The sequence below is a fragment of the Lineus longissimus genome, chromosome 4, assembly GCF_910592395.1.
Source record: "Lineus longissimus chromosome 4, tnLinLong1.2, whole genome shotgun sequence".
Lineage (NCBI taxonomy): Eukaryota > Metazoa > Nemertea > Pilidiophora > Heteronemertea > Lineidae > Lineus > Lineus longissimus.
Genome location: NC_088311.1, coordinates 727,069 through 847,429, shown reverse-complemented (window position 1 = coordinate 847,429; position 120,361 = coordinate 727,069). Strand labels below are relative to the sequence as shown.

General features: G+C 41.9%; 11 protein-coding genes and 1 long non-coding RNA gene across 17 annotated transcripts; 6 read left to right on the top strand and 6 right to left on the bottom strand.

The window, feature by feature from the left end:
* Window positions 1–220: 220 nt before the first annotated feature.
* On the top strand, window positions 221–7,455 carry LOC135487295 (uncharacterized). 3 transcript variants are annotated; one of them, XR_010446809.1, is made up of 3 exons: window positions 221–308; window positions 1,412–1,507; window positions 7,382–7,455. It is a non-coding gene; the product is annotated as an uncharacterized LOC135487295 (long non-coding RNA). The 3 variants fall into 3 exon arrangements; XR_010446807.1 differs by lacking the exon at window positions 7,382–7,455 and adding an exon at window positions 4,769–6,377; XR_010446808.1 differs by lacking the exon at window positions 7,382–7,455 and adding an exon at window positions 4,034–6,377.
* A 5,868-nt stretch (window positions 7,456–13,323) lies between these two features.
* On the top strand, window positions 13,324–20,000 carry LOC135486512 (excitatory amino acid transporter 3-like). Its single transcript, XM_064769347.1, has 9 exons — window positions 13,324–13,420; window positions 15,458–16,089; window positions 16,978–17,020; window positions 17,249–17,336; window positions 17,605–17,782; window positions 17,992–18,225; window positions 18,494–18,688; window positions 18,933–19,067; window positions 19,437–20,000. Exons 2-9 carry the CDS (start codon window positions 15,491–15,493, stop codon window positions 19,639–19,641), a joined length of 1,677 nt encoding a protein of 558 aa, XP_064625417.1. The 5' UTR covers window positions 13,324–13,420; window positions 15,458–15,490; the 3' UTR covers window positions 19,642–20,000.
* Window positions 20,001–22,659: 2,659 nt separating this feature from the next.
* On the bottom strand, window positions 22,660–79,554 carry LOC135487303 (lipoxygenase homology domain-containing protein 1-like). 3 transcript variants are annotated; one of them, XM_064770921.1, is made up of 51 exons: window positions 79,383–79,554; window positions 74,380–75,121; window positions 73,461–73,641; window positions 71,756–71,919; window positions 68,838–68,924; window positions 67,528–67,660; window positions 67,097–67,251; window positions 66,700–66,778; window positions 66,224–66,393; window positions 65,921–66,053; window positions 65,545–65,648; window positions 65,188–65,361; window positions 64,617–65,010; window positions 64,169–64,396; window positions 63,760–63,917; window positions 63,371–63,596; window positions 63,098–63,249; window positions 62,754–62,911; window positions 62,473–62,528; window positions 62,187–62,210; window positions 40,453–40,497; window positions 40,028–40,188; window positions 39,729–39,815; window positions 39,343–39,475; window positions 38,989–39,222; window positions 38,618–38,764; window positions 38,114–38,367; window positions 37,723–37,864; window positions 37,173–37,464; window positions 36,976–37,055; window positions 36,461–36,853; window positions 35,896–36,208; window positions 35,643–35,722; window positions 33,775–33,938; window positions 33,352–33,577; window positions 32,723–33,056; window positions 32,475–32,542; window positions 32,179–32,345; window positions 31,774–31,984; window positions 31,371–31,525; window positions 30,972–31,129; window positions 30,483–30,714; window positions 29,988–30,210; window positions 29,562–29,725; window positions 29,244–29,401; window positions 28,971–29,062; window positions 28,600–28,763; window positions 28,382–28,474; window positions 27,986–28,121; window positions 27,552–27,870; window positions 22,660–25,825 (listed from the first exon to the last, which is right to left on the bottom strand). In XM_064770921.1, the coding sequence occupies exons 2-51, from the start codon at window positions 75,082–75,084 to the stop codon at window positions 25,744–25,746; spliced, it is 8,988 nt and encodes a 2,995-aa protein (XP_064626991.1). In that variant the 5' UTR covers window positions 75,085–75,121; window positions 79,383–79,554; the 3' UTR covers window positions 22,660–25,743. The 3 variants fall into 3 exon arrangements, with proteins under 3 accessions (XP_064626991.1, XP_064626992.1, XP_064626993.1); XM_064770922.1 differs by lacking the exon at window positions 79,383–79,554 and adding an exon at window positions 78,132–78,208; XM_064770923.1 differs by lacking the exon at window positions 62,187–62,210.
* Window positions 41,477–61,581, bottom strand: LOC135487274 (uncharacterized). Its single transcript, XM_064770808.1, has 12 exons — window positions 60,901–61,581; window positions 60,606–60,675; window positions 60,405–60,443; window positions 57,635–59,602; window positions 56,717–57,460; window positions 55,716–55,811; window positions 43,821–54,848; window positions 43,056–43,082; window positions 42,746–42,781; window positions 42,323–42,436; window positions 42,026–42,118; window positions 41,477–41,595 (listed from the first exon to the last, which is right to left on the bottom strand). The coding sequence occupies exons 1-12, from the start codon at window positions 61,579–61,581 to the stop codon at window positions 41,477–41,479; spliced, it is 15,015 nt and encodes a 5,004-aa protein (XP_064626878.1).
* Window positions 79,555–79,779: 225 nt separating the features above from the next.
* On the top strand, window positions 79,780–83,410 carry LOC135487312 (uncharacterized protein C8orf74 homolog). Of its 2 annotated transcripts, XM_064770935.1 has the most exons (6): window positions 79,780–79,847; window positions 80,453–80,645; window positions 80,892–81,301; window positions 81,509–81,650; window positions 82,017–82,059; window positions 82,885–82,944. In XM_064770935.1, the coding sequence occupies exons 1-5, from the start codon at window positions 79,800–79,802 to the stop codon at window positions 82,046–82,048; spliced, it is 825 nt and encodes a 274-aa protein (XP_064627005.1). In that variant the 5' UTR covers window positions 79,780–79,799; the 3' UTR covers window positions 82,049–82,059; window positions 82,885–82,944. The 2 variants fall into 2 exon arrangements, with proteins under 2 accessions (XP_064627005.1, XP_064627004.1); XM_064770934.1 differs by lacking the exon at window positions 82,017–82,059 and having other exon boundaries at window positions 82,885–83,410.
* A 266-nt stretch (window positions 83,411–83,676) lies between these two features.
* On the bottom strand, window positions 83,677–88,001 carry LOC135487311 (eukaryotic translation initiation factor 3 subunit I-like). Its single transcript, XM_064770933.1, has 9 exons — window positions 87,904–88,001; window positions 87,046–87,226; window positions 86,768–86,833; window positions 86,231–86,380; window positions 85,883–86,016; window positions 85,591–85,701; window positions 85,158–85,247; window positions 84,647–84,813; window positions 83,677–84,280 (listed from the first exon to the last, which is right to left on the bottom strand). The coding sequence occupies exons 1-9, from the start codon at window positions 87,904–87,906 to the stop codon at window positions 84,199–84,201; spliced, it is 984 nt and encodes a 327-aa protein (XP_064627003.1). The 5' UTR covers window positions 87,907–88,001; the 3' UTR covers window positions 83,677–84,198.
* A 322-nt stretch (window positions 88,002–88,323) lies between these two features.
* LOC135487310 (uncharacterized) lies at window positions 88,324–96,132 on the top strand. Its single transcript, XM_064770932.1, has 14 exons — window positions 88,324–88,403; window positions 88,872–89,079; window positions 89,492–89,556; window positions 89,707–89,790; window positions 89,999–90,208; window positions 90,499–90,605; window positions 90,836–90,956; window positions 91,345–91,573; window positions 91,796–91,860; window positions 92,040–92,168; window positions 92,536–92,778; window positions 92,956–93,062; window positions 93,366–93,507; window positions 93,744–96,132. The coding sequence occupies exons 1-14, from the start codon at window positions 88,334–88,336 to the stop codon at window positions 93,887–93,889; spliced, it is 1,926 nt and encodes a 641-aa protein (XP_064627002.1). The 5' UTR covers window positions 88,324–88,333; the 3' UTR covers window positions 93,890–96,132.
* A 313-nt stretch (window positions 96,133–96,445) lies between these two features.
* Window positions 96,446–101,556, bottom strand: LOC135487094 (acyl-coenzyme A thioesterase 13-like). The gene is made up of 3 exons (XM_064770452.1): window positions 101,439–101,556; window positions 100,639–100,823; window positions 96,446–100,260 (listed from the first exon to the last, which is right to left on the bottom strand). Exons 1-3 carry the CDS (start codon window positions 101,529–101,531, stop codon window positions 100,056–100,058), a joined length of 483 nt encoding a protein of 160 aa, XP_064626522.1. The 5' UTR covers window positions 101,532–101,556; the 3' UTR covers window positions 96,446–100,055.
* Window positions 101,557–102,540: 984 nt separating this feature from the next.
* Window positions 102,541–108,283, bottom strand: LOC135486658 (UV excision repair protein RAD23 homolog A-like). The gene is made up of 9 exons (XM_064769638.1): window positions 108,121–108,283; window positions 107,294–107,375; window positions 106,795–106,874; window positions 106,338–106,534; window positions 105,958–106,138; window positions 105,572–105,746; window positions 105,204–105,331; window positions 104,827–104,973; window positions 102,541–104,384 (listed from the first exon to the last, which is right to left on the bottom strand). The coding sequence occupies exons 1-9, from the start codon at window positions 108,190–108,192 to the stop codon at window positions 104,259–104,261; spliced, it is 1,188 nt and encodes a 395-aa protein (XP_064625708.1). The 5' UTR covers window positions 108,193–108,283; the 3' UTR covers window positions 102,541–104,258.
* A 233-nt stretch (window positions 108,284–108,516) lies between these two features.
* LOC135486212 (tRNA:m(4)X modification enzyme TRM13 homolog) lies at window positions 108,517–112,799 on the top strand. Its single transcript, XM_064768868.1, has 14 exons — window positions 108,517–108,656; window positions 108,823–108,878; window positions 109,074–109,152; window positions 109,336–109,401; window positions 109,521–109,590; window positions 109,831–109,937; window positions 110,124–110,202; window positions 110,410–110,498; window positions 110,715–110,793; window positions 110,988–111,062; window positions 111,263–111,386; window positions 111,585–111,742; window positions 112,004–112,082; window positions 112,386–112,799. The coding sequence occupies exons 1-14, from the start codon at window positions 108,528–108,530 to the stop codon at window positions 112,573–112,575; spliced, it is 1,380 nt and encodes a 459-aa protein (XP_064624938.1). The 5' UTR covers window positions 108,517–108,527; the 3' UTR covers window positions 112,576–112,799.
* Window positions 112,709–114,847, bottom strand: LOC135486213 (dynein light chain Tctex-type 5-like). The gene is made up of 2 exons (XM_064768869.1): window positions 114,768–114,847; window positions 112,709–113,867 (listed from the first exon to the last, which is right to left on the bottom strand). Exon 2 carries the CDS (start codon window positions 113,858–113,860, stop codon window positions 113,099–113,101), a length of 762 nt encoding a protein of 253 aa, XP_064624939.1. The 5' UTR covers window positions 113,861–113,867; window positions 114,768–114,847; the 3' UTR covers window positions 112,709–113,098.
* A 2,492-nt stretch (window positions 114,848–117,339) lies between these two features.
* Window positions 117,340–119,943, top strand: LOC135486996 (P2Y purinoceptor 12-like). The gene has a single exon (XM_064770243.1). It carries the CDS (start codon window positions 117,542–117,544, stop codon window positions 118,643–118,645), a length of 1,104 nt encoding a protein of 367 aa, XP_064626313.1. The 5' UTR covers window positions 117,340–117,541; the 3' UTR covers window positions 118,646–119,943.
* Window positions 119,944–120,361: the final 418 nt, after the last annotated feature.

The following is a 120,361-nucleotide window of genomic DNA, read 5'->3' as shown; positions in this document are numbered from 1 at the left end:
ACACTGCGTGAATCTGGGGACGTAATGTGGCTTGTTCCCCATTGTCCCCGGATGCAATCAACCTTCTATTGAAGGATACTCCTTTCCCACGTTTTTATTTCCAAAGTTATCGCCACGAGCTTGCAATTAATTATAACCAGAGAAATCACGTTTGCAACACTGTTTCAAAATTCCCGCCAACATAACTTTGCCGAATTCATCCGGAAATACCCGAACAAGCGTTTCTGCGAACGAGGCTGTTTAGGGCGCTGCCATTTTCCAAATTCATCCATCTACACCATCACAAACTCTCGATTTTACCCGAGGAGGTAAGTACGATTGAAAAATTTTTGTTCTCCTACGAATCTAAATATGTAGTAGCAAATATAGAGACCAAAATGAACCAGAAAACTCGAATACTTTTTCCATCAACATCTTTTGAATGTTGGTGTTCCGCATCAAAATTTCTGCTTTTCCATTTCTGTTTTGTGTTGTAGTGCATGCATTGCATGCATTATTGCATGCATGTGATTGTGATGACTGATGTATGTTGTCGGTGTAGTTGTCTTTAGTGGTACATATTATATGCAAACAATGGGGAGACTGCATTCTGATCTTACCAATAAAACCGAGTCTGATTCTGATGGATTTTATAGACCACCAAACAAAACCGATGATGAGACTGAAGCCATATGATGATCATTCATGATCTCCTCGAGGCTTGAGCCTCAGAGACTCGTCTCAGACTCAATCTGACAGTCACTCACTGACTCAGTCTCAGTTAGAAACAGAGTCACTGAGTCAGATCATTTCAGTCTCAGTCAAAAAGTGAAAATCAATACCTCAATCAGTCAATGTCCTCATGATCATCCACGACCACGGCAAAAAGCAGTTTGAGTTGAACATAACCTGAGCTCCCTACCTTTGCTGTAGTACAGTGGGCTTTTCACTTCAGTAATCGATTATTATTACATTGATTTACATCATACCCTGCTTTACAATGTATGATGTATCTGATTTTAAAATCAATTGATGTGTAATGAATACAACCAGTTCTGCTAGTGCTAATAGTATACTTTTAGTAAACCTGTTTATCCTTGTGGCGCATCCTTGTTAGTCAGTGCACTTGTGCTTGGGTGCTTGTAAATTGTAAGGACAAGTTGGGTGTGGTTGCAACCTCGCTCATTATCGAAGCATCCTCAACCTCTACTGTATTGATTATTTCTGTTACATGTACTATGTACACTGTCACTTCATTGCTGGGTTGTTTTGGCAGCAGTTATATTGCTTATGTCAGTTGTCGAGTTGATTTTGTTTTGTTTCTCAGTCGAGTCAGTAGGTGGTGTTTTTCTTTGAACATTCTGGATGATTAAGTGGTCATAATTGCAAGCCTGTCAAACTCTTAACTGATCTAGTTATTATTCCATTGCAGGCTGCTTCCTTTAACTTTAGTCCGACTCTGAAGTTTTCGGAATAAACCGTGTTGCAACCTGTATCTAAGTCTCAATTTTCTGTCCATAAATAAAAGGTAAGTTGTGCATCTTGCGTCAAAGCAACGTTCATAAATCATGTCCTCAACTCAAGTTAAACAATATTAAACTTGTATTCTGCATTTGGTCCTTTGATTGCATGAGCAGTAGTGACAGTTCAGAGTCACATAATGTATGTTGTGAATTTTAGCAACAGACAATGACAATGATTAAACAATAGACAATGACAGAAATAACATATGATAAACTTTGACCCAATAGTGACTCTGTCATACCAGATCCACATCAGTCTTCAAAGTTATCCAATTGACTGTTTCCTGTATGTTGTAATTTATATTTGTTGTTGTGTTACTGTTTGTGTTGTGATTGTTGTACACTTCTACTTGTCTCAGCTATGACTAGTATTAGATTGAATACACGTTATTTTAGATAGCAGTAGATTTACTTGGTGACCAGAGAACCAGCAATGTTCGCAGCACAAGAAGACCATTTATTGCGGCATGAGATAGTCATAGTCACTCACTCTTAGCAATTTGGGCGAACCAATCCATAAAGCTGGCTATCAAACCACATGCTCTGTGATCATCCCCCATCACTGCTATTTTGTTATGGCAAGCCTGCAGGGCTGAAAAGATACACTTGGTGGAACAAAAATGGACTGGATTTCTGTCCAAATGGTATACTATGAAAACAATGCTGACTTTCTGTTTACTGTATTGCAGTGGGCCTTGCAAAATTGCATTGCTTCAACACCATTATTTTCCATGCTCATTTCATACCCCTCTCGGCTTAATCTTCTTTGCAGTATGAAGTTAGATAGAGATGGCTGAATTCTAGTCTGGCTGTTTGTGAGGACAGTGACCAGGACCCTTCATTTAAATTGAAAATCCTTTCTAGATCTTCCATAATATCCCCCCCCCCCCCAGTCTTGCCTCTTGGTCACTGATCCTGGACTCTGCCTGTATTGTTTGCCTGAGATGTATCCCTGATGGACATTGGTGATTGTTGTTGGCTATTGGTGTTTTGATTTCAGTGGGAGGTGAAAAGGTTATAAAAATTTACTGTTTTGACCAAATTTGTTGCTGCATGTGCTGGACATGTTCTGTATTATACGTGTCGTGTGTCTCAAAGTGGATTTGCTTTCTTACTCTTCATGCTGTTAATGTGAGTGGTAGTGTATGAATGACAAATTCAAGTGAGTAGTAAACTGCTCATGATGTGATGATGTAAAATGTTTTTCAGTACTACAGTGTACCATTACCATACATACCATACGTAGTGGTTAGAAACCATTGTGATTGTTGACTGTGCTTTGATGGGGAATAATATAGGTATGAGTAGACTGATTAGCTTCCATGTATAACCTTGGCTTTTAAACCCACTCGATCTGTGATGCGCTGATAGGTTTTACCATTGATATTGATAATCGTTGCTTAGATATAGAGAATGAGGCTGTGCCTGCCACACCCTGGCTTGGCTGCAGGTAGTAGTCGTGTGAAATGACTAATGCCTTGTGAGCACGGTGATGAACATTGATTTCATAATGTAGTCCATAATAGGAATTGTCTTGTTGATGTAAAAATAGAGTCTGAATTTATTGCATTTACTGTTGTTTAGTCAAGTATTCTACAATAATGAAATTGGCAAACATCTGCAGGCAACAGGCATGACATGTTAAGGTCAACTCTTTTGATTGAAGGGTACAATACAAATAATGCAGTTCCCTTAGTCCAACAACAATCTTCAAATGTGATTCTAACCTCCTGCACCCTCGGCTCCCGTCTTGTTATATTGCAATCAAAGTACTCAAAGGTATCAAATAGGTACTCAAAGGTGTCCTCCTTCAATCGTCAATTGTATCGGTCATAATAGTGCTTAGATAGCCATTACCATGTTGAATAGTTGACCAATGAAGGAGACACCATACAGTTTCTTGCTGAAAGAACATTTTGTTGTTGATGATGATGTAACTGTTCTAATCTTTCCTTTGCAGAGTAGCTTTGTTTGAAAGTCTCTAACAATAACATTATTTGTAGGAAAGGCTTCCATTACAGGCTTTAGTAGTTGCTTCATAATCGTAGTTCACACATTGCAATTTAACTATTTATGTAGGATGGCACTATGCCTTGCTTCATTTGAATAACAAAGTTTGCACATTAGTTTTGGCCTTGGAGTTCCAGTCATGAGTGGATGCATACTTAGAATAGATGTCCTTCGACTGTGAATTGTTCAATCTGAAAACCCAAATAATGTCAGTTCAGAAGTCAACTGCCAGCTGATGACAATGTCAATGGCAGACTTTGGGCAAAACAGGTTCAAGATGAATCAGTTTCAAAAGAAGTTGAAATAGATTATCATCGTCCTTTTCCAGTGAATCAATAGCAGCTATGTTGTGTGCACAACGCTATAAGTAAACAATGTAATGCCTCGCAGTTAACAGCAAACTTCCACGTCATAACAACAACGTAGTTATACATGTAGCGCAATTTAAAAACAATATCGTGAGAATGTAGTAGATATCTCATGGGTGAGAGAAGTCGACTTTACCCTTGTTATTTCCATAGGATAATGTCCATACCCACTGTCAACCCTGAGGAAGTCATGGCGAAGCTCGTCAAAGAACGAAATTTTCTCCATCCTAATGTTAATATCCACAGAGAGAGGACGTCAAAGACAATAGCAGAAATGATCAACTTTTGCGCCAAGAAAATGGAAGTGGACGGGTTCATTATGGGCATTAATGAGAAAGATAATCCATTCAAGTCCAAGAAAGGTTGTGACATTCTGTGATTGTGATTGTGAACATGCTGAAGAAAAATTAAGTGCAGAGTCATTCCAAAACATCATTCTTCTTTGATCAATCATGTTGATGGTCTCCATACTGGTAAAAATTGAACTGAAATGGACTTGCAAACAAAATCCCTCAAATTATCTGTCAGTTATAAACAAGATGCTCTGACTGACTGATTTAGATGAAGGAGTTTGTTAGGCCAACGTTAGAGAGAGATTCATTCATGGTGTGTGTAGTTTTACTTGTACCGTAGTGTTTAGGGGTCCAATCTTAGTCTGTTTTGCTGTGATGTGTGTGGCTTTTGAAAATACTTAGATTGCAGTGTGAAAACTATTGTTTCTATACTCGTTGAAACTTTAGCCTGTTCTGAGGATTCTGTTCTAATTTAAACTTGTAATAGTCAATGTTGTTTTCAGTTTAGAATATCAAAACAGTTTCTTCCAGTTTTTGACCAAAACCACATTCTGCATGACCATGTTCTTAAAATTGTTAATTTTCACAACAACAGAAAATGCCTTATTCGAATACTGCTGAGATGTGCCGTAAGCTGGAAGATAACAACGTGATGCTACGAGAGAGTGTTGCGATCAAGCGGGAACCTGTCTCACAATCTGTGCGGGATATGATCAAGTACTGCGCCCAGCATATTGAAAGTGACCCGCTCATCTACCCCGTGAAAGAGAATCCATTCCGTGTCAAGAGCAAGTGCAGCCTCCTATGATCTGTGTCTCATTCCAAGCTTTATCTTTCAACATCATGGTTTATCCCGAAAGAGACACAGTTCAGATATTTTCAGCTGGAAATTTACACCAATTGGAGACATTGTATGATAGTCAGTGTGACTGTGAAAAATTTTTTATTTTAAGAACTAGTCACTATAGAATTTCTAAAACTCAAATTAAAAAAAAACCCTATAAATAATGATAAAAAATGACAACAGCTTTTACATTCGTTTTTCACTGAGAATTTCACCTGCTGTCACAATCCATGCGTATTGCTCAATTGGACTTAGAATCAATTTCACCTTCTTGTATTTTGTGGCCTTTTGTATACTAGATGTATATGAATTCCCATGGATACTTGAACATGAAGGGTTGACCTGTTTCATGGATTAGCATTTAGATTTGGCAGAATTTTCCATTGTATTTTCAAGTTTACAATTTGTATGATGGTCTTGAAACGGACTTGTGTAGGAAGCTTGCTCTGCTGTCCAGTGAGATTTAATTTGGAAGTGTACCATTTGCACTTCGTTATCAATTGGATTTCAAGTGGTTTTAGATTGTGTCACATACGGATTATTGATGCTGAGACTGTAGATAATATATTGTGTGCCTTATATTTATCATCAAGAGTCATCTGATATCTCTTAAAACATGAGTCTTCCAACCTGTGTGTACAGTGCTAGTGCTTGTCCATTTGAACTGCTGAAAGAAGGAAGTCCATTCTTATTTCCACAAACGATTAAATGCCCCTTGTTTCCCAAGAAGTTATGTGAGGTGTTTCAACAGCCTCTTGAACATGCTGAAGTCAAGCATGTCAAATCAGAAGATATTGCGGTAGGATACACCTGAGTCTATCTATATTGTATCATGTTTTATTCAAATTAGGTTTTTCCTGTGCCATTTCAAAGTTGATGAGCCACATCATATTATGTGAGATTCCATTTCTTATAATTTGGTGTTTGGATTTTCTACCAAAAACGAAGTTTAAGAGAAAGACTTTGTGTGCAAGTGTATGTTGAGTCATTGAACTTGTGTTTTCAAGCTGTTCTGTAGGAACAGTAATTATTGTGTTGGTTCAAATTTTGTTACATGCAGATCAGAAGTAAACTTCCAACTTTGAGGTGGTACAACATTATTCAAGTATAATCACTTTAGTTTGCAAGGATTTTGATTAGCCACATTCAGTCTGGTGACATTTCTGGTACTCGCACGGTCTGCTTTAGAATTTGAACAGAATGCAATTTTCAAGTTTCGTATCATTTTCATAGCCATCTGACATAGAATCCTTGCAAATCAGTGATTGTACAGACTTTTAGATGATTTATTTATTCATTTATATCTCGCAACTATTATGTATTCATCCAGAGTCCTTCATTAAAACGCCATCATGGTTTATCTCGATCTTTCAACTTACTGTATGCACCCACGGATCCATCCAAATTGGTCGGCACTGGTTAGACCTGACCAGCCTAAGTCAGAAAAGCCTCCAGTTGATACCACCCAGCCTCTCGAAGCTATTGCCAAAAAAGCATTAAAAAAGCTGAAGGTGTCTAAAAAAGAGGTTGCATTTTCCTAAAACAGTAAAACCTCACCCTGTCCCTGAAAGCAGCCCCCCCCCTCCCAGGAACTGCGGCCTCCTAACTAGGAGCATCTGACTGCACTTGCCAAAGATTGAATGTTTATATGGGGGATGACCATGGTCTGTACTGCAGCCGTACAGGCATAAAAGAACCAGTAGTAAGCCAAGATGGAGTCGATGTAGGTGAGTTGTAAAACTTTGGAACAAACATCCAAATTGAAAACTATTTCATGCATACTCATGGTCTGTTTACTAGAATGACATGTTTTGCGACTAACTGACTTGAAATACCTTGCTGTTGTATGCAGTAGTTACCGTTTCTTGTCAATAATAAGATTTTTTTCTGAACAGTATACTTTCTACTAGGGTGACGGGTCTCGTAAGTTGAGCATGCGCATTTGGAACGTTCCTTAATGTTGTTCATTGAATGTTTAGCTGTTGTCTTGTAACATCGTCCATTCATTCCTTCAAAGCATGATGATGGAAGGCTTCCATCTTGAGGACACCACGGGATTGATTAGTGTCGTATTCCTGCCAGTAACCGGCTGCTCATGGCCTGGGTGATTCATTGTGAAGACTTCAGTGGGTCAGTCGGGTACCAGCATAACTATGGCTGCCACTCAGTGGCGCTGACTGTCATCTTAAAAGCTACTGAATTGTGGTGACAGAGACGGGGTGTCAATGATATTAATGGATGGCAGTTCTAATCAAGTGCAATGTTCGTCTCAACTCAAACTGATCAATCCTTTGGTCCGTCCTCCCAACTGTGGTTCTATCCATCCACCTTAACCTTGTGCATAAAGATTCCCATATTTTACAGCCCAAGTCGTGAACGAGGTGTCCATCATCTGCCAACGTCTCTTTTCACCATTTTGATTGGAGCAAAATACAAGGTGAGTAAAGTGGTGTTAAGGAAACAAACTTGTCCGAAATCCTGATAATGACCAACTCAACGTTGACTGATTTTCTTGTCTTAATGATAGCATACCATTCTGCTGACAACGTGTGTATGTTTCAGAAAGATTGTATTTGGTCCTATCCAGTTCAATTGCACTTTCTTCCCTGCCTCTTGTCTCCCAAGATGTATCTCCTGTCTATATTACAGGATGAGTAAATTCCAAGAGAATCTCACTCAGCATCGCAAGATTGTTGAGCAGTTGAAGGTCGAGGCCAACATGGAACGTATGCCTGTGTCAGAGGCTGTCGAAGAGATGAAGAAGTTCTGTGAGCTCCACTACGAGAGCGACGTCTTAATAAACGGTTTTACTAAACAGAATGAGAACCCGTTCAAGGACAAGGGAGGCTGCATTGTTTTATAAGAACATAATGTAAACACTACTCTGTACTCGTGTTTTTCACAACAGTTAGACCTGAAACAGTTGAATACTTATCAAGATCAGAACTGGAGGGTCTCATAAAATCAGATCTGAAGAAGAAATTTGTTTGAATACAAAAACCTGGAGCACTTTAAAATATGTTGCTCATGAACAGTCTCCCTCAAGGCATGGAAATCAGCTTTTTCCCAAGTTATATCAAGTAGATCTCTGTTACCTCCATTTCTGATGCTTACAGTAACTGACATAATGTGTACAAGTGTTTCAGGTTAGCTTCCGTAAAGAAAAGGCCTGGTTCATGCTGACTTGACAGAAAATGATGTTCTTACTTCATAGGCCCAATATTTCTGACAAGTTGGCATGCGTCAGTTTTACACTGAGACCGTTACGTCACCATGGAATATAATGGGCATTCCGAGTCAACTCATTTCAAACATTTTGTTCTGTTCAGACTATCATGTCTTCAGTGATTGCCAGTTTTGTTTCCAACCAGTTGAACAAAGATGAGAGGATCATAGAAATGAGTTGAGAAAGCCTGAACAGAACTGTAGGGTGACTTTAGAGTGTACAGCATATATGTAGAGTAATGCACACGTCTTGGTTTCTAGTGAATACACGTTCCATGTTATACAAGACATCAAGCTAGCTATGTATTCTTGAACTGAAGACCTGCATCTATAAGATTAGAATGTGCACCAATGATCATGATTAAGGGGAAATGACAAATCTGACTGAAAAAAGAAGTTTGCAGTACCAGAATGTCAATGTAGTTTGAAGTACATTTACATTGAAACTTTTAGACAAGTGGGAGATTTACAATTTTCTCTTTTAGTGACCAGTGGGCAGTGTCTCTTGACCATGTCCTCTCACAGTTTGATGAGAAGCATTGTCATCTTCTTTTTCTCATGCAGATTTAAAGTCCCCTCATCATTTTCAATGAACTTTGTTGTTAGGGCTTGACACCAATCACGAAGGGTAACCCCCTGCTTCATTCAGAGAGGAATATTGTCGGCTCTGGTCTTTTGAAGGAAAAACTTGGCTTGTGGGGTAAATCCCACAATTTATTTCAAGGGGAGTCGCCATGAATCTAGTCAGCTAGCCCAAACTCATAACGACATTGCAAACCATTCTGTTGTAAAGTATCTAGGTACAGTATATATGAATGTATAGAAAGCAATTCACTGCTTTTTCAGTTGCATCAGCTTAAATGGTGTCTTAAGGTTCACTTCAACTATTTTGTTGGTGATTTTTTTCGAAAACAGCACCACATTGAAAAGTTGACCTTTTTCCCCAACCATGCAAATGAAGTAAAACTGTGTACGATGGTTAGAATACATGTCTGCTTTGAGGTATGGACTTTCACCTTTCTTTTGCATGTAATTGGTGTATCTGTTATAATCATCTAGAATTAGTGTTAGCTACTTCAAATACAGTAGAGTTGAGGACACCCTTGGAAGTGACAGATGCTGTCCTCTTAAATTAGGACACTGTCTCTAATAGGGAGGATGTCTGCGAAAGAAGGCTCCACTGTACTGTTGATGTACGTTGAATGAATGATTTGGAGGTGGAAGATATTACATCGACTACATGTGCCCGTAGCAAGTGAATTACTTTTCCTACTTTTCAATATTTGTCATTCAAAGCTAGCTTTGGCAAACCAACTTCGTGTTGTACATGTAGTTTTCATGTCTGTAGCAGAGAGTGTGGTGGTTGGATTGGTCGAAATGTGACTTCTGAAATCTTTTTGTCTTTGGCTTTTACTGATGGTGAGAGGAAAAATCCCTCGACCTTTATCCAGAAAATGACTAACGAAAACAATGATCGGCTTTCATTTGCCTTATCCATTTCAGCTACTCCAACCCTTTTATCTGCTTGGTTCAATATGCATGTCTACCTTATAGAGCCAGTGTGAATCGTTGAAACAAGTTTTACCCATAACAATCATCCTCATTCACTTTCGAAAACAGCCAGTCAACGTCATGTTCCCTTCACAAAGTTTTACAAATGACAAGCCTTACTGTTGTTCCAGTCAGTTTTCAAGGACAATGCCCAATTGCACCAATTGATCTAACTCAAACACAGTGCAGGTACTTTGTGAAGTGGACAGTGCATTGAATAGTGTGTGAGGATTTTTGCAGAGCAGATGGGTGTCCACTGTTTACAGTGGTCATTGGTAAGATAGACGTGGGTAGTGTTTTCATCATCATTTATGAGTAAGCATGGTGTAGCATATCAAACTCTGCTGATTTTTTGGATGACATGTATGCATTCTTTGTGAGAACTCTTATTTTTGCTAGAGGGGATTTTTCTTGTTCCTCTGTCTAGTATTCTTTTTTGAACATTTTCATAGCGTAGTACCAGGTATTGCCTGTAGAGCGCACAGCTGATGTGCACTGAAGAGAAATGCAATGAAGGGCACCTTTCATTCTTGATTAGGACAGGAGGTATTTTGAGGATATCCAAAAGAAAAAGGCTTCTCCAAAACCACTGGGTCTAAGATAAACCCAAAAAGGCCAAGCAAAGCAAATTGTTCTCAGCTACACTCTAAATTTAATAACTATCCTGATGAGTTCTTAATAGAATGGTCTTGGTGTCACCATGGTCACGAGTGGTCATGAGAATATTCTTTAAATTAAGCAATAAATAACAAAACATTATGTTTGGTGTTTCCTGTACATTGTACTTGTTGATATATGAATTAACAATATGTAGAGATCCTGATGATACCTCAAACTTCAAGTTTCATTTTTCTGTCCAAACAATACCATTAATGTCATCCTAATGACTGTAGACACTTGGTGTAACACTTCTCTGTAAACTCACTGCATACATCATCACTTGTATGGCGGACTTAAGTTATCATTTAATAATAAACAATCTTTCTCTGTAATTCTGTGTGATTACTTTGTTGACTGCAGGCTCTTCCTCTGCAAGGAGGGTCAAGCCAAATGCTGCTGGATCTCAAATGCACTAAAATCCAGCACTGTCCTTGCTATGGGCAGCATTCACCTCAAGTATGACATTCCAAGAAGGCTACCTGTCCTGCCATAAGACCATGTATGTCTTTGGGGCTCTTGGAAACTAAGACGTCTTGCAACACTTCTAAGGACCATTCCGGTACTGAAGACACTTTCACAACCACAACTACTTCTGAAGGAGACGGTAGTCGCACACAAGGAGTGGCTGGGGACTAATTAGGACTGTGGTGGTGACGTTTCAGAAAAGTTCTCACTTGCTTACTTCTATAAAAAATGACCACTCCTAGGCCCTACTTCTGCCAATGGTTGTGACATTGTCCTCTTACTAGCCATTTTGGATGAATGAAATAATCCAACGCTATGGAATCCCTCCCCATACACTGGTCCCCAATCTGTCTCCTGCATTGCAAAATGATACTATAGGTGATACACGATACTATTACACTGCGCACACAGTGGTTCAGACACGAAGGAAATATTAAAACAGGACGATGAGTCATTGAGTGTGCCGGGAGTCAAGATGATTAACACTCGAAAATGAGAAACGAGGCATTTACTGGGCCACTGATCAATACTATTTTATGTGAATGCGAAAACATCTCTTCATCATGCGACGACAATATTTAGTTCAGCAGTATCAGGCGTGGCAATTTTTGTCCACGTGTTCTCCAAGCAAAGGATATCTCCCGTGAAATTTCTGGCGCGAACAATATCGTGATGACGTCAGTCTTCAACACTGCCTCGACCAATAGAGAGAGTGCTTGGGCTGACGTATGGCGTTCACGACGGAGAACTGGCATGTCGGTCGTCAGCGCGCGTGAGACTGATAGGTGGATTTCCATCTTCCTTCGAAGTTCGAAGGCGCATAAAACATAAAAAACGGCATGCTGCATGAAATTTATATCTAATTTCTAAAACAAGTCTCATTTCAATTAAAAAGCAGTGTGTTGAAACGCCGGTCGCCGGTCGTCCAATGGTCCATGCGTCGACCGGAAGCAAGGATGTCGATGCTCTGCCATTGCTGCATCTCCAGTTCCAAAGACGAGACTTCTGAACCACCAGCTTGGGTAGCAGGGAGGACACCTACGATTTCTGGCCGAGTGGTCCAGTTGGGAAACCGTTTTATTGTGAGACTGCATGGGTCTGATCAGATGTCACCACCTCTAAGAAGGACCGTAAGTCAACCAGTCACGACCAAATTTCGTCAGTTCGGAAATCGAATGAGAGAGACCTTCTCAAGGTTGTCGCTGAATTTAAGAAATGTCACATTCACCGGCAAACAGGCTGATGACCACTCCGATTCACTTTCAATGTTAGGAACGAAACTTGATTCCCTGTCGTTGCCGAATGCATGTTCTCCAACTGACAGGAGGAATGTAACGGTTACTGTAAGTTCCTCAGAGACCTATAAAGGTATGTCTCCGAGTACAGTAGGAAGAATCTTTGGCATGGACTACAAAAACCGGTTTACCAGGGCTGCGAATGGGCATAGCAAATCAGAAGGGTCCCGTGACGCTAGTAGTGGTGTTTGTTTTTACATATCCAGTGGTGAAGTGTCTCGGATTGACTCAGACTTGGATAGTCTTGAAAAGATTTGTGATGTGAGCAACACGCTCTCAAGCAGCGTCCGATCACGCGTCGTCGTCTCGAATGTCACCCTTATGCCAAGTCCGATACCGAACGTGCAACTTGATCATTGCGAAAGCGACACTACTGCACTTATACCTGTAGGACGTTCAGAAGTGTATCTGGAGGGTGGGGGGTCACCAGTTTTTCACGACCATGTCAACAACAGCCCGCGGAGGACCTGCTCTACTGAGCACCTCGAGGTCTCAGTGACTGGCACAATCACTGATGCTCACATTCTGTCTCCAAGTATCCAGGGTGGCTACTCAGACATGTCAGAGAGAACAACCACTGATGGTCGAGCAGACAACTTGGAAAGCACCCGCATTCATGAAAGTGCGTCTGCTACAGAACATCGAAAAGCATTATTCAGAAATGATGACGTCATTGAGTTAACGGAGGAGGACAAATCGGTGGATGAACGCGAGCTGGAAGTTCTTCTCATGAGAGAAATCATCCGGCAAAGTCAGGTTGGAAAGGGCGCACCAATCAGGACACTTTTTGATTGATCTAACTTCTAACTTAGTGATGCATCTTCAACAACAGTGCTCAATTGTCTTCGGATTGATCGATAACATTGAAGTCCGTGGTATAACGTTGAAGTCGAAAAAAAAGTGCATTTCTTTTCGATTTCTATTTCCATTATATGCAAACTATTATATTGTAACATCTGTAAACAATCTAGCGAAAATGCTATGATGTACACCTATCGTCGTGTACAATTCCGAATATCACACCGGCTATCGACGTATTATGCTCGTGGACTAAATCAAACATACACGTATATAGATTACAAAAGTTCAAAGAAAATACGGTTTTTGAAGTTACATTTTTAGCTGCAACATACTAAGGAGGGAGAGGAGCTTTAGCGAGGAAGGTAACCCTGGTTTTGGCGCTGGGGGTCACTTGGATATCGTTCAGGTTAGGGTCGAACTTTGGAGAAATTCGCATAAAATCATGCGTGTGTGTGTGTGTGAGGGTGCGTGCGGGCAGGTGTGTGGGGGAGGGAGTCAGTTAAAGATGGTGGAGCCGGTGTAGAAGTTTAAAATATCCTAGGATAGAATGCCCGGGAAACAAAGGATTCTATTATGCGCTTCAATCTCTGAGCTATTGACGGTCAGCCTCTCTATAGAATCATATTGCAGAATACAATAGGGCCGGACACTTTTTCCAGGGGGGCATTTGTTACTGTTACATCGGCCTGAAGATCAGAATTCATTAAATAAGATTGATGTTAATATGGCTCTATTCACCTTATCACCGTGCACTGTACCAGTGTGGATTATCTTTTCTGTCCTCCCCAAATTCAGATATTCATGTCCCAAAAACATCCACGACAGATGTATTGCAGGCCCTATATAATATGGACCATACAATACGTCTGATGTGAGTCGAGGTCTTTCATCAAGCTTGATAATTCACCCAACCAGAACAATTCTTTTCAACACATGGTGACAATGTCCCGTTCATTCATTTATGCGCGCTGATGCAGATCACAAACATCACGATGAGATAAACAGGCGTAAAATGAATGTGAAATCAGGAAAGTAAAAGGGCCTATGCTACATTTACTGAAATGTGTGTTTTTTCATGAATACGAATGATCTTGACAAATTACTTGTTGGCTCATTCCTACTTGTTACATTCGAATCTGTCCGTCAACGGATTTTGGGATTTTCATATAACGTTTTTGAGGGTTTCCGTTTCTGATTATTTGTCCACATTTTGGGCCAGCTGTAACGTTGAAAGACACATTGACTGGTTTCCTCTGTATTCCCTCATTGATTTCTCTAGCTGTCTATTCAGCTAGGTAGGCAAGATAAAGTTAAACAAAGTCGTCCATAGGTGTCTCTCCCGTCTTACAGTATATATATGTCGAAACCATTCTGGCAGGTTAAAATGTTCCACCTCCCCGCCCCTGCTTAGTCTACCTTAAGTCACAAAACATTAAACTCCTTCATATTCATTGTGTGAAGAAATTATTCGCCTAATTTAAGTAATGATGTATTTAAACCCCTTGCAGTGTATATGTGACCTTTACATGGACTATACTTCTCCTAAATGGGTAGGGTAAGTGAAAGGTTCCTATAACAGATCAGGGAGGTGTGATACAGATCTTTAACAACTCCCTGCATCAGATCGTCGACAAATTTTCGACTGATGAATGAAACGTCACTGTGAATTTGGTTCTTCCATATAAACCTTGCTAACTTCTATTAAGGTTCCAAATGTCTGTATTAAGGTAACAAATGTCTGTATAAGGAGATCGTGACGGTAGGAATTAGTCATTGCCTTGTCAATTTGCTTCTGGGCCTAATGCGGCACTAGCATAACATGAGACTTGTTTGGTCCTTTAAACTGCAGTTGCAAGTTTTTCTTCGCGGCATTCTCACGTATATACCTGTTTGTTGAGGAGTTCGTTCACGGAGCCCAGCATCACATAAACACGGGTTACCGCTGATCATCCACCCGGACTCTCATGATTTTACACTCCCTTATAAATCAAAGTATGCAAAAACCTTGGTTGGGAAGATACTGATCATCGATCGTGCAGTACCAGATGGATAATGCCCAGAACTAGAGCTGATATAACACTAACTGGCAGGAGTTTTAGAGAACGAAATGTTACCCCGATCAATCTGCGTAGCGGATGCATGATGAAGGGGATTCCGCACACCAACGTTTCAACCTCCTTTTTACATTTTCTCGGTCGTCTCATTTCCTATTCATAAGTCTGGCGCAGATAGGCTTGCTGAACATAGGGCATTGTACTTGTCGTAGGAAATACGCTTCAACTGTTCACTGTTCTATATCTGAGATCAACCAAACAACCAACATAAGGATATAGGCCCTGAGCTTATTTGGAAGTCTGACTGCGATCTTGGCAAACTTACAGCAGAGTAACAAAAAGATAAATATTTGAGAATCCTTTATATACGATGTCTTTGTCTTTCCAAGGGGTCTATTGGTGGTTTGAAGACTTTGTCAACAATGCCTGCATACAGTGAAGACAAATGTGTCGCTAAGAGTTCTCTTATGCAGGATTTTCGAGTTCAGTTGGAGAGTGACAACGGGGCCGTCCAGAACGGAACACGGAGGCCTACCAAAGAGACGCACATCATGGCTCGGGGTGAAGGATGCGGGGACGGTTGCAAGAAGTGCGAGTGTAGCGGACGATGCTGTAAGAAATGGCTGAAGAACAATTTGTTGCTGATATTGATGCTGGTGTCCATGGTGGCTGGGATCGGACTGGGTGTTGGCCTGAGATACGTAGAGCCCCGCCTCACTGACAGGGATATCATCTACCTCAAGTTCCCCGGCGATCTTCTGCTTCGGATGCTCAAGATGTTGATTCTTCCGCTGATTATCTCGAGTTTGATCTCTGGTTTGGCAGCTCTGGATACCCGAGCGTCTGGCAGCATGGGCGCTAAGGCTGTCTTATATTACCTCACAACAACCGTCTCAGCTGTGATCCTGGGCATCGTACTCGTGGTGTTGATTAAACCTGGTGAGCAGAAAGGAGGAACTATTGACCGCGTTGGCAGCTCAAAGATCGTCAATCCAGCTGATGCTCTCATGGATCTTGTCAGGTAAGGAACCTTGAGGAAAAATCTCCCAAATTATTTCTTCTTGTCACCGACCTGATACATGTAAATTGCCTAATTGGGTCTCTCTTTGCATTTTGTCCCCTTAAAGTGATCCATGTTGACAAACAAAGCAGGGGTTTTCTGTCCTGGCTGGTACTCATTCTTTACTTGCAAGATTTTCTTACCCAAAGTCAATAATTCATTACATAATTCTTTCACATTTTCAACAATCCGAAGAGTAAACTTTTGCCAACAATTTCTCTTAAAGTAAATTCAGTGTTACTGAGCGAAATAATGTTTTGGCGAGTTAAAACAACCGCTTTTCACAAATTGTTACCGCACTTGCAAAAACTTTACTTTGAAAGTCTTCAATCCTGGCACGACTCGCTATATAGTACCAGGGCTGAGACTGTATTAAAGTTTCAACGCATTGAGGCCCAACTCCAGGCCCTGCAGGCACATAGGCGCCCTTTTTGTCCGATCACATGATATTACAGAAAGTTATCTCGCCTAAACCCTTTTGCACCTCATTGAGCGGAAAGTTCAAATGATCGTTTAATTCGCTGGAAACCCATGGTCCAAAGCAAAATAGTAAAATGATCGAAAGGTTAGGAGAATGACCCTCATTAATCCTGACACATTTTTACTTACAATGTATTAGACTTGTATCAAACCAATCGCTAGTATTTTAGAGATATCAACCCAAAGTGTAGTTTTTTTTCCAAGTGAGAATCAAGCACTTTCACATGTATTTATCTGCGCGAAAATGCATGCAGTTTGATGTTTGTTATATAGTCTCAGTAGCGCTCTTCAGACTCTCGCAGAAATGTTCATGTGACAGACCCGATACCTTTGCATATTTACTTGATAACATACTTCAATTATTTTCAGGAACATGTTCCCAGAAAATCTTGTTCTAGCTTGTTTTAAACAGGTAAGTGACACGCTACGCTTTACACTTCGTTGTCCCGAAGCCCCCCCCCCCGCCTCGAAAAAAAATCTACATTGGATTTGCCATGGTCACAGTAGGCCTTGGACCCTCCCTGTTGTAATCTTCCCTTTAAAAAAAGAAGCTATTTCTGGCCACGATTTTATACTTAAACGTTTCTAGTACTGTTGCTTGCCTAGATCCTATGTTAGATTAATACGATCTCTCTTTTAGACTAAAACTGAACAGGTGCCAATACCGACACTGGCTCCACCAACATTGGCCTCAAATGTCACAATTTCTCCTAACGCCACGGACGCACGTAAGTACATATAGAAAGAATGTAAACCCTTTTTCTTCTCGATTTGACAACATTAATGTGTGGAGATAAGTTAGCCGGAAATTGGTCGTTTTCGTCATCACCAGTCTTCATCTCGTCATCATCATCTTCTGAGATACACTCAAACAGACGATTTGGGCAAACACACTGCATTGATAGGCCTATAGTGATCCATTCAAAACGTTTTAAAGACATCACCAGACCAGAGTAGGTTTTTGCTTCATGTTGACGACTATCCTATTTCTTCCAGCCATGCAATACAGACCAGTGACGGGCACGTCAGACGGCACCAATGTCTTGGGTATCGTGGTCTTCTCCATCGCCTTCGGGATGATCATCAGCAGGATGGGTGAGAAGTGCCGCCCTCTGGTGGCATTCTTTAGTGCAATGAACGAGGCGGTCATGGCGCTTATTGGCCTGGTGATTTGGTAGGTACTTCGTCATTCAATTCGTGCCCCGTTGTCGATTCTCGTTGGAGCATACCGGCCGTGCTCGGAGAGGTGTCTCGAAGAGATAAGATTATCTGTTTGAATACCAACCCTGAACCATAGAAGTTTTGATGGCTGCCAAGGTTGTCTGTTGATGCGATACAACTCTATTCGATTCTTTATAAGCTCCATCACTTGTCTGTCTTCAGGTACTCGCCCATCGGTGTACTCTTCCTTGTCGCCTCAAAGATTGTGGAGATGGAGAACATAGAGACCGCCCTACAACAGCTAGGCCTGTATATCGCCACGGTTCTTGCCGGCCTTGCAATCCATGGATTCATCATCTTGCCATTACTCTACCTTATATTCGTCCGTAAAAATCCCTTTAAATTCGTAGCAGGCATTTTGCAAGCTTTGGTAACAGCATTGGCCACTGCCTCGAGGTAAGTTGATTGGAGAATGGAGGAAATATATACCGGTGATTGTGTCGGTCGTGTGATGACGAACCAGGAGTTGGTCGGACGTCAAGTGGTCTGGGCTTGGAGGGTGGAGACATCGGATCATAACCTCACCTGGCTCTCCTTGTCAAACGCTTTCGACTTCGCTGGTCCATGTGCAATGGTCAAGCACTTGTAAACCGAACATCACATGTGATGAGAACGGTAATGGTGGAATGCGATGACACAATCACCCACTACTATCCCTTTTCAGCTCTGCCACACTTCCGGTGACGTTCCGCTGCCTGGAGGAAAATCTAAAAATAGATCGCCGCGTGACCCGTTTCGTCCTTCCTATTGGTGCAACCATCAACATGGATGGTACCGCCCTCTATGAAGCTGTCGCCTCAATCTTTATCGCCCAGGTCAATGGAATCTGGCTGAACATTGGGCAGATTATAATTGTTAGGTAGGTTGTAGCCGTTAAAATGTGCCTCGCTCCGCTCGGTGGGGCGTGTCAAGGCCGGTCTAGATAGGTTGAAGCAAGAATGAAGGAAGAACCAGGAAAAAAATTACTTCATACAGTTAAATGTTCAATTCACATGAAGACCTAAATTCACCTTCCTTCCTGTCCAGATAGAGGGACTATATTTTCTTCTGTAGGGGGACGGTTGTGGGATCTTTGAAGACCAATCTTTGTCATCCCATTTCAGTATCACATCGACGGCAGCCTCGATTGGAGCAGCCGGTGTGCCACAAGCTGGTCTTGTGACCATGGTGATCGTATTAACAGCAGTCGGCTTACCAACAGAAGATATCACACTCATTCTTGCCGTTGATTGGTTCCTGTAAGTATCAATATAGAGGATCTTCACTGACGTTGGCCGTCACACGTGGTCACGACTTGGCGGGTGGCCGTCAAAACGTCACGTCGTGACGTCACGTGAAGAACCTCTATTATTGAACTGTAAAGAATATAGGCCAACTGAGGGGATCATGTATGGAAAAGGAGGTGGCGTGTTTCGTCGTCATTATGACAGTTTCAGCGGGCCTTCGTTTACCCGATGGTTTGTGACTGAAACGCAAACAGACGTACATATCTACGTCCATGACCTTGCTTGATTCCTGGCGCCACATGTAGGCCTACCCCCCCCCCCCCGTACAACATCACGATCTCATGTTGTGACACTTTGAACAATCGCTTCCTGTCTTTTTAGGGACCGCTGTCGCACCACTATCAATGTTCTCGGCGATGCGATTGGAGCGTCCATCATCGACAAGTATTCACAGGCGACGTTGCGGAAACTGGATGCGGAGGATGCCGAGGGCGGGGATGGGTTTGACTCGATAGATAAAAATGGTTATCCGAGTGAAGGGCACGACTATCATGGATCTAATGCGACTAACACCACAAACTTATAAATTGGTAATCTTGATTGATTTATTTTGTGTACAGTCATTGACTGATCATCCGAGACAATTATATGTGCATTGTACAGTGTATATATATATATATAGGCAGCCGATGGCACAATTCAATGCAAGTTCTCATAACAAACAGACACTGTTGTTCAAATGGGATAACGCACAAAGGAATGGAGTGAAACGACTTTGATCCGACTGAGATCAACTTCTGTTCAGTTTGAAGCATCGGTCGTCACAAACACATGTATCAAGTCTTGTAGTCCTCCTTTTACTATAGCTGGGTGTTTCTGCGGTCCCATCATGTGTAGATGTCTGCGATGTAATAAAGATGTAAATAAACTGTATACAATAAAAAAGAGACTTAGACTACCAGTAGCTCCTTCAACAACAACAGAGTGGTTACACGTGACGTCATCACCGGCCATGTTGGAGGGACAGACAAAAGTAAGCAGGCCCAAAAGACCATGACAGCATTTGATTCAGTTATGTCAGACATGACAAATCATTGTTCTGCCCTCCAACATGGCTGACCGTGAAAACACTCTATAGGTTTATTAAGGCACCTACGTTCCATCGCAGATCACTGCTGGCCGAAGATCCTCATAAGCAACAAGGCACGAAACGAGATGTGCAAGGGACCTCTCTCTACAAAGGTCGCCAAACAAAGATGGTCAATATCGGGCCATGTCCGACTTATGGACCCGTCACATCTTCTCCGAGGGTACTAAAAACTTTGCCGTAACTGATTCGCGAGCCTACAAAGACAAGGGCAAACCTACTTTTCGTTTTTGCTGAGGCAAAGCGTGATCTTCATAACAAAGCCCTTAAAGCTTTTTTTTAAATTAAGGCGTATCTTTAGCTCTCAGCTTCCAAATGTCTCAACCTTACTCCATATATTTGACCACACTATACAGCCAATACTTTTATATGGCAGTGATATTTGGGGATGTTTTAACCCTATGTCCTCAAAAGTTAAAAGAGAGAGAGAATTTAAGATTGATAAGGGATTCGAAAATCTCCCCTGTGAGAACCTTCACATGAAGTTCTGTAAATATGTACTGGGTGTTAACACAAATGCCACAAATCTGGCCGTGTATGGCGAGTTGGGCAGACATCCACTGTATTTAATGATAGCCAAATCTATGTTCTCTTTCTGGCTAAGGCTTGAATCCTTGTCTCTCAACACAGTGGATGGGGAAATTAGTTCGAAGTCTATTTTAACCAGTGCCTTACAAGTTAGTAAGGATCTAGACAACAAAGGAAAACAGTCTTGGTTTTCTTGTATAAAATTTATTTGTGGTTGTCTGAATCTGGATGCAAACAATGCTGAAAGTGTTTCAACCTCCAGTCTTGTTCATAAATTAGGTGAAGAATTTTACAGAAAGTGGAAGCTAGAAATTTGGGATGATTCTCGGAATCCAAATGCTAAAAACAAATTACGCACTTATAGGTCCTTCAAAACGCAACTCTGCTGTGAGAAATATCTGACTTCAATTTCAAGTTTTTCTTTAAGAAGATCCCTTTGTTGTTTCCGCATTAGCTGTCACGATCTAGCCATTGAAAGAGGTAGATACAAAAAACTTAAAGTTGAAGAGAGGGTGTGTTCTTGTGATGGGACTTCAATAGAAGACGAGGTTCACTTTCTAACTGCCTGCCCAAAATATGATGCTTCAAGGAACGATTTTTTCTCAGTTATCAATGAGAACAACATCAACTTTTCAGGTCTCTCACCAGGAAATAAGTTTATCTGGCTTCTTTCAAATGAGGACCCTGGAATTTGTCAGAAGCTATCATCATTTTTACAGAAATGCTTTTCTGATCGCATAAAATAAGGACCTCCTCTCTCCCACCTACTAGTATCTACTCCAGGTTTGACCCCGGTAGTAGACTTTATATTGTTACTTTTGTCATGTATCCTTTGTATGTCTTATGTACTTTCAATCAAAATCATTGTATTTCTATTGTACCATGTGTACCTTTGCCCTCCGGGCCTCTTGATTAATAAACTAATTTGAATTTGATTTTGTCCGCCCAAAGTAACGTCCTTTCATCCAATGTTGCATCCACTCGCATGTCCCATAGTAGCCTACGCTCTTGATGCCTTGAGGCCCGGCGACCAGCAGAGTCGGCTAAGTTACAAGTTAAACTTTCATAATCTTTTAATGAGGTTATGTGTCATTCAGCCAGCCCTTACAGCGGCGTGTCTGCGCCGTCTGTTGGACCATTTACTGGAAAGGATGGCTTTTAATCGGCATCCGAGTACTGGAAGTTTGCGTTCTCTGACACTGGCTCTGCCTCAATAATCTGTCCCTTTGGGTGCATTGTGTTGACAAACGGTAAGGCGGGATTAAATTACCATGATTCTGTGGCATGAAATCATGGTTGTCATCTCGTAACATCTTCTGCTTTCGTGATAATCATACGATGAGTCGAACGCCCTCTATCGGTAAGCCCACGAACGCCCTCTATCGGTAAGCCCACGAACACCCTCTATCGGTAAGCCCACGAACGCCCCCTATCGGTAAGCCTACAGTTCGCAGGGCCATTACCATAGTGATCAGACCTGCCCGGCCGACGGACAATACTACAGGTCCAAAATATTTGAACTTCGTAAAAATATTTTACCAGTTCAGCGGGATGTTGTATAGTAATGAGAAACCTTTCTTTTGGATCACACTGTAATGTGTGCGGGTAATTGACCTTTGGAAAAAAGTATGAGCGGGAAAAGTAGACAAACAGACTGTTTCAAGTCTCCCGTGGTATCATCATCACGTCAGCGTTGATCCAGCCCTCATTGGGCGAAGTTGTATGATTGCTGCCTCTCATTGGTCACCTGAGCTGTGGGCACTTTGAAACTTGGGGTATAAAGCAGATTCCTTATTGACACATGGGACTTTGTAATGACGTTGCCAGCGACATCAATGAACTGTAAATCTAAGGTCTGGAGCGTCTGTCGCGTACCGAACAATGGTTATGGCCATGGCTTAGCTACTAAGGTACTAAGCAACTACATCCTTCTGTTCTTTGATATCTTTATTGATTATGAACATACTATCAGCAAGATAACTGTGACAAATTCAGACAACAGTCATAAATATACAAATCTACATTATTTATAGGTGTAGAAAGAAAACACGCACTGCTCAGTGCTTCAAATGTTGTACTGCAAATCCTAAGATTAGAGCCAGAAAAGTCTGTTTATTTTTTTAAAACAGATTATGTCCAAATTTGGGGGACCAAATAATCACAGACTGACTGAGAGACGGAAAAGAAAAGCAGACTATCACTCAATAAGCTAACTAATTAACACTTTCAAAAGTCAAGGTCACATCAGCAATCTTCCAAGTTCAAGTCACTTTAGTTAAACCTTGAAGGTCAAGTCAAGGTCATTACAATGGAACAGATAACAATGCAACCAGGATGGCACTCGTAAAACATACAGGCAATCACAAAGGACAATTTTGAGACAACCTGTAGCAACATTGACCAAACAAGAATGTGGACACAGAAGTTTGGAAAATATAACAAAAATATACATAAATAGTTGTAAGATTGATTCATTTTCAAGAAAGTGAAAGCAGGAGAACAGGACAAACAATCCATCGACAGTCTTGTAGCACCTCGAAAATGTCATTTTGATGAAAAATATCATTTTATGCGGCTCTCAAATGAAGAGAACTGCTTTAAATTTGAGAAGATAATTAGTCAAATTGCGGGCAGCCAGATGTGAGTTGGAATTCACATTTCATTGGAAAGTAAACTGATATAATTGGCAAACAACAACTCGGCAAGCTGCTGGGCCCTCAATGACCTTTGCTTAGTATGGCTACAAAACTGTCAGCAGATCCAAAGAAAACCCCATCATGTCATCAGCCTACGGTCTTTGCTACGATGAGCCTGCATGTGCTCACTTCCTCAAACTCCAGCTGGAGAAGCTTGCTCATCAAGTGATACTCATACACTAATAGGGGAACAGTTGGCCAATTAGTCATCAAGCGAACAAGGACTCGGAACATAATGAGGTATCCAGTCGCCACAAACATAACAACAAACAACTATTGCACTTACCCAAGATACCTGGCTAATCGCCCCATGCTTAAACTCACCCCGCACAAACACAGCAAATTTGATTACTGGTTATAAGGATAGAATTGAATATCTGGTCTAATCATATACCCCCCCCCCCCCTGCAAAGGACATCTTTAATCTCACATCCTTGTTAATTTCTGATATCCTAGGTACCAAGTGCACTAGACAGATTGAAAACAGATCAATTCAACAATAGGACGGACAAATTGATAACTGAGAACCCATAACATGGTCAAAGGACGGAAATATTTATAACTGAAACATGAGGTTGTTGAATAAATGGACATTTTTACAATCTGACACAGTTAGGTTTTGAACAATCTAACTCAAATCGGGACAATCTCACATTTCTGCTCAGAATGATAAGTTCCTTTGTTGTGACACCCTGTATTGTCCACTCCAACACAAGCTGTCTGAACTTGCCAGTGCATTTTTAGAAGGGAGGACAAAGCTCGGCCATCTTAGTGAGTCGCAACATATCACTCTCAACATAAATAATTGAACTAACAACCTTTTATCAAGAATAAACTGTGTAAATCCTGATCACAATCAACGGATGGACACAGACAGTTTGGCTCGGTTAAAAAGTAATCAACTATACTACAATATGAAAACTGTTTAATACTAATTAGCCACTTTGCTGCCCGTGAACTCCAACATAATTCTATTAACAATAAATCTCATCTAGTTTAAATGACCCACATTTTAGAATATATAAGTAGGTCACGCCAATAGATACTTTATTGACTTTTCACAGCCTTAGATGATGCAGGTACCAAAGCCACATGATATCATGTCTACAATGACACAGTCAGCCGCAAACAACCCCATTTTGTTCCAGATATCACATCAAAAGACTGAGGTATACCAAATATATGATTCAAAACAACACATACAGAAGTACTAGAGAAACTGTTCAAATCTACAGTGATATGTGTCTTAAACCCTCATGTCTAATTTCCAGCTCTTGTAACTAATCCCTCAGATCACTATGGATAGATAACTAAGCTGTTGACTCAGGTCACTCAGCATACAAACACCTCAGAGTATGCAATGTGCAAATGAACAAAAGAAGGCTATTCATTTCATGCAACAGTGCAAATCTCCTGTAGTAGCACATACATGTATGTCTGGGCCTTTGAATACCTCACAATATACACAAATGAAACACACAAAGCTTTACATTGGACAATTTTTTCAAAGAATTATGCAAAAAAATGGATAATAAATGATATGACACACACTGCTCAGTTAAATTGTATTTACACAATTGGCACAAAATATTACGAAGATTATAAAAATATATTTTTATCAAGACAAAATTTTTTAAACAATAATTTCATATTTACACAAGCATAAGTGGACTGGGCCTTTTCTCCTTTATAAGCCTACAAGTAGTTGTAGTTGAATCTATCAGTATATATTTGAATAAAGAGCTAAATCAAAGTGCACTTATAACATGTTACAAGAATGCTGTACAGGAAAACCACATGAATGACAATATGTGACTAAGACAAAACTGTACTTGGCATATTGAATGAAAAATGGACTCATATAAACGTGGACTGGAATGTCTTGGAAAACCTAACTAACTATCAATTGGCCTCGGCTGCAAGAATGGGTAAATTGATTTGAAATATTATGCAAAGAATTCTGATGATTGTATTGAAATTAATCACTGTACCTCCATGGAATGTCAATATTTTCAAACGCAAAAATATAGATCCTCTTGGACTTTCATGATAATTCCTGTATCCAAAATATGATCGATTTGATAGCCCCGTTGAAATCCAATCAAATCTTGGGTATGATTTGACCTTGTTTTATTTTAACTAATCATATTGCTCTTCTAAGCCTAACAAGTAGTGTAAGTGGTTATACCCGCATACGCTTCCGACCAAATCACACTGGATCAAATCTTATCACAGCAAAAGCTTATTTTCTTCAAGAAGACTGCCAACACGGATATTATTGGCAACCACCAGCAGGTGTAACCCTGAATGATTTTGATTATTCCTGATACTTCTTTGGCCTGGACTCTGGGACGAGGTCTCGCTCAATCTTCTTGTCATCTTCCCCATCATCTAACCACCTGTATAGACAAGAAATGAATCATGAGTAAAACATTCTAAGGGTAAGAATAAAGTATTCAGGTTAGCAATGAAAGGTCAATACTGAAATCTGTTGTTGATGAAAGTAATGAGACTAAACTTGAAGAGGATTCGTTTCTTTTATTAGTGTTTACTTAAAAAGGCATGGGGTGCAGCAGGAGGCACATTGATTCATTTTATAAAATGCAAAACAACCAACCTCATTCCCGTCTGGTGCCTACATTATCGGCAAGTACTCAAAGGTTCAAAGCAAAACATTCATTATGACTAACTGAGGGCATATCTGGGCCTCGGCCAGCTGAGGTCGTTAGCAATATATCGGAGACATCAAGACAATAAAAGATTTTGAATAGTTCAACACTTCTTTCAGAGCTTTCTAAGAATCTTGGATACAAATGCAATTCTACACAAAAATCCACATAACTACTTATTATGATATCGATATAGACTGATGATCGCATGAAGTGTTTCAGCTCGTCTTTAACACCTTTCAGCCATCAGAGTTCGTCACGGCCCACCAAATACATCAGTCGTCTTCCACCCAGGAATATACCAAAGTTCACATGTGGGTAATTGAAGTTTAACAAAGGTTTGACCAACCAGAGTACATTCATCCTTTCAATGCAGAGACCAGGGCATCATCAACTATTTGTGCTTGATTTCAATACACCAATATAATGAATCATTGACATTGCCCTTAGAAGTAGCCATGTGGAACACTTTCAGAGCTCCAACAAAACTCGGGGCAGTCAAACGGTGTCTTAGAAATTAGCAATACATTTGTCATAGTTGGGTGACTTGACATGGCAGGATGACCTGATAAACTGGACAGTCTGATTAGGATTTCAATCAAATTAAACCAATTTGAAGACCCTCACACAAGATGGTAAGAACACTATTGTAGCGTCAGGACTGTGAAGAACCCAGATAAAGATTATATTCAATAGCTCGCACAAGCAAGAACAAAAAATGGTTGAATTGACCAAGCTACCGACTATTAGACTGATTGTTCTCTTGTATGTTAGTATCAAGAGTGAAAAGACAGGAGAGAATGCAGCAAAACCTGTTTTGAAGTTATCGGTACCATTCAAAGATTATAAATTACAGGTAATGGAAGTTAACCTCAAGAGACACGATACCAGAAGACTCAGCCATTTATACTCATACACAGAGACCATTACCAAAGACCTTAGCATTGAATGTTAACTGTAATGACACATGTCATAATCTTTAGGGGAATTCTTAATCATTAAACATTGTGGTGACACAATTCGGTTTGCAGAAACACTCTTTGTCTAGTCAATAAATATTCAAAGGTTGTCTAAACATAGTACACTCTAATTGAGTTACCCGCCCGTAAGTCAATATTTTCAAGTCTTGGACATCCACTTGTATCAATAAGCACCAACAGCTTGTTCTTTTTAGATATTATACACCATGTGGATTCAACTTTAAAGGGTTGAAATGCAAACATCCTGCCTTTTCCCAAACAATTTATCCATTTTGATCCTGGCTGGTCTGAAGGGGCAGGAGGTGACATTGTTGTGAAAATTGGGTTTATATAAACGACTCATGAATGGGAAAAGTCCTGTGTCCTCCACAGTCTGGCCCAGCTTGGAGTGAATGCACTTGACAATACACATCAGGCCAGCACTGTGCTGTGGCTGACATTCAACTCTGGTGAAAGACATGAAAGAGGCAACTTACTTATCACAAGGGAAGACATAAACATCATCATCTGCTGCTCCTTCCTCCTCAGCGATGATGATCTTATCGAGATACCAGCCTGCACCGGCGCCCTCGCCATCATGGCCAATCATCAACTTCTCCAGCTCACCAACACCAACAGCTTCAACATTGAACTCGTCAATGTGGCCAGATTCAAACTTGTTGCTATCGTCCACATTCTTGCGCAGGAATCGCTTGCCAGAGTCGCCATCTTTCCCAAAGAGTTGGATGTAGACATGTGCATCCGTGCCTGCACTCATCTTGTCAGCTGTGTGCACCTTGACGTTATACGTTCGTGCTTGAAATAAAGACAGCAAGAGTTACTTTGAGAAAAGGCATGCTTTGATCAAAACAAGTTTACAATTGCAGGGTCTCTTGGAAGTCACAGCCAACGCGAGGGTAAAGTTACATACCAGTTGCTGGTTCTTCATCAGGCCACTGAGCAGCAAACTCCCGCACTACATCACCATCCTCTTCAGTTGGATCGAGCCATCGATTCACCTCAAACTCAAGATGCTTCTCAGCATCCAGTTTGTTCTCCATCACAATCTGAAACAAACAACATAGAGATTATCAGAGAATTGTGATACCAGCTCTGGTCATTACCACTTCAGCCATTGCCCATGAAGAGAGGAAAACAGTTTAGGTAGATAAATCTAAATCCAATGGCTGGTAGATACCTTGGTTTAGGCAAAAGAATTCCATTGCCATCATGCAATGACTGATTCCTGAACCAGAAGACGAACACATCCACTACTGTACATGTACATGAGATGGGCCTCAACCTTTACAATTGTAAATCATCTCACCTTTTCCAAATGCCATCCCGGTGCCTCACCCTCACTGTCCGTCTCGATACGAATCTTCGTAATCTTGCCAACTTTCCTCGGATCAATAAAGATCTATGAACGAATAACAGAAACTTATGATTTGGTAAATGAGCACTTATATCAACTGATCAAATAGAAAATTGGTTACAAAAACCACTGGTGAAAACATAGACTAATGAGATTTCTACTTTACTTACATCAAACTCATTGCGCATGCCCGATTCAAACAGGCCATTCTTAGGTGCACCAAGGGGGATGGGATCAGTGGCACCTCGCTCGCCAAACACGGTCAAGGAGACCTGAGCGTCTGTACCACTGTTCTCAATGTCACTCGTCACGATGTCGATCTTCCAGTCTCCTCCTAAAAGAAATATGGAGTACAATTGCAAAACTTATTCCTTATACAAGGCGGAGGAGCTCCGCGAGAAAGAGCCAATGTTTTAGTAGACTGTTCAACACTAAGAAGATTTCTCCAGTAGCACAACTTTACTGTTTACATCCAGATCAGTATGATTATAGTGGGGTCTCATTCATCACCAAGACAACAGCAGCCATCTTGTGTACTTACTCTCATCCTTGTCATCCTCCTCCGTCTCAATGATCTTGGTCAACGGCAGCTCAATCTCAGGTTCAGGATGGTCGTCACTCTCCTCAATCCACCTGAAAGGAAGAAAGATGACTGTCTGTGGCCTGATACTTGGCAGACATGCAGAAGTGACAAAACCTCAGACTGAAGACTACCGTTTGCCAAAAAGCCAACTATATAAGCCTTTCCTTTCTATCCTGGCAAGCCTAATCCCATTTTCATATCTTTTGGGCACAAGGGATATGCATTACTTACTGATCACAATCAAAGAGGTATCTTTTGTTAGCCTCCTTCTCTTCCCTGACGACCACCTTGTCTACGTGCCACCCCGAGCCGATTCCCTTCCCATCATGCCCCAACAGCACCTTGGTCAAGTCAGCCATGTCAACAGCCTCGAGCTTGAACGTGTCAACCTGGAAACAGAGAATAACATGGAGATATTGACACAGAAGGACTGACACACATACAAGATCTATTGGTCTAACATCATCACACCCGCACTGTTGATCAACTGCACAAGTTCATATTGAGCACACAGTGGCAATCAACTCGAGGACCCATGGTAAGACTTACCGCTCCAGATTCAAACTTGTCATGTGTTTCCTCCCGATCTGCTCGTGTGAGAAGTCGGCGTCTGCCACTGTCTCCACGCTCTCCAAACACTTCGATGAAGACGTTGGCGTTGGTGCCGGCATTGCGGATGTCAGAAGTGTGGATCGTGACCATGTAGTCATACACTGGAAGAGGAAGAAATAATCATAATTGAAAGAGTTACTAAATCGTTAGAGACAAAAGTCATTGTGTTGTCTCATTATGTTAAAAATAGCCTTTTGTAAAGTGCCCTGCTCTTTCAGTTTGCAACCCCACCAGCACATGCTGGCTGAAATATCTCTAAATACCATACATGCTACAGCTTGTCTTCTCCCTTTCTGCCAACACCAATGATCCCTCACTGTCACGCCACCTATCTGAGGTATCCAGTGACAAGTGTAAACCTACCTTTATGCATGTCATTCCTATCCTCCTGAATGACGGCCATCTCCCGCCAGTTATCCTCTCGCTCGTCCTGTCGGATCCAGCCACTCAGGTCAAACTCGTACACTTTACCCAGGCTGACATTCTCTAGTTTGAGAGTATCAAGATACCAAGACTTGTCACCATCTTGCTCCTCGAAGCCCACCCTCACTTTATAAACCTCACCAATCTCTTCTTCTACTTTCACCTGGAAACAATAACAACACATAGAGAGACTTCTTTGAGGTAAATCATGGACTTCATTAAAAGGTTTGCAACCCCAAATTGTCTGGCCAAAGTCAGAGTAACCAGGCATGTACAAGGTACAGTCATACACATTACTGCTGAGAGTGAACACCTAAAATGTTTCTATGGGTGTCCTGTTTGAAGTCATATAGGGCCTAACTGGAATACATAAACGTACAAGGTGAAAATCTATCATATCCAAAGAAACCTGAGGAATTTTGAATGCTGCCTTACTTCAAAATCCTCCTCCTTGCCCTCCTCAAATGTATGTTCCTCCTCAGTGAGCGGGACGGGCACCGAGTGGCCTTTATCACCATATATGGTCACCACGATCTTGGCCGTCGATGCGGCACCCTCTTCCTTGTCCTTGCCGGTGGTCGTCGTGATCTTCCAATCGTGACCCTCCTCGGCTCCAACCAGGAGTTCGCGCTCGATGAGACCATCGTCCTCACCCTCATCAAGCCAGCTGCAATGACAAAGGTAATGCCAATACAACAATCTCTTAGCCTAGGAACAGATGCAGAATGTTGCTGTTTTGATGCCAGAAATCATGATGCTGCAAGTTGTTACTCTGACCAAGTATTGTTTGTGGACAAGGCCAGCCCCAGACTTCAGAAGGAAGCAGCCAATGGGGAGATTCTTCTACTCTTTCCGAATGCGCCTAAAAGTTCTTGAGGTGGACACAACATAGACAGCAAACCCCCACAGTGCTAGCCAACCTACCGATGACATGGGAAGAGGTATTCTTCAGTGGAGTTCTCCTCTGTCTTGATGATGATCTTCTCACAGAACCAACCAGCACCCATGCCCTCGCCATCATGGCCGACAATGACCTTCTTGAGGTCACCCATGTCAACTGCCTCAACCTCAAAGTAGTCCGTCTGAAAGATGAACATGGAGAACAAGTTTTAATGATAAAATCCTCAAGCACACCACAGATAGTGGAGCCATTTATCAGCCAAGTTCATCTCAGTCAACCAGATGTAATCCAAAGCTCTGTTTGACATGAATTTGCAATATGCTAGGGCTCATTTCCATAGCAAGTGACCACAGGACATTGTCAGAATGATGTATACTTGTGCAATTTGACCTCTTGCAAACAATTCCAGACAGAAAACTGACCTGCCCTTCCTCAAATTTGTTGTTGTTGTTTATTGCCTTGAGCAGCCTCCGTCTGCCTGTGTCTCCACGCTCACCAAAGATCTGGATGTAAACATTGGCATCCGTGCCAGCAGCCCTCGCATCGCCGGTGTAAACTGACACATTGTACTTGTAAACTTAAGCAGAAAACAGAAAACAGTTTAAATTTTGAGGTTATTCAGAACAATGGCAGCATCCACAAATCATACATCAGAGTCACACGAAAAAAACAATCGGATTGCTCTCATCCAAGATTTCAAAAACAAGAATGAGCCAAGCTTTATCAAAGTGCCACAAAAGCAGAACCTGAATATGCTTTTAAAATACCCTGGTCAATCAGGCTCTTGGATGAAAATGAATACAGAGATATTGTATGAGTGTATACCTGGGAGCTTTTCCTCTGTCTCCAGAGCCATTTCCCTCCACCCATCACTCTCATGGTCCACCTTGACCAAGTCATTCAGTTTGAAGTTGTATTGCTTTTGGTTGGGACCATCACTCAGTGTCAGCTCTTCTAAGAACCACGAATAGTCATCTTCATAATCTGCAAAGCCCACACGAACTTTGTAGATGTCACCAACATCTTGTAAGTCAATCTGAAAGAGAAATATTACACAATAATGATGCAAGAGCCTGGCGCATCGCTTTGACCGTATCATGGTATGAGCTGAGCTCGAGTTGAAATGTTAGTGTTTTCAATCAAGAATGGTTCTGTATCAAGAAGCAATAGATATTGAATAGACCCTGGACCAACGCACGGAGCCAAGCAACCATGAACTCATGTACTCACAGGAAAGTCATCTTTCTGGCCTGCCTTGAATGTGAATCCCTCCTCAGGGCCGATGGGTATGGGTTCAGTGTGTCCCTGGTCACCATAGACGATGATCACAGCTTGTGCCTCACACTCCTCAGCCTCGAGGCCTGTGGTCGTGATCAGCTGCCAACCTTCTACGGGAGCTGCAATAGAGATGGAGATACAACTACAGATGAAAACATTTCAACTTCATTAATGCGACCATTCAATCTCTGTCCCATGAGTGGTCATGTTACCGGGGTTCCACTCTATGTGATTTGTCAACAACTTACATTTCTGCTCTATCCCAGGCAAAAGCTCCACCATCAACTCCCCATCTTCCTCTCCTTCATCAATCCATCTGAAAGAACAGAAAATGTTTAGTTTCCTCAGGTCATAAGTTTCCTCTAAACCAGAGAAAGGAGACATAGATTTATGTGGGTTTGAAAAGTTACAAATGAGATACCCTCAATCTACATGAAGTCAATCATTCATAAAACTATCGAAACCATCACCTACTCAAGGTAAACAATCTCCTCACCTATCACAAGGGAAGAGCACTTCCTCCACCTCCCCCTCCTCTCCCTGGTCACCTGCTAACAGCTTCCTGATCACAACCTTGTCCAGGAACCACCCTGCACCAGCTCCCTTGCCATCATGGCTCACAAACACACGCTCAAGAGTGGACAAGTCAACGCTGCGGATCTCAAATCTGTCAATCTTTCCAGCCTCAAATTTATCGCCCTCCACCAGCGACCTGGCCAGACGTCGCCTCCCTGTGTCACCTCTTTCACCAACGATCTCCATGAAGACATTAGCATCAGTGCCAGCGTTATGACGGTCAGCGGTGTACACCACAACTTCATAGTCGTACACTATGAGAACAAGGAAAGGAAAGGTTACATAAAGGTTTGGGGAGTGACTTGTGAGTTACCTTTGATAACAAGTCCAAGATCAGACCCTAGTCAATTTCTCATAGCAAAACAAGAACTAGACCAGCTGAAAACAAGACAACTGATCACCCACAGTAACAGGCAAGCACAAGTGTCCCAGAGAGGAACTGATAGCACCACTGCTCACCACATATGCAGTCAGATGAGTGTATTCTAATTGAAGCTCTACAAAATTGCCAAGAACTACTGATTCGTATTTGATGACGCCCCAACTGACCTGGTAATGGTTTGACATATTCTGCATCCTCTGTATGAGGCAGCTCCACCCAGCGGTCATGGTCTCCATCCACCTCTAGCCACATATCCGTGTTGAACTCATACTGAGTGCCCGTCTGGATGTGACACAGGTTAACCCACTTGATCTGCCAACGGTCGTCGGCTGTGTCCTCAACAAAGCCAAGACGAACCTTGTATGGGACGCCAACAGACTCCTTCACTTGTACCTAAGGAGAGAGAAAACAGGTTTTTCAAAACAGTCTGATAAGCACCTGATGGTGAATACAGGTCGATGAAGAGATTCTGCCGTGTTCCACATTACATCCATGAAACTTATTCTACATCGCTGACTACAGAAGTAGCTAAGATAACCGAAGCAAATCTGTGAATCAAATGAATCTAAAAACATTAGTTTAAATCTTACAATGAATTCAGCTGTCTTTCCTGGGCGGTATTTCGCCTTGTCATCAGACTGGAGTAGGAGCTCCTCGGTTTTGCCCTTGTCTGAGTAGATGACCATCATGGCCTCGGCATCAGTGCCGGCCTCCTGATCGTCACCTGTCGTGATGTACACTCTCCAGCCATTACCTGAAGGAGAGGAGGCAAGATGAATGAGATGATCTAATGCTGAAGGTATCAGGGTCATCATACAAACATTATTGGTTTAACACACAGCATGGACACATGCATGTGGTCTGTGAACTTGGCGAAGTCATTCACTTAAATCGCCTGATAATTTGAACCACCGATCAACATCTTCTGGCTAGATTTAGCTTTGGCCTGATTCATGATCAGGTTCGCTGTTCTAATGCAATCCATTATTTCTGTCAATGATTCTCTGGTCCCATTAGGAGACAGTTCTTGAGTTGAACAGCGAATACAACACCAGCAAATGGCAATGCATATCATGCACACTGTCATCAGGAAAAGCAGTATCTAGCACAAACACATTACTTCACTCAGATACACTGATAATCACACTCTCTTCAAATCTTAGTGTCAAGATTGATAGATAGTAAGACATATAAACATACCATGCTTATATTTTGTGGATATTCTGCTTGAGAATGACCAAGGAACAACCAAACATCACAACCTACATACTAAGGTACACTAGATGATCCAAAATACTCAATCACTAAAGCTTGTTGATGAATACATGGAACGCAGTAACTTCAACATACACAGCAACATAAACATATCATTGAAATGACTTTCAACAATACAACAAGCAAAGCTAACAGTTAAAGACAACTGATGTTTACCAAAGGTCCATGTGCTCTCAGGGACTTGCGAGCCTCAAACTAGGATCTGAACTTGCCACTTTTAGTCATAGTGCTCATTTATATAGTTAGGTTTGATGCTTAGCTCACTCAAACTTACTCCTGCAACTTGATACTGTGCTAAGCTAGCTGAGGGAAGACTTGACTGAACATGATGTGGCCATGGAAGACAACTTTGGTTTACGCAACCAGACAATGTGAGAGTTAGCTGTGATTCTACTGTGGGAACAAACTGGCTGCCGGCCCAGGTTTTGTTTTGTGGCAGATCTCTGAATTTTGACAGTGTTACCAGAAACCATTACACAGAAATACTGCAAACACATCTCAGTGTGAAAGTTACTGGCAAATTATAACTTGGGGGTCTGCACTCGACCCACTTTTGTAATGAAAATATCACAGCTTCTAGGAGTAATCTTCTATCAAAATGTAAAACTAGAGTCTAATTGGAAAAGCTATATTTGTTATTGGTGAAAGTGAGCAAGTTTTTAAGAGTCTTTGGCCCCTAAAAAAGGAATGGAAGAAGAAACCAAATGTGAGAAAAAATGAGTCAGAAAAAAAGGTATTGGCCACCTCCACAGGGTTGTGATTCAAACCGATATACCATTCATGGGCCGCAGGAAATAGACCACAGACTCCCGTGAATCCATTGTTGGACGGCCTTTGATAAGAGGGTTGAAAGGTACTCTGTTCAGTTCCTTTTACCCGCAACTTCTCAAAGGATTCTGTGAGTCTATTGCGGCCCGTAATCGGTATGATAAGTTGAATCACCACACTGCTCCAGCCAGAGGTAAATGGTGAGACATTGGTTGGGTTCATGGCTTTGATGCTAGTTAAGAGCAGGTACCAAGACAGGTATGCAATGTTAGATAAGCAGTGGTTACTGAAGCTTTAAAACTTTCGGAAACGCGACATGCAGCAAATCAGGTGGAATATTCCTATTGAAAATAAACTATCGTATCACAAGAGGAGAAGAGAGATGAAAAGACGAGATATGAGTTTCATCACGTACCATCTTCCTGTGGCTCCTTGATTTCTGTCAGTGGCAAGTTGCGTTCCAACACAAAGTCATCTTCACCCTCATCAAGCCATCTGAAACATGATAACAATGGGTGGTGACAACGGATCAGCAGATGCCATTTCAGTGGCGGAAAGTGTTATCAAAACATCAAGTATGTTTGAGGTTTGGACCGAACAACTGAACAGAGCGGTTAACTCGTACAATATCATCATTTCCTAAAGATGAGATCACATTTCCAACATACCTGTTACAGTCAAAGACAAACTCTCTTTTGGTCTCCTCACTCTCCTTAATGACCACCTTATCTAAGAACCATCCCGACCCTGCACCAAATCCATCATGGCCGATCACAATATGGGTCAAATCCTGAAGGTCAACTGCTTCAAGGTCAAACTCATCCACACTGCCATTTTCAAATTTGTTATTATTGTTCTTTGATTTGCGCAGGAAGCGTTTCCCGCTGGTACCGTGTTCGCCATAGATGGTCAGGTAGACATTGGCGTCAGTGCCGGCCTTGTCCACGCCACCTGTGTAGACTGCCACCTGGTAGGTGTATGCTGAAACAAAGGGAGGTAACGATAACCAGAGAAGTCAACTAGAAGTGGAGCAATTGCAGAGAGTCTGTCGTGTCATTGGTAAATTTCAATCCTGTCACAGTGAGATCACTGAGACAACCCCCAGGGTCCCAGACCTTGGTTGCCCCCAGTCATCCATGTTAGGAATACTTTGGCAGTGTGAGCTCTTGGATCTTGGTGAGGAGTACCAGGCTTGCAGACTGTAAAAGAGTACAACCTTGTAAAGTAACTTACTGCTTAAAGATTGAGCCTCTCTATTCTTTGGAAGTACTGCCAACTCTCTCCACGAGTCCTTGTCATCCGTGCCATAGAACCAGTCATTGAAAGCCAGCTCATACTCATCGCCGTTGTAGAGATGGTTCAAACGGATCGTTTCCAAATACCAGCTCGCTGAATCTGACACATCATCAAAACCAAGTCGGACTTTGAAGAGTTCCCCGATGTCTTCCTTCACATGGACATTAAACGTGTCCTCCCCTCCGACTTGTAGAATAGACCTATCCTTTGTCCCGGGGACTGGAATCGGCTCGCTCTCCATATTCTCACCACAGAAGACAATGAACAGCTGCCCGGTGGTCCCGGCTTCATCTTCTGATCCTGTCTTTGTCCATATCTCCCAGTCACCAGCTGGAAACATCAAATCAAAGATGAAACAGACATGGTAGAATCATGAGCAACACCAATACATGTAGCAACTCAATTCAAAACATGACTTCAAAAACATGGAAATGATCATGAAATGAACTTACATTTGGCAGCACCAAGTGGGCGGATTTCCTTGAGCGTAATGGTCGTCTCTGAGAAGTCATCTTGTCCTTCACCGAGGCCACTGAAACACAAGCAATTCAGTTTAGTAATAGAATAGCTCACCTAAGCATGCTTAGGTTCGATGAAAGTTTATATCCTGTGAAAGTAAATGTATATGACACCTGCAACTTGCTCTCACCTGTTATATTCAAAGACATACTCTTGCTTTGCATCTTTGGATTCCCTCACACAGATCTCCTTGAGGAAGAGAGGTTTACCCGGCTCCTTCCCAACACACAGACTCTCCAATGCATCCAGGTAGACTGCCTCCAAAGTATAAACATCACACTTGGCGTCTGCTTCACCTTCTTCAGCTTGGCCATCAAGCAGACGTCGGGCACCTGTGTCACCCTTCCCTCCAAACATGGTCAGGTGGAGAGGTTTAGCATCACCCTCTCCGGTAGTGTGTACGTAGACTTGATACTGGAAGACTACAATGAAGATGAGGAAAGTTTTGATTCATGAAAGGTTGTTATCAGGCAAACACACCACTCCTTTGTCAACAAGCCGGCAAACCTTTTTGACTGGTGTGGCTTTGCTCATCAATCATCATTACCTAACAACACCAGACATTGTCTACGCCATCATCAATATCATCACCAGAAGGGGGCAACCCTCGATCCTGATGGGTACTAGGCGTGGATCTATAGATCACAGCCTCAACCCTGCAACCCAACTCATGTACCCACCTGGAAGGCAAGGTTGGTCATCCCGGATGGCAGCGACCTCCTTGGTGGTGTTGGGACTACCAAACGGACCAGTGGTCAGGGTAAACGGCTCCGGGGCTTTGAACGTCACCTTCTCAAGGGTAGCTTTCTCTTCAAGCTCGATCTGGTCAAATATAAAAGACAAGCGTTGGTTGACAGTGACACTTTGACCATTTTGAGCTCCTGCCTAACATGATAATCTCTCTGCAAGCAAGTTACTGGAAACACACATCAGTCAAACTGTTGTTTAGATGAGTATCTAACTCTAAACAGTAGATGATGGCAAAAGGGCACTTTGTTCTTCTGTCCATCAGCAACCCAAGCATAGTGAAATTCTGATGAAAGGTTGGTAGCTAAAAGACGTCTGCCTTACCTCATCAATCTGCCACGACTCCCAAGCGTCGTTATCATCCTTGCAGATCCTGACCTTGTAGAACTCACCAAGGTCACCAATGGTCGCCTCAAATGTGTCAAGGTTACCAGGTGTGAATACTGTACTTTCACCAGACGACAGGATGATATCATCACTGGTGTTGCCCTTGGTGCCGTAGACTGACAAGCGCGCCGTCCCTCCATTTGGTGCAGCGCTGCTTTCATTTGTTTTCACAATAACGCTGTATTCACCAACTATAAAGAGACAGAGCAGTGAAAGAATGAAGTCGGTCTTCAGATAGCTGCTGGTATGTTTTAGCATGTCACTTTTGTTGGGCAAAAGAGGTCAAATTTGACGACACATTTATCAAACCATACATCAACGTTTCAGATGATAATGCACCCAGAACAAGCCTTGAAAGTCTTCAATCATTGATACCACCGTGACAACATGATGGAATCTTTGAGACAACACATGAAATAACTCTCACTCAGGACAACCTACCAGTTACAACCTGGATGTCTCGCACTATGAGGCCGTCATCCTGCCCTTCATCCAACCATCGATGACAGGGGAAGTAGTACTTGGTCTCCGTGTCCTGATCGTCCGAAGATTCTGTGACGACGATCTTCTCAAGGAACCAACCAGCACCTACAATGACACACATGCACAATGAGATGGGCAGAAAGTGTGTTTTCTGAACCAGGGCTATGCCAGAGCATGGAATTTAACACATTTTTGATCTGATTATTCTCAACACGCATGAATGTCTAAAGGGGTAAATGCAGAGAAGGGAAAAACAACAGGGAAAACTAATGATGGAGCCAGGCTGAGTTTAAAACCCTAACTTAGGAGATGATTCATCTCAGACATACCGGGTCCTTCTCCATCATGACCGATCGTGATCTTCTCAATGGCCCCAAGGTGGACCGCCTCCACCTCGAACACATCACACTGTCCTGCCCTGAACTTGGTGGTGTTATCCTTGGATTTGAATAGGACTCTCTTGCCACAGTCCCCTCGCTCACCGTACAGGTTGACGAAGACGCTGGCCTCGGTGTCGGCAGCCAACTCATTACCAGTGTACACCTCGAGTGTGTACACCACGCCTAGAATGAAGGGAAACAAGAATGAACAAAACCTGCCAATGAAGAAACAACTAGTTTACCCCCTCAAATCAAAAGGTTGCTACACTGATTTGTCAATAACCTGAACAGAAGCTAGCTTACATGGTAGAGGCACTTCTCCTGGTCTTGTGACAGGTAGCTCCCTCCAGATGTCCAGATCATCTTCATGCCTCGACATCCAGCGGTTCACTTGGAATGTGAGCAACTCTTTGGTGTTCAGGTCGCGCATTTTGACCTAAAGAGAAGAAGAATGTTAAGGTTTAAACTCATGACACTTCCATCAGCACACAGACAACCTGATTTATCTTAATGTTGTGAGTATCACAATTCACAGCGCCAGACCAGAGGATACTCAAAGATACTCCTTTGATAAAGACTCCATTCTTGATGTAGAAATGTTAGCGTACCTTGGCCCGGATTCAGTGGCCACTTCAAACATGAAGCCTACCATGACACAATACAAACACTAGCGATGCCAATGAGCTTACCTTTTCTAAGTACCAGCCGGATGGGTCTGTATCATCATGTCCAATACGGATCTTGTAGAGCTTGCCAAGGTCTTCGCCAAGATTGATCTGCAAAGAGAAGACAAACCTGAATTGCACATAACATCACAAGACGTGCCAAGTCGCTTGTGATAAGATGTGCTGTACTACACCAGTACTCCAGTAGATAAGTGGATCAAATAGAGCTTTGTTCATGCCTTACAGACAATGTGGCCCTGAGTTCATTCCAGCTGATATAGTTATCATACCAGCCCAAATCACTTATTGAATGAGCTCCTTACCTTGAATTCATCGATGTTTCCAGCTTTGAAGAGCTCCTCCTTGCCAGTTCCGAGAACGATCGGACCAACATGGTCCTTCTCACCATAAACATAGAGAACGACGTCACCGACCCCAACATCTGGTTCCTTACCAGTGGTCACCCAGACTTTCCATTCACCCGCTGGAAATAAAGTTAGTGAGATGTTACTAGGAAGATCGGCCTACAAGGCAAGCACCTTTTAGGACAAGAGTAACAATACAATCAACAGTCGAGTAGTCACTGATACTGGACGGTTTCTAACTGTCTCAGAAGAAACGATGTGCCACACACTTGAGTTGAATACTTTGTACAGCACACCTGACCCCTATGGGTTGCTGGTTGCATTCAGAAGCAGTTCATCCTGTCATATCCACCCATCACAGAAGATATCAAGGGTTGACTTACTCTCTGGCTGATCTGCATCGGGCGTTACAGGAACCGGGCGTTCTTCTGTAAAGAGAAACAGCAACAGGGTTTACCATTTCCTCCAAGATTTGGGTTCCTTTTACTGCCATTTAGATGAAGTCATCTTGAGGCCTGAGACAAGAACCTTGCACTTGACAGATTTTGTAATATTTTACAGTTTCAAACTGGTAGTGGTTTCCAAGACTCAACTGTTCTGTGATCTCTTGTTGAATTCTAAGTTTCTGAAACAGCACAAAGAACTGCGCTGATCAAGTTGTTCATACAGGTGTGATTCAGGATTCAGATATATGAGAGTTTGTTCATGGTATTCATTCATCACGTGTAAGACATACATGTACATGTACAATGAAACATGGAAAAAAGCTAGAAAACGTCAAGAAATGTTAGTTCACACATGTAAGATAAACAAAACTTGATATTAGATGGAAACATATTGATGAATATAACAATGTGCATAACATAAAGATTAAAGTGTAGCCCTGAAAACTGGAGTAGAAGTAGGATAATGTCCTCGAATATAAAAATCTGCAATGTAGAAAAACACTTTTGCAGTACAGTTATTTTCGCGTCCATTCAGCCATAAAGTGCCCGAAGCATCTAAGTACATGATGGAGCCTTGTGCAGCATGACGTTTGGAAATCACAAAAGCACGCAAGCCCTAGAAAGATGAAAATGATTAAGCGCTTAACAAAGTTAGAAAATATGCATGAGAAATATCCAAAAACACTTTTACACCAAAGATGGCGAATCCAGTTTATCGTAGAACAGTAGAGAGTTATATAACGTTATTCACCTTTGTATGTTTCCTGGCCACCTGTAGATGGCTCATCAGTTTGAGTCCATGCTAGATTTGAAGAAAATTTACGGGATTTTATGCGGAAGCCATCATCGCAGTGATTGTGCAGCCGCTTGGCAGAATATTCCAATGATCGCATGCAGGGTAAAATGTGTTGCTTTATAAACATGTGCTGAGAGAAACCTATTTTACAATGTATGTACAACTCTACTCCTCTTCCTCTCCTACGTACGCTCGCAGCCACTTGATGAGTTTTTGCTTCCGGTCCATGAGTGCAACAGGTAGCAGAGCACTCCCTGGGGTACTCCCTGGGGTACTCACAGGAACTAGAGTTGAAGAAGGAACAAGAAGGTTAAAGTATTCACCTTGCACTACTCATATTTCAAGCCCAGGGTGACCATACTCGAGAACGATGAATCTAAACGCTAAACGCCTGGATGATACTGTCATCTACACAGAAACCAGTTGAGAATAATACAAGCAAGGCCAAGGCACCAGAAATCACCAGGTGGTGTCCAGTTCTGTCAAATATGGAGCAGACTCTTTCTCACACTGACTGAATCTTGAGGTATAACTGTTATGGAACTTGAGAGCCTTGTTTTCTTACAAGTCTTGTGGCATACAGAAAAGACTGTTTATCTGTCCACGGCATATTGTACTTCAGTCCCAAAAGCCTTGAACCAAGACCACACATCAAACATGGCAGGTCTTAATTTCAATGATTCCATGATGTTTTAACCATTAGTCTACATGTACCTTCAGATGATCCAAAGTCATTCTGAATCTCATCTTCAATGGAGCGCTCGGCAGAATCACGCCAGTCCTTTCTCTCACTATCACCAAAGATAGCTAGAAGAAAGATCACCGATATCACTCAGAGTAAGAAATACATATGGAGAATCTGCTTCTTCAATGAAACCCCTTGTGAGTTTGTTGAAGGTTCGTCATATCGGGAAGAAAAACTCATGTTTTTACTTGCAATCTTTACAGAAAACTTACAAAATTATCTTGGAAATTTGAGAAAGAGAGAAAAGTAACACGAAAAGGTTTTACCTGTGTTAGCTAATGAGTCATTGTTATTGTTGAAGAAGCTGTCGACTTCAGACATATCGGACAGCGTCAATGATTGGTCATCATTGCCGTCATCGTCCTGGATGATACTGTCATCTACACAGAAACCAGTTGAGAATAATACAACTCGTAGATAGAAGTATGAATAAGGGCAAGAGATTCCCTCTTATATTCAATGTGCAGCCCCTTCCTGGATTAGCCCATTCAAACTACAGTGGAACCCCAGTAACACGACCACCCAAGTTCAAAATTCTGAAAATTTGCCGGTCAAAGCCATGCCATATCAAGATCACTGACATGAAAACCATAGCTCTGATTACGAAAAGACTTCAAGAAAGGCTCATCTGGTCAGGAATGTCTGAACAGTCGTGAAGAACTTAAGATAAAAGAACAAATATAAAGTACCTTCATCAAGGAAGTCCTCAAGCCTGGTAAGGAATGCTGTTCAATAAGGACAGAGACTGTTAGTTACTGACATTATTACTCACAACAATGCGATACCCTAGTGATGGTCAGTGCCGCGAAGCTTTGCTGCTACACTGTTTGCCGGACAAAGACCAATGAAGAACGATGGCTCATGTATGAGCAGGAAATGATTCAAGGGACAACCCATCATGAGACAATCAGACAACCTTGTCGACTATAGGCTAGACTCGCTCAAGCAATAAATCAGAAGAAAATATCAAAGGATAAAAACATTGTGATCAATATTTACCTCTCGAACTCTCAGTTATTGTTCCAACTAGAAAAAGGAAATTTTGATCTTAATTTTTCATTTGTAGAATACTGATACAAGCATTTCACCCTTTCAAGAGTGTTTAAAGAATAATGGACGATTTGCTTAAAGCCAGGTCAATAAAATGTCCACTGACTTCATTATAAGGCCAGTCAATGGATCTTCTGTTTCGAGCCATCAATCTTTCTATCTTCATGACAACTTAAGAAGGTCGATTATGATGTCTTAGATGGCAAGCTAGAAGAAGAGTTATGAATGAAATTGGAGGCAATAGTAGTCACCTGATCGTTGCCACGGAGTCATAGACGACGGAGGACTCGCCCCAGTTGCCGTGGTTGTGTGTGATAAGGGAATATAGTCACCTGTCAATGGAAATGGTGTGTAACATGAGTCTGATGGAGTCACCAGGCATAAAGAAAGCGAAATTTGCTTACAGCTCAGTAGCCTCTTTTATAGAAGTCGTCGCTGATTAGAGCTATCAAGTAGGTTTTAATGACAACACACATCACAAGCCAATTTCAAACAGCAGTCTTGGCTGAGGTTCAGGTCAAAATATCAACAGCAATGGAGAGTAATCCAGGGCTATCTAAACCTGATGTCAGGTCTGTTCTCATGGCATGAAGCAACTTGATCATCAAGGGGCCTTTCTCAACCTGCATGCTCTCCCTGGTACCAAGCTCACACAGAAGCAGTTCCGTTTTATGCAATATAGAAGATGATGAAGACAGTTTAAAAGGTGATCACCTGGTTGCTTCACAGTTACAGCAGACTTGACTGGACTTGGTGCATCGAGGACAGGACTGATCCTGGTCACATCTTTGTCCTCCATTGGTAGGACTTGATCATGGTCACTTCGCCCTGAATGACTTCTATATCTTGGAGAGGCAGGTTTTGAAGTGCTCAGTGGAGTAGGAGAGGTGGCCATGTCAACTGAGTTCTTCATCACTGGTGATGTGGCCATGTCCATGTTCTTGACCATTGGCGAGTTTGGAGGTGTGGGGGACGTGGCCATGTCCATAGACTTCTTGACCATAGGTGAGTTTGGAGGTGTTGGGGAAGTGGCCATGTCTAACGAAATCTTGACCACTGGTGTGTTTGGAGGTGTGGGGGACGTGGCCATGTCCATGGAGTTCTTTAGTATTGGTGAGCCCAAAGGCGTGGGGGATGTTGCCAGGTCTAGAGAGTTCTTTCCAAGGCTCATTGTAGTCTGGTGAGTTTGAGAATTGACCTTCGTAGCATTGGGAGGAGTAGGTGATGTCGCCATATCAAGGGACTTTAGAGGGGATGTGCCAGCATCACACGAAAGCAGCAGACTGCCTGAGCTAGCAGGTCTTGGACTAAGACATATAACAGGTGATGTGCCAACATCAACACACTCTACTACTTGGCCTCTTCCTACACTAAGAGGTTTTGAACTTAGAGGAATTCCTGGAGATGTGCCCACATCATTAGACTCCACTACAGGCCTTAGACTTGCAGGAATTCCTGGTGATGTGCCCACATCTTGAGACTCAACCACAGGACTTGGACTTGGAGGTATTCCGGGTGACGTTCCCACATCATTAAGCTCCACCACAGGACTTGGACTTGCAGGCATTCCTGGTGACGTGCCCACATCTTGAGACTCCACCACAGGACTTGGACTTGGAGGTATTCCGGGTGACGTTCCCACATCATTAGATTCCACTACAGGTCTTGGACTTGCAGGAATTCCTGGTGATGTGCCCACATCATTAGACTCCACCACAGGACTTGGACTTGCAGGCATTCCTGGTGACGTGCCCACATCTTGAGACTCAACCACAGGACTTGGACTTGGAGGTATTCCGGGTGACGTTCCCACATCATTAGGCTCCACTTCAGGTCTTGGACTTGGAGGTATTCCAGGAGATGTGCCCACATCTTGAGACTCCACCACAGGACTTGGACTTGGAGGTATTCCTGGTGATGTGCCCACATCACAAGACTCCACTACAGGTCTTTGACTTGGAGGTATTCCGGGTGATGTGCCCACATCACAAGACTCCACTACAGGTCTTTGACTTGGAGGTATTCCGGGTGATGTGCCCACATCACAAGACTCCACTACAGGTCTTGGACTTGGAGGCATTCCGGGTGATGTGCCCACATCACAAGACTCCACTACAGTTCTTGGACTTGGAGGCATTCCAGGAGATGTGCCCACATCATTAGATTCCACTACAGGTCTTGGACTTGGAGGTATTCCGGGAGATGTGCCCACATCATTAGATTCCACTACAGGTCTTGGACTTGGAGGTATTCCAGGAGATGTGCCCACATCATTAGATTCCACCACAGGACTTGGAGGTATTCTGGGTGATGTTTTCACATCACTAGACTCCAATGCAGTTATTGGACTTGGTGGACTTGGTGATGTGCTCATATCAAAAGATGACATAGCCTGATTTGGACTTCCTGCTTTGACAGCAGTTGCCTTTAGGGCAAACCGAGGCCAATGATTGCCATGAATATCAGTTGATTTGGTAGCATCCTGCTGGAGAGTTGATGTCGTACGAACAGGTTCATCATAATATCTTGGATCAAGCTCTGTCACGAAGAATGTCTGGTAGTTCACATCAGGTACTGGATATTCCACAGGTGAATTGACAGCAAGTGCTTGATTCACAGTCCCCCACATCGTCTTCAAGAGTTGAGGCAGAGGTGATTTGTTGAAAGCCTCATTTGGTGGAGACGCTCCAGTACCTGTGTCAGTTCGGTTTACTCTCATCTGGGCTGCTCCTTTATTGATAGATGTCCGACCATCACATTCAGCACTTTGTGTCTCCTGTGCTATCTTTCTCTCCAATTCCTCGAACTCAAGAAGTGATTGGTTAATTGGACTTGTTGCAGTTTCTTCTGTTGCAAACGTCGGTTCTTGAATTGAAACTTGTGGTAGTAACCTCTCTACCATTGTATTCTCGTTGTCTGTCCATCCTACAGCTTCCTCTATCTCATCCTCAGACTCAAAACAAGGTCTTGAGGTGTTGGTTGCAGTCGACTTGTGATTGGGATGTGTTTCACCATAGTCAACATGAGACAGTTCATCCTCATCACAATCACAGAACTCATCCAATGAGCTATCCTCAGAGTCACTGGGATTGTTTAAGCCATCATCAGCATCAGTCCAACTTCTTAAACCACGCGTTTCAGATATTCGAGGAGTTACTGGCACTGCTACATGTTCAACTGGCTCAGACACTGAAGTGCCAACATCAGTCATAGTCGCTGCTGATATCGGAGGTGTTGGACCAACAGCAACTGTCCTACATGTAGAGTCACTGCTATGAGCCCTCTCCCCTCCTACATCAGGGAAGCAAACAGGGGATGTTGACTGGTGAGTTTTAGCAACACCTTTCTGATCACTGACACTCATACCGACAGCTCCAAATCCAAAAGTAAGCATCTTATCCGCTTCTTGGCCAAGCATCATCTTGTAGTCTTCTGTTAAGTTGGTCTGATCTGGGGTGGGTTCAGTTTCTTCAGGGACATTCCCGTTATTCTTCCTTCCTTCAGCCTCAGACATCATGCCTTCATTTGGTCCCTCAATGCTGCTGTGCATATGATGAACGCCTGCTGGATTCCTCTCAGGTGAAAAATGTACATGCCTTCCTCTACGCCTTTCAAGATGCGCTGGTGGGCTAACAAGTGTCCCTATATCGACCTCAGGGCTTGCAAACATAGCCATTTCTGCAGATTGTTTGGTTTCATTTTGGCCTTTTGCACGTTTCTCCTGTTCATTTTCATCTCTATGTTTACCAACTGACTTCCACTTTCCAACACTTTTCAATGCAAGGGTAGCCGGCAGGCTTTTACAATTCTTCTCATCAGCATTCCCAGTACGATGATTTGTCCCATCCCTGGCTGGAAGTAGGCTTGGCATCTCATTTATGTTCTCATGTGATGGTTGAGGACCTGCTGAGGACACTCTGTCAGTTCTGTACTCAGCAGATTCGGGCACTTGGTGAGTTATGTCATTCTGGGTAGATTCAACGGGAACCCGATTCACCACTGGTCCAGAGTCTTGCTCAAAGACCGGACAACTTACGATTGGAGCTGATTTTCTCAGAGGCTTATCCCTCCCCACAGCTTTGGCATTTACATTGGAATCATCATCAATTTGACATCTTTCTGATGTGTTTGTGTCTTTTCCTGCTGACTGGTTGTAACTTGGCTCAAAATGAGGCTCCAAAAGTGGTGACAGTACTGACTTGCTCTGCGTTTTTCTTTTTCCATGAAAAACCTGACCTGGCTTCAATCCGTTAGCACCCAGAAAGGTGCTCTTTGCCCTTGTGACAGTCTGTGATTGTGTAACAGTAGAGAAGGAGTACAAGGACGGGCTGGTCATCGTCTGAACATCAAAGCTTTCATGTCCAAGTTCGGAAGAAGTCTCAACACGAGTCACACACGTTGACCTTGTGAAGGTCGTCACTACCCTTTGGGAATTCTTCATCAGTGATGGACTGGTCATGGTTTCCACATCACAGTGTAACACTGACTCCTGCAGACTGGAATGAGTAGTAACATTGGCCTGAGATGCAGCTCTCACATTTCCATTAGCAGATTCATTGACGCCATCACTCCCTATCAACCTGACTAGCAGACTCAGCACCTTCCTCCAATCAGGATGGCCATTCTCACCACCAAGATTTGGCAAAGAGTATTGAGTTGTTTGTACCTCTAACTCAGGTTCTCTTGCAGCCAAGACAGATGCAATGCTTTCAAGATCCTGGCTGTTGGGCACAGAAATAACCGCATACTCAATTGGAGATGACACTTTCCGATCATTCCTTCCATGAAGGCCTCCTGAAGTTCCTCCAGCAAGTGGATGAGTTTCACTTTCAAGTCGGGTGTCATCAGGGTATTGGTCATACATAACTATCAACGCCCGTCTCGAATGCTGACTGTCTCCAGTTGATTCAGAATGCAAGGCCAAATCAAATGACTGCTGTGGAGCAGGGTTTGCCCTTGGAGTGATCTGCAGGCCAGCCACTTCATTGAGTGAGTGTGATATTGAAACAGCTTGCAAGGACAAGCCTTCTGGCTCAGTTCCAACCATCTTATCATCCTTCACAGGTTTTTCATTCTGAGTGTGGCAGTCTTCCTTTCCTGGCTTGTTCTCACTGATAGGACCAGAACCATCACCATCTAGTCTTGAAGAAACAGTTTTGGAACTTGCTGACGAACATCCTATTGATGGAGTGTCCACAGCTCTATTCCCGTTGAATAATGTATTCCACTGTTTCAGTGAGACACCTGTTTTTTGCTTTTGGTCAAGAAATAACTCAGGACATGGAGTAATGACTGCTTCTTCACAAGTGTTAGACTGTGCTGTATCTTCAGAGCAACTCACTGGCCTTCCTTCCACTGACACACTGGTGGATGGAATTGAAGGGCTGGTGGCTACAGTCCTGTGGACCACGCATGCAGGACGAATGGGTGCGTTTGGTCTTGATTTGTTTTCTTCTTCCCTCTCCTCCTCCTCCTCATGATTGAAGGAAAAAGGTGTTGGTACACGCCCGTGTACTGACTTGAACTGAGAGGACACATGACTGTCAACTGACAAGGCCGATTTGGATGAGGAACCCAGGGTAGCCAACCTTCCAGATTCCTCACCAATCACTAAAAAAGACCCTGTGTATGGATAAAATCTTGGATACACAATGGGTTCACTGGCTTTTCTTACTTTCTGGTGCTTCTTGTGCTTGGTCTTTGTACCTCTTGGAAAATCACTTTTAGATCGTGAATGAGAATGTGGACACACTTGGCCTGTCTTTTGCTGGGAATTAGATCTTTGCCTCATGAACACAGGGGGTTCTAGGTAAGGACTGGTGTTTTTTTTATAGCTTTGGTCTCTAGCCTTGCCCTGTCCCTGACCTTCTGAAATCTTTGGAAGAGAGACTGCTGGTTCTCTGGTAACAACCTCATTCTGCTTTTGAAGTGTTTGTTTCTTGCACAGTTCAGACAAACTCTTCAGAGATGGCCAGCTCTTTCTGCCCTTTGATTTCATCTTCTTTGGCAAAGTTGGTAAATCTGCCTCATTCTTCAGCTTAGAACCAACATGCCTACTCGTTGATTCACTAGAGTCCTGGCCCAACCCAAGGTAAAATGGCACTGGTATATTGGACATCTCCTTTTGATAAGAAGGACTGCTGTCTGTGCTGCAGCCTTGAGATGTCTGGGACATCACGGATGATTTCCTCGTCACTGAAGGCAGTTGTTGCCTCTTCTCCTGAGAGGACACAACTGATTCATCTCCATTGCCTCTTGTAAAGTATCCACTATCTTTCGGATCTGTGGCCTCTGGGCTAGTATGTTCAGCATCATAGATTCTCTCCTGGTTTTGTTTATCTGGGCTTGTACCCTCATCAACAGAGATTCTCTGCTGCTTTCGGAATGATGAAAACTTGTTCACTGACTTGAAGAATGCTGATGACTCTTGTGGCAAAGCTTTAGCTCCTACCTCCTTCGAGTTCCTTCTCTCAGTTCCAACACATTTGCTTTCTCGGCGAGGTCTGCACACGAGTGTAACACCAGGAATTTTACCTGTTGTTTCCTTGAAAAGTTCATTTGCAGTTGGCTTCCGACTTGCTCTGTTGCCAACATTTTGCCATCTACTAATCCTAGGTGTGTCTTCAGTTACTGCATCTGATGAACTGGTGGACAATGGACTTGTGGCGACCCCCACAGTCCAGTACTTTGGCCCCTTACTTGAATCATTGTCTTCTGATTCACTTGCAGACTGAGGATTTGTACCAACACTCCTGAGCCTTTGTTTAAATGTGAAGCCCAAAGAGTCTCTGTGGCTGGCCGGAATGGCTGGACTAGACAATGGAGGACTGAGTCCACTTCCAACATTTCTATAGTTTGGTCCCAGATTTATGCCATCCTCTTCTCCCTCAGATGAATGTGATGTTGGACTACTAGCAGTTGATTCAGAATCAGCTCCTGTGCCTACACTTTTGAAGTTAAATCCCCTGGTAAAAGGATTATCTCTATTTCTACTGGCAGGGGTGTTTGTAGATGATACCGGTGGAATTCCCATACTTCGGTACCGCCACTGAAATATATGTTCTATTCCACTTATCGAAGATGCTGTAGGTGGCGGGCTTGTTCCAACACCACGAGTCACTGTCCTAGACCTAAACATGTCCTCTGAATGTTCACTCGTACAGTCGGAGTCAACTCCTACTCCAATGCTTCTGTAGGTCGATTCTAGGTCTTGATCGATCTCTCCAGGTCCCCTGGAGGACGATCTGGTGGGGATTATGATCCTTGGTACAGGAGTGCCCCCAGCACCAATACTCCTGTACTTTGATTCCAGTTCTAACACTAGGTAGGGGTCATCATTTTCTGGACTGGCACCCGACTGCAAAGGACTCGTTCCAATGGCAACAGACCAGTACTTTGGTTCATTTGGTGGTGGCCAAGTGCTTGTTTCTGCATCTGTGAATTCAGGAAGTCTCTCTGGACTTATAGATGTCCCAGTGTGCCTGCTAGCAGAGAGTGCATCCAAGCTCACATTACATCCTTCCTCCTGTCTTGGTGAATTTTCAGAATCATCAGAGGTACCAGTTGCTGCTATTTCAAGCAACCTTCTTGGAGTCACTGATGTACTTGTTTCCTTGTAAGCTGGCAGATCTCCTGCTTCCATTATAGTTCCAACATCTTGACTCGCAGCAAGATCAGTAGAAGGACCTGCAGTTGAGTCTGTTCCGTCTGTTGCATTCTTGTCAGTTCCAGTTCTCTTCTTATCAGGTGTAATGGCAATCAATGGGCTTGTACCAGTGGACACTTTCTCTGGCTTCTCACCTGACGATACTTTGCTAGGCGATGTGGAGGCATCAACAGCAACCCTTGTGGGATGATTTCCTGTCCTTGAACTTGCACCAAGTGTTGCTAAGGTTCTCCATCTGTATCCGTGCGTTGTGTTTGTCTCACCAATTCTGGAAACATAAGTCTGAATGATGTTTATCTGGCGCCCTTGAACATGGTATCCCATGGACACACCAAGTAAATCCTCAAGACTCAAGTTCTTGTGAAGGCTCGGGCTGACATTTGTTCCTACATCTTTGTACATCGGTAGCTTAACACAAGTGGTTGTCGTTTCTGTGTCTTTATGTGGAGGCAGGCACTCCGGAGTAATGAAAGTCATGGCATCCTTGTAAAGAGCCATCACTCCAGACCTCGTACAGAAATTGGCATCCCATTCATTACTTTCAAACATGTTGGGTTGATTCTTGCTTTGTTTAGGTCCATCCCCAGTTTCTTTCACATTAGGGCTCAGGAGAACACAGTCATTACGTTCATATCTTTTTTCTGAATTAGTCATCGATTCCACCAAGCTCTCTGGACTACTCCCAACACATTGAGATCTGGATGGTTGGGAGTTATCAGGACTCATACTGTCGTAAGTGCCAGAGTCTTTTGAACCAGACAAGTCATCAGGAGTTTGAATGGTACCAACAATCGGGAAAGTGGACAGTCCATCCAAGCTCCCAGCTGTTTCCACCTCCCTGGACAATGGTTGTGGTAAAGGGCTCATTGAGGTTCCTTCATCAACAGTTTGTGAGAGCAGACTAGGAGTCACTGCAGTTGCTGCATCAGAGGAGTCATGGAGCATTCCTGGACTTATGCTGGTTTCTGCATCACTATATTCAGGTAACCTCTCAGGAGTTACAGAGGTCCATGTATCTCTGTTCGTGGAAAGTGCCTCTAGGTCGGAAGGATATTCTTTCTCCTGTGGTGATGTCCTCTCAAAATCATCAGATGTGGCAGTATTTTCCCTGTTCAGCAGTCGACTTGGAGTCACTGATGTACTTGCATCTTTGAACAGGGGAAGTTCATTAGGATTTATCATAGTTCCAACATCGTAACAGGTTATGGATTGAGTGTTGGGCCTATCCAACAGAGTCCTCTCTGGAGGAGTGCAGATTACACCTAGCATCATTCCAGGGTGATCCACCTCAGAAAGTAGACCAGGGCTCACAGCAGTTTCTGTCTCTACCATGGGCATCACAGGAGTGGTGCTGGCATCTTCATCCCTATATTCTGTCTTTGCCACACATTCTGTAGCTTTGGATATCGTATCAAATTCAGCTGTTGAGTCAGGAGTTCCAAACTTAGTTAGCAAATCTTCACATTCAGCATCATTAAGAGCAATATCATCTTCTTTCCAGGTTTCAATAGCAAACTGTTTCAGGACTAAATCATCGTCTTGGGTCTCCCCAGCAGGTCGTGACCGAGTCTTTCTTTTCACATCTCTCAAGGTTTCTGTCCCAATTGCAGGTAGAGATGCACTTCTCATCTTCCGCGGAAGACTTTGCATCGCCAGATCTCTGTTCATCTCATGTGTGGTGGTGTGGTACCCTCCAATATGCGGAAGTATTGCAGACTCAGTACTCAGATATTCTGGTGTATTCTGATATTCTGGTGTAATGGGAGAAACTAGACTTGCTCCGGTCACAGAGGTTTGGTATTCAGGAGTTCCTGGTGGCACAGGACTAGCCCCAACCCCTGTGCTCCGATATTCAGCTGTCACTGCTGGCATTGAACCTAACTCAGTTCCAGTGGTTTGGTTTTCAGGTGTCCGTGGTGGGACTGGACTAGCCCCAGTCCCAGTGGTTCGATATTCAGGTGCAGGTGATGGCATTGGACTAGCTCCAGTCCCAGTGGTTCGATAAGCAGGTGTCCGTGGTGGGACTGGACTAGCCCCAGTCCCAGTGGTTCGATATTCAGGTGCAAGTGATGGCACTGGACTAGCCCCAGTCCCAGTGGTTCGATATTCAGGTGCAAGTGATGGCACTGGACTAGCTCCAGTCCCAGTGGTTCGATATTCAGGTGCAAGTGATGGCACTGGACTAGCCCCAGTCCCAGTGGTTCGATAAGCAGGTGTCCGTGGTGGAAATGGACTAGCTCCAGTCCCAGTGGTTCGATATTCAGGTGCAAGTGATGGCAATGGACTAGCCCCAGTCCCAGTGGTTCGATAAGCAGGTGTCCGTGGTGGAAATGGACTAGCTCCAGTCCCAGTGGTTCGATAAGCAGGTGTCCGTGGTGGAAATGGACTAGCTCCAGTCCCAGTTGTCTGGTATTTGGGTGTCTGTGGTGGTGATGGACTCAACCCACTCCCTATATTTTGGTGTTCAAGAGCCTTCGGTGTTACAGGGCTTCCACCAGTCAGAGGAGACCAATAATCAGGTTTGTTTGGTGGGATTGGACCTCTAATTGTACAAGTACTAGCACAACCTGCTCCAGTCAACCTTTCATCTGGTGTGATGGAATTCCATGGACTTGTTCCAGCAGATACCTTATTCCCTGATTCACAAGACAACATTGGGGTCGGTGATGCCGATTTATCAATGGTAATCCTAGTTGGTGGATTAGCATTGGATGAGCTCATCTTACAGTTACAAACATCAAGAACTTGCTGGCTCTTGTGTGTATAGTTATAACTTGCCATGATTGGTGGCAGAGGGCTTGTCAATGTTCCAATGTTTCTATGACTGGAGTTCCAGCATGCATTCTTAAACTCTTGATTTGATTCACTAAATGACTGTGATGCTTCATTACTCCCAAGATAATGAGAGCTCCTTGTATAAGACAGAGCACGTTGTGACTCTGGGGTTGTGCTTAAAGGTGTTGCTCTCTCCGGGAATGCTGACATCTGTCTCAGTTCATGAGTCGGCAGAAAAGGGTGAGACATTGTTCTCCCTTGAACTGACTTCCTAGGCCAGCCTATACTGTTATTGGGTTGAGGCTTCAAGTGTTGACCAGGGAATGATTTCCTCTCTTGTTGAGATACAATCTGTGGAGACTTTTCTGAAGTAGAAGACTTTTCTGAAGTAGGAGACTGTTTCTCTTGGCTGATCTTGTTTGTTATCTGTGTATTTACCTGACCTTCTTCCCTTTGCTGAGAAGTTGCATTGTAAACACCTATTTGACACACTCTCCAGGGACGACGGTTCCGAGATTCTGGCACTGCATAGCTACCAGTCTTTTGAGCTTTCTCTGCAGGAGGGTCCTGTAGTTTTGGCCCAACACTGTAATGCTTGATTTCATTATCCCTCTTGGTACGAGGGTTCTGTGAAATTGGCTTTGCACTGCAACCTTTTTTGGTCCAATTCCTTTTTGAAAGAGGGTTTTGAGGCTTCAGTTTTGCACTGTAAGCTTGTCTCTGACTCTCCCTTGTTGGACGAGGGTTCTGAACTTTCTGCTTTGCACTGGAACCTTTCAGTTGACAAGCCGTTTTAGGATGACTGTTCACTTCTAGTGGCTCTACCTTGTCAACATCTCCACACCTGTCCCTCCCAGCTCGAGTTTGCCCAGATAGTGACTGAGAGTCACTAGTTACTCCTTGGCCATTCTGGTCCTGGTTCCTTGACCAGTCCAGATCTGAACCCGTTGTCTCCTTACTCCAAGGCTCCTGGCCAGGGCTGATATTCTGAGGTGGCCAGTTGCTGTTGGATGGGAACCCATTGTGGTCAGTTGCCCTAAGCGAGTCACACTTGGAGTTTCCATTGTATGAAATAGGCGGCAGATTACGTGTTCTACTCTCCAGAGCTGGCCCGACTTTGAAATAATCGTACATGCTTGGACACGGCAGGGGTGCAGTCCATGTTGTCTCAGGTGGTCCATGCTCGGTGTCATGACAGATACTTGGATGCCGAGCCGTGTTAGTGCGGATAGTATCAGTGGATGGTGGTGTAGTGCAAGAGTCTGTGTCGCTGTACTCCACAAGTGATTGGATAAAGTCAGCTGTCCAAGGAAACAATACAGAAGTGTTAGAATCATCTGCACCTGCATGGAACATCATTCAGGACTGGAGCATTACTGCCATGACTCTAAAGACTTCAGCAAGAGGATGCTACAATAATCACTATCTATTAATTTCTGCCAATACAATTCCACTTCAAAGATTCAATCTACATGAGCTACTTAGATATTGTTTATACTTCAATATTCGCGTTCTTTAGAAGCGAAAGTAAGAAGTCCGATTCCAAAAGTTAGAACACACCTTGGGTTAGACTTTGTATGGAGTGGATACCAGGGATATCATCCCCAGAACCTATTGTAACATACTATTTCATGATGGTATCCCAAGACTAAGTTTCGAGAAGACAAAGCATAAAAGTAACTATACGTATTTTAGCAAAAGTTCAAAGCAGATATGAAAACTTGATACTGTACCAAAGTTTGCTGCAACTTCAAGGCACATCTGATTATTACTCTGCAGCAGAGGTTTACAAGACTGATGATTCAGGATCAACAAATGTACTGAAAGCTCCTTCCAGATTCTCACAGCACCACAAATATTTAGCTGAGAAAGAAAGCAAACTTGTTCAGAAACATGAAGAGAAATGCAAAGACAAGACTGAAGCTGAGGGAAGCTAGAAATCATTTGACACTGATAATTGGAATGAAGAATGAGAAGATGTTCTCTTCATTATCATTTCCATCTTCTTGGAACCTTTAATATAAAAGCGAATATAAAACGCATATTCTGAAACATTGTTAGGAACAAAAATAAGATCGCTACTTTATAAATTCATAGAAAGTTTGAAAAGAAGAAATTGATTTGAGAAGGACCTTGTTTCTCCTGCTGGTTGTGCTCGAAGGTCTCACCTCGATTACGGCTGTAGGAGTACCCTAGAGAGGGCGATGTGGTCACTGGCCAGGGGGAGCCACCGGGATGGAGCACTTCCCATCTGCTATTCACACCTGTGACACAGAAAAGACGACTTTAATCAGCACAGAACAAATCACAACTGAAGTCACTCAATGACAGCAAACAACAAGAACTTCAACAGAAAGAAACAAACAAGCAAAATACAGGGATGAGACAAGATTCACTGAAGATGAAAGTAACGTGGCTAGAATTGTACGACAAACAGCCCAACATTCGGATGATGGATATTTCTCACAATTCGCAGCATTCTGCACCCGCTTTTCAAAATTAACCCATCTCATCCCTGAGCAAAAGAAAATCATTCTCCACTCCACACCACTGGGTAGATGATCCAAGTCAAACATCACAGCACTCTTCCATGACTCACCAAACTACTCTTTTCCATGGGACCAAGTAGGGCCTACAGTGATGTTTAGAGCCCTGATCCTGCATCAGTGTCCTGTTCCTCAACTGTCAGGTCCAAACTCTTCTACAGAATTCCATCCATATCAATTCCTTCTCTCCAATACACTTTTCAATGCCAAATCCTCAAAACAACGAGCAAGCGTGATAACACATGTTCCGGGTTTTAGTAATCCAGTGACCAGAATAATAGAGTCAATAGAGGGAGAGTGTGAAAGGTAAAGATGTTGACTACAGTAGCACTCAAAGGTTGAACCTGGTTATCTATCAGTCCATATTGCTATAGTTTTCACTTTTAGTCACACTTAAAAACATATCTCAAAACAAGTGTCCATGTATATTCATTATCAATAAAGATATTCATACATATATATCCATACCAAATTATTATATTGTTTCAACAGTTCATTCAAATCATATATAAACACACAACTCTATTATACAACATATTTCTCCTTGTTAATTTAATCAGCTTTCTCATCTCCAGCCTGTGCTGGTTGGAGATGACCAGAAAGAGGTTTGTCATTATCATTACCAGCTTTATCATCAGCTGGCCCATCCCGACTATCCTCAGCTTTAGCCTCCCTCTCTGTCATTGTCTCCTCAGGATCCACAGTTGGAGCATGTTCTTCTGAAGGTTTGTTCAGACTGTCCTCAGTTGTAGCCTCATCCTCAGCTGGTTTATCCTGACTGGTTTCATCATTGGCTGGCTTGTCCTCAGTCACCTGGTCCTTTGAGTCCTCGTCCTCTGCTGGTTTATCCTCAGCTCTGGCCTCATCCTCTGCTGGTTTATCCTCAGCTCTGGCCTCATCCTCTGCTGGTTTATCCTCAGCTCTGGCCTCATCCTCTGCTGGTTTATCCTCACTCGTGGCCTCATCCTCTGCTGGTTTATCCTCTGTGGCCTTGTCCTTTGTGGGCTCATCCTCTCCTGGTTTATCCTCACTAGTGGCCTCATCCTCTGCTGGTTTATCCTCACTTGTGGCCTCATCCTCTGCTGGTTTATCCTCACTTGTGGCCTCATCCTCTGCTGGTTTATCCTCTGTGGCCTTGTCCTTTGTGGGCTCATCCTCTCCTGGTTTATCCTCACTAGTGGCCTCATCCTCTGCTGGTTTATCCTCACTTGTGGCCTCATCCTCTGCTGGTTTATCCTCACTTGTGGCCTCATCCTCTGCTGGTTTATCCTCTGTGGCCTTGTCCTTTGTGGGCTCATCCTCTCCTGGTTTATCCTCACTAGTGGCCTCATCCTCTGCTGGTTTATCCTCACTTGTGGCCTCATCCTCTGCTGGTTTATCCTCTGTGGCCTCGTTCTTTGTGGGCTCATACTCTCCTGGTTTATCATCAGTCACAGGCTCATCCTGTGCTGGTTTAACCTCAATCCCAGTCTCACACTCTGCTGTTGCATTTTCCAGTGGTTTATCCAGACTATCCTCAGTTATCTCAGTATGACTCTCACCCTCTGGGGATAGCTCAATATCTTCTTGTTTAGTATCTGCTTCCACTGGTGCTTCAGGAACTTCCTCAGGCTGTACCTCATGCCCTCCACCTACATCTGAAGCTGTCTCAGCTGTCTCCACAGGGACAGCAACTACAGCAGTATCAACCTCCTTAGCATCAACTTCAGACGGATTCTCCTCCTGTTCTGCTGTCTTATTCTTATTCACCTCTCCATCATCATCATTTGCCAAATTGCCACTCAGTGCTGGATCCTCAGCATCTTGATCCGCGGGAGCCTCTTCCGTATGAACATCATCCAATTCCCGTTTGCCTTCCTCGGTGACACTCTCAGCCTTGTCCACTCCTCCTTTATCAGCGGTGGTTTCATCATCAGATTCCTTTGCCACCTCATTGTTATTCTGCCCAATGTCTGCCTTTTCTTCCTGCTCCCTAACATCATCATGACTCTCCCCATCTAGATCATCTTCACCTGCTTCAACATGTTCATCAACAGCAGGGAACTCACTGACCTCAGCTTCATTAACTTCTTCATCCTCATTTTCAGCTCTGGCAACTTCAGCCTCATTCTCCTGTGGTTTTTCCTCATCCTCCTTTTCTCCTGATTCCTCCCCATCAACATGATTAACTGAACCACCTTCATCTTCATTTCTCTCAACAACAGAAGATGTTGCCAGCTGTGGGTCGGGAGAAACATGTGTCTCATCATCAACAGCTACAGGAGTTCCAGAGTGACTCGCTGGGTGGCTCCTGCTAGAGAAAGCTCTCTCTGTTTCCTCACTATCATCAACAGCTACAGGAGTTCCAGAGTGACTCGCTGGGTGGCTCTTGCTGGAGAAAGCTCTCTCTGCTTCCTCACTATCATCAACAGCTACAGGAGTTCCAGAGTGACTCGCTGGGTGGCTCCTGCTAGAGAAAGCTCTCTCTGTTTCCTCACTATCATCAACAACCACAGGAGTTCCAGAGTGACTGGCTGGGCCGCTCCTGCTGGAGAAAGCTCTCTCTGTTTCCTCACTATCATCAACAGCTACAGGAGTTCCAGAGTGACTGGCTGGGCCGCTCTTGCTGGAGAAAGCTCTCTCTGTTTCCCCACTATCATCAACAGCTACAGGAGTTCCAGAGTGACTGGCTGGGCCGCTCTTGCTGGAGAAAGCTCTCTCTGTTTCCCCACTATCATCAACAGCTACAGGAGTTCCAGAGTGACTGGCTGGGCCGCTCCTACTTGAGAAAGCTCTCTCTGCTTCCTCACTATCATCAACAGCTACAGGAGTTCCAGAGTGACTGGCTGGGTGGCTCTTGCTTGAGAAAGCTCTCTCTGTTTCCTCACTATCATCAACAGCCACAGGAGTTCCAGAGTGACTGGCTGGGTGGCTTCTGCTTGAGAAAGCTCTCTCTGTTTCCTCACTATCATCAACAGCCACAGGAGTTCCAGAGCGACTCACTGTGCGGCTTCTGCCAGAGAAAGCCCTTTCAGTTGCCTCTTCTTTTACTGGAACATCCTCGAAAACAGACTCTGCCTTGTCATCATCCAAATCATCAGGATCCACCTTGTCCTCTTGGTCTAGTGAGCTGCCAATAGGAGGCAGGGCTTTGTATGATGTGAGGCGAGTCCTAACACCAGTAGTTGGCCGAGATAAAGCCCGTTCCTCATCAAATGAATGCTGTCTCACTAACTTCCCACGCCGCGAACCACCAGATGTAGCAGATTCTAACAGATCAGACGCTGAATAACGGCGGGAGTGAGAGCTGGGATGTTGAGTTGAAGTTGCTCTGACACTCTCACGTGACCATTCCCGATCATCCACTCCCTGCTCTTCTCCTGGAGTCCCAGCCGCAGACCGCCTGCTATCTGCGCTATTGTGTCTTGTTGGAACTTGTGTGAGGAGTGGAGATGACTTTCCTGCACTGTCAGGGGTATAGGTCAGACATCTATTGATGGGTGAGGTTGCAGCTTTTTGTGATGCTTCATCTGTCCGCAAGCAAGAAGAAGGAAGCAGTGTTTACAAGCGTATTTAAAGGACAGAACCAACAAATAGTCTAAGAGTAAAGAGAACTCAACTGAAGATCGTATCAATACACTGTATCATTATCTCAACGATATCATAAATATTAAATCAGTCTGAAGTATCTAGCTTCATGAATGAGATTGTCAATATCAAACTTCCAGCAGTTGATGCAAAATTCAACCAAATCATGATAATCACAATCAGATTTAAAGAGGCACTCAGGACACCTAACGTTATTGCACCATTCACAAGCAATGGAATCCAACAAAGTAATAACAAGAAATTTGAAGAAATTTGAAGAAATAACCAACACTCAAAGCATCCGAGTTTACGAAAACTGACATGAAACGAACTCTGAAATGAAAACAATTCTGAAGTAACAATCAAAGTAAGTGGCAAAACCTGAGAAGAGAAATCAAACTTATATGTCGAAGTGGACTGAAACATATAAATAACACACATCACAAAAATAATATACTGTGGAACCCCGGTTGATGAACACCACGGTAACACGACCACCCCGCTATGATGACCAAGCATCGCTGGCCCCAAATGGTAATGCATTTTGTCCCCGGATTTTCAACTTCACTAACCGACCACCCTGGTAAGGCGACCATTCAACCTCGGCCCAATGAGTGGTTGTATTACTGGGGTTCCACTGTAAACACATTCATAACAGAGAAGCAGGAAGACGAAAACTTCAATAATCTGCAAAATGTAAATCAAGTATTTCAAAGTTGACTCCACGCTTGGACTGCCACTCACCATCAAAATCATCTGAATATGCAGCCTCATCCTCATAATCTGTAGAGAAAACAGCGGACAAACATGGTATAAGGCTGGTAGTCACTTGCTATAAAGGCAGACCAAGTTCAATACTTTAGGAGGACCCTGACGAGAGCCCTCCAGTGAATAACATAAACATGTTAGCAACAACATCCAATAGATCATTGTTAGGTTTATTACTGCAAGTTCCAGGACCATTCTTGTAGAGATCTAATGACTGTGCTTGATAAATCATCTCCAGGGTATCATACTGAAACAAGAGATTCATGAAAGTAAAGGAGTCATGACACAATGACAATGTGCAAAGTTATTGATAATCTCTGAAAGGCTCACGTTAGGAAAACAAGTCAGAGCACTCGAAAAGAAGATTAGAAATACATTGTATGTGAAAACAAGAGATTATATTTAAACAAATTGATACATGTGACTATTGTTTTCTGATATTTGGTTATGGTCACTTGACAAGGGTGCACACCTGGCACTCACCAACAACAGGTTCAGGGGTAATGATAGGTTCTGTTGGTGCATCCGCGACATCAAGATGTTTATCCTGTTCAGGTTCATTAAGCAGACGTTCACTGTCCCCCTGGTCTTGTGTGAGGAAGCTAGATTCAACAGGTTCTGACTGGTCTCCAGTTGTGAAATGGAATTCAAGATGGCCGCCTTCAACTTCATTTTCGTCATGGTGAGATGACTCATCGTCTGCCTCTGTTGCCGAGACATCCTCGATCTCTGACATCAGTTCATACGTCTCCTTGGGAACCTCAACAGACCCTCTCTCCCTGATTGACCGCGGCCGGGCAGATGCCTGGCGAGATGGCCTCTCTAATCGGGCCGACTCTGGCTTAAGACGAGGCTCATGACTTGTGTGATTGCGATCACTCATTAAGGACTGTCCATCAGATTCCTCTGCGATGTCTTCAAATCGCTTACTGCCTTCATCAGGCACGTGTTCCAAGGGACCTCCCACCAACGGGGGAATCAAGGTGCTATCATCTTCAGCAGAGGAAATCACTTGAGCCTCGATTTCATCGCCTTGCTTTTCCTGCATAGCAGGTGTCCGAGGTGAATGAAGCGCCACCTGAGTCAAGGGAACCGGACTAATACTAGCCGCGTTATCATTGGAACTATCTAGAAAGCAGAAACAGTGAAGCATTGTGCATAAGAATGAAATTGAAAACAGTTCATTAAAGCATTTCTCCATGTGAGTGTTGAAAAGATACAGTTGACTGAAACAGTAAACATGACGTCTGCTTCTGAAACACTCAACACATGTAAGACTGATAGATGGATGGTACCAACAGAGGCGACTTTGAACACAAGTTAAGGTGTAATACCAATTCCATTCAAGTTATTTTGATGCGGTTGTGGGCAATACTTCAAAGTTTCACACATTCCATATGTAATTATACTGCTGGTCGTTCAAAATATCAGTCCTTGAAAACTAAAAGTGTTAATACAGAACTGGTGGAAATGAAGTACACAATCACTGAAATACAGGAAACAAGAGATAATCAAGCCAAGTAGAAAGGCAGACGTGAATATTCCTTCAGGATCTTTATGAAAGAAACGACAAGGTTCTGTTATGACTCTGTCAAAAGCGGATAAGTCCTCTCACCCACAACAACTCGTCAATAAGAAGACACTTCCACAGTTTATAATGCGTGTTTCTGCATGTCAAGCCCCTGCTTACTAAACAGTGACGACCATAGAGGAATATTCAGGCTGCCCATAAAAAACCACTGCAAAGAATTGACTCACCATCTTCTAGACTTGGAGTTTGTTCTAATCACGAGAAAATTAAAATGTCAGGTTCAAGAGTGAAAGGTAGGAAAACTAAACAGGAAATCAAAAAGTTCATCATGGGTACATCATTGAACGTTGTAGATGACTAAAATGGCTCACTCAGGTAATGCCATCAAGGAGAATCTGTTCACGCCTATTGATGTAATACCACACATCATAGTGGGGACCTTGGGGTCACAAGTCTCAGTGTGCTGAGCAGTCTACATCTAAAAGCACATTCTAACTTATTGAGGTATCCTACCTTTGACTTTGAGGGCGATCTCTGTCTTCTTGTCATCTACTCCGGAGTCAAGCCACCTGCAGTAATAAGGGTTTCATTGAAGGAGGGAGATGAGGAAATAAACCATGAATTCAGCTTAACAAAGACTTAAGAGAGCTCACCATATGTACCCAAAGATAGAATAGGACCTCATGATTATAGTCACACTGTAGCATTATCAGCCTTTCACTACACCATCATCATCATCACCACTGTTGCAGGCATTCCAGACCAACTATGAACACACAATACCCATCACCTACCTTCCACACTGAAAGACACATTCCATCTCTGCATCCTCAGTCTCCCTGACAATGATCTCCTCGCAGTACCAGCCTTCACCCGGGTTCTCACCATCATGTGACAGCACACACTTGTCAAGCTTGCCGAGCGACACAGCCTCAATCTCAAACTTATCTCTCTGAAGATAGAGGAAAACAAAGTCAGCCCAAGCATAGAGCCAAGACAGAGGTGGGCAGAAAGTGAGCGATTAGACAAACACACCCCTGAAACAACATGTCAGGTTTTAGGCATGTAAACACAAACTGATGAAGACAGGTTTCATTTCCCACAAAGCTGGAGTCCAGGACAATGGGTGTTTACTTACTGCATTGAGTTGGAAGAGACCCTCAGTAGGCCCTCGGTTGAGCAGACGTTTGCCGGTGTCACCCCGCTCACCGTAGAGATTGATGTAAACATTCGCATCAGTATCTGATCCCGGCTCACCACCAGTGGCGACTTCTATCAGGTACGTCACAACTGAAAAAGAATTGAATCGTGATTGAGTTTCATCTCCAGAGCTGATGATTATGTGAATCACCACTTTCAGCAGGTGTGGGTTGGGCCCTTTAAGGCTTCAAATCTGACAGCTCCAACTTACCTGGCAGGACTTCCTTTCTAGGTCGCACAGCCGGCAACTCCCGGACAGTCTCCAGGTTGTCATGTTGCTTTGATAACCATCGATTGACCTTAAACTTGAGAACTTCCCTGGAGCTCATGTCTTGCATTTTGACCTCCTTCAGTAACCAAGCCTGATCTGCTTTTGGGTCTTGATTGATGAGTTCCATTCTGATCTTGTACACCTCACCAACTTCCTTCAGATTCACCTGAGAATAGAAGCAGTGAAAACATGATAAAGTAATAAAACAAGTCAGTGTTCTTAATCCAAACACCAATTGCATTAAGCTGGCCTTCTCTTCTTTCCACTTTAAATTCAAGAAGTAGGCCTGTAAGTATGATCCAGACCGCCAGCTATGCGAGTTCAGTTACCTTGAATTCATCCTTATTGCCTGCTTGGAAGAGATCATTCTCCCCAGCGGTCCCCAGGATGGTTGGTGGTGATCGCCCCTCACTTCCATAGACCACCATGGCGATGTCTCCATTGCTTGCAGACTCAGCTGAATGGATCCAGATCTTCCAATCTCCATCTGAAAGGAAACAGAATGGAATTGAAACAGGTTGATTTGTCACTGATTGATCTACAATATGGGTATTGATTAGTTCATCAACAGAGAATACCACAATATATACCACCAAATAAACAGACAAACAAGTAGTTTTTGGCATCTGTCCTCTTACTAATCATCCATCACAATGCTGTTGCGCACAGCATACTTAATAATCAGAGATATCCGAATATCTCCACATTTCTGGGCAAGAAAATATTTCCCACACTAACCTTCAAAGACTGATTTTGCACTGGAAGGTTTAGATTCAGGCGTCTTTGTCCTTTCCTTGAACTCAAGTGTGACTTTGTCTGGTGACTTCTCCCGCCTTGGTGATGGTGTACGAACAGGTGTTCTTCTCTTCTTTGGTTTACCACTAGGTGGTGGAGTTGGTGAGTAGTGCAGTGGCTCAAGATCGGGCGATGGTGGAGGTGGAGTTGGAACTCTCTTTGGCTTACCAACTGAAATGATGAATGAGACTTACAAGTCATATAAACCACCTAAATCTGCCACCAAACTATACAACTAAATCTCAAAACATCACTCCAAATTTCAATGAAGACCAACAGTAGCATCTTGGAACAGCAGCAGACGTCATGATAACTGAAGTGTTTATCTTCTTCAGCTGCCAGGATCTGGCCACTCAGGATGAAAGGGTTAAGAACACATGTAATTACTTACACTGGATAACCTCGGGGAAAAGCCATATGTTCTTCTCATTTGTATCGACAGTTGGCCTGATCTGTCCATCTGGTGTCAGGCCAATAAAGAGCCCCTTGCACGCCACTGACTCGAGTGTCACATAGCCAAACTCCTTGTAGCGATGAACCTTAAAGTGACAGTAGCTGTCCCCAGATCCCATACAGTCACACTTATTATCACGCATCTGAATGAACTGGTCGGGGAATACAGCACTCTCGAACATGCGCACATTGCCGGAGCTGATCTTCTTGACCTTGAACTGAGCCATGCGGTTACGTTTACCAGTGCCGTAGAGTGTGTTGTTGTGGTCGATGGCGATCGTCTGTGTCATGGAGGTACACAGCATAATGATGCTGTCATCGCGGAACTGGCCCTGAAATATCAAGGAATCTATCAATCAGTTTGGTGATAGTATGTGCCGTAGATGAGTGGAACACCACATGAGCACAACAACCTATCCAGGAGTGGACCAACCCTCCAACAGTGGAGCCTTAAGGAACAGGCCAATCTACTCGATCAGGAAATGACAACCTACATGCCCTCTACTTACTCTGCAGTATACGAAGAACTGTTTGGACGGATTAGCCACACTCCCTCTTGCGTCACCCGGGTAGCCATCTTTCTGGATGTTGATATGCTGCACCGGGAACTTCACCGATTCAAACATTGCACTGCGATCTGGTTGGATGAAGACACGGAACTCAGAGTAGATGCTGGGACGACCCTGGAAGGAAGGGAGTCGACATTATTATTCACTGGTTTTGTTTTTTCTGCTCAAAATGAACCAACATCATCAGTTACAAAATTCAAGTCCAAATATTTGTTTCACTCGTTCGGACAGTGGTTTCGTTCAGATCATGATGGGCCTAATCTTTGGTAGATCATACATCTCCTTGGTTCAACCTACATTCCCATCCACATTTGCTTTATCAATGGTGAGATGATGCTTGGGTCTCTTCGTACTTGCGAGCATGATGATCATGTCCTTCTTGGGGATCACATTGAAGAATGCTGAAACAGAGACAGGCAGGTTATCAACAAACATCTCATCTAATCTTTATACACACATAGTTTAACAAAAGACGAGGGCAGATAACTACATTTAATTCTGCCCAGCAACTAACCAGTTGCCTACAAACTTTCTTGAATGAGGTGTTACAGTGTCATTTTCTTTGGCAACAAGTCAGAAGATCTGGCTCAACCATTTCAGTTACCCAATCAGCAGTCACCACCCAAGATATGTCGCGTACCCTAGCCATCTTCATTATTAACTATACACTCACCATTCTCTTTATCATCGAGCTCGCCAAGACCATCAACGCGGCCATTACGTAAGATCCTGACCGCCTTCTGGGTGACCTTGGAGAAGAGCATGATCTGTGACTTCGGCGCAAACTTCCACCTCTCGTACTCCCACTGTAACAAGACACAGGACAGTTATTCACAAGCAGACTCACTGAGTTACTGTACTGAGATGGTCTTTGATTCAGATGTGAGGATTTCAATAAATAGACTTGGGAACCTTTGCTCTCCAACAGTAGCTAGGCGGCAAAGACATCTTGCATGTGTGTGTTGGCAGTACTCACCATCTCAGCGGCTAACTTATCCATGAAGTACTCCTCCTGGATCTTCAACTCGCGGACTATCTTCCCATCATCCTCATCTTCATCCAGCCACCGGCTGCATGGGAACACAGCCTCTTCCACTGCATCAGATGATTCTTTTATTATGATTTTGTCGAGGAACCAACCATTGCCTGGATAACAAAGACCATCATGCTAGTCATTGGACACAGGTGACATTATGACATCTTCACTCTTGAATATAAGCAGACGATAACATGCAACTGGATATGATACATAAATCTGGTGGTTCATGATCAGAATAGTTTTGCTAATTGTAGCAGGCAAAGATGTTACTATGTGAAGTCAGTCCTGAGCACCAAGCTCTGACCTGCAGCTCTGACCTGTAAAACTCCAAGAGATTGGAGTTTGAACATGGCTAAGTGTAGCGATACGAAGCACCAACTGATTTTAGCAGAAAGTCACATAATCGTGATTACCTTGCCCATCACCATCATGGCCAATGATGACCCGCTTCAATCCACCAAGATCAACAGCCTCCACTTCAAACATGTCTGACTGGAAATAAGAAGAATCAAAACTATTGTAAAAGTTTAGACTGATGATTCATTTTTACCTCTAAAATGTTGGCATCTTCTGAAGTTGTTCCCACAATCATGTTGTTGATTGATTGGTGAAGTTATTTATTGAAATATGATGATGCATTCCCAACAGACAGGACACCATGAATTCTTTATGATAAGTTAGATATTGCATGCAATTTGATAACACACACTTGTTTTATACCTGTAATGAAGGTAAGCTTGTGCGTGTCAGCAGCCTTTCAGCTTCAGGTCATGAACAAACTGCACACACTATTGAGGGTGACCATCTTACCTGCCCCTTCATGAAGGGTTTGGTTGAGTTGAGTGACTTAAGGAGCTGGCGGACCCCAGTGTCTCCTCTCTCACCGTAGATGGTGACGTAAACATTAGCATCAGTGCCGGCATTGTAAACATCACCAGTGATCACCTTCGCTTGGTATTTTCGAGCTGCAAGAGAGACAGTTCTGTCATTCAAAGGCTCTTAATGATTGTCAAGTTGACCCCTAGTGTGTATCCTTGGATCAGAAATGACACAACTGCCACCAACTACTGAAGTATGTCACTCACCACATCCTTCCGCCATAAGTTGAGATTCTCTCTCGCTAGTAAGGAGGTTTCAAGCTACAGATAGGTCTTTGTACACAACAAGTTAAAGCTCCAATATACATCACACTCTTCTGTTCAAACTTCAAAGTACGCAATCTCCTCTAAGTTTTGACTTACTTGGGAGGACCTCCTTGCCATTGCGTATGGCTGCATACTCCTTGCAGATTTCACCATCGTCCTGGTCACGGGCGAGCCAACGACTGACGTTGAACTTGAGTTCTTCACCAGAGTTGATATCAACCATTCGCACCTACAAACAACAGTTATGACACGAGTCATGACAAGACTTAAGCAGGACCCTCTCGCTGACGAGAAGTAACCACAGCACTTCAAACAAGTTTTTATTCATGAACACGTTTTATGTCTTCCGGCGTATAAAGTTTCCTGTTATCAATGTGATAAGACATGCATCGGATGTTTTACCGGATAATCATGCCATCCTCTTCTTGTCAATAACTCACGGATTTCCTCTCTCAATAGACACTTAATGACTGGATCAGTAATAATCAATGAACCTTCTGCATTTATATCTCCAGTCTTCAGATACGAGATGTAGATGATAATTTGCTTAAATGTACCAGGTAAGAGAAATCCAATGTTGCAGACGTGAGTCTTTGTTGTTGATTGATTGGTTTAGTGAGGTATAATAGGATCACTTCAGGTTCATGTCTTATGCTTATTGAAGTGGGCGCAGCTGCTGAGTCAGCAAATATGCCAGCATTAGCACAACTAACGAAACTTGAGGCTGAGCAACATGGCAGATGTCGCTGAGCGATCTCCGAGTGAGAATGGAAATCCATAAGATAATAAAGCAATCATTGCCAGCAGTTGACAAGATGCCATCTTACTGAACCTAATGATCGGGCAGCCACACCAATAAATCCATTGAGTGGGCATGTCAAATCAGGCTGATATTGATTTCCCATCTCACTGCGGTGTAAAGTTTGCTGAGACATTGACTGCAGTATAAGTGGTAATTGCATCTAGTGGCTGATGCAAGTTGGAAGACCATTTACAAGACACGTATTTGACCTCTAAATTTCATTTCAAATGGAATGATCATTTGGAAATAGAATTCAAGCTTGGACTGCTGGAAGTAACAACCAATGTGACTCTCTATTCATGTTTTTTATTGAGCCAAAGCACTTTAGTTTCCACATGTGCTACTGAACTGAAATGGGTGTGGACTGAATGAACACACTTCAAACTACCAAATTTAGATGAAGTTATCCACGAATATGAGACTTCAACGTCCCAAGTATGCTTATGCAAACCACAATGAATAAAACATTGATGTGTCAGTATTTTGGTGTGGCTTTGAGATATAACGCAGAAACAACCTCTTCATATCTCCCTGGCAACCAAATTGACTAAAACACCAATTATAGTTTGGCTGTTTGCAAAGCTTGGGTATAAAATGCACCTACCTCATCGCAGAACCATGCAGGAGATCCCTCCGAGTTGTCGTGAGCAACGCGTATCTTGTAGATGGTACCAATGTTACCCGTAGACACCTAGATAAAGAAATCAGAGTGAAAAATGTTGAAGGATATTTAAAACCCTTTTCCCAGCTCTTCATCATCATTATCATCATCACCATTCCTCGTCATCATCATCAGCAGCAGCACTGTGAAAATCATCATCATCATCATTTCTCATCATTGTCCTCAAAGTTATTTTGATGGTCATCATTATATCATCATCATCAACATTGTCAACATCATCATCAATATGATGCAATGGGACATCGTCACTCATTCATGACTTTTATTCAGTTATAAGGTAAGCCAATCAAAAATCAGGATTAGAATGATTACTTGATTGGGATTAACAGGGATTAACAATACAAATGGTAATAAAGCTCAATAAACTAGCTGGCTTGGGTCACATGACTTTGGGACCCTTACAGTGTGACAATGACCAGAACCAGATCTGACTGGTTTAGGGTACTGGTCAATCAGTCCATGATTTGAATTGGGCTGAAGTGTGTGCAAAAATGAGTGTCTTTTTAGGACCTCCTTCAATTTGGGATTATGTATCAGCAAACTATGTGAAAGATGTTTTCATGAAGACAGAGGAACACACACCAACTGGATCGAGTCTTATAAGGTTGGTGAAGTGATTTGAAAAGATTTTGTCAACATGCACTTGTTCAAACTCACGAGTTCAATTTCACTTGTTCAAATTCACATTCCCATCCGTGTGTAATGTTGTTGACACCAAATTATTAGGAATTGGCTGCTCAGAGCCACAACAAACCTAAGATAGGCATGACAAACAAATGAAGTATGCAGTCTTTGATCTTGGAGGTTTGTGGTTGGTTTGTTGTAGCTCTCACCAGCTTCCTCCAACTAACATGAAGTTATTGTTTCTGACCCGAATCATACCATCACGTATCATGAGCAAGAAGATTGTTTGAATAACTTTCTCCATTGCTTCCCTTATGACTTTAAACTCCAGTTGTCTGTGAAAATGTGACATTTTCGTAAACGGTTCACAAAACAAGGTATAAAAACCTCTTGCCTTAGTACCAGTAGACATTTTGCCCACTTTTCCTTTCTAAAACATAAATTATGAAAGCCTTCAGCAAGGTTCCAAGCTATACAAGTTTATATCAATAGATCACCACATGAATATCAGAAAGCCTCCCCGAGACATGGGTCTCCTGGGGATGACGGGTCACTTCATGAAGGAAGGACACCCACAAAGTAAATAGACTGACAAGGAAACAAAACAGAGCCAGAAAAATGACAAACTTGTGAACATTTTGACTGTTTGGATTACGATTCAATAGTTGCCTTAGAGGCATCTCTCTAAACATGGGCGATGTTCTCATTGTCAGAGAAAACATTGGCATTCTCATGAAACAGATAAATACAAATTTGTTCATGGTATATGACGCAGGTCATACTGAAGTGAATATCTATTGATTTAATCTATCTTGTCCCAGAAAGACAAAAGCACACCCAATGCAAAAGACCATCCGACACTTGGTATTATTCTCTTCATGATAAAACTGGGTGTATTGGGCAAACGAATAAACCAAGCACACCTCCAGTATTACCAGATTTGTTTGAACTCAGAGTTGACATACCCTCTAGATTTATGCTGGGTTTCCACCAGCATTTGTTTTCCAAACGAGGACATTCAGTGAAGAGGCTTATTAGCTAAATATCCTCATCCTAGAAGCACTTGTTGGTTTCCATCACATTGAAGCTGATGGCTCAAGTCAACTCAACATTGGAACCATTCTGTGTGAACATCCGTTGAGGACGCTCAACACAAAGTGAAGTAATAAAACAATAGCGGTTATTCTGGAATCAATATTTTCCACACAAATTACGGAATATTACGCGACCAGATACATCAGATTCTGTCAGTTGCAACAAGTTTGAAAGTTTAATGGTGCCGTGAGGCATGAAGAGCTGAGAGCAATCTGCTTTGTGTTGGGGAGAATATTCAATAGTAACATAATGGCCTGAATTGTTTAACTGTTTTCAAATTCAAAAGAAAAACATAGACTGTATAATGTACCGAGCGGCATCTTAACCAGGTCTGCTTTAAAGGCCGTGGCAACAGTAGCAAGGCGGCTTCTTGTTTTAAACACGTTGTAACACCTGAACTTACAAAACATCGTGATTGCTTAGAACAACTCCCACCTCAATCTCTTCTTCACCCAGTCATCCATACCAAAATCAATCAATAGCAATATGGATGACAAATGTAAACAAATGCTGACAGCTTTCCCCAATCAATACTGACATTGTCGACATCAATCAAGGGATAAGGATGATGAGATGATGAATTAATCATCAAGATCGATAGGCAAATAACGTTCCACCTCTACCTTAACAATTCAGAGGGCAGAATTTTAAACACATTTGATGAACTAAAAAGCAATTTCCATCAAATTAATTTCTTCTCTTTCATGATCCGTCATGGTCATGTTGATTGGTTGACAACAAGTTCAGTTGACCTGATATTAGCAACGGAAATCGTTTGCGATAGGTCTCTCTTGTAAATGTCCTATCATGTTTCCAACCACAATGACAGTTTTAACACAGTACTTGAGAAAGATATAAGATCAGTGACTGATGACAACTACTCATTAATACAGCTCATTAGCCTGTCCATCTATGTTTCATAACATCATTGATTACATATTATCAAGTTAAGATGGCATGCCTGACATTTATGTAACCTTAGCTGCGCACAGCATGGTATAACAAAACTGATTGAAAAATCACAGCAGAAACAAATCAGAAATTTTCTCCTGCCAGAAACAGGGTAAAATCAAGTATGGGATTTCTAAAACATGCTGTCAAATAAGAAACCTGGGAAATACCTCAAACTCATCGATGTGTCCACTCTGAAACGTCTCACCATCACCATCACCGAGCGGGATCGGGCCAGAGTTGCCACGGTCACCGTAGATGGTGATGGACACTTGTGAAGTGGTGCCGGCATCTTCTGCATCACCAGTTGTTATGAAGATCTTCCACTTGCCTCCTGAAAGAAGTGGAGGAAACAATCAAGACGTGTAAAGGGCATGAGGGAGGGGGGCGATGGGTTAATTTGTGGTCGTCTTCTCGTCACTGTACCTTATTGCAAAGAAAATATGGATTAGCGCTCATTCTGCCTTACGACTCCCTCACATCCAACCAAACTAAAATGGCCAGATCATTTATTCATGAATCTAAAAAGTGTCATGATTAGCACTTAAAACCTGCCACAATTTTCCTGCTTGCATTCACCACTCACTCACCAGAGTGCCCGAATCATGAAATATTCATTCAATGACGGAAAGTTTCAATTTGATTGAGTAGCATTGTTAAGCTACCATGGTACTAACCGCTGTATATGCAATCAAGTTTTGAAAATATTTACTGCATCATTTCGGATATCCATATATTCTGTAACTTTGACAATATTGTGGGATAAACAAATAGAAAAAAGTAGGTTAAATCTCATGCAAAATATATAATCTGTCAAAGTGCACTAGGTATGAAATTTTGGCAAAGCTATTAGCAGGTAACTTACAGCTGAAGTTGGCAAAGACTTATCGTAATAATGTCAGCCCTATAATGATATGAATGGCAGCTATCCAGGCTTTCCTGAACGGCTTTATTTTTCTGCCTGTTTAGTGCTACAAGGTACATCATAAGTAAGAAGGAATACGTTTTACAGCTAGAATAGGAGGGCGTGGTCCAAGCATATCTTACATTAGCATGCCAGGTACAGACTTTTAAACTACGAATCTGGAAAAAGTGCAAGTGCCAGTCAAAGACATGTTGTCTTGCAACCTGTGAGAAATCCAAATGTATTGACATTCATTTGTGATAGTTTACAGCAGCAATGATACTTGTTGATTCCACACCTTTTTATTCAACTCTAAGGCTGTCTTAAGCATAACAAATGATAAAGATATTGATGTGAGATGTGAGAAAAACAGAGCATTTGGAAAAAAACTTTTAAAGAAAGAGCCCCGGTTGAGATTAACAAAGAGTGAAAGAGAAGATTCATGAAACAAGTAATATATCTGCAGGCAAAGTGAGCCAGAATGCAAATATGACTTTAAAACATGTCCAAAATATATATTTGACCATGCAACAAGCAAGACACAGGTAAATGAGAGATTTTAAGTTCATTTCTTCTTGAAAAATAAGGCTGGTGCTGTGATGTCATCACTTACCTCTGTGTGGTGACACAGACACAGAGCTCCATTCCATTGGCGATGCTGAACAAGCAAGTGGGCAAAATAACGCATTTCATTGATCAAGTCTTAATTTGCCACTCAACCCAAGTTTAGACGGGATCCTTCTCAAGATGAAGATGAGTCTTGTCTCATAGCATTGCCAAGTCTCAATACTTTGCACTTCCTCATCCCGCCCCAAATGATGTGGCTGTGCAATCATCAGTGACATCCCAGCTTTCAATGTTATATACCAACTCCAATTAAGTATTTTACACAGAACAGGTAACAAAACATTCTAGACATCAAGTTAGTACGATAAGTCACATCATCCGACAACTCTTCTAAATCAACTTACTTGTTCGGTTGAGATTATCTCTCCTGGCTTTGTTACGGTTGGCGAATACTCGCATGTCTGGCACAGGGTGGCGCCCCCTTGTGGTGAGGTCATTGTTTATATCGTCAGTCGATCGCAATCGCTCACTACTACACACAACGTATTGGTCCGGCCCGTGGAATATATCAGAGAGTGATTGCATCTGGAATGGAAGGAAGTGACACATGAAGCTCCCCTTCTTCTCGGAGTGCATCTTAGATGACACTCTACAAGCGTAGTAGGTGTGTATCACTGCAGTTAGGCAAACAGCTAACTCCAGGGCAGAGTTAAGTTGGTCTTTCTCAGTATTTTTATGAATTGCATCTTCAGCCAAATGATTAGCTATCAGAAAGACGACCCATGATGCTATTTTGGTCCAAAGGATGTATAGAATACACCCTTAGCTTCCATTTCCAATCAATCGATAACTACTGCACACAATAGCCATGGTTTACTGCGCCTATACCATTTCTGACATTAGATTATCATTAATTATTCAGCTATAACAGTACATGTAACCCCCTGCTGTACCTGATTATTAAAATATTCTCAGGATAAAGAAACAAGTGATAATATTGTGGTTATGCCAATTGATTGAACAGTAAAAATCAATTATTGGACCATTCGAAACCTTATACTATTGTTATGATGTTAGACTGATGTTTCAAGAAAGAGGAGGCTGATGCACTTTGTAATCAGAGGGGATGACCTCTGACATACACACCTTACAATGCCCAAACGATGTGAACAAGGACAGCTATGTATAATAGAATGAGGGTTGTACTAAAGTGAAGTGTGTGTGGTGGACAAAGGGACATTTGAGTTACCAGTACCTCTACTGACGTAACTTGCAAACTGGCGCTGTGTCATGAAATGGCGACACCAACAGTTCTTCACTCACCCTACTTCCTTCGACTGTGAATAGTTTCCTGACCCCCATCCTGAATAACTCACTCATATCATCCAATACCTGTTCAAACGATTGAGCAGTCCGTCGGTTCAGTAACAGCACATGTTTTTCCGTATGATCTGTGTTTTTGTACACACTGATTTTTTTCGGAGTCTTATTTGACCTGAGACTTGACGGGGATGAGTCATCACTGGTTGCTTTATTACTAAGCCGTTGCTGTGCTATTCGGCGACCCGGCCTCGGATGATGTGACGGCCCATTTGCTTGATTCCCTCCTTCACCTCGTAAGAACTTACTATAAGCTCGCATTCCACTGTGAGGTTTTGAAACATGCCACGGCTTCCGTTCCGTCAAGTGATTGAAGTCAACACCCTTGGCTTTATTCTTACTCGTCGAACACACATAGCGTCCGTTATTTTGCAATCCATCGAGTGTATCGACCGAGTGGTGACCACCAGGTGTCCAAATAGCACGCACACCAAACCTCAGATCCTTCATGCGATTACTGAGGTCATTACATAACGCGTCCATGGTCCGATATCTCCTGTCATTGAGAGTGACACGAGTACCTGTGTAGTTCTGGTCACCATCCTTATAGAAATAGACAATCTTGGCCATACCGCCGTTATGCAGGCGGTTAAAGGTGGAAGTCGAGCCCTTCCCTTGCTCTGGTTGCTGTTCTGGACTTCTCTGCATTCTGGCCACTTCACCTGGACATTACGCGAGAATATTCCTGAAAAGATATACAACAATTCATTCTGTAAGTAAGCAAATGTATCTGGACCGAGACAGTATGGGTCTTCAAAATGTTTCAGAGTGTGTCACGTCTTACATTGTCCGCTTTTCGATAACCCATTCATTCGTCCTTGCACACCACATTTCATAAAGGCTTATGAGTTCAGGGCAAAAGACTCACGTCTTAAGAGGATTTAATATGGAAAATAGACTCAACCTTTTATGTGTTTCTAAATACTATGGTCTACATATTATAGCTCTCAGTAGGCCTTGTATTTGTCATGTAGTTTATTAGTTTTCCTACTTGAAGTGCAGAGTACAGTCAACACACTAGTAGCTACCAGTCCTATAAAGAAGACAAACATACAATCTGAATTACATGCCTTCAAATCATGCCAAATAAATGTAATTGTAAATTGCACTTCCAAACCAAAAGGATATGTTTGATCAGCCAACATAATTCAATTCTAGATTTCAAATGACTTGACTCAAGAGCGACATAATCTGGATATAATAGCTAAATATGTTGATACAGTCAATCACTTCATAAAAGGACCCGACTAGGCCGACTAATAGAATTCAAGTCAAAAGTTGAATGATGGATAAAACATACATGTATTAATCATAACAGACCCACTGTGACGACAGCTCAAACCAGAACAACTCTCTGAGCATGGATGGTCTTTAAACAGACCGCTGTCACAGACCAATGCACAACCCTTAGAATCTCACTTTACTAATACACGTATATTGATGATCTATCTTCATTCTTATCAAAAGAAATGATGAACAGCCAACTATCTGAAGACATGTAATAGTACAATCAACAACATTGGATTATTTCCAGAGTCACCTCATAATCTCAAATATCATCAAATTCAGGAGTTTTGGCACAGACTGAGAATAGGAAATACTCAATAGGAATCATAACTCACAAAAAGAAATAATCCACTTCTGGATTGATAGAACGAGAAACTTTCATAGCCATTAAATTCCCTAGCAAAATATCCGAGCTGTAGCTGTCCCAGGTTTACGCCTGTAGCCAGTGAGACTAGCAAATATCGCGAAGGGGACTTCAGATGTAAACAAACCGCCAAAACCGGTTGCCCCCAACAACCGAATCAATAATTGAATAAATTATTAAAACTTTTACTCTTGGAATGACAAGCCCTCCGAGAATTTTATAACTCACTTCAAATATTTTGTAATGCTTGTTTAGTGATGTAACCATGTTTGGCCAGTCTCCGTTCCAAAAGTACCTTGCCCTGGAGGGAAGCAAGTTAGGGCAAACAAATTGGGTAAAAAGAAGTATGCATATTAGTATAGGCAACAGTATTATTATTCATCTATCGAGTACCAATCATCAAAGCAATATCCAATTTGGTTTTTGAAGCTCATCAAATTTTTTTAAAAACTCAGTCCAAATGTAACAGCATGCATCATTGACTTTAGTTACGGAGTTTCAGTTTCCTTTAGGCGTTTTACATGCAGTCCTTCCATCAATTTTTTTTTTAACATAACTTGTTCATCAGACCTCCAGACGTCAAGTTCATTCAATTGAAAGATCCTGACATTAATTTTCTAGGTCACATGGTCAAATGAATTCATGATTCACTTTGATCAAGTTGTACAGGTGTATTGATTTTGATATTGTCAAAGTACACTATTGAACTTGTAGTTGTGATGAAAAGCTCACACACAGGAATGGGTAACTGACACATTTTTCTCATGCACTCAGGCCTCGGTCAATACTTATTTTGGTTGCGGAGTGGTTAAATTCCCAGGAAGAAACATGTTAGTAGGCTCAAGATCAACAAGAGTACTGAAGAAGTCTCCTCTGTTTAAATAACGTTGGACTGACATGACATTATCTATCAAAGGCATTGGCAAATTCACAAACATGCACAGTACAAAACCTTCATGGTCTAACTCTATCCTTTTTAAAAGCAATTTCAATTTTATGAGTTTAAAATACACAGCAATATATTGATTGTTACTTGAGAATATACTGACTGAGCCTATCCATCATTGATTGATCCTAGTATCGCACACCTACTACAACCACCTACTACAAACATCAGACCTCTCAACTCAACTGTAAATCATGATACAATTGTTGAGATCGATGGAGGGTAGAAAGTGGAGGTAGGGTGGGGGACATGACAGTACACCACAAATGAGTAAGGCCCTACAAGACACGTTTTAGAACGAAATATCTAAATGATAAGCACCTAGTTTTGTAATCTTGACCCTCATGTATTGACATCGCTAAGCTTTACCGAAAACGCGTGTATGGGCAGAGGTAACGGAGGCAATACTGCTGGAAGTTCAGTCTGATTTTTGCCAGAGCAGGTCAGATCATTCCCACAATGAATGTTTCCATTGAATGTCAAGCAGTTTCTCGTTGGGAAAACAGGGTTGTTTATGATACAAGAATGGACCTGAAATTGGAAAAAGCTTCAGAGCTCAAAGGTGCCCTCTCCATCAAACAAGGTGTTTGTAATCTGAGTTCACATTATCACATCTAATCTCATTTGGATGATTATATTGTCTCAGGTGTTTCTCCAGTTGTCTTAAGAGAGCATCTAGCATACTTATTCAAAAGACCCAAACAATATACGATCTTCACTTTCCCCCAGAGGTGAATATATCACTGCTATTGTAGCCACAGACATGCACCACGCTTCAATGAGCTCATACACCGCTAACTATGATATTGTGAATATATCAGAGCAATGCCGTACATAGTAACAAGCAAGCAAAATTGGCACAACAGATAAGTGGTGCATAAGTGGCAGGTGTTATGGAATCTTTCTTTCAAGTAAATTAGTTTTCACCTGAATACAGAGATCTGGTCAACCTGACGAAGAGTCACATTTATGTGAAAAATGGTCAGCCCAGATGACGGGAGAATGTGACTTCAAACCATGAAAGCAGCTCTCATCAGTAAATGTTTTCACACACACATGTATTGTGCCTTGTATTGAAAAAAGAATCTGGGTGCCTACCTTATGTCAGAGTTATAAAGTTCTGCGACATACACAAAACTCCAAAATGTGTATCAAGAATAACTAATTCCATTATATCATTATCAACGATATCCGATCATGCTCATCCAAACCGTCATCCTCTCTACACACGACTAGGAATGGCATCATCATTACTACCAAAACCAGCTTCAGTACTGTATCACTATCAACACACTTGTGTTGCCATGGAAACCAGATTACACTACTCACTATTGAAAGTAGATTTCAAACTCGACACTCACTGCACTCTGACACAATGCAAACTTTTTATTGTACACATTTTATAGATTGGTGTTTTTAATCCAGAACAATGAGATACATATATTCATGACAAAAAAGCAATTGTTGGATCTGCTCTTATCATAGGTGGCCACAACAATTAGCCAACCAATTCAATTATCATCTTTTCCTATCAAGACTCAAGTCCTAGTAGGGTCCACTTAGCCTCTCAGACTTTCAAAGTGAAGCTAGATTGGGTTTTTTTCACAACGACATACACCATTGTTATATCTCCTCTCAATGTCCTCCACCCACCACTCTCAGTATTTCACGATATCATTAGGCCAAGTCACAATTGAGTTCTGTTTTACTCTGAACTGAATTAAAATCTATCCCTGAATCTCCAAAGAATCGGATTAGAAATCAAATACTGGCGGACTGGTTGTGACTTTGTCTTTAGGAAAAGAAGGTTGTGACGTTGTCTCTAGTTTGCAAAACATGCAAGAAGGATTGCTCTGAGTAGAACGAAAATAACAGCACACTTGTAGAATGTTGTCATTGACATGACTGGCTTTTATCAGCTTTGTCCGGCAGTCAGAACAGGTTGGCCAGTTGATTGTTCCTGAAAGTTCTATTGGCCTGTATTTCTAACGGACTACAGTCTGTTATGAAAAATGTGACGATACTTATAGGATTTCAGTTGCATCATCTTATGTCATCCAATCCACTACTGTCCATTTTCATCTAAATGCCACCCTTTTCTTCAACTGCATTTTAATTTCTGATGGCAGTGATGAGCATGGCAGCTAGCCGATGATGCGACTCACTGACCATGATCTCCATGATATCAATGATAATGCATAGCTAGCTTACTCAAATCAAGTTAGGCCTACTGTACCCTGGCCTGAGATTGTGTCTTGTGAGTGTGAGATGAATTTTAAATGAGAATAACTGAAGTCTGAATAAGAAAATGAAATTGAAAAAAGGTAGGTTGGCCCCCAATTAACTTACCATCAGTAGTCAATAGAGTGACTGGCTTATGGTGTAACCAAAGACCACAACAATGAGGCTCAGAGCAGCAATATAAGCCTGTGTTTAAGATTTGACAGCTTGGTACATATTGAAGTAAAACACTGGAGAATGAATGTTATTAGACATCAGTGTACTGTCATGACTGTGTTGACATGCTGTGGCAATTAGCAGGTGCCGTTCTCGCGAAACGTCACGTGACAACAACTTCGCTGAATCAATTAGCGTGTCTACCGGCTTAACCGCTCATTGTTGTGTAATTCAACTTACAGAAACGTGTTAACTCTTACCTGATTTATGTCTATTGTGTATTTGATGAAAATTATTCAGGTCATTTGAGGGTTGTTGATTAAAAATACTCGCACCGACGAGACTCGTGCCTAGCAACACCAAGCTAAGATGGCGGTTCTCGGTTTGGAAGAAGCGAAAGCAATTTCAAAACTCGATGTGCGTAAATTCTCTTTACTCAAATACACAGTTCGTAACTGTTTGCATCCAAAACAAAGATTATATACTACTTTATCGAATGACCACAGTAAAGCATGTTGTTTCTAAGGTTGTCGATACTTTTCAAGCCACCGAAATTTTGACAGTTCCGAAAAGTATTGTGTATTGTTTGTCGGACGACTGTCAGTGAGTGACCGGTTTCCGGACAGACGATTGGTCATTGAGGTCCGCAGCCGATCCTGTTACTTTTATGTTACATTTATATCATAGTTTTGGTAAACTCAAGTTCCCTGCGAAAAGGTGACAAACGAGACCTAAAGAAAGTATTTTAGCAGACCATCAAATAGTTACTAGGGCTGGCCTATATATAATAGTAATACTAGGCCTCATCCGTAATCGCTATGGCAATATTGGCATGCTTGATTTGAGAGTTGAGTCAAACAAGGCAGATCATTATACATTATCTACATTACACTCCAAAAACTTTGCAGTGCTGTTACAATACGTACCCCTGAAAAACCCATTGAATGCTGAAGTCGTGCATGACATTGACAGTTCACTTTGATCGTCCCGTCGACCTCTGATAAATAACATTTTCATTTCAGAGAAACAGTGGCTCAGCTTTTTTGGCATCATGTTTGAAGTGGGATGATTTTGTCTTTGAAGAAAACCTGCAACAGTCAATTCTTTTAGACTTTCTCTATGACTCTTTGATGTTCCCAATAGAGAAAGGCTTCAGCTGGAAGGAAGTCTGTCTGCTCTTTACATTAGCAAAGGAAATGCAAGAGGAAACAATTGGTAAAACATTTGTCTACAACTTTCAGTAAACTCTGTAGACCAATTAATTCAAGGCTGTTGGAGTGTTGCTGTGGATTTGGCCTCGGATCCCTCCTTGGCGATGGTCTGGTGTTTGTCCATTAATATAGATGATGAGGCAGTATGTACAAAACATCTAATTTTACAAAATAATATTCTTGAACATTCTTAGCTGAGCCTTTACAACATTTGAGGTACCCATCCTTAAATTTAGTCTCCTCTTTTCAGGTCGGCCAATCACAGATGCAGTGAAACTTTTCAAAACCAAACTCCAGTCTTTGGTACAAAGTGTTCATGAAAGAAGTTTAAAGATTTTCTCAGAATATTTCTTTGGATCATTTATGACCCACTATAAACTCTTTCAATATTGTTTCACCCGGGAACAAGATCGCATGATGGTTGAATACGATCGTCCAGTCGATGCACCTCACATACCTCAACCTTTGAAGACATCTAAACCTGTTAAGATTTGGGAATATGAAGAACAGCTTCATGACATCGAACGACATGAAGCTGAACGGAAAAATGAAAGACTCGTGGCGAAAGAGATGTTCATGTTGGCCGACAGTGACCTACTGGAGAAGGCTGGGAGTGGTTATGAATCAGACCCAGAGAGTTCCACAAAACTTGACAGACAGGTTAGTGGACTATACTGCGGTTAGACTGGAGTTGAAAAAGACTTACACATTTTATTACCTGATGCTGTCCAGGAAATAAACCTACCTTTGATGTTTTCGTCCTTGGCAACCAATGCATATCTTGTTCACCCAGAGTTGTTGCTTTGTTTCGATGGAAAATAACTTTGCAACAAAACTCAGCCTGAAGAAATCTTATTTCACTTGCAGCATATCAAAGAGATCATCAAGGAGGTGACATCAGCTCACATGTCAACCGTCTCTCACAGAATCAAGTGTGCAATTGATGATACACAGGAAGACTTGGAGTTTAAACTAGAAAAGACGAGTTTGCCAAGACCACAAGCTCTCGGTGGGTAGATCAACACGGCTTTTACATTGTTGGTGCAGTATTGGGTTTCAGCAGAATTCTGATGATCGTCTGACAAAGGAACTATCCAGCTTATTTGTTGAGATCATCTACATAGTTAAATTACAAATTACATGGTTTATGAATCAGTCTGTTATTGCAGTCAATATGCCATTCCTTGACAGATTATCCCTATTGCTTCAGCCAACATAAGAGCAGGTCAAGGTGCTGAATATTTCATGAAGTTTGAGTTTGTTATGCTTCAGAGTGCCTTGGCTATACTTTCATGACAGTAATTTGTTGCTCTCAATAACTGAGGCAAATATAAGTAGGTGGGTGTCTTTAAAAGTCGTATTCATTTGCTTTCAGACCATGGAGACAATTCTTTTTTGTCTGATTAATTGTGAAGTGTGCAAGTATATCATATTTAAATCAGTGTAAAACAAAAGGACCTGTGTGGAGACATTCACCGTCAGTGGTTGTCGGCCAATAACCTAACGTTTGAGAGTAACTTACATGTATGTGACCAATGAAACATCATATTGAAAAGAAATAGAAGCTCAAACCAATTCTATAGAATCGGAGGGGTTACACATCAATAAATAATGCTGCTGTCTTAAAATTCGGTTGACTTGGGCTTGGCCAAGTTTTGGGGAAACGTTTCTTTGATTATATCAGAACACTCTCGCTTAAGCTTGAACATTATGGTGTGGCCAGGTTTTCATTAGGTTGATTTCCCTTTTTAAAAAGTTTTCACTTCTCAGTTCTTTCTCTTGTGTTCTTCAAAGAAACCGTGTCATCTTTTTAGTTGAAAGAGAGAATTAGCTTCAGTTGAATTTGAACATATCACTCCTTCACTTTTACCAGTACTGTTGGAAATTCCATGGCAATTTCTCTTGTATTTGTCTGGGCATTAACAACACGCATGATCACCCAATGCATGGAGATTGGCACAGAATCAGCAGTGACAGATGTTTTGCTCAGTTATGTTACAGCTAACAATTAGCACCTCGAACGTACAGGAAACTTCAGACACTATTCTTTTATGCTGTGTTGCTTAGAGAAAAATAGTTGACAGAAGTTTTTGATGCTTACAGTAAAATTGTTTATAAATCTGTTCAAAGGTACAGAAGTTCAATTACCCGTATCTGGAACAAGTTACCCAAGTTCATGTAAATAGAGACTTCTCATTATGCTCTGTAATCTGTATCTTAACATTTTGTTGTTGACGTTTCAGGAGCTCCTCCCAGATTCAAACCAAAGACGCCCCTCCATAAACAAGTGGTCAATGGTAAAGCTGATAAACCCAGGACCCCTAAGTCACCCAAAGCCAAGTCACGAGCATCGAGTAGAACTGGCAAGAAGTCATAGGATGTCAACGTTGAAATTTATGCAAACTGATTTCCTAGGATCTGCAACTGTGATACATTGGACATTGAGAATAATGATGGTTATGGTTGAAGCTGTCCAACATAAATTTGAAATTTTATGTTGGGCACAGTTGCCTGTGTCATTGATGTAATTGTGCCAAAGCAGTCATTTGCAGCAGTAGGAATTGTTGTTGTTAGTAAGAGACATGTGATACATCCAATGATTCACTAATAACACCATCATTCATGTTGAGAGATCTTGTGTTTTTCTAACTGGGATGGCTGGACGTGTAGATTTCATTACATATTTGGGTAGACATGTATTCGAAGCTGTACATAGATGTAAATACAATGTATAGGATGTGAATATTAAGAAAAAGTGTTGAAATTAGTCATGTTGATTTGTTATTTCTTTGTCCCTTACTGTCCTCTTGGACTGAATGTACCCAGGGACACATGAACAATAACGTCACATCAGGGGACTTGAGATGTGACAGCCTGGTGAATAAGTGTCAACAAGAATCGGCACCTCGCCTGTTTTACTTTGCTTGCATGTTCTCTCATGTTGTCTCCATCAATAGCAAGGCTGCCGTATAATCAATGTAAATGACAGTCTCGTCACCCGACTCCAACCACAACAACTGAAGAAAATACTACCGTTCTTTCTATGCAAATAGTTTATTACAGTCGGATACCGAACATGTTTCATTGACGATTCCATTTACCAAGTTAAGAAGGCATTACTACGAAGATGATACAGATCACATATCAAATCAGGGTCGATCGATGAAATGTCATTTTGCTTCTTCATATTCCTAGCAGACCCAAGGTGTCAATCTTCTTGTAAAACATTTGTTTCTGTGCCGGGGGCTATTTCCCTGTTAGAGCACTTTACTCGACTGATCTATGTGGGTCACTTAGCATTTCCAAGCATTTCCAAGCACAGATTCTACAGTTTGACAAAATATATCACAGACAAGGAAAATAGCCCCCGACTTCCGAAGGATCCAAAATCGTAGAAACTTGTCCACAACAACAAACTGTCCATAAAGTTTTTGCAAAAGTCAGCTCTCTCAACTCAGAGTCTCCCACCAGCACATTACCCATATCCTCCACAATCCTGATACACCTGTTACTAATATATCAGAACAACAACAGTCTCATTCGAGGCCAACCGTTCTCTAATACTCGTATTCGAATTCAAAATATTCAGGATCAAACTGATGCACCCTGACATAACCATCCTCTGCACCGCTGCTGTACCTGAAACAAACAAACAAGACATGATGTGTGTTCAATTTACGATATTGATACTGTCCCCAACTTGTAATGCACTCTCTTTACTCATCACCAAATCAAAGACAAAAGTCATACTGCAACCTCGTTGATTCTATTGAACACGACAACAACTTCATCCAGAGCATGAGTAACATTTACTGAAGCTGTCCCCTGCAACAAAAGGGATGACAGACATATTCCTAAAATGGACCTGATCTACTTTCTCTGTTGCAGAAAGCTCAGCTGAAATACGTTTCTTTATAAAATCCACTGTAAAGGAACATCCACAGCCAAGGTCACATCCTGATTGGCCAGTTCCAATAGAATGCCATATCATCATGATGTACTTACCCCTTTCCATCTGGACTAAATGCCAAGCTATTGATGGGACCAAAGTGGCCTTTCACTCGACCAAACTCTTCTTCTAAGATCAAATGGAAAAACCTCGCATCGAATTTACCAACCCTTGTTGATGTGGTTGTGACATCCATGGCTTCCTGGCCACCTCCTAACACAACCTGAAACACCAAGGAGACACCTTTAATAATTCTGCGTGTGACTGTCCTCCAGTCCGGACTGCTGTTCCGTCCAACAACTAGTGATCATTCACCTGGACTGCTTGATGGTGGGGGACAAGTAGTTTTGAACTCTGAAAGTGATAATCTGCAGCAAAAATTCCACTACTGTAGCTTTTGATGATATGCCTGCTGGCATATTTTAGCCACTGTGCTGGCTTTTCCTTCCAAATGTAAATATGGGCCCCCTTGGCTTGAGCTGAAGGACTCAGTAAAATGCCACAAGGTTTGAGACAGTATGCACGAGTTCAAGTTAAAACCTAAACACTAACAGTAAATCTACTCACATGATCTTTGGTGGGTGATATCGCAGCAGAATTGACAGGTCGGTCTGTCTTGTATGTCTTGAGAGGTTCTAAAGAGGCACAATCGAAGATCTGAAAGGTATCATTAGAGAACACATCATGCTGGGGGTAAAATTGGTGTCGATTTAACAATCAAACATGGCAGTTGGTAGCTATCATGCCATTGCAAGCAGGACAGATGACTGAATATGTATATTGGTAGCCAGTTACAAGTGGGGAGCTTCTCTTCATGTATTGTGAAATAGAAGACACCCCCCCCCCCCCCCCGAGTGCCCAGGTCAACCACTTAACTGCAGTATCTTGCCTGCTCCATCGTTGGGCTGCCCAAAAGATAGCCTGGCCCACCATAACTGGCTTCAGGCATTACCCTACCACATTAAAGAGGAAGACAGACAGATTCAATAACGATACCTACTTTGGCTTTTGTATCTTTAGAGGCTGTTATCACCATGGTAGTGTCCTTCGATAACTGGATATCATTGATCTGCTTGTTGTGTTCACGCATCTTGTACGTCTGTTTTCCCATCTGGGGATCAAACAATGTTACATGAGAGAGAAGTGTTTCAAATCATAAGATGATCAACTGTTCAAAAAAAACTATTGTTAAGATTGTTTAAGTAACACATTTTAAATACACAAGTGCCTGTGAGCAAACTACATATGTCCAATGAGTGATTCAGCTAGTTCACTGAGCCCTCTTGACTTACCCGGACATCCCATTGCGATAACGAACCGTCCTCGTGTCCGGCACAGATCTGATCGTCAAGATGAGACCAGATGGCACTGGTGATCTTGGGCTCCTCCATTGGAAGACTCATCACCATGTATGGTTTATTACTTCCTGAAGGGCAAAAAAATTTCCTTGATGTTTACCGTATCTTTATGAAATCACAATAACAGAGGCAAAAATTGCAAGGAAAGCAGGCGATGTCCCAAATGATGCAATGGAGAGGCCCGCAGTTAAACTGGTAGCTTTTCAAAAAATTTGTTTCAAACAAACCAGGGAAAACACTGTTATAGCAAAAACCCTAGTCCCCCCCCCCCTAGAAACTTACTAATCTGTTCATCATCATTGACGTCGTATAAATGTATTTCACACGGATGGCCCATGGTTTTATCGGTGGAATACATGAGAGTCTTTCCACTATAAGAGAAGCCACATGTCCTGACAGCAGTTCTGGTTTCCATCGTCGCGACGCAGGTCCCTAGAGACGAGAGAAAAACCAGGTAAAGCATTGGAGGACATAATTAGAATAAGATTGAAACCACAACTAGTAGAACGATAAACTGCAAAAGTATTGGTGCTCATTTTCAAAGCAAAACAGCGCAACATCAATTCATTGTACTATTATTACCATTGACTTGACATTTCCACTACTTCTAAGTCAAGTCTGAGCATCAATAAAGTCAGCTTTCTTCAGACAAACCTTTTTTCTCCAGAATTATGTAATTTCAGAATTCTCAAGAAAATGTTTTGTCAGATCATGTAAATAGTAACCAAAACATGGCACCTCCTAATTGAACTGATCTTAAAATAAACAAAGAAAGCAATCAAACTCAGAAAGAGCTATGGCTACAAACATTTGACCTACCAGTTTGTGTGTCCCATACTTTACAAGTGTTGTCAGCAGAGCCAGTCATGGTTTTACTAGTGTCCCCTAATGATGGGTTAAGGAATCAAATTGGATGCACAGGCAATCAGATTTCCCTAAAGCCCCTTCACTATCCTAAAAATTTTGGAGAGCTGTTATCACTCCCTCTGAAAAGAGACTGTCCTTTATATTCTTTCTTTTTATAAATGTGGTATAAAGGTTAATACAAGAGTTGTTTGGCACAGGAAAATTATCTTTTGTTGAGTTATAAAGGATACAAATTGGATCCATGCACCAGATTGCTCCCTGGTGACCTTTGAGTGTTCCGAGTCGTTCTCCATTGAGGGCATACCATATATTTGGTATGTGATCTTTGGAGCAGGAAAATAACAGGTCTCCTTCCCGGTTGTACTTGATCTGTGTAATGGAACGTTCATGGCCGTGCAGCATTAATGGCTTCTGAAAAACAGAAAAAGATGGATGCGGCAAGATAAAAAAAGACTTACGTAGTCGTAGTCATAGTGGAATCAGTAACAGCCAGCTTCGGACAATGGATGAATGATAGCCCAAACAAAACAAATCAATGCACACACTCGGGGGGAACACATAGACGTATGTCAGAGACAGGTCAACACAGAGGGTGAGAGGCCAAGGCCCTCGGCCCCCCGGGCTTAGGGCCTGAGCCAACTTTGGACGATCAATCAAATGCCACAACAAAACATAGACGAATACAAGGAATGTCAAAACAAATCAAATGCGCACACTCGAAACACGTCAGAAGGCCTAAACTAGCAGATGCCGAGATGGTCAGCGCCAAAACAAACTTCTTCGAATTCGACTATTCACTGTGACGACCCTCGGTTCGGTTCCAGCTGAAATGCAGCATCCAATCAGACTTCGTCGAATTGTCAATTGAAGTCGCACGATACCTGAATTTCAGCACTGCTGTGGTGCACACAAATTTCATGTGCACAAGCATTGTAATAAATATGTGGCCTCTGTGCAGGGATAGCCGGATAGGCAAAAGAAGACACAGACGGTGTTCAATATTCGATTTCTTACAACAAACTCGTTGATAACTGTTGATGTTTCATATAAAACATAGATTTAAGTTATGATAATAGAAGACATCATACCATTTTGAATCTTTGAAATGATAAAAAAATTTGTTTTTAACAATCTAATTTCATATAGACACGTTCTTTTCTACACCGGAAGTTATCTGACCTACAATGCACGCATGCGCATCAATCCTTTAGACCGCCGTCTATCGTCCGTTTGGTAAACTGCGTTAATTGACGGACAAGTCCATTTTTACTATGAGGGGTATATGGGATTGCAATATATTTGTAAAAAGTTGAAATGCACATGTAAATCAGATTAAAGACACGTTTCAATCAAGTTTAATCATGTTTTATACTAAACAATACGTGAATTTACTTCAACAAAATCCATTATAAGCATTGTATCACGGTTTTTTGAAAAGGTGTGACTCGTATTCTATCTGCCACCCCTATCCCACTATATTCACGGCTACTGATGCCATTAGAGCAATTTCCAATTAAAATGGCGGCTACTAGTAAAGGAATGCGAAACTTTATCAAATTCTTCGTTTTGGTGGTGTTAGTAGCTGAAGGTTTGTGTTGAAACTAGTTGATAAACTTGCATTATTGTGTATTTCAATGTAAAATATCGTTTATTGTGTCTTAATGCTTAGTGATCATCACAAATTCGGCCAATTTTGAGTAAAAGTAGGTCATACTTCCGAGTACATAAAAATGTACAACCGCTGCACAGAGCACAGTGGAAATGATGATTGTGTATCCATGCAGTGGGAGTGATTCATCCTTTGACTATTGACTGGGCGGTGGTTCTCAGTGCTGTCACAGATGCTACATGTATATTTAGGTTTGTTTTGGCTTGAAACGACCAACTCCGACTGATGCGATGATTCCCCTTTCTTATTCACTATTCAGTGCCAGTGCCAGTGCCCGCAGTGGAGGCCATATATAATTTATATCCCCAATAAATGTTATATGTAGGTGGTATCTTCCCCTCTCAATGACTCGGGTGTTTTAATGTATTGTGACATCGCCTCTTTCAGATGTATTCTCAGTAAATGTTCCGCAGCAATTCGTGGGCGATTGGTACTCTTATGAAAATGGCGAGGGAATAACTACCATTATCTCCGATGCCAAATTAAAGAACAAAAACTATGGAGGAGATGTCCAGAGCTTTAAAAAGATTGCCGACAGTCATCCTAGCAACTTTGATGCTTATGTCTTGTTTTACCAGCCACTGTCAACATCATCGTAAGTGAATTTCCCAGGTCAACTTCTGTGGAAAAGCTTTTAGAACATGTTGAATTGTAATGTAAGGTTTGTGACAATTACATATGTTTCTAAGTAAAACATCACTTATTAGCATTTCAACCTGACATATGAAAGTGAAGGACAGAGAAGGGCACCGTTTGAAGAAAGTGGGCTACATGCCCTTGCTTGTCACTGATCAAGAATAGCGTGGCAATAAATGAAAGTTGATAAATTTAGGGTGGTGTATCATGATAATAGTAATACGCGTTAGCTGAAACACAACTAATTGATATTGTAATATGACGAGGAACATGCTGTGTCTTTTGATCGCTTTAATACAGAATGTGTCTTGATGTACAAAGGAAAGATTATATAATGGCGTGCGTGTCAACACCTTTTTTAATTCTTTCAGGAGTGACTGCTACAGGTGTTACGAGCTTCGATACAAAACACCAAACATTCTACAAACGAGATACAGTAAGTATCATGTGATGTAGGATTTATTCATTTGCTTGGTTAGAGTAGATTTTTTTCTATCTTAAGCATATTGTGTCGTGCACCTTGTGACACTGTGTGTATCCAGTTGGTTGATATGAGAACAATGCAGGCATTTTCTTATCTTTCCAGGTTCCTGTAACCGAGACTCTGACTTTGAGAAAGTGTGTCAAGAACTGTATGACACAACTGGTGTACAGTATGTGACATATTTCCGTAAGTACTGAGGATTTTTTCATGGAAACCCAAGTTCTGAAGATATTTTTCTTCAAAAATGTATCAACTTTTGTTAAATTCGGCCATTCCTCTTCTAAAGGATTGTAGGGAAACATATGCAGACTCCGAGTACATCCTTGAATATAATGTTACAAAACATACATGTATGATATCTGTGAATCTAATTGATTTTTTTTTCCATATGTAGGCAAGGCTTTGAAAAAGGTCAATTGTAAGACTACATTTGAAGGCGTGTACCAGTTTACATATCTGAGTCGAGAGAGTGGTGGTGGTATCTGTGACAGTCCCAAGAGTTTGATCAAAGCTTGCCAGGAGCCTGGTTCACCGTATGTCGACAATGAAGTGTTTGATATGTACTTTGGTTTCTGTCTGGCTATCAAATCATCATTCAAACAAGGTGAGCAATTTATCTCTAATATCAGTAGATGTTCACTTATTATATTTGGCTGGTATGGAAATATCGGATGTACCTAGAAATAGGTCAAACTGATGAAACTCTTTAGAGAAATACATTGCCCCTCTCATTTGAAAGGAGTCGTAATCAGATTGTTAGAATGCAGGCTATTAAACAGAGAGATGGTGGGTTCAACTTGTCTCACTTGGTCCACAACTAGTCTTTATCCTCATCTTTTCCGTAATTTGATAATAATGTTTTTCCAATCTGAATACATGCCTTATATTTTGTAGGTATTCGTTTCCAGTGTATGGGAACTTGGACAGAGGAAGGTGGCAACATCTACTCAGGAGTGGCAAACCTTGGAGCAAATTCAGATGAGGATAAATTCAGGTGTATTGTAAGTTGTCATGTCAACCAACATTCTTGGACCGAGTCATTATCTTGACCTTCCTATTGACAGGTATATCTGTATCTCTAGCATCTGTTGATGACCATGGGGCGGTTCATAGCTGCTCTGGTCTGGTCAAGTTTCATAAAAAAGAGAAGAAGTTGCCTCCATTCTTTGTGAATGTAAAATTAGAACGTAAACGATGAAGCGAATGCTGATGATGTTTGCCTGTATTTCAGATGACAAATGAAGATCAGCAGCGTACTGACATGAAGAAACGTTACGTCATGTCGATCAAGTCAGATTGCTCCAAGCTCCAGGGTATTGGTACCGGTCCAGTGGAACTTGTGCTTACACCAGGTACGTTCATATGTTACTCATGCCGCTAACTGTAGCTCATAGTTGTGCTAGTTGAATTAGTCACCAGAAATTCTCTGCTATATCTCATGAGGTGTTGCCTGTAGGTCACTGAGATGTCATATGACCAGCAGATCAAGGTGTCAATACAAAACTGGGGAAGAGTGAAAGGCCTGAAGGCCGCAGCCCTATTCATGACATCCAACTACCTTAGATTTTGATACTGTCATCCAATGCCAAGGAGAAGAAGAACGAGGTCGTCTAACAGATGTTTTGGAACACCTTGATTGCCGAGCTTTGAAGAGAGTCAGCTTTGTGAGTCAGGCTGCTACTGGTTATGTGGACATTCCTAGTGGAATCATTTCATTAGACAACCTATTGTATCTTTTAGAATTGACTGAGGCTCAGTACAAGGAGATCACACCGTCATGTAACTTCCCCATGGACTACGTTGGCAACTGGTTCACAACAGGAGAATATGATAGTGAGGTCGAGATCAATAATACACATGTTTACTTCAAGACGAAGCTCGATCAGTATCATTTCCGTGAGACATTCTTCACCTGTCAGCAGAATAGGGAGACACGCTACCTGATGGCTGCCGTCACCAGAGGCAAATGGTGAGTTAGTTACATGAAGTCATATATTGCTGAGGAATTTCATTAATTGAAAGAGTCTTAACATCTCTTTGTTGATTTCCTGGTCAGAACCGTCAACTTGTCATTCTTCTATGGGTATGATTGGTATGATTGGTGTGTTTTGTTCCAGTGCAATGCTATTACAGAGCACACCATTGGATCTCAATAGAATGAAGTGTTGACTTCTTTCTCTTCTGTTTTTAGCGAGGTGGATTACATTTGTTTTGACTTCATGCCCAGACAGCATAACATCATCCGATACAGAATGGGTAAGTCTTTTGTTCACATTTCTGCCAGTCGTAACCAAGATGAGGCCTATTATACATGTATCTGGCCATAGAGAGCAATATTTTGTTTGATGTGAGGCATGGAAGAGATCGTAGGTTATATATAACATCTGGTGCATCTCTGTGATGAATGTGCTTTCATTTGGCTTTCCTCCTTTCAGCCAAACCATACCGTCTAACAACAAATGAGCGAAAACTACCAGATTACAAGGCCAGGAAGTTCCTTGAAGCCTGCAGTTGGTCCTCTTTCAATTTCAACCAGGAGGAGTGGAAATACAACACACTGATCTGTGAGTATGCGTCACTTGGTAGCAGCAAAGACACAGATCTGAGCTCGGGCTGTAGCTATAGTTATTGCCATATCCAGAGTCGTAGCTAGCAACACTAACTTCATTAGAGTCTGGGGAAAACGCTCGGGAGCAACTATGAAAAAGGCTAGGATTGATTTCATGCAGGGGGCACTATCGTATTTGACAGTGTGCTTGATCACTCAAGACAGAGCTTTCATCATTGATGGGTGAAGAATGAAAGTGAATGAGAATGCTCTTCAGTGTGTAGTACATCATATCATCACTAGGCGGACAGTGTTATTATATCCAATTAAGAAATTGCCTTCACCATAGGAGAGACTCAATGTTGAATTTGATTTGATTTTAGTGAACCCACCAAATCCTGTTCCCTGTCCAATTGCGGGGATGTACGCCTTCACCCAGAAAGGCCTGCAGAGTGAGTTGTACAAGGATCGTATCAGAGGTATCACTGAACGTCCCTGGATGCAGGTTGATTGTCGCCAGTATGAACAGCAATTCAAAGCCTGCCGCCAGGATTTGAAGAAGATTTTAATTGATGCCAGACGCTGCGTGACTTTGGACATGATTGCAAGACCGATCGGAGAATATGGTGGGTGCATGCTACTCTAATGAACTTTTCAAAAGATGCTTATTGAGAATAAAAAACGAAGTCCTAAACACTGGATCTGATTTTGATCCCTGCCAATGGTTCCATGATGTGATCATTTTGAAGACTGATTTGTTTCGATTTTTCAAAATCATTTTCTGAAGTCTTGATTATTTTCAGACGCTTGGGATCATGAGCTGCTGTGTGTCGGCTATTGGATGGAAGATTCTAAATCGTACCTTATCACATATGATGAGGAGGATCCCAATTCAAAGTACAGGTGTTGGGTAAGTGAGTTTCTATTTCATGCAAAATGCATTGAGTGCTCTTCGAGTACAAGTTAGAATGACATGAATTGCTTTGTGGGGGAAGAGTACTGGGGCATAAGCTGGTTCTGTTCTCTGTGGCGTGTAGGATGTTTACCAACCCAGGCACTCTCTCTGATCTGCTCATCTGGATTCCTTGTCCCCATTCTCATTCCCTTTGCTGTGGACAAGAAAGCAGTGTGAGAGAGAGAGACAACACCTTGGCATTAAGGATCTATTTGTTTTGTTCTGTTCATGAAATGATAGTTTTGTCTTGGGCTTCAGGTGTACCGGCGTATTGATTATAAGACCATCCTGATGTCGAAGGCCTCGCGATCAGCTTGCCACGTGGGACAGAATGCGGATAGCTTTGAAGCAAAAGAGGGCGCCAGCTTGGCTCTCGAGCTCCACGAATGGGAGCAAGAGTGTAAGTGGATTTTGGCAGCCTTTTTCCCAAAGGATTGAGAATATATTTTCATGTTTCACCAGAGGCTCTTTCCAAGTCTTATCTCTGTTGACAACCACATATCTATCTATTTGAATGCTGTTGTTGAAAGCTATAAAGGAGACCATACATTGAAAGCAACCTATCTTGGACATTTTTAGATTATGATGATTTGCTGCAATTCGAATTGAATTGTAATAGTTCATCTCTTTTTTCAGTTGATGAGTGTCCTCAGTGGTACGCTGATGGTGAGAAGGACTCTAGCAACCGTCCAGACATGCTCTACCTTGCAGGATCTGCCTCCAACCGTGCTAGCATCATCACAGCTGTATCATTGCTCCTTGTAACTTTGTACTTCAATTAGAAACCTGAGAGCTCTTCATATACTTACGCCATGCCACCTTCTGATCATATGACTGCAGTGTGTTTAGAAAGTGACATGGTGGCTGATACGGCTTGGTGTGATCCTCTTTCAGTCCAATGGTAACAGAGGAATCATTCTCCTATTGGAAGTATTGCAGTCTGTCACATAGCAATAGGACATTGTCATTGACCATGGAGTGACTTGTGAAAACCTCAAAATCCTCCATGGTAAGTTGTGTGTTACTGTTATCCATCCTTCTCTGAATCCATCCACTCGTCTGAGGAATTTGTTCGGTTCAATTTCTATGAAAACTGGTTTTGTTTGACTATTCCAACAAAATCATTATCTAATTTTTTCTTTTATCTTGATTTCCAGTTGAGCTCATTTATATGAGATCATACACAACCTTTGTGAAAAACCAAATATATTTAGTATTGATTGTATATTGGCATTTTCTTTCTATGCTGCTTTTTACAGCGCTTTCTGTTCGTTCACATTCCAACTTAAATAGAATAGGCTGTCTCAAAGATGGAATTCATCCTCAAGTGACTTTTAATTTGGGACACCCTGTATATATATAATTTGATTAAATCAACTGTACATAGAATCAATTGTGAAAGCATGTAAATAATGTTTTGTATTAGTTCAGTTTTAAGTGTTGTAATGTTCACTATCAGCTCACAGAAAAAGTCAGAGGGACTTACATTAATCTGAGTGACATCAAGATCTAACATAGGGAAGATGAATGGTCTAAAGACGGGTCAAGGAGGCCATCTTCATCTGAACTAATAAGCTGAGATTCAACAAAAACAATGTCTTCAAATTGCAGATGCATGCATAACACCAAGTTAATACATACTTGGTATTACACTGTCACTAAATTTCTGTGAGCTGATTAGTGTACATTACAGGGTTCAAACATATACGAATATAATATCTGAATGTACAAATGTCGAGTTTTGAATGATAATTAGTATTTTTTAACATATCATCAAATGACTCATAAGGCGTGTTAACCTGATTATGATTGGTTGTCTATGATATTGTCTTTCTTGTGTACATTCCATGTTTAGTGGAGGGGGACTCCAGGGAACCTTTCATCAATCCTTGTCAGTTCTTTGTGCTAAAACCTTCATAAAACATGCCTCATTTTGGAGAAATCTATGAACCTCTTGAGTGGTTTGAAGCCAGTTGTCTGTAGCTTTTCAATCAGACTACTGAGTGGTGTCAGTGTCTTCTATTTCATCTCGACAGGAAACACCCGGATCCCCCTTAAATAACTAATCAATCGTCCATGCTTTTTGCATCCATTGTTGTACATAAACGTTTTATACCTGCCATTGTTTTATTATTATATGCCGCCAATTTCCACATATCATGTGTATATTTTGCAATGTAGATTGTAGGGTGAAATGAATTTAAAGTTATGAAATGTATTCCTATATCCTACGTAATGTAGCAGAACCTTCATCAGTTTTGATATAATGAGACGATTGGTCAAGTAACGTTACGTAAGGTTGCTTCAGCTTGCAGTGGGAATACACACTTTTCTATACATCATGGACTTGATGAGGGTTCTGCATCATTTAGTAAGTGTCATTTGCTTAAATACCGGTACTGGTATTGGTATTGTATTCAAGACATGATATATACTGCATCCGTTCTGCATTCCTGTTTGTCCAAAATAATTTATATTTTACCAAATCAGTTTTTCAGGTTTTAGACATCCTCAACCAGGAACTAACATGATTGTCGAACTGCTTGTTTCATAATGTGTAGTTTGTTTACCTTGACAACATGATTACACGTTTTGAATTTGTTGACTCTTTGGTCAGACTGCAAACAAGAATCTTATCGTATTATGAGCTTGGTGAAGTGAAGTAGTAATCAGCCTTATGATTAACCATTTTACACGTGTCAATTCATTTTTTTCTATTTCTAAACATTCCAGTTAAGATTTTTAATGCCTGGCTGTATGATGGTCCTGTTGGTTGCTAAAACGGGTAAATTATTCTGTACCACAATTTTATCGTTGGGCGGCATGTAGAGATGTATGCATTCCTTGTTCAGGTAATTGTCATCTACCAAAGTGGTTTGAAATGCACTAAGGTATTGACTCAACAGTGAGATATGGTTATTCTGCCTGAAAACGTGCAAAGTTAAACTGCACTGTGTGATCCTGATTGGGGCTGTATTTGTATCATGTAGAGAAATCTTATAATAAATGATATATCATAAAGAAATGGTCTTATTATCTCCATGCTGCATTTCGGCACATCCAGTTGAAGAAGCACATCCAAGCATGAAGGACCTTGTGTCCAGACACATACATGTGTAGGACATGGTATGAAGAAATGGAGCTGTGTACAGATCTTATCAAGACTTGCAATACTTTAATATGGTTTACTCGGCCGTATCCAGTAGTTTCATCATCTAAATTGCAACCATCCTGATCATTGTCTTGATTGTGACATATCACCGCTTCACAGGACGTCCTGCGATGGTATACCTGAATGAATCAAGGAACAACACAGAGGTCTTATGAAATCAGGATTGTCTTTTATTAAATTAAGCTCTATAACCTGACATATTCCAAAAATAATGTCAACACCTCAGTCAATCAAAATGATTTATTGCTCTCCCCTCTACTAGTCATGACTGTTACTAATTCAGGTGAGATTCACCTGGAGAGAAACTTCCAGATCACTGATGTGGGCACGGAACTAGTCCCAGAGCACAACTACCTGAATCACTGCATTTGTCATTTTACCCAAGGAAGGATGTGGCACTTCTGCTCAGGTATTGGCCAGTCATAAACCCTGTAAGCTCCATGGCCCTTATTGGCTGAAACAAACAAGGATGATTGGTCAATACCCAAGACTCTCCTGCTTGAGGAAAGTTCAAATGGCTGACTGTTCATTCCACAGAAATCTGGAAACATCTGCCCAGGCTTGATAATGATGGTATTCCCTGAGATTAGTGGTCTCTGACACATCAAAACACAATTCTAGTCTAGATATGAAACGGATACAGTACCCCAATTTAATATCGCCTCACAAAAATGACCACAAAAGCATCAATATTCATACACAGTCTAATCAATTGTTTCCATCCAATCAACACATTTAACAGTTTATTTGAGATGCTCAACTGGCTATTACTCTTTATAAGTTCCTCAGATTCCCCTCAATAAAATATGGCACTTGATGGCAGGACAAAAGTGATGAGATAAGGTCGTTAAGGATCAAGTCAATCTTTATTCAACAATTCTATCAACCTTTGTCGTCAACCAGCAACATCAATCTCCACCAACATTACTTTGAGCAGAGATGTAGTAATAAAAAATAAGGTATCGTTTTGTAAAGTTGGAAAGTCACTGTTCCAATCTGTGCCCTCAGCAGGGCCGATTTGGCTGCTTACCGCTGCCTCTTCACATCTCTAGCCGAGAAGTATCAACGTCACCACAATGCTTTTGCTGCACACGATTGAAACAGTGGCAACCACACTTTGTATTTGAGCAATGCTGAATCATAAACAGTGAAATATATACCACAATGGTACCATCATCTGTAAAAATCTAACTATTTAGAAGGGAACTGTTAACATCAATACTCTAACAATATGCAAAACCTATGCAGTAATACACTTATTACAATTGAAGAAAAATCTTAAAATAACATCTAGAACTTATAATCCCAATCTATAAGAATTCAGTTGTCATTCTTGGTGACAGATGTCACCTGTAGTACTTCAAACTTGGAAGACAAGGCCCCAAAACCTTTGTTGACCATCAGGTAAGAACTGAATTTAACCAACATAATACACATTCCACCAATGTACTCTCACATCAATGGGTTTAGATGTATGAAATAAGAAACTGCATGGAAATATTTGATAACAATCTCGTTGGTAAGATGTACTTTAGCCCCTCTGCTGCTTGAGGCCGCCATGGGTTAACACCAGGAACCTTGCTAGTGGTGCTATCTGATGACGGAATGTTAAACTAACACATCCTAGTGAGGTGTGTTTCGTACTGCAACAAGTTGCATAGTTAGAGTAGTATATATTAATATCTTTAATATCATATATGACAGGGATAAACTGCCTATGCACCAGACAAGCAGGCCCATGGCCTCAAGCAGCAAACAAGCTACAATGATCTACATATATCAATTACTGCTATAGAACTGAACAAAACTAGATATGAACTGAACAAGTGGGAAATCTAAGCATAACAGAAAGCTACTGTTCTAGTATGAGGCAAGATCTATGACAGATTGGATGAGTGTTTAAACACTTATAAAGCCTGAATTATAGTCATCACGATCATAAGCTTGCGAAACCACATATTGTGGTTATAAAAAAAAGCAAAAATAACCAACCCTCTCAAAATAGAACCTTGTCAGCACTGCAGCAGTCTAATAATAAAATAATCTTGGCACATCATACCCTGATAAAGGATGTAACAAAACAAACGGAGGGAACCTAATCTATATATCAAAGGCATTCTGTGAAGTGCACTAAAACAGAAAGACAACACAAACTGACATCAATATCATAACAAAAAGTGGCTGTTCACCTCCCTTCATAACATAAACCTTATCTCTCAATGGAGTGAAGCACCAGACAGTAATCTATGGTGTCATCCTCTCATCACATTTGATGTGACATGACATAAAATAAAGTCCAATGTTGCTTATGCCAGTCAACTGAATGAAGTGAGTGATCTGTCACAACGCTCTCCTGTCTGTCATGAAGCAAGAAGGGAAGCTGACATGTCAAACTAAATGTCTGAGATGACAATGCAGCCAATACCACCACTTTATAAGAACACCCAAATCAGAACTTAACCCATCAGCATCGGAACACCCCAGTCAACTTTATAAGGCTAGCTCATACAGATTTTGCCCTCATGCACTACCCTCCTTTGCAGTTAAAGTCATTGGGATTAAATCATAGACATCCAATCCCATTTCCTCTTTGTTGTGGATTACCATTAAGAGATCAATACCATTATATAAGAAGGCCAAGTAAGCTTACCTTGTGTGCTACTTAGGTACAGGATTCAGTAAGCAAGTAATACTTGACATGCATTTAATGAAAGTAAACATTGGCAGTGATGTGGCTGATTATGGGTTTGGTCAGAGGACTTAGTCTGTCCTGCTGGCCTTGTATCACGAGCTTCACAAAACAGAAGCAGTCTGCATTAATGCCCCATTAATGGAAGTCAACATGTGGTATGTATACAGGGTTGATCAAAACAAATGCTGAGCACACAAGGATTAACAAACTTTCCTTTATGAAACCCATTAACAGTAACTTCCATAAATAGGTTTGTGCTCGTTGATCCTCTGTACCACAAAATCAGGAGACAGTATTCATTTTGATAAGCCCTGTAGAGGAAACTATACAGGGAAGAGTAAGGACTGAATTTCCTTCTGGAATAGATTGATGCAATGCCTTTGTGAAATAATGATGCTCATTCAATCCAGCAAAAGTGGCTCATAAAAAGAACCTGGTGTTTTCTGGTGATCGCTTATATAACAAAGTGCTTTAGATGTTCACTTCCAGATTTTGACCATGTTTGTTACCCTGTATAGTTTGAAAGACATTGGATAGTTTTACTTCAGTTGGTATATTATGCCCCAACTGAAACTTTGTGCTCTCTTACTTGTGTATTATCTGATGACTGAAACACGGCTGACAAATTTCTTAGCAAACAGTACCTGTTCTGTGTTCCATATTCTTGAAATCACTGGCTAATGAAACTTTGGAGTCCGAGGCTTTACAACCATATCATAAACATCAGATCTAACCAAAGAGTCTGTGGTCTTGACAAGGAACCGAGCATTGTTTTGCATTATGAGACCTCAAGGTGTCGCCATGGAAACATGTACATTCAGATCAAAGGTGCAACATTGTAACACCAAACATTCTCAGATAGGCCGACAGGCTGCTTGCTGTACAAGAGGTTTCTTAGCAGGAATCATTGTAATTATCTGTCTCACTGCAATGCAGCTAAATCTCCAACTGACAAACATCTTCAGAACTGTGCACCTGCTCTGAATACAATGAAAGCACCTGTGTGTAACCTCACACACATGCCAGCCATGACAGTTGAAGCCCGCTACATTAATCAGAGAACTCTATCTCACACCTGAGATCTTTAAAACACTAAGTAATAAAGCTCATTTGTGTCTGGTATTGGAGGTTCCTTTTTGGGGATAAACTTGGTGTGTCGTGCCTGAGCAACAAGGGAGCCATCCTTCTTGTTCATTATGTCCACAGTGAGGAAAGCCAGACTCCGACCTGATCTTAATGTTTTAGCATCGATGATTATCTCTTCCCCGATTTTCACTGGACGTATATACCTGGAAGGAAATGGTACTAAGAAATGAAACAAGTGTGGAATGCATCCTTACAATGGGGTCAACACACACTCAGTGCTATGACAGAGCTATGCACTTAAGGTTCAAAGACAAGTTGATCTGCACTATGCACAACAATCTGTACTAGTTTTGTACGAATAAACATACATAAACATACATATATGTTTTCATCGTAAGTCCATCACCAACAGGTGAGACTTACAACTCTACTTAAAGTCTAAGTATGTGTTTATATTGATATAAACGAAGATATTTTGTAGTTAAATTTGTGTCTATTATTTGATCTAACTTATCTCTCTTGAAATTTGTTGGGGTTCACCATAACCAGTCACCAGGAGTAATACACCGACGGATGCTTACGTTATGTTCATATCCACACTACTGCCTCTTGCGGAGATAGCAGTAGTAAAGAGAGCTGTCGTGGAGACAATGTCTACCAGGGTAGCGGTGAATCCTCCATGCAGGGTGCCACTGCTGTTGGTGTGCTCTTCACACACTTTGATCTCACAGACACACCTCCCCGGCTCACCATGAGTTACCATTAGCTGCAAGGAAACAAGACAATGGCCCTTAGCAAGTAGTAGTCTCACTTCATTCAGAAATACTGCTAGCCTTAGACATTATTCCCACTTCTCTCCAAAATTTGTCAAGGGGCTATGGCAGTTATCTCTTTCTGGCTTTCATTCAAACCATACAAAGTAACCTCCTCTCCCAACCATATTTGAATCCCAAGATTATGGCCTAAGTAAGCTACTAAAGTCGTAAAAACGCCAGCATCAAGCCATGACTGTCAACATGGAGCAAAGCAAGTCCACAAACATTCTACAGTACACTAATGAAACCACACTAATGGCTGCCCCCTCTCAAAGAATAAGAGTCTTACCCCCAAGGCCAACCCAAAGCCCCTTCAAACTTTCATCAGACCCAAAGCCTTCTAAATTACAGTGACATTAATAAGCCATTCTGCAGTATTTTTTTTCTGTGACCAGCATCTCTGCAAAAATATATGAGTCATATATGCATTGCGATATAAGTGTGTTAAAAAATGCAAAACATGCAAGGTCAGTGCAGTTAGTACAGCTATTTTGCCACAACCACACCATCATGATTTTTAAAACTTTGTCACAGAGAGCATCTTATAGCTATGGTCTATGACCTACCCCTTTCAATACGCGATTAAATGTGTTAGATTTGACGCCTGCAGCGATTATATTTCGCATCAAATCGACCACTTTTCCTGACGAAGCTGCCATGGTTGTTTTGCATTTCTAGGATCTGGAATATGGCGTTGTTGTCGTTGCTGATAAAACATGGTCTGTCTCAGATTTGGATTCATGCGCGGCCAAGCACTAACCGTAGTTCTTAAAAGATCATCAATTTCTTGGTCCTCACATTACGCCAGTGTTAATTTAGCAGTTTTTTTGGCAAATACATGTTTTTGGAGTTTCTGAAACCTAAAACGCTACTCAATAGGCGGTTAACAAGAAACTACGCATTTTACTGTTGTTGCCGACGTATGTGTACACTAACTTGGGATGTGCGTCGGCCCCGTGTGCCAGTGCCAGTGTGTGCGTTTTACGCTGATTTGTGCAAAATTCAACATATCTCAAAAGTTCAATGTTTGACCCTCGATTTTTTTTGATTTTTGTGTAGCGTAAGAAACTGTCTTTCACGGGAGAATGGTCACTGTAAGAATTATTCAGAAAGAAATGTATAATATTTGGGTTTTTTCCGTCATTGTCCGGCCCAATTGGCAATATTGTCATTGTTGATGGGTTACGTCATTATCACGTACATTTGGGAAAAACTCCCTAACGAGACTTCACAGCTGCCGTAAAAAAAACCGGCCAGGGGCCGTTACAGCTGGCAGCCACCAGTACAGTACTGACAACCGGACATGACAGTCAACCTGGAGCAAGGCTTACATGTATCAGTGTTAGTGAGTGTTGGGAATGCCCGAATGTATTGACCGTACACAGAACAGCACCAGAATGCTTTGTGGTGTCCACCATTGTCCCCACCTAGCATGACATTGGACATCGATGTCTCGGAAACAATCAGGACTCCATAAACCCTCAAATCTCAGCTCACGGGAGATTTTAGATTGATACACCTGAACATCAAGGAGCGATTTCTTCAGTACTATTTCAGCAGTACCCGTCTCGAAGCAATACATCAAAATGTCTCCTCTTTGTCCTCAACCTTCTGGTATGGTTCTGCTCTGGCATTCATCCACTCAATCAACAAGACAACAAATTATTTCCTTTCATATTTTATTTATGTTTGTTTTAAAACAAATGTTTGCTTTTTATAGCTGACCATTTCAAATCAACTGAAATACCTTAATCCGAGTATGCTTTTCCAGAACCCAGGATGCACATTAAGGAGCCTTTAAAGCTGGGACATCGTAAATTGCTTTCCACTAAAATACAACCACTATAATCAAGGTCCCCTCGAGATACATGTAGGCTGATGCCGCTGAACAACTCCTTCATAGAGGTGGCTTGGTTACAGACATTGAATTCAGATAATAGGCAGTTCATTCACATCGAGTTTCAATTTAGGACAATCTGGGCTAAATTCATCATTCTTTCCTTAAACGGAAATATCAAAACAAAACTTTGGCAGGAAAGTGAGATGAAAGAGCATACAGCTGGTTTCGAATCCAGTTGGTTGAGTCGGACCTACAATATTTTAGTGTTGATTCTCCCCACCCATTGGATAAATTGCAAATGATCAAAGCAGACATATAAACACTGAAAAATAAACTGCTCAGGTTTATAGATTAAGCTTTCAACAAAGAGATGAAGGAGGCGCCACTTAACACACGCCACAGAATAGCTAAGGAGCACCGATTTTTATGTCAGAAGACAGTGAAGAACAATAGCCCACGCTAGAAAACACCAGGTTTAGGCAGGGTAGTGTGGATCTCTTAATGTGCTTAGCATCTGACAAACCCAGTGAAGTCAGCTCATCACTAAATCTTTAGAACTTCATGTATGCTATTTACACTTCTAGAAAAGAACTCTGAACACAAGTTGTTGTAACTGACACAGAATACAGAACAAGCTACTTAACCTTTACAAAATATACAAGCAGACATTCCCTGTTGGCAACCCTCAAGAACAGCTCACATCATGTAACACTCGTCGTACACTACATGGGTATAGAAGGCCTTCATTCCAGATATGAAAATGTATCATGATACTTTGAAAAGCCACCAAAAGCTTTGGCATAGCTTAGGTAAATAGCTATGATGCAAGGAATATGGGCATCCCAACGCTTGGATAAATGCTATCAAATTCAGAATAGAATAAACGCATTTTCTATAACTTGGAAACTAACATGCCATCTCCTGGGAGGTGTATAATCTGAATGACAACAATTCGATGTTTCAAACTCCATGTACAATATAGTTTAAAGAGTTGGTTGGAGAAACCAACCACCTTTGGAGGTATCAGCATAATCTAACAAGCACTATGGGAAAGATCTCCGCAATATTTTCTACTTTTATACAGGCAGAAGGGTGAACAAAATACACCATTGAACCATTTCATTGAAAAAAATCTGCGTTTTTTGAGCAACTGGAGCCTTGATAGTCACCTACAACAATGTGAAAGTCTCAAGAGTGTCCCCCTGGGCTAGGCAAACGTGAAGTAGGGTTCACATCTTTGTTATCAAAAAAAGATCCAAGAAACTTAACGTCTTCCAGCAAATCCTCCACAACGCCACAGATGACCATAAAGAAGAGAAGCCCAGGGAGGGTTCCACAAAGAGAACACTGCCGAGGGTGTCTCATACAGGAATAATGCCGTGGGATTTGTGGAACCCAAGGCTCCATATGCTCAAGCTGATCATTTGATTACAATATGCCATATTGTAAAATTTTTCCTTGAAAAATGAATAAGCCAACTCGTCACCAAACTGTATCTGTAATCTGTACAAAAACTGTCTTTCTATCACAATTATTGGCAACAGAATCAACTATTACTCTCCTCGTCATCCAACATTTCCTCCATTAAGAAGTTGGCAGCGGCCTGCTCGTCCTTGTCACATGCGAAGTATGCCTGAATACAATTCATCTCATTAAATCCCATTGCCTTGAGCTGAAAAACAAGCAGCAATATTAGAGTAGCATTCAGGCTGCCAAAATAGACCACATGCAGGATGTAGTTCGGGAGGTGTATTGCCAAAATTTGGCTTAACTGATCTCTCCATACCACGTGGACACCAAGACAAGGCTGAAGGAATATCAATGATATAATTTACATGTATAGTTTCAGAAGTCACAAATTACAAGAGATCCTGCCATTCAGCAGACATACAACGGAGCTAGCATGCCAAATACGGAATGTTAATGTTGGAAAAGAGGTGAAAAATGCAATCAAGATATGCCTCTAACGGCCAATGCTTCTCGTCCAACACAGACTTGACATGAAACACTGAGGAACCTCGCTCCTCTATCATCTGTAACATACTTGACTATTCTAATTGGAACTCCTACAAGACTACACATTGTAGGAAGAGTTGTTGAGGTGAGTCACCTACCTTGTCAATAGCAGCTTTGTCATCTGGTGTAATCTGTATCGTGGCAGGTAGGTTAGGAACAGCGCCACCACCAACCCCCCCTCCACCATGCCCTTCGTGTGGCTCATTCAACATATTCACAAACGTCTGCTGATTCTCATTAATCAACTGAAAACAACAAGACACAAAGTCAATTCAGAACTTTTTGAAAAATATGGTAAAAATAAATTTATTTACACAGTTTTCTCAATGTACACAATTATTATGTACACAATTATTTTGAAAGTAGCAGGCTATGACAACCTGAATAATTTGACTATCATCCATCAGCGAACTAGGAGCTGATACTTGGTAGTTGCAGCATGTTGCCATTATTTATATGATTATCTCAAGCTTACTCTTAATAAATCTGGGTTGTCTTGGCCAATCTGCTGTAAGAACTCTGGCAATTGTCTGGGTTCACTCTGTACCATTTCACACATGCGACGAAAATGGGGTTGATCTCTCAAAAATGCCAATGGATTTTCTTAAGAAATGAAAAGAACATTATAGAAACAGTAGAAATAACGTCTGCACAAACATTGATGTGGACTACTCTGAAGATAAGTTTTTAATTAGGGTGTGCACTCCTAAGTCAGAATGTCAAATAATGAGGTCCATTTCTCTCTTTAACATGTTTGAAGGATCCAGACTAACACCAAAAGACTGCTTATGCGAGACTAGTACAAAAACAAACTTGATATAGAGCTGTGCTTTAAAGTCTTACCTTCTCCGGCTGCAGTGCCAGTGCTTCCTCCTGCCGGGGCAGCTGGGTTTCCAGCAGCTGTGGCTTGAACCGGTTGCCGCAAAGGAGCTGCACCTGTTGGTGCACCGGGACGCGGTCCTGTTCCTTGTGGTGGAGTTGCAGGGGGAGCTGCGACGGGTTCGTCTCGAACGGTATTCTGTGGAAAGAGACATAAAGGTTGGGATTCTCAAGGCAGCAATGTCAAAGGGCGATCGTGAGCAGCATGGTAGAATCAGGTAATCATCGAATACAAAAGGAGCTAGCCTACATGTATACCATATTAGCCTGCCAAGCGAACGTTTCCTGATAATGCGTACACTACCATGAGTTGGCAACTGTACACATTTTTGAGAAAGCCATCAACCTACCGAAAGAAGATATTCTGCAGCTCTGTCAGGGCAGTTAAAAGCCTGACTCATGGCTCTCATTACAAGTTCTCTTGGGAAACCCATCTCAACGAGGCCAGTGACGGCCTTCTCATACTGTGAACCAGTGGCAAGCCTGTTGCTGGCTTCATCTAATGGTTCTGCAGGTTCTGTCGTGGCTGTGCTGCAAAATGAAGGAGCCAGTCAAGAGAGGACCATATGAGACAAAGACAGCCAGGGTGCAAGTGATGGGTCTAACATGGGGACAAGGCGGCCAAATCCATAAACAAAAGTTGAGATGTGGTGTCATGACGTTATATTATCTAATGAGAGGTAATCAAGAGCCAGTAACAGTAACACTATCTGTTGACCAAACATTTTACCTAGCAGTTGTGCTCGGTGTAGTGTCCATGGCAGTGGCTGCTGGCGTTGATGCAGCTGAAGCCTCCTCCTTTTTCTCATCTTTAGCTTCCTCCTTCTTCTCGGCAGGCTGTGTGGGAGCCGCCGGGGCAGCTGCTGCGGCCGGAGCAGCAACCTCTGCTGGTTTACTTTCTGCTGGTTTAGATGGAGCCGCCTTAGGCTGTAACAAGAAAACAAAACTTGATAGATGGTCAACCTTTTTGTGAAGTCGACAAGAGTATCTCTTCAAATATCAGTTTCTACAGTATCAGTACAATTTATTGGTCCTTGCAGAGTGGGTACATAAAACATGACAATACAATTCAATATCAATCTTCAGTGGCATCACATCACTGTTGAGCGGGATGTCAGATTCATCATAGGAAATCGGAGTGTGCCAAGGTCATATTCAGTCAATCAAAATGAAGAGAATCAGCCTACCTTCGTGACCATCACAACTATGAAATTTGATGCCTCAATATTACAATCTTTGACAGTTTTTTCATCTTCTAATATTTTTCCTGAAAATTCATTGAGAAAACAATGGAGTAAGGAGAGACAAGTTTTAGCATACTGTCAAATTGTCACACAACATAAGTGACTAACTCATTTATGTACTTTTGAGAAAATCAAAGAAAACCTAGTCAGAGAGAAAAATGCCTATGTCAAATGCTTGTTCTTTGTAATCTGCGACGCGATTGGTTGTTTGACTTAGGCATATAGTCCAGATAGTGCGGCCTACTATGGGGAGTCATTTCTGTAAAAAATTTCAATTAGGCCAAAAAGTGAGTTAGGCACTGATATTATTAGTGTGACGATACTACAATAAAATCACACAGAATACTCTTCACTGCCAATTTACCCAGGTAAAACCAATTTTATTGCACAGTGAATACCATGAGAACTTTTTCTCAACTATTAATAATGGATGAAAACTTACCTGCATAAATAAGTTTCTGTCCTCCTACTGGGAAATTGTCAGCCCCCTTTACCTCTTCTATTTTTTCTTTTAACTTTTTTACCTGAAATTTATAGTAAATGATGAAAACGGTGAATTTAAAAATCTTTGTTTTGGTCGGAAAAAAGGAACAAAGACGGCAGTGCACAAACTAGAAATCGATGTCGGATTTTTAGATTCACAAAACTTTCAACTTCCCATCATTTACTTGTGAATGAACTGAATTCTATCATTTGCCTCAGACGATGTTCTATCTGTTTAACGGCGTTATGTCGCCACATTGTCCGTGAATCATTGTGTGAATATTGCGGCGAATATTATTGCAGCAATAATTCGTCATGACATAAATGGTGATATAACGCATGAAGTGGCGATAACAATATCATACAACATTAGTGGGGCATGCAAGTAAGCAGTGAAGCCTACACTGGCTGCAGTACTTAGTGTGTGGTCACAAGAACAACGATAACATCTTGGCCTGGGCTGGGGCAAACGGAGTCACTGAGTGAAGTATCACGGTCCGGGTCACCCATCCAAGCCGGGGCACCCAGCCCGCCCTTCTCTCAACAATCCATGGCAATGCAGCAAAAAAACCCACTTTTGGCAAGGACGATTTCAATCTCATGCCAACTGACATGATCATCAAATCACATGATTCATGAACAATAATGAAAAAGAAAGTTTCAACATCTCATCCTCATGAACTTGAACGTGGTCGCTGAAAATGCACTACAAAATGTACAGGAAATGTACAGGCGGAGATCGATGGATTCGCCGGGTGACAAAGCAGATTTCAAAATGAGGCGTACCGTTTCACTTTCATCGATTTCTACGGTAAATGACTGCTGCTGCAATGTCTTAAGCGTTATCGTAATCGACATTTTGAATCTAAACAGGCTGATTTGATGAATAATCAAAGCATAGAAGCTTCTAAAGGAAGAGGAGAGTCCTCAAAATTTTTGCGGCGGCGATGTAAAATGACGTCATAACATGGCTGCCGACGCAAATTCCGCAGAAAATTCGAATTTTTATCTATCGAATTACACTCGATAAAATATCATGTTCAAGTTTCACGGAAATAAATACATGTATAGATTGTTCATTACTATCCGATCTTTGATTAAATTGATACTTAGAATGTGTTGTTATTTATTTCTATTTTCAATCAATCACCTTCACCCACTTTTTAGTTTTGTCCTACAACATGTCTGCGCCCATGAAAACGAAATCCGGTGATAAAAAATCTCCAAAATGCTCATTTTTCATCAAAAGGAAAAGCAGGACGTGTAAATTTCAAGCATCGAAAGATTCAGAATACTGTACTGAACACCTTGCCCTTAACGAGGTTTGATAGTCGTTCCCAGTGTTTTATCCCCAATTTTTTTCCCCTGGCCTGACGTCAGGTGTGAGGGTCCGAGGGAGGTGGTGGAACATTGACATTCAATTCATTGGGGTCCATTATTGGGAACAGAGTGTCACTGAGTATTTTTTTCATTCTGCTTTTCTTTCAGGATGTCACTGCAGGTGATGTTAGAAAAAGGATTCCTTGTCCTCGAGATCCAAAGCAGTAAGTTGACTACTATTCAAACAGTAATGAATGATGTAAATCCTAGATCCGATTTTTACAGAACCTGGTCAGTGTCACTGTCAGAAAGCTCATCAGCACTTTATCTTTATATCTACTTTCTGTTTATCCATTTTTAATTTATTGTCTTGTTTTTGCGCTAATGCTAATTTCACATGTCTCATCTCTCGTCTTCAGTTCTGTTTTTGAAAGCAAGCTGAAGCAACATCTGAGAAAATGCAATGTGGTCAAATTACAGCGAAGTCTTGAAGCTGAGGTGAGTTAACTAGAACCTTTAAAGCCAGGTGCTTTCTGATGTAATCAAATGCACGTATTATCAGGAAATGGGAATAAGAATTGGTATACATATTTTGGATATTATGCTCTCATCTACAATAACAGTACCTGTTGTGTACTACTACTAGCGCCAGTAACTGTGATATACCCATTTTATTTCCAGGAAGGCTATGCAAAGAATATAAATTCTCCTGATCCATATGAAGAGGATGACAAAGCAGTGTCTCAGGTAAGATGAGCTGATTCAGATGTTTTCGTCTTTATTAGTTTTTCCATTTTATTTTTACTTTACTTTTGCTGTACGTTGCCAATGTGACAAACTGAAATGTATCCCTTGTGCTTTTATAGGTCACCCTGAGGTCTGTACCAACAGCGGAGGTATTGTCTCTGATTGAAAGAGTTGGGGCATTATACAACGGTATGTTTTCATGACTAGAAGAATCAACCTTCCACCTATCATGGTTTGACAAGGTGATTTCACAATCCCAGACTGTACTGCTTTGATGAAGGTCCCAGTTTTGTTTAAAAATATTTTGCCGGTATAAAGTCTCTGTTTAAAAATATCTACAAAGATTGGTACTCAACTCAGGATTTTGAAGAAATATGACCAAAAGACTATTAATCTGAGATTAACTTAAATATTTTTTTTCTTTTTCAGAGTACAAAGTGGAAATCAGAGAAGATATCCTGTCCCATGATGCACTGAAAGAAGAAATGGCAACACCTGGATTTGGACCGGCTGCTCTAAAGCATCTGAAACAACTGGTAAGTAAACACCACACTCTTTTAGTCAGTGCTTCTATAATGAAATCTGTGAGACTCTGTGTGTAGTTGTTCATCATACAGCCAAGCCTGTGTGCAAGGCTTGCTCCTGACAATTACCTCTGTCCCACATCCAGAAAAGATACACTCTTTTAATGTTGTTTATATTCAACTGTTTGTTTATTTCAGGCCTCCCTCCTGGGGCAGATGGACAACATGCTGATGCTTCATGGAAACACATGTTATGTAGAATTTGGGGCTGGAAAAGGTATGTTATGACATGACTGGGTAATGATTGTGGAAGGACTTTGTTCATTGTGGTTCAGTGACTTTCGGTGGTCTGCCGTACTTATGTTTTCTGAAGGTCTTGCTTTAAAGAAAAGTGAATTATTTCCTCCTGAATCTCTTGGCTTTGCCGGTCTCAACTAATAATCAGGGAATAAGTGGGTGCTAATGGCTTACAATCTACTTTCAGGCCAGTTGTCTTACTGGGTCCAACAAGCACTTAGTAAGGAAAAAGATCCAGATTTCTTGCTGATAGACAGAGCAGGCAACCGACACAAGGTAACCGTACATTCAGAAGAAAGACTTGATTTGGTCACAGGTCAGAATACAGGACATCTCTCAGTGTCTTGCCTGCCAGGGACAATCACGGGAATTTGTCAAGTCAAGAAAGATGCTTACAATAAAAAGAGTGTCATCTTACATGTTATACTCGAACTATTTGTCAGTTCAGATATCAATGAAATGAGCCGTTTGTTCTTTTTCTTGTCTTTTCAGTTAGATGGCCAGCATCGGGATGATGGTGGTTGTGTGAACTCCCACAGACTCAAAATGGATATAGAACACCTAGACTTGGGTACATGTTAATATTCTATTTCTTTTCCAACGATCATCATTTTGAAGTCACGGTTTCATACTGTGATATGTAGATGCAATGCAGGTCTGGTCATGGAGGTCATCCACTCTTCACCAAGTTGTCTGTTATCTCATTTGTTGCCATTTCTTTCGTCTTGGCTGACCCACCTTTTGCTAACCTGTGTGTTATTGTAGGGAGAGTGCCTTGTATAAAGAACCAAGAGAAGCCAATAGTTGGAATGAGTAAACACCTATGCGGAGCTGCAACAGGTGAGTGTGACTTTCATGATGATTGCCTATTCATTGTATTGTTGTGTCCTGTCATCAGGAAGCCTCTCATCCACCAAGAAACAGAGCTCATACAGTGTTACTACTTGAAACGTTCAGTCTGCAGACCATCACATTATCTCTGTGCTACACCTGATCTAATGCTGCTGGATTTGAATGTGGATTGTTGTTGTTACTTTCAGATTTGTGCTTGAGGTGTGTTGTCAACACTCTGCAACTGCCTTCCTCTCAGGATACAAGTCCTGCGGCTGCTGAAGGAAAAGAACCAAAGCTGCCACGCCTTGAAGCCAAGACTGGCAATAGAAGGTGACTAGCCTTGTTTGGTGTGGTGCAGGACAGTACAGTGTACACAGAGCAACTCAGATTGACAGTGAAAGTCCACTAGCTACTGAAAAATGAATTTCCCATCCACCAAGGTATATGAGAATAACTTCGGAATAACTTATAAAGCTGGTCATTGTACTGTCCAGCGTGTTGTCAACCTCTTGTCCCTTCGATTTTCAGCCGTTTACAAGGTCTCATCATTGCCTTGTGTTGTCATCACAAGGGCAACTGGCATCATTACTGTGGTAAAGAGTTCTTCAAGAAGTGTGGGTTGACAGCTAGAGATTACCACATTATACAATCTTTAGGGAGCTGGGCGGTGTGTGGTGTGAGAAAAGGTAGGCCATACTTCAGGTTGCCTTATTGTGAAATTTCAGGTTTTTATGTGAGATTTCAGAGAGGCTGTCTTCGGTGTCACGATTCAATCAGTTTTGTCTGATGGTTGCAAGTCGACTTAAGCAACAAATGGGAGATGGTTACCTAAACCTCCGCCACCCTGTATAACTGATGTCCCAGCTGTCAGATGCATGGGTGAGTAGATTGCAACATCCCAACCTTTCATGCAGGTGTTTCTATCTATTTCCTTCTTCTTTGTTCAGTTCCAGAAACTGATCATGAGAGGGCCCAAGAAGAACAGGCAGAGCTTGAGGATGACAAGGATGAAAGACAACAACCAAGGTAATCTTCAATACTGCTACACTTGCCGTTTAAAACACTTGCATCACATCATTTGAAATGAAATCTTCTCGAACAGTGTCAATGTTCACAGAGTTTAATCTGCTGGTAATCACTTTGTCCTTTTCCTAAGTGAATTGAATTGATATTTTGTCTGTGCTGTCACAGAAAGCTTATCATAATCAGATAAAAATGGACAATAAGTTTATGTAACTCCATGTGGGGATTTGGTTTTGTCTCTTGAGAACTCTTGGTCTTAATACAAATGTGTAACCTTATCTAAGTAAAAGAATTTTGGTATTACAGATTTGATCAGTTCAGCCATGAAGAGCGCGAAGAGATTGGCCGTCAGTGTAAACGATTGATTGACATCGGGCGGATAAAGTACTTGGAATCAGTGGGTTATAGAGTTGTACTGAAGAAATATGTTAGTGAGGAGGTGACTTTGGAGAACGTTGTGATGATAGTTGTACCTGAAGATATCAAGGACTCATGACATCACCAGATATCAACCTGTTTATAGAAGCATAGACTTTTCAAGCTTTCAAATGAGTCGCTCGAGTGGTCATTGATCACAAGGATATTTTGTGCCTGAGGACAACTACATGACAAATTATGTAGGTTGACAATGTTGAGTTTATTGATACCAATTTTTCATTCTTGTCAAGCGGTCACCTATGACATGATGTTATCATACTAAACAAAATGAAATAATAATTTTCATAATTATATTACACTAGCTTTTGTTTTTTGTTTCGAAAGTGTCCACCCGTGGTCTTTGAAAGTGTCCACCCGTGGTCTTTGAAAGTGTCCACCCGTGGTCTTTGAAAGTGTCCACCCGTGGTCTTTGAAAGTGGCCACCCGTGGTCTTTGAAAGTGTCCACCCGTGGTCTTTGAAAGTGGCCACCCATGGTCTTTGAAAGTGTCCACCCGTGGTCTTTGAAAGTGTCCACCCGTGGTCTTTGAATTGATATGGCTCATTTTCGATTTGGTCCTCTGCAACTGAGTTAGATTGTCTTTTATTCAAAGTAAACAGCAAAAACAGTAGCCACAGCGTAAATGCTGCTGTTTTCGAACACACCACTGGCTGAGTTGTCAACACTGGTGTCCCAGACACACCTGGAGGTCACCTTTACTGCCTGCTTGCCCTGTTGTCCAATGGAGACTGTACAGACATAACGATATCTGTCCCAGCCGAGAGACTTCACTCTCTCTAAGATCATCTTGCTCACTTTCTGACTCTCTGTCTTCATGATGAGGGAGTCGTAGGCACAATCCTTCAAATTCTTCTCCAGCACATCTCCGATGATCCTTTCGACTTTATTTTGTAAGAATTTGTTGGTCAGTTCTATTTGTTCAGGCATGTGATAACTATTCTCATAGCGGAATTGCACGTGTTTACAATTGTTTGAACGGTGTCCATTCATGAGCGCTGTGCCTATGTCTTTAAATGTATGCATTGTCCCGGCACGTGATCTCGGACCAGAACCAAAACTAGAAAGTGAGATATTCCTCGTCCTATGATAATCCGTGTGGTCCCCGTGACTGCTTGTGAAAGAATGTTTCTTGACCCTTGGGTTCAGGTAGTTTTTGTCGTCCTTGGATGTGACTGACTTACGTCCGTGCCCGTTGATGTTCTGTTGTCCTGGCGCCAGGAGAACTGGTAGGCGTCGCCCAGCTGAGGTCTCCCTTGTTCTGTCCACCAAGCTGGCCTCGTCGCTGCTCTTGGACGACGAGCTCATGCCTGATATCCGCCGATGAAGGGTTTTGCCTGTTGACATGATGGGCCTGCAAGAAGAAGAAAATAACTGAAAAACAGAACAACCTTACATCTGCTGAAAAGGAAGAATACTGTTAGGTCCATTAGGGGCCGTTGAGGCATCATTAGAGTTACTCAGTCCCTTCGGAGTGACAGTAGTCCCTTTGTAACTAGCTATGGGGGTTCTGTAGGATCGGTTAAGGGCCGTCGTGAATAAAGTGCCACCACCCAGGAACAACCAACACTAGTCATGATGGCTCAGGACGACAGTGCTCAGTGCATATGACAAATACCGAAAGGACAGGAGTGGGATTGTTAGTGGCAATCGAAATTACGACTGCTGGCCATGTATGGAAAAAAAATCCTTTGGAAAATTTTCACTTTATCAAATCCGTACGAATCTCTTGTTGTTCGAACACAAATCCCAATGTGACCGCTCCACTTCACTAGAACCTGCCTTATCAACGAGCGAATCGACAGCTCAGCCTTTATTTCAAAACCTTTATCATTTAATCTTGGTGTCATTATTTCCTCGATATCGACAGCTTAACAAAGGCTCAAGGTTGATATTGAAAAATCTCGACATGAACTGTGCAATATGTCATTTCAACCAATTAAGAAGCTTCATGCGTTATATATGTGGGTACCCAGTCGTAATTGTCCCGTCGGTCGCACTCAGATGAAATTCATTAGCCTGGGGTTGTAATGTCGTCCTCCAAAACGTATCATAATCTTTCGGAATTCTCCAATGTAAAAAAAAAGTTACTCTATCCTGACCGGGCAACATCGAGAGACTACCAGATGAAGCGGGACACAGTGATTGAGCCACAGAACAGCCGAGAGCTGGGTCATCTTCTGTTTCAGTGGTCAGTCGTAAGGAGGGGAACACCAGAAACTCAGAGACGGACATGAAGTTTGGATCAGCCTACCTTGAGGTCGCTCTGGAAACATGTTTGACTCCGTGACCATGTGACGAGTAAAATAATCTGAGGACAGTCACAACCCTGGAGGAGACTTGTCTTCCAAGTGAACGTTCTTTTTCTCGATTTACCAATCTTTCATGTTATGATTTGTAACTTGGGCGATGACTTGACCAAGCGAAATGATCTAGGACCGATCATACATGAAGACATATTTACTTATTGGTTGTTACGATGTTGACTGGGATTATTCATGCCGGCGTCCTTTGGGACGGGGATTAATCAGTCTTTAAAAGAACCTTAAATGCAAGGACTTTCCCAAATATGGTGACAGGGTTGACTTCTCCTCTGCTTGGATCATTTTTCTTTCTTTTCAATGAGACACCATGCTGCGATAAAACTTAATCGAAAATTGGACAGATTTTGTTATGAAGTTATATGCTTGCGAGACAAGCGGATGAGTCTCTGCGACATGTGTAGTGTTTCTGTTATATGACAGGATCTACTTGATCTCTCTCCATTAAAAGCTTACCTCCGCTTGATCACATGATGAATCACCAAACTTATTTTTATGACAGGGGATTTGATAAGCTTCTCAAATGTGATTGTTTTCTTTATACAAATACGACAATTTGTGTCACAAACACCTTTTTTCAAGAGGAATTTGGTAATGGTTCATAGAAAAGTGGCGACCGCTCCTGACCGAGTTTACAGTGCCTGAGCTATTCTATGACGACTGTGGAAATTGCGATCATTGAGGACACTTTAAGCTTTCAATTACCAAATCATCCCCAGCGGGCCAAGTACAATGAGAGATAAATCGTCTTTTCTGAAGATTATCAATCTAAAGTGTCATGATCTTTTAACAATTCCTTGGACACTGCCGATGGGATCAAATCATGATCACTTTTAACTGAAGTCAGGTAGAAATGCACTGACGACACTAATCTGAGTGATGAAAGTAGAAACGCGCGCGGCTGTGGTGTAAGCTTAACTTTCATTACAACGCATGCTCTTATAACGTCTCTCGAAATCAAACCATTGTTTAGAATGAAAAATGTTAGTTTGGTTTTTCGTTTTCGAGACAAGCTTTGCACCAATACAACAGCAATGTGTTGTAACATAAGAGATGTCACTTCGTGGCCCATTTGCTCAAATAAAACTGATTAGAAACCACATCGTTCAGCTTACCAGTAGTACAACAGTGTTTCGCATGAAATCCTAGAAGAGAAGTCACTACTTCACAACGACATAGAGAAAGTCAGTCCAAAATTTGAATGAGTAGACTTGTCAAACGAACCAAGGCAAATATTTCTTCCCAATATGGTTGATTTCAGCACCCTCTCCACGCCAGGCGGCTCGATGTCATCATGTGCCTGTTTATCGACTCTGGTACGGTCAAAACGACAAAAAAGACAATCTAATATAAGAACAATGGTTACTTTCATGAGCTTGCGAATGAAAGCCTGAAAAAAGTGACGTCTGTGAACAGACTGCGTTGATGACTATATGAAGATCTCTAGATGTATGACCGTGGGTTTTAATTTTATCAAGGTTATTACCATTTGATCATTCAATTAGATTGGGTAAACATAGGCCTATATAAGCCATAAGCCAGGCCTCTAGTTATCAACGATTAGAGAGAACAAGGGGCCGAGAAGCAGCGTAGCCACTCAGTCCACCAGGCCTCTAGTTATCAACGATTAGAGAGAACAAGAGGCCGAGAAGCAGCGTAGCCACTCAGTTCACCTGGCCTCTAGTTATCAACGATTGGAGAGACCAAGAGGCCGAGAAGCAGCGTAGCCACTCAGTTCACCTGGCCTCTAGTTATCAACGATAAGAGGCCACTAAGAAGCAGCGTAGCTATCCATCCGCCAGGCCTCTAGTTGCGCTTTAGATGGCTACGCTGTAGGTTCCAAACACTCATCGTCCAGCTGCCTCGGGCGGTATTCGTATTCGCAAAAACATATGAAAAATATTAGCAGGTTGCCTCAGGCAGACCTATAAAAAAACACGGTTTTTTCACTGTATATTGCCACAGGAGATGCATTCGTTTTGTCCCAAGGGGTCTTGTAATGGTCTGGATGATTATGATATAGTATGACTCAAGTTAGGGTTTTATTCAGCTGAATGGCACCACGGCAGGAAGACAGAACCTCTCGATGACCCCTCCTCAGCTTTCACACCAACGTCCTCTACAAGCTCCTCAGACCTGCCATAATCAGCCAAATGACACTTGTATAGAACCAGGAACCGATGCTGCTCAAGATAAGCGCTAGGCTAAATCACATTTTTCCATCCATCCGTTTAGTTTGCTGCAAGTCCCTTTAGTTGCTTGCGTGGTCTCATATCAAGAAAAATGGATTTAAAGGAGTTTTGGCATCTGCTCATGGAACAAGAACCAGTCACAGCAACAGCAAGACACCACCTGACAGAAAACTATCGTTGTTGAGCCAGTTTGCGAGGTCCACAAAACACGATAACAAACGCCTGTGACCAATGCGTGGTCCCCATCCGAGCAATTGATCCCCATTGAGCAATTCTCGTGAATTGCTGTTTTGAGTGTGCATCAACCCAGTGCTTTGTCAATAAGGGAGGAGAACGCGTCTAATCGATATATTATTAGAACGCTTTCTGGTAATGTATATGAATGATCCGGACATGTACACAAACCTGCGCCGAAGGCGCGGGAAAAAGTGTCATCAGCTCCTCCCCGTTCTTCACTCACATATCGGGACTCGACATCTTCACTGTTTCCCTTTTCTCTGTTTGAAGGGTAACTCATGTTTCGGCGGAAAAATCTGGCCGGGTCACTACAGCTGCTGAGAGATAGATTTGCCCACATTATGACCCTGGAAACATTCTCAATCTCTTTGGAATGTTCTACCACCACCAGTCGTCGGGAAGAAACATCTACACTTTTCTCTGTCTTCACGGTTGTCAACTTCATCATCGTAATCATCATTCCACCAGTCCTTGCAGTAGTTGGAGGAATCGGTAATTTTCTCAGCTTTCTTCTCATGAACCAACCAAAATACAGCAAATCCACCACATGTTTTTACATGCGATGTCTCGCAAAATTTGACAGCGTTTATATCTTTGGCCGAATGATTCTGCGGTATCTACTCGTTGTCGCCTCGAACATTCTACTAGAACAAGCGGTGGAGACATACTTCTGTCTTTTTTACTTGTCAGTTTTTTATTTCGGATGTGTCTTGTCCCCGCTTTTATTGACCATCATGGCAATCGACAGATTCGTGGCTCTAACCTGGCCACTGAAGGCTGCAAACGTCTGCACGATGCGACGGTCGAAACAGCTGGTGTTTGGCACCACGTCTTTAGGTGCGGTGCTGGGGTTGATACAACTCCTTCGGTCTCACCGTCCAGAGCTTATATCTTGGTACTGTCCTTACCATTTTAAAGTTGCCGCAGGAGTATTTGACCAGGTGTTCAATGTAGTTACAGCTTATATCCCTATCATCTGTCTTCTCTTTTGCAACCTTGGTATAATCCGTGCCGTCTACAAAAGCAAACGGGAGCTTTCTCACCTGTCCAATACAAAACGGTCCTCATCGACTGAGAAATCGATTACAAGCACCACCGTGATGGTCACATGTATCTTCATCATAAGCAAAATACCGATGTTATTTGAGGATTCATTTTGGTCATACAATAGCTTTGACCCTACATCAAAACTTATAGTTCATTTAAAAATCTTGTCTATAAATTTTGCCATCCTGATGGAAAGTTTAAACTACTGTTTGAACTTCTATATGTATGGGTTGTCTTGTAAACGGTTTAGAAAGGAGTTACTGATCATAATAATGTGTCGCTATAAAACATTACAAAAATCAACGCGGAGTAAGGTTCTCTCAACAGTAACCTAGATACAGATGAGAACTAGAGAGTTGGAGGAGGAAACCGGAGCAGCAGAGACAAAACCCTATCTAGTGTCCCCCTTTATCTTTCAGATGCCGACCCAATTCGTCATTAATCGATGGCCAAAAGCCATTTGGACTGAAGCAAAAACGTTATGCTCAAAATATTATGGTTGCCTGCTCGATTAGCTCGTTTCGACACAATGCCCAAAGGCACATAATGTTTAACTCGTGCAGGGATTTACGGCTTCAAAACATCTCATCCCTGTGCTAATGACGGCAATTACGCCATCATGATGACGAGGTCGGGTTTGAGGAGTTGGAATCCTTGTGAACTTGGCAGATCTACAGAACGGACGGTCCCTCGAAAGCTGGAAACGACGAGTTTCCTTCACCTGTCCCTTCTTCCATTTTAACCCACTATTCCGTCGTGGATCTTTTAAAAATGACGCTCTTATAGAATTAGAAAAAGATGCATATTTTTGCTCATGCTCGCATAAGGAAGAGCGTCAAGTTCAACATCAGCTTACCCTTGAAACAGTGTTGGACATGCCACAATTGGATACTTGTATTAAGTCGTCGCTCAAATTCCTTCTTTCGTGTAGGTTTACTTGTGACAACAAGTTGGAGGACAGAGGGGCCCTAATGTGGGACAAATAAAGTTTTTCCTAATTCTGACTGAAACATATCTATTCAAACATCCGCATCATGGCCGGCGAGGAAACACACACAATCTCAAAAGAAGTAAGCTCTCCCGTCATTCAAAAGTCCATTTCTTATATCCCTGTTCTCAATATTGTCAACTTCACCCTGGTAACCATCCTACCACCCATTCTTGTGGTAGTCGGAATGCTTGGCAACATCCTGAGCTTCCTTCTCATGAACCAATCAAAGTACAGCAAATCAACCACGTGTTTTTACATGCGATGTCTCGCGATATCTGACAGCGCTTACATCTTTGGCCGAATGATTCAGCGGTATCTACTCGTTGTCGCCTCGAACATTCTATTAGAACCATCCATCAAGACATATTTTTGTCTATTTTACTTCGCAATGTTTCAGTTTGGTTTAATCCTGTCTCCTCTTTTATTGACCGTCATGGCAATCGACAGATTCGTGGCTCTAACGTGGCCACTGAAGGCTGCAACCGTCTGCACGATGCGACGGTCGAAACAACTTGTATTTGTGATCATTTCCTTGGGCACAGTCCTGGGGTGTGTACAACTCTTTCGGTCTTACCATGAAGATTTAAGATCATGGTATTGCACGTATCATTTCATTGGCCACCTTGTGTTTGACCAGGTGTTTAATGCAATCATCATTTATATACCTTTTGTATGTCTTAGTCTCATCTGCAACATCGGCATCATTCGTGCTATCTTCATAAGCGCAAGAGATACTAGTCTGTCAAGAAGAAAACGACCTTCGTCTATAGAAACATAATAACAAATACCACTCTAATGGTAACTTGTATATTTATCATAAGTATTATACCAAATAGATTTGAGCAACTCTTCTGGTTGTATCTCAATTATGACCCATCTTCGGAACTTATATTTCATATACAAGTCCTGACTGCCAATTTTGCCATCTTCATGGAAAGTTTAAACTACTGTTTGAACTTCTATATGTATGTGTTGTCTTGTAAACGGTTTAGAAAGGAGTTACTGATCATAATTACAGGTCGCTATGAAACATTGCGAAAATCGACGCAGTTATTCTCTC

Bases quoted from the DNA above. Each gene is read 5' to 3' on its own strand.
- LOC135486512 (XM_064769347.1), top strand. From the start codon at position 15,491: ATGCCTGCATACAGTGAAGACAAATGTGTCGCTAAGAGTTCTCTTATG. The intron at 17,021-17,248 runs GTAAGTGACACG...TCTCTCTTTTAG, and splicing joins TTCTAGCTTGTTTTAAACAG to ACTAAAACTGAACAGGTGCC. The intron at 18,226-18,493 runs GTAAGTTGATTG...ATCCCTTTTCAG, and splicing joins GCATTGGCCACTGCCTCGAG to CTCTGCCACACTTCCGGTGA.
- LOC135487274 (XM_064770808.1), bottom strand. From the start codon at position 61,581: ATGCTTCACTGTTTCTGCTTTCTAGATAGTTCCAATGATAACGCGGCT. The intron at 57,461-57,634 runs GTGAGAGTCATA...ATAAACCAGCAG, and splicing joins TATTGAGCTATCCCCAGAGG to AGGATGAGGCCACAAGTGAG. The intron at 41,596-42,025 runs GTACATGTAGAC...CTTCAACTCTAG, and splicing joins TGACTTTGGATCATCTGAAG to TTCCTGTGAGTACCCCAGGG.
- LOC135487303 (XM_064770921.1), bottom strand. From the start codon at position 75,084: ATGCAGAGAAGTCCAGAACAGCAACCAGAGCAAGGGAAGGGCTCGACT. The intron at 68,925-71,755 runs GTATTTCCCAGG...TTCTTTATCTAG, and splicing joins GACACATCGATGAGTTTGAG to GTGTCTACGGGTAACATTGG. The intron at 63,597-63,759 runs GTAACTGAACTC...TTCTATTCTCAG, and splicing joins GCAATAAGGATGAATTCAAG to GTGAATCTGAAGGAAGTTGG.
- LOC135487312 (XM_064770934.1), top strand. From the start codon at position 79,800: ATGGCGGTTCTCGGTTTGGAAGAAGCGAAAGCAATTTCAAAACTCGAT. The intron at 79,848-80,452 runs GTGCGTAAATTC...TTTTCATTTCAG, and splicing joins AAGCAATTTCAAAACTCGAT to AGAAACAGTGGCTCAGCTTT. The intron at 81,651-82,884 runs GTGGGTAGATCA...TTGACGTTTCAG, and splicing joins GCCAAGACCACAAGCTCTCG to GAGCTCCTCCCAGATTCAAA.
- LOC135487311 (XM_064770933.1), bottom strand. The intron at 86,381-86,767 runs GTAGGTCAAATG...TCTCGTCTCTAG, and splicing joins AGTATGGGACACACAAACTG to GGACCTGCGTCGCGACGATG. The intron at 85,248-85,590 runs GTAGGTATCGTT...GATACCTTTCAG, and splicing joins CTAAAGATACAAAAGCCAAA to ATCTTCGATTGTGCCTCTTT.
- LOC135487310 (XM_064770932.1), top strand. From the start codon at position 88,334: ATGGCGGCTACTAGTAAAGGAATGCGAAACTTTATCAAATTCTTCGTT. The intron at 89,080-89,491 runs GTAAGTGAATTT...TAATTCTTTCAG, and splicing joins CAGCCACTGTCAACATCATC to GAGTGACTGCTACAGGTGTT. The intron at 93,063-93,365 runs GTAAGTGAGTTT...CTTGGGCTTCAG, and splicing joins ATTCAAAGTACAGGTGTTGG to GTGTACCGGCGTATTGATTA.
- LOC135487094 (XM_064770452.1), bottom strand. From the start codon at position 101,531: ATGGCAGCTTCGTCAGGAAAAGTGGTCGATTTGATGCGAAATATAATC. The intron at 100,824-101,438 runs GTAGGTCATAGA...GTTTCCTTGCAG, and splicing joins TTAATCGCGTATTGAAAGGG to CTAATGGTAACTCATGGTGA. The intron at 100,261-100,638 runs GTAAGCATCCGT...ATTTCCTTCCAG, and splicing joins AGTGTGGATATGAACATAAC to GTATATACGTCCAGTGAAAA.
- LOC135486658 (XM_064769638.1), bottom strand. From the start codon at position 108,192: ATGTCGATTACGATAACGCTTAAGACATTGCAGCAGCAGTCATTTACC. The intron at 105,747-105,957 runs GTAGGTTGATGG...CTCTTTCCACAG, and splicing joins CTGCAGAATATCTTCTTTCG to AATACCGTTCGAGACGAACC. The intron at 105,332-105,571 runs GTAAGACTTTAA...TCATTTCTTAAG, and splicing joins TGGCACTGCAGCCGGAGAAG to AAAATCCATTGGCATTTTTG.
- LOC135486212 (XM_064768868.1), top strand. From the start codon at position 108,528: ATGAAAACGAAATCCGGTGATAAAAAATCTCCAAAATGCTCATTTTTC. The intron at 109,153-109,335 runs GTGAGTTAACTA...TTTTATTTCCAG, and splicing joins AGCGAAGTCTTGAAGCTGAG to GAAGGCTATGCAAAGAATAT. The intron at 110,499-110,714 runs GTAACCGTACAT...TTGTCTTTTCAG, and splicing joins GAGCAGGCAACCGACACAAG to TTAGATGGCCAGCATCGGGA.
- LOC135486213 (XM_064768869.1), bottom strand. From the start codon at position 113,860: ATGTCAACAGGCAAAACCCTTCATCGGCGGATATCAGGCATGAGCTCG.
- LOC135486996 (XM_064770243.1), top strand. From the start codon at position 117,542: ATGTTTCGGCGGAAAAATCTGGCCGGGTCACTACAGCTGCTGAGAGAT.